Source organism: Electrophorus electricus, chromosome 8 (assembly GCF_013358815.1).
Source record: "Electrophorus electricus isolate fEleEle1 chromosome 8, fEleEle1.pri, whole genome shotgun sequence".
NCBI classification, from domain to species: Eukaryota; Metazoa; Chordata; class Actinopteri; order Gymnotiformes; family Gymnotidae; genus Electrophorus; species Electrophorus electricus.
In genome coordinates this window covers 24,596,327-24,698,208 of record NC_049542.1, presented here as the reverse complement: position 1 = coordinate 24,698,208, position 101,882 = coordinate 24,596,327, and the positions used below count along the sequence as shown (strand labels likewise).

Here is a 101,882-nt window from a genome sequence, read left to right as displayed (position 1 = left end):
GAGCAGCTCCTGTATCAATGTATGTAGACAGTGCCAAAATCTTTGATTAAACTCAACAGGTAACATTATTTTCCTGTTATGAAAACGTTTCCTATTTTCCTTAACCCTGTCTCTCTGGTTTCATTCTTGACCCCCCGCCTGGGTCTGGTTGTTCCTCCTCAGGGCCCTGGGGCACATTTCTCAGAAAGAGTGGCACTGAGTCAGAGATGCTGAGCAGCACACACACTTTATTCAGAGATACATGAGTGTATATAGATGACAAAGCAAAGCAGATGAGTAAGCAGAAATATGTACATGACATAGCAGGTGCAATATGTTCGGACATGATGTGATATGCGTTCTCTAGAATGACACATTAACCCCAGACTATTTGACACAGCCTTGCAGCTATCTAAAAGTAAACAGCATAGGACAGCAAGACATGAGAGAAAGAGAGAGAGAGAGAGAGAGAGAGAGAGAGAGAGAGAGAGAGAGAGAGAGAGAGAGAGAGGGAGAGAGAGAGAGGGGGAGAACTATTTACAGAAAAGGGAGTCACATTGTAGAGAATTTCTAACACTTCCAATTGCTTGTTTTTCTTTCTTTCTTTCTTTCTTTCTTTCTTTCTTTCTTTCATGTAATGTATGGTTTAAGTAAGCCCAATTGCAAAAATATTTCCACAGAGAAGCAAAAAGATGATTCAAATAAATCTTTATTGACTTCCATCCTCCGTCACTCAACAGGCATGCAGATACAGGCTTCGGGTTCAAAACATTTGTGTTTTTAGTTCTTTCCAATTTTTCTTACAAAACTACGTGCACCTTAGATAATCAATTTGTCAGCGTACAAACCACAAAAATACCAGTTTTACATTATCAAATACTGCACATAGAAAACATTTACAAAGCACAAGTATAAAATTATAGCTCCTACCTTTGTACCTTTCCCTAAATGTTGTAGTAGCTCTTCTACAGTATATCACTCCTGCACAATGAGCAAAATGTTTGTAGCCAGAACGTGCACTTTAACCACTTTTGACAACTTTATTTGCAGGGACACCAGACACTGTCCTTTCTGAGCTCAGGTTTTAGGCTAATAAAACAATTTTATCTTCAGTTATTTTAAAACATCAGCAATGGTTTTAACGGGGCACTGTCTTTAGGAGAGCTACATTTCTTGTTTTGGTCTTATCTTTTAAAACTCTTCTATAAACATGGCAGGGTGAAAAATGACTTGTAAGTTTCTTGTGCTGTTATGAACAGTGATACACGTTGTGAGGGTAAGAGAGCAGAGTGACTAATGTGTAAAGACAGCAAAAAGAAACATTAGTTGACCATGGCAGAATTACATATTCAAGCAGATAAAAATGTATTCTTTTAAATTTTTGACCAAAGTCAAGTTATTCTTGTGTGTTCAACCTGAAAGATTACACCACAGCAGCACATATACCTTTTTTTCTAGTGGTAGTTACAAAGTGTCTATAGCTAAAAAGTAACTCACTGGTCATCTAGAGTCAAAACCCAACCAAACAGGGTAAATGCCTGTGCCCCATGCTGGCCATGACAAGGTTTTTGCAAACTGAAGGATTTTGTCAGAGAATGGAAGGCAAACTAATGCTACAATATTTCTACCTATGCTGATTCCCCCCCTCCCCCCACCCCCCCAAAAAATAGAGATTTCTGTAAATGTTGAATCTGTCATATATGTAAACAGTAATGTAATCATGCACCAGAGTGCAATCCTTGTGAAGAATAAATGAGTTCATTTGACAGTTAATTACTTAATCCTCGGTAACATTATCAGAATTCAGAGTACATGTCTAATAAAATGTAATATCAAAAACAAAGCTTAATTTATACCTTTGTTAAAAAGAAATACAATCATAAAACTTTGTTAACATACTTCTAGTACATAACAGCAAATGCTCAAGCCTTTAGGGTATATCCAAACTGTTGTAACACTCCTGTCATGTACTTGTAACAAACCTCAAAAATATAGTAAGGCAAATGACATCACAAGCCCTCATGAAAAGAATTCACAGGCAGAATTCAGCCAAGCAGTTTCCATTAGCTAGCCTTCAAATAAACACTCTCAAATATTTTTTTTCCTTTAAAAAAAAATTTTAAAAAAATCTCATTATAGAGCAAACTTTTTCAGTATATTTTTTCTTTCAAAAGTGATCTTCAGAAAGCCCTGCCAGGGTTTTGATTTAAATCACTCTTTAACTTATATTATACTAATGAGTGAAAATGGAGATCACCTACCAAGTAGTTTTAGGTGTTTTTTTTTTTAATTTAAGCCACATAAAGCACCTTCAACATACAACATTTGTACACTTTATAGTATCTGACAGTCACTGAAGAAAAAAAAAGTCTCATTGCCCATCTCTGACAATGTAAAAGCATAACAGACATACCGCATGACAATCAGGTGAAGGTTTATTCCTATTAGCCATAATTATCACCAAGGTCTCCCAACACTAAGTGTGCACCTCATTATCACTTTACCCTTCCAGCCTTTCATGTGTGCCAAGATCACCTAGCTCCACATAAATCAAGGACAAACTATCTGCATGACATATAACTGATAGCAAGTCATTCAAAGTCTACTTTTTATTTTTATTTTTTTTAATTTTACTGGCCGATAACATACAGGTGGCGAGGCTCAACAAATCAATAGTATGGTGTCCAAGGAACTAACTGCACAGCACATACCACAGCCATAATGATCTGATGGTACAACGATGTCTTTTTTCTACTGTTGCAAAATCGTGCATCATTTATGTCATTATAAGCATGGCCTCAGTATACATTTGTATTTACAGTAACAAACCACAGTACCTAAAGCATTAAATAGGCTTTACTGCTCAATTACATTACCCTATAAAGGAAATAAGTAAATTGACCTTTTTCATCTCAGAGCAGAACAATAAAAATATTTAACCAAAGGAATTACTGAGGGAGGAAGAAATAGATCGAATTGTCGTTTTGCCTTTCATTTAGCTATGGGATGCATATAAGTCCCAAGTATACCTAAAAATCACATGGAAAAATATCAATATCTAATAATAATTCATAGAGTTTACCAAAGAGAAAACATTCAGCTATGGATACAATATTGTGGAGCTTTTTTTTTCTCAGTACAATCTAACCATCTCCAATAATCTTCAAGAGTTTCAACCAAGAGTTTTGTCCAAAGAGTTGCTTTGTGTTGACTAAATTTAATCCTGGCAAATACAGAGACAATGGGTTATTTTTTCTGACGATACAGAAAATATACCAACCTACTGATATCGACCTCCCCAACAACAGATGGTTTTTGGGAGGAGTCTCAGGCTGACAGACCAAGAAAAGTAATACGATGAACCTTTTGGTAAATTACACTGGGCAACAAAATTTCAACCTTTTGTGTTTCCCAAACCAAAATAGGTGGACCTTATACTACTTTGTATGCTGATTTCAAATCTGTTTTCAGATAATTAAGAGCAATTAAATTTTACATTATGTACTATTTATTCATACGTAGAGCTATGATGACATTTAAAATATGCACATATTTTAAAACATAGTTCTAAAATGTTTTTTCCTATATTTTGCCTCAGAAACATTCCTCTTCAATGTCTAGTATCAGTCTGCCAATACAGTGGGCATCCAGTGCCCTTGGTTCCACTTACGCATAATGACATATTTCACATTAAGTGAAATTTTCATGATGAGTATACTGGACCTAAAAAATAAAGGGTGAGAGACACGTGGAAAACGTATTTGGATTTAGCGTGCAACAATACATAGTAGATATTTTTGCAGGATGCAAATGATTGTTGACCAGACTTACCAGGCACATATGCATATTGAAGATAAAAGCTGTTCTTATTGTATGCATTACATCCACAGGGATGACACCAGAAACACAGGAACAGGATCACTAACACTGAACACTGAGGTGACACTGAAAACTGTAGTCTTTACTCCCATCATGGTCAGAGATAATCCATAAAATTAATAAGCCACAAACTTTGTGCCCCATGGTATATGGAGAAAAGATTAGAGCTAAGGGAATATGATATGTGAGATGATTCTTTACATTGTGAAAACATTCAAAACCAAGGAAACTTCACACAGTATATCTTGACAAAGCATAACTGCTCCTAGAAATCCTGCTCAGAAAAACGCAACTCAACAGACTCTGCAGAACTACATCCTGAACTCAGAAAACTATGATGGATAAGAGAGCACACCTAAAGAGAAGAAAAGCCTTCAAAACTCTGTTCTGCCTAGGATAGGCTGAACATGCAATCTAGAGTCATTCTGCTTCAGAGCTGGGGGTTAACGTGGGCCATTATTTTGGTTAGTGGCCATGATAACAATGTTTAAAGAGTTTGGATGCCAAAAAGGCAAGCTGTGCACAGAGAATGTCTGTTATTCTGGCCTTTGAAAGACTTTGAGCGTACAACCGAGGGTGGTCCACCATCAAACCCATATCATTGTCCAGTGATGTTTTTTCACTGCTGCCCTTGTTCTTGCTGGTGTTCTCATTCGATTAATGACCTACAGAATAGGACGGTATGTGGGGACGAATGCATTTTATAATTCAAGTTTATATGCTGGTAGAGAAAAACGGTTCGTCCCCACAAAAAGGACCACCTGCTTCCCTAGATCTGGACAGCTCGCTGGCGGTCACGCCCTCTCAGGAGCCTTGGTCCAACCACTCTAATCCTTTTGGGTTCTATTGTGCACCTTGTCGAGAGCTGCTGGTTTAGTCGTTTAGTCAAACAACTGATTCTTTTTTTATGGTGAGACGTTAGGTGGGCCATCATCCTATATCCACTCCTCAGTGCGTATCAACATTTTTCAAATAAAATGAAAATTTTACAACATCAGCAAAATAAATAAAGCAGTCTATATATTCTAAATATGTTTAAAGGCAGGCTTCAAACAGCACTTTATATTTTTCATTTTTTAAAGAAGGGCTGAGTAAACATGCAGAATGCAGTCAATAAATACATAAACACAAATATTATCTAGTTATCTATATATTTATGTCCTCTGCTCTGTTTAGTTATATATTTATGCTACCTTATGTGATTGGAGCTATGTGCATTTAAATAACCTGACCAGTCTATTTGAGCCCTGCCCTTTGAAGACTGTGTGTGCATTACTGCATGTGTGTGTGTGTGTGTGTGTGTGTATGTTTACAGTCACCTCCAGAATTACTTCTATCCTTGATAAAGTTGAAGAAAACAGCTGTTTAAAATGTACAGCACAGAGAGTGATCCATATGTTAGGTTTAAGCATAGAAGGAACACATTCTTTTATTTACCTATTTTATAATAAAATCACTGTGAAAAAAGGTGATGGAATCTTTTGGGGCCCATTCATCACCACTGTCTCTAAGGCGCTCATTAGCACTATAATCTCCCAAAATTCTGCAAAATGAAAATAAATATGGAATCTAAAAACAAAATCTGTATTTACAATTACCAGATCTGTCTCTAGACCTGGTTAAAGACCTGAAGAGATCCGACGAGAGATTTGGGCTATGAGGATACCCAAAAGACAGCAAAACAGACAAAAATTCTGCATGGTGCAATAATACATATAAAAATAAAAATAGTCTGAGCTGTGAAGACTAGGGCCAGTCTGTCCAGACTAGGGCCAGTCTGTCCAGACTAGGGCCAGTCTGGGCTGTTAAAGGGAATGTCTCAGCGTCAAGAAAAAAACACGAGCGTCAACAATGCTAACAGTAATGATTCGGAAGAAAAAAAGATTTTTTTGTTTTGTTTAAAAAATGTTTTGATTAGATTACATGAAGTTTTCAAGATTATGTGTAATATGTATGTACATACAGGTATTTGTCACATATAGTATGTCTGTGATCAGTTTTGTTTATTTTAAGCACCATTGCTCGTTCATCTTTATCAATGGTGAAAATAATTCTAGGTGTGAGCATGTATAGATATATATTAAACTGATTCTCTTAGTTTTTATAGTATTTCTTTTCTTTTTTGCATCTCACCCAAGTCGTTGACTGTGCTACATATCCATTATCTACAGATACCACAGATAATAAGAATTGCTTTGGTTTTAAAAAATAAACTTTTATCAGGTTTGGCATAGAGAGTTTAAGAAAGAAAGAAACTGGTATTTAGAATGAGGATGTACCCTAAGGGACAAGTTAGCTCCATTCTGCTGTGTATGGCTTGGGCAAACATAAATGCTACATTTACATCATTTGTCTGTAAAGTGTTTCTCAACTAACAGGTCAGTGTGTGACCACCCATATGCCCCCTCACCATGAATCTTCTGTGTGTTTGCTGGTTAAACTCAATAACTCTCACATATCCACCTGTGGGCTTATATGCATCTGTGGGTGCATGCATATCCATGCGTGTCTGTGCGTGTGTGTCTGTGCATGTGTGCCTATGGGGGTTTGTGTGCCACGTACCCTGGAGTAGCAGCTTTCCAGGTGTGGGATAAATATATATCAGAATGTTTGTACATGTTTGTGTGTGTGTGTGTGTGTGTGTGTGTGTGTGTGTGTGTGTGTGTGTGTGTGTTTGCATGCTCTATGGGGAAGGTAGGGGTGTGAGAGCACATATTTTAGAGTGAATTACACACAGAGAGAAAGAGAGCACAGACACACAGAGAGAAGTCATCGAGGACGTGCTCAGTGGAGAATCCGGCCAAGGACCCATCTAGGTGCACGAGGGGCTAGTGGCGCTCTCCAGCGAGGATTGGGAGAGACGTCGGGTAAGTGGGCCGATGCTGGGGTCTGCCAGAGATGAGGTGGGAAACAGCTTGTACCAGCCGCTCACCATGGATGACAGGTCCAGCTCCTCCAGCAGGATCTGGGCCATCCCCATGAAACATTTGCTATCCATGCGGCCATAGTCACCCCAGATGATCACCTTACAGACCAGCGGTTCAGAGTGTTAGTGGGCCCGCTATCGCGATGCCTGACTGGGCCTTTAGAGGCTAACTGAGTGCCTGAAGATCATCATCCCTACCTGCAGTACTTTACCCTGGGGGCCCTCATCAAAGAGCAGGGTCTGCTGGTACGTTGGATCCAGAGTTTTCTTCACTACTTTGGTCTTCTTTTTGGACAGACACGCCCCATTCTCCAGAACATACACCTTCACATATGTTGCTGCCAGTGTCAGGTGAGAAAGGTTAAGAAGTTTATCCTTGCTGAATAGTATTTCAACACTACATGTTGAATGCTTAAATGCAAGCAAAGTTCATCTAAAGTTGGGATATTTTACCTGGAATGTTTTTTGAGCCTGGTTTAGGAGTTAGGCCCCTGGCCTGGGTAATCTCCACTTCAATTTGACCACCTCTGTCCACTATTCCAATATGTACATCACCTGTGCAGGCAGAGACATCAGCTTATGGCATCTCCATGCAATGCTGTATTGGCTTGCAATTTCACTGATGATCAGCAGGTGGAGACATAAACCACAGTGGTTTCTAAGGTGTTGGATAAGCAACCACTGCTTCTTTATTTTAAAGACAAAATATCTGCTCTAATGGTATATATACAGAGTAAAACAAGTTAGTGTGGATCAGAGAATCAAAACACTTGAGCTGGAATCACTTGAGCTGTAGAAAACCCTGCCAGCATTTCCTGGATTTGAAAATTAGCAGTGAGAGCAGAGAAAGAGCCTCAGATATTTTATCAGATATTTTATCAGATATTTTATCCATCTTATCAGATGGAAACACAGGCCTCTGTTTTTGGTGTGGTGGTCCACACCTTAACGTAGTCGGCTTTAAAACAATTACAGTATCTGTCCACTAGGGGAAGCAATTGCGCAATGAGACCTACCCATTGAGGGCGTGGCTAATGTCTGACGTCCAACTATTTGAGCGGGACCAAGGCCATCCAAGAAGTCACTAAATTGGTTTTCAGGGCCCAGACGATTGGTTGGGAAGATAAACCTATTGGGCATCAAATGGGATTGAGCAACTATTTATTTTTCCCAAATAGTGCTCCATGCGACAGTATAATACATAATAATGATAGAGCTGCACATATTGTCTATAAAATAACACTCAGTCTTTATATAATACAAATATACATCACATTAGAGTCAATGAATATGGGCAAGTGTGTTTGCATGCAAACACTTTATAAAAAGTGCATAAACGGCCTGCATTTGCAGTATGAAAAAAGGGCTTTAAAAAAAAATTTTTTTTTTTACATACGTTCCATCTGAGCTGTTGCTGTTCGTGCTGCCGTCCGTTGACTCCTTACTACTCTGCCGTGTCACACGGTTCCTCATCTCTACGGCTATACCAGTCTCCGTGCTCCTCCGGATCGTGCTGCGCAGCTTCTTTGTGGCGCCATCTGGTGGTGCATTTGAAAACCACAACGCCGTCTGATAAAGCGCGCGAAGAAATACACCACAAGCGTCATACGATGGTTAGACAAATAAGACAGACGGGCAGAGAGACAGATTTAATGATTCGGTAAAGAAATGTTCGGCTCTGATGTTATCAAACCAAAAATGCAGCCCTAAAAAAAAGAGGGGGAGGTTATTTGAACATTAAGACGCGAACATGAGCAAATGCGTCCACGTATCCGATCCGGCCAGGTGCGATCTGCAGCTGCTGCGAGCGGTACTGTCTGGCCAAGTGCTCGAGGCCAGCTCCAGAGTGCTCACAAGCACATGTGTATAATAAAGGTCCCACAGCGCTGCAGGCATGCAAACCCCCTGAGACCAAAATGCCGAATCCCTGAGAAGCAGGGCATTTCAAAAACCACACAAAATGAACAACCAGGATTATTCAAAATCCACGATCGCATACAACGTAAGTGATTGTGCCATAAAAGCTGAAATGTTTATTTTATTTTATTTTTAAATATGTGTTGGCATTTAAAGTGAACCAGACATCCAGGAGGACGGGGGACATCCGGGCAGCGTGCCTGCTTACTGCTCCACATGGAGGGATTGACCTGATTGATGAAGAAAGGAGAGAAAAGGCAAGAGTCAGAGGGAGGGAGAGCGTTGTAAAAGAGGAGCGGTGCGGGGAGATGGTGGGTCGGCCGACACTGGCACAGGAGAGTGAGGGGAAGCTGGAGTCAATCGCGCCAGAGGCTTTGAGGATGCTGGAGGGTGTGCTGAAACTTGGAGAGCCCTGTAATTGCCTTCTGGATCAGACCAGGATAATGTGCCGATCTGGCAGCCTAACACGAGCTGTAAACATTCATACATGAGTATAGTCCGTGAACCAGTCAACTAAACACATGGCAGTACACACAACTATCCATTAAACAAACACAAAGAATTGTCATTTTAGGCTATATTCCAAAACAGGCTCGGATGCACGCTACTGCTCCTTAGCTGGGGGGGAGGGGGGGGGGGGTGTTATACAAACAGCCACAGAGGAATAGCCTGCTCATGGGCCTTGATGCTCACAATAGAGGAGAAAGTTCCTAGTGATCGAATCCAACAGCTAGGACCATAAATGCTTGTGGCAGTCTCTACGGAAGAATCAAAGTTTCATAGCTACCATTTAATGTAGTACAGTAAAGCCCAATAGAGCATGTTATTCAAACAAAAGACTGTAGTTAAAATAGTCCAGTGTTTTAAGCAGCAAAGCCAGAGTAAAGAATCAGCTCATACAGCTTTTCAGATCACTGTGAACCTCCACTGTATAAAGAAACACAACAAACAGCATAGCACTGATTCCCACAAATCAGCACTCCTCTGAGAAACAAAATCAATATTCTAATAAAATAATAAAACAAACAGACCCACTATAATGCTGTAGTGGCACAGAGCCACACTGCAATGATACTCTATCCCTTGCTAATGGAGATGGAGTGTCGGATCAAGGCTCTGACATCAGCAGTGTTGGCACATAAGAAAGCATTCTACTTGCCTATGGGGAGACGCTGCGAATGCCGTCTCTCCGTCAGCGCCATGCGGATGTGGGCCACGGAAGAGACACAACTCACTGGCTTCCAAACAGAACTCCGGCGACTGCAAATGCAGCTCAAATCGCAATGCATGAGCACAAGTTGCGGGAGAAATAGAAGACAAAAGAAGACTTTAGGAGCACTATGAGTCCCACAATAGGCTACAACTGCATTGTTTCACATACACTTACGCTTTCGCCTCAGATGCGCGCGCGGAAGCGCGCGCGTGTGTGTGTGTGTGTGTGTGTGTGTGTGTGTGTGTGTGTGTGTGTGTGTGTGTGTGTATGTGTGTGTGTATGTGTGTGTGTGTGTAACAGATCATATATTAAGGACAGGGCCATATCTGTCCGATTAACTTGCACACCACAAAGTCACTATTTGCAATTGGACAGTGGTAACTCTCATGCAGCATGATTTTAAGACTTGCATTACCCAGCCAGTGTAAACAAACAGTGTTGTGTGGCCTTACATCAACACTAGAGCTGATGTTTTAAACATCTAAACAATCGTTGGCTGCTGCTGTGAATGGGTGTACAGTTTCATCTGTACTGGTCAGATTAACACAGTCTGAGGTTGCATACACACCACCCCAATACTGCAAGAGAGTTTTGTGGGTTTGCAATCTGTTTTTCAATACTGTGTCACTGTACTGTTCCATTCACCTGTGTTTCAATCTTTCTATTTTCATTTCCTTCCAGTCCTGCATTGCAACCACACAGTAAATACCAGAACAGCGGGTGAGTACATCCACAGGGACTCTTTGATGAAGTATTAAAAGGAACAGTTCTGAGAGAAGGAGAGAGAGAGGGTGATAGATAGAAGAAGAGAAAAAGAAAGTAAAGAGGGAGGGAGGGAGGGAGGGAGGGAGAGAAGGAGAGAGAGAGAGGGATAGTGAGAGCGGGAGAAAGAGGAAGAGAGAGAATATGAGAAATGTCAAAACGGCAGGGCTGCCTGCATGGTATTCCCAGAGTGATGTCAGCGACCTCTCACACATCGCTCAATCGATGATCCACTTTTTTCTCCCATTGTGAAGCAACACACGCACACACATAAACACACACACACACACACACACACACACACACACATAAACACACACACACACACACACACACATAAACACACACACACACACACACACACACACACACACACACACACACACACACACACACACACACACACACACACACACACACACACACCTATATGTTTAAACACAAATACTTTAGCAGAAGCTAGTGCAAAAATGCAGTTAATTAAGCTCCTGTGCACTGGAGGGAGATGTGCCACTGGACACCTGCCATGGACAGATATTTAGTGTAAGGTTAGTTAAGGATTAGCATTCAACACCTGGGTCAGTGGGAGCATACAGAGTATCTTATCTCATACCACCTAGGCTTTGTTTGAAGAAATGCAACTGGAGGCCTTGCTGTCTGAAGGTAAATGTGTTAATGAGTGCAGTGCAGAGCTTATAACAATGCAGAGGTTATAGACTAAGATAAAAGCCCAGAGGAACAGGAGGCACCAAGCCAGCGAGGTCAGTGAGCAGGTAACTGGAAGGGGAGTGACGTGTGAACACGTCCTGAACAAGTTCAAGTTTGGTTTATTCGTCACATACATAGTCATACACAGTATAACTCGCAGTGAAATGGATGTGTAAACATAATAAACATATAAACATAATATACATATATTGTACTTACATTGCTAATATATTTTTGTACATATATAGAATATATATTCCTCTATGCACCCCTGTTTTCTTTTCCTCAGTTTGGACAGAGCACTCTCAACTATTTCACTGCGAGTTATACTGTGTATGACTATGTATGTGACAAATAAACCAAACTTGAAACTTGAAGGTGACCCTAACACTGTCTGCTTTAGCCTCTAGTGCTCTTGGGTAAGTCACTGAACCTGAGACTTGAGGTAAGCACATGCAGTGTCCAAAAGGTAAATATATCTGTTTTCCTCAGAATGTGTTGCTCTGGCTGTTTTATTATCTGGTGTGGGAGACATAAAGTAACTAATTAACTAATATTTTGGATGTAATGGAACTACTACTGGTGATATAGAAATGTAAATATTAGCATGGCAGAAACTAGTAAATATTGGCCCAGGTTAGTGTAGGTAACACTTTTAGGTATAGATAACATTTGCTAATCTGGACACTTCATGCTTCAGCATAAATATGTCCATATGTGCAAGCTTACACACACACACACACACACACACACACACACACAGACACACAGACACACAGAGACACAGACACAGACACAGACACAGACACAGACACAGACACAGACACAGACAGACACAGACACAGACACAGACACACACACACACACACACACACACACACACACACACACACACACACACACACACATCAAACCAAATACACATGTATACATATATAGCACACATACATACAAACAGACATACACACACTTGTTATGGTGCACCAAGCACCTAGCCAGACGAAGATACACACACACACACACACACACACACACACACACACACACACACACACACACCCATCACCAGTAATCACCTACATCTGTGTTTTGTTTCAGTTTCCTTTGATCTAGCCCTAAGGCACATACCTCCAGTGATGTGCATTGCTCTTGATTAAGAGCGTCCTGTTCATGTTCGAGTCTTCAGCTGCCGAGTTCTCGTTTCGAGTCATTCCTGCCAGTAATTTGTTTATGCATATTTGCTACATGTTTGTGTTTACTTTATGGAGAAAAAAAGAAACTCCTCTGCTCACGTCCTGCTCCCTTGCTGCCACTGTCACAACACCATACAGAGACCTTTTATAAGAACTAAGATTATGGTCTTCTTTTTTACATATTTTTTTTTATCATTGCATGTTGGCAAAAAATATATGTTATTCCAATAATATATGTTATTCCAATGTTTGTGAGCAAACATGCTTGGATCTGAAGTATAACATCCCATTCTTTTGTCTTGTAGACTTGCTTTAAACCACAGTGGCAATAATAATGATTTTGTCCCTTTGTTTCCCATGGACTTTTGGAGGGCGCTGTATGTCTTTTTCATTAGGAAAACACCTGTGGCTATGGGGAGCCAAGCTGCTATTCTCCTCCAGTATGTAGGCTTGCTGGAGGAGAACAACAGCTCAGCTGGGCGTCTCATAAGGGAAAAGCCCCGGACATTACTCCGTCTGGTATCTGTTGCAACAGCCTCATGTCCAAGACAGAGAGCATGGGGAACAGACATTTTAGATTACCCAGGGCTAAAAATACAGCTTCATCACTAAACACAACACAACCAATGGTAGATATTTTAAGAAGACGTCCATGCGGGTGGTCTGTACAAGAGCTCAGCACTGTGTGAATAAGAGGCTTTTATGGTTTCAAATTTTGAAATACTATCGAATATTGCATGGACACCATTACTGGAGCTCTGGGCCATTAAGAGAAGCCTGCTGTGTTACAGACTTGTAGGGGTGATTTTCTCCAAACCACATCTTGCAGTGTGCTCTCTGTGACTAGGCTAAATGAAAGAGAAGACAGCTCTGGGGCTTGTGTGTAAATGGCTCAGAATCTGACAGCAGCGTCCAGCCACTGCCTGAAGAAAAGGATTCTTAGATTCTTTATCTCAGCTGGAGGGACCCCGCAACACATCCCATCACATATTCCCAGCCCCCACCCCACCCCCCATTCTCCATGACAAGGGTAATTGGTGACAAGACTGAGCAAGAGAGTGAGAGTGAGAGAGAGAGAGAGAAAGAGAGAGAGAGACTAAGAAAAAGGGTAGAAAGCAAAGAAGGGAATAAAATAAGAAAGAAGGGGGCAGGAGAGAAGATGCAGAACTCTGAGGGCACCTCACAGGCAAAAGGGTGCACTGAGTTTATTCATAAGGCTGTAGTCAGGAATATCTAAACTGTTAGAGTGGGAGGGTGACATAAGGCTCTGCAGGCTACACACTTAAGCGAGCATTCTTTTCATTCCTCCTTAAAGATACTATCAGTGCCCTTTCATTACATACGGATGCACAAAATTATTAACGTCACCTCCATAACTCATAGTGATATAATCTCAGACCTCATCCAAGAATGTTTAAATAACTAAGACATCCTTCATAGAGGGTACATGAGCATTAAGAATGTTCAGTTAATACCTTACATGTGCTTTAGGTGTGTTTTGTATTTTAGACTACCTCTTACAGACAATGTTACAAAGGTGCATAACCTGAAAATTGATTTTGTATATAATTTATGATTAACATTGAATCTTTTTTATATTTATTAAAATATAATTTATTAAGATCTAAAAGGCAACACTACACATTAGCAAAATTTGTATATTACTCATGTATTTATAATGTATTAGAGCACTTTTAAATATATCTGATATACCTTCACAAATGAACATCCACACAAAACAAATATAAAGAACTAAACTGAAAAGGGTTATACCACTAGAAGCCTGTACATTTCCATCTCTTCTATTGTTTTCAAAGTGAAATATTTCTAGATCACTGGAAGTTATGTATCATTACACCAATTCACAAGAACTGTTCCAGCATAGATTCATCTAAATATTGCCTCATATCTTTGTTATAAACTGTTTCAGTTACCTAATTAAAAAAAAAAAAAAATCCTGATAATAAATCCTCAAATATTCTGGATTAAGATCTACAGCAAAGAAAACCTCTTACACGTCTTGGTCGAATAGTGGTAGAATAACCATAGTAAGGAAGCCTGCGTCATAGCTTTTGACTTCATATTTGAAACACTGACATCAGTGCCTCAAGTTTCACTTCCACTACTGTTCTCTGTTTTCTACTGTGAGGGCTGAAGTGGAAGCCAGCCATGGGATCTTCATAATTTTAATAATTCGACTAACAAATTATTAAAACAAATTAATAAAATAAAACAATTAAAACTACTTTCAGGCCATTAAGGTGCATGTTCTCTCCAGAAAGAGGACTCCCATACAATTGGTACTTTGATGGCTGTCAGCTAGTTACAGATACTGATCAAAACAGATTTTTTTACTTAATTCGATGAAGACACCACCTCAGCAATGGAACAATCTGCAAACAAAAGTTCTGATAATAACTGTTGCTGTTCAAAATAAGACATATACCTACCATTATCCAACAAATCTTCAGGCTATGCCTTCCCCACTACACCCCAAACTCTGTTCCAGCCCCATTTATGTACAACTGGTCCATTACATGCTTTCATCTTCCCACCCTCCAGAATACATTGTCTGTATTGCAGTTTTATACACACTGCCCTCTGAATATGGAAGAGCAATCCAGCGTGGGATATCAGAGATGGTCATCTACAGACTTTCAAGTATTTTATGTTTCTTCTTGATTGACCTGCTGAGATGTGATGAAACATTTGTCTGGCCAGTTTGATGTTCTTATCTCAATTTCAGTTGTTAAATATGCAAATTAAAATATAGATGCATAATTCAGTGAATAGCTGCATGAGCAATTGTATGTATAATCCAGTGGGTTTTAGATTAGGGTAAAGTTATTCAGCTGCTTTACAAATACACAAAATAAGCACAAGTTCCCCTAAGGGATTGTTTTTTATAAGTGTGCTGTGTTCTTTCATCTAACTGAAGATAAAAAAAAAAAAATTCTAACACTGAATTTTCAGTCAACATAGGTGTTCATATGTCAGGGATTGTTTGGGATGCACTACTGGGGATTTCATTTTTCTTGAAACCATGGGTTCTCCAAACACTAAACCTGCAGGAGGATTGTAGAAGTCATACTGATGAAAAGGAACCACAATTAAGATACAGAACACCTGTAAAGTTCATCAGTCTCCAGATCAGTAGATGCTAGCTCACTGTGGGCCTGAGGGTTAAAGCCACACAGTCTCCACCTCCTGTCTACCTCCATTTGAAACAGAGCAGCTCTGTACACTCCCTCTCACTCCCTCTCTCTCACCCCCCCCCCCCCCCCCCGTTTCCATGACAATGCTCTCTGCATTGCACCAAGATTCCCTACTGCAAGGACCCTTCTTCTCGAACTCCTGCATCGTCATCATCGTCATCATCATCATCTCTTTCTTCTACCTTTACTTTTTCATTCTTTCATTCGCACTTATCGTTTACTCTCTCTTCTCTACTCCTCACCTCCTCCTCCTCCTCCTCCTCCTTCTGTTTACCTGTCTGTTCAATTCTGATTCACATGGAAAGGAATCATCAGGCTTGTTTTTCTTTGTCTGCACACTCTTTTTTCCTTTATCTCCTGTTTTTCTTATACCCTCCTACATGACTATTACTGCTTCAGAAGTGTATGTGATTATAGAAATGGATGACAATCCCTAGAAACTGTGTAATCTGCATTTTTTAGGACAATGATTCAGCTAGGCACCTTGTATAAGCTTTTAATAAACTATTAAGGTTATTATACACAAATCTATATTATATATTAATGCAATGATACCTATATTGCAAGAATTAAGGAAACACAAAAACTCCATGGTAACTTACCTGACAACCATTTCCTTGAGTATCATTTACAATCTTTAATATATAGACTCCCTCTCATCCTCCAAACATCTCTTTATGTGTTACCTACTATGAAACAACTACAAAATGGAATAAAACTCAGGACAAACCTCATTACACATCCAGTGTAAAAACCAGTCACAGCATAGTATGAATGAGGCTAGAACAAGCAAAGCATTGCTCCACACTAATGGGAAAGTCAAGTATGGATCAGCAAAAAACAGCACAGACTCCACTTGCAGTTCATATATGATTCATGAAAATAAACCATCAACACCATCTGTGAAGAACCAGCATGTTGCGGGATACATATTGTGGGGGTTTTTTTTTTTGTTATATGTTGTTATAAAGAGTTGGTGTAACAATGAACAGGTAAAATTATCCAATCATTTTACCTGTGAAATGGTGAAGAGCAGGACAGGAGCCTAAGCATGTAGTAAGAGAGGACCTTCTCTCCTCTGACATTCGGAGAGTATTAATTAAAGCGCTCCCTCTCTGACTTTGGAATGGGTAATGTGGTCCCTGGAGAAATGCTGAAGGACTGAAAGAGGTGTGGATGGAGGCCAGTCCTCTGTCACACAAACCTGGCTCTCTATCACAGAGCTGCAGCAAACTGGGATGGGTGTGGGTGTGTGTGTGTGTGTGTGTGTGTGTCTGTGTGTGTGTCTGTGTGTGTGTCTGACAGCGTATATGAGGAAGAATAAGAAATGTAAATGTGTAATGTGTGCCAGTTCAGGTTTATCAGCTTCAACATGTGTGCCGGTGTAGTGTGCAGTTTATATTTGTGTGTGTTCAAAAGTGAGTGTGACTGTGTAATGTGTGCCAGTTCAGGTTTATCAGCTTCAACATGTGTGCCAGTGTAGTGTGCAGTTTATATTTGTGTGTGTTCAAAAGTGAGTGTGACTGTATGAGGATGTAAAGAATTCATACGTCATGGAGTGTTTGGGATGCAGTGTCTATGTCTTCTATGCTTTTTGTCTTTGGTTATATAAGGATCCAAGAGGTTTGATCTCTGTTGCTCAAAATAATATCTCAGAAACAGAAAGAAATTAAGACCCAGAAATTAGGAAGCAACGCTATGGAACATGGAACAAGAAGAGATTAAACTGAGCTGAGATAGAAACAGTGACTGAACGCACAATTACCCTATGCAATTGTGTCCATAAATGTGAATGTAATTCAGTTAATAAGATACATCACACCTTTTAGTATAAAATTATGTTGGAACAGCATCAAAACATCAAAATGTCCAAATGTTACCATTTTAGTGCTAAGTGTCTCCCTGCTTAGCTTACTGGCTCAAGTCACAACAGCAACATTGGGCTATGCATAGCAACAGTAACCAAGGAGTCATTTATGGAAGTAATAGGCCCACATTTCCGCAAACAAACCCACTACATTCTGAATTTGGATTTGGGGAATGGTGCATCATTTGTGATAAAAAAGCACTCCAGCCCCTAAAGTGCTCATTAATGACTGGTGGTCTGGCAGAGGTGTTCAGTTCCGGCTGGGAGTGTGTGTGTGTGTGTGTGTGTGTGTGTGTGTGTGTGTGTGTGTGTGTGTGTGTGTGTGTGTGTGTGTGTGTGTGTGTGTGTGTGTGTGTGTGTGTGTGTGTGTGTGTGTGTGTGCATGCTCATGTGTTCCATAGCCCTGCAGTGCTTTGATTTATGACGAGAAATCTTTCATCTTCAAACGATAACGATCCAGTGGAGGCTTGACATTACAGAGGAGCTGTGCTGGTCCTGCAAAAGTGTTCCCTTACTGTGCTCAGTCTGCCTTCCACCCTGCACACACACTGTATTTACCACAGACTGCACAGTGCAGAGGCAAAGCTGCTGCTATGCCAGCTATCACGGTTTCAAACTGGAGCCATTAGCATTCCAGTCTAGCAAACTGGAGACTGTTACTTTGAATACCAGATATGTAATATTACAAAAATGTATTCATCCCTCATGTGTAGAACACCGACCTAAACGCACAAAAGTGTTTAATATTTTTTGTGTCAAAGCCCTTAAAGCTGTTTTGACCCTTTTGCCCAGTTGCCTTGGGTATTGTGTTGTTTTGCAGGCTCTCAGACACTGCACCTGGGCACTGACCACACACTGACCACACCACACACTCAACCCATCCTGTCCATCTGTGGAGAGGTGGCACACATGCTGCTCCTCTCGGTGCTCTCTGTAGGAAGGAGTCTTAAAGAGGAGACATAGGGCAAACTCAGCCAAACTCTAAGCAAAGGGCAAATTATTAAATTGTTAGTTGCCATAGTGTCCTGTTCCCAAACAAGAGCGCCAGTGTGGGGAATGATAAACAACTTACCATTCAGCAAACAGAGTTACCTCTGAGACATCAGCTGGGCTAGCATTTGGAGGGTCATTCTGGTAAATCTTCCAACTGTGCAGACAGATTGCTCATTGTGAGTCAGTATATAAATGTCAGCTGGCATTAGGGAAACCTTCAGGGCAGGCACGCCAGGGTAATGGTGCATGGGGTGGTGAGGAGCATGCGGAGGAGTGTGGGGAGGAGTGTGAGGTGTTGGGAATTTCAGCTGATATGTTTGAGTTATGGGGATAATTACTTAGCACCTAATTAAAGGAGAGGTGAAGGCCGAAACCACAAATGAAAGCCTCTGTCATTCCATCTAGCCAAGGAGAAACTCTGTGGTGTCTATATAGGCATTCAGTCTACTTACATATTGCATATTACATATTAATATTACAAATTACATTTACATACACATATTACATTTACATATTTCTATTCACATGTGAGCATTCTGGCTTCAGTGCAAGTGGTGTGCTCATTCGGCTAATCTAATCACACTGAAGAAATCACATAGTTTGCTAGAGAATCCCTTCCGCATTCTGTTCAAATCACTCTACCACTTTAAATCTCAGCATTGCAATGATCTCAGAGTTAAATAAGGTCAAAGGAAATGAGAGTAAAATAATGGGGAAAAGCAGAGGGTGGATGAAATGAAGAGGACTGTGAACAGGAGTGAGAGAAAGGGAGTGAAATTTGGAGGTGAAATGGAGCGATGTCTTGGCTTCTCCCTGTCTCAGCACCCCTCGCATATGGTACCCTGTGGGAGCTTAGGGTGGTGGGAGCACTTGTGTGTGTACATGTGTGTGTGGTCATATGCCTTTTAGATTACATTAAGGGAGACTTGGTGTGCTTCCTTTTGCTAATGCTACACTTGTATGGTTCAAGTAGTGTGTGTGTGTGTGTGTGTGTGTGTGTGTGTGTTTCTGCACACACATGTGAAAACCTCTGCAGTGTGAATTGTCTGCGGATGCTTCTTGCCCCTATGCTCTCACTCCAGTTTCAAACAGCGCAGACAGCAGAGCTTCCAAAAGCAAAACAACCATTCACACAATGCCTCTCAACCTCTTACCTGCTCTCTCCACTACACAGATCATCACCAGGGCACCACTCAGCTGCTCTCAATCCCACAGAGCTCATCACCAGAGCACCACTCAAATGTTCTCCGCTCAATAGGGATGATAAACAGAGCAGCCATATTTAAGAGAGACAGGAACAGTGTTACAAACTCCTGATCTACATGGTGGACACCAGTTGGCCGATACACTGTTGGGCCCAGCCAGTCGTCCGAGTCTTTGTGCTTATCACCTCGTAACCTCTACATTCAGCTTCAAAGAGATTCGTCTAGGCCTGGCGCAGCAAAGATGAAGCATAGACATCAGCATAGAAGCTCACTACAGCTTCGCCATGCAACATTACAGAGAATAAACAAGCAGGAAGACCAGGCCTTGTAAATGGGAGCTTCGACGTCAATAAACCACTCTGCCATGGGTGCAGAATTTTTGGCCAAAAATTTAACTGAGAGAAAAAAACCCCCAAAACTTTCATTTAATCGCTCACTAACATGTAGCTGTATACATTTACTTTCCTCTCCACATGGATTCTACAAGAAAAAAACAAAACAAAAACAAAACCACATATCACAACCAGGTGTAGCATTTTTAATCTTAGGCTGGAAATGGGTTTGTGTCCATTAGGCAATTGACTGTAATAGCATTGCAAACGTGAAGATGTCAGTCTTAAACAGAGCAGGGGTTTTTTTTGTTTTTTTTGTTTTTTAAAGAAAATGACATTTATCCCCTTTGATCATTCTCAAGCACCCAACGATTAACAGGAACTCACTAACCACACAGAGAAGCCTTCCACTCTGCTACAGTTAGCCAACAGTGCTACAGTGTGACCTCACAGTACCTGAAAGATTCAAGCACAGTTGGTCCACATGTAGCTCACACCAGTAGCTCACACCACTCGCTATGGGACCTGACGCCAGCAAACCTGCTGTCAAAAAGAAAATTACAGCCAAATCTTCAAATTCTCCAAGTAAAATGGACTCCTCACACCCTCAAATAGCTCTGGAGTGACCTGCTGGAGCATGTTGGGGCAAACACCACTACATCTGCTCACATTTCACATGCGTGTTTTAGGTGTCTGTTTACCATGCGATACTTGATGAATCATTTATGGCCAAAAATCGCAAGCCATGAAATCAACATGCTCATGCCACACGACAAGTGCTTCAAGAGCTTTCAAAAGTGGTTTGAGGAAATAGGATGCATTCTCTGAACATGTCCATATATAGAGAAAATGAATGAGTTATGCGTGAGTTCTAAATCACTGGTTAAACAAGGTCCAGGAGGGGTCAGGAGAATTTGGATATTAGTGTTCTCTTCCCAAGGCTCAGGTCTGAATCACACTGAGAGAAGAGCTGGTGATTCAGAGTGGAAATCGATAGACTGTCACAACTTACTCATCTCACTCTCCCAGCCGTTGCTTATGACGACACCCTAAGAGCATGAAGTGTGGGTTATTATCCAACATCATATTTCCCTAGACTAATCGCTCAAACCGCTACATCAAGCCAGCATCAGTTATAGCAGTGAAACCCAGAAACTGTTAACTTATGGTTTTGCAGGACAAGTGTAGAGGTGGAATACGGGAGGTGGCCAAACCCCTGCAGGTGCTGAGGTCAGCTGTAAGATTCATGCAGGTGTCAGCAGGCTTAGGCGTATTTGTGATCTTTGCCCCCAGATTGCACAACACGCACAAAGTTTTACAGAGAGAGATGAATAATTACCATAATATCAGCGAGTATTAGAGAGGACCTGCTCTCGCTATAGGGGAATTCTACATCAGGAAGGCTGATGCTGTCTTGTGAAGACCTGCAAAGTATAGGTTTCTCTCCACACCATTTAGAAAATGAACTTTGAACTAATGATCTCCAACGTCAAAATGTTTTAAGGTGATTTTTTAAATTATCACAGTTATAAGTAATTAAGAACAGAGATGAAGCTTTCAGTTCATCCAACAAAACAACAGATGTATGAGGTGCCCACAGACACAGACACAGACACACACACACACACACACACACACACACACACACACACACACACACACACACACACACACACACACACACACACACACACACACACACACACACACACACTGAATCCCTTTCATTTTTCTTATCAACCACTGGTTTTATCATTTCCAGTTAACACAAAGGGCAGGACAAAAAGAGTAACAGAGAAAGAAACGTGCAGCTTTGCCACATTTGCGTGTATGTCAGCAGCCCTTACAGTGGAGAGGAGGAGTAATATAACCACTGTGGCAGTATAAGATGCCCTCACAAATACACTCACTAACACAACAGTGTAATTTTCCCCCATCACAGCCACTGTGAGAGCCCACTTCTCTCATACATTCACTAGATTAGTTAAAAGCATACCATGCAGTACAGTAGCTCTCAGCGTGCAGAGAGGTGAGTAATGATTTTTTAAGTCAATTCGAGAGAGAGTGCATGTGAGAGAGAAAGTGAGAAAAAGAAAGAAATAGACAGGGAGATAGAGGGAAAGGGAGAGAGACAGAGAGAGAAAGGATGGCCGGGGGGCGGTATAAGGCAGCCCATCCAGTGAGCCATGGAAAGCAGACCCACTCAACACAGCAATCTATGTGTGTACTGACCAAGGCTGGATTATTTCATTCAGCAGTGTACATCTGGGTTCCAGCGTTGTCACTGAAAGCCATAACAGTGTTTCTGTTTAATCTTTTGTGTTTTCTTAGTCTTAATTTGAACTGGTAAACAGCCTCGTGGTCTCCCCTGAGCCAAAAGGCCTGCCTAATGTAATTTCTGGCTCAGGGAATTCTCTTCGCCTGAGATGCAGACCACCTCCTTGGTGTGATTCATTCTGTTTGGCCTTTCTTAATGCGCACGTCTTTCACTCGTTGTCACTTGGCTGGGTTATATTTAGTTCTTGCTGGCACTGGGGTGTGCGCTTGTACCAACGTTCCTAAGTGAATACCCAGACCTGCTTTTCCAGTTTGAGCTGAAAGCTTCTTGAAAACTAGAGACTAGAATGATATAAATCTACCAATATACCACTGAGGTGTATTTACAGAGTATTACCTGCATATTTATCTCAGAGGAGAATAAACTAAAGCTCATGACTACTTCAGCATGACCTAGAACAGTTAATGCAAGTCTAAAAGTAAGATAAATGGATACCTCTACTCTCAAAATAGCATAGGTCATACAAAACAAAATAAAAGGGTCTTGCAAATAGAACTTTAGAAATAGAAGTCAACCCTAACCCTAACCTTAACCCAAAATTCATCAGAAACTCTGAGCAGAGCACCCACATACAGGTTTAGGTTTAGGGTTAGGGTAGGTTTAGGTTCAGCGTTAGGGTAGGTTTAGGGTTAGGTTTAGGGTCAGGGTAGGTTTAGGTTTAGGGTTAGGTTTATGTTCAGGGATAGTGTAAGGTTCATGGTTAGGGTTAGGTTTAGGTTCAGGGTTAGGTTTAGGGTTAGGGATAGGCCTAGGCTTAGGCCAGTAGTAGCTGAGTGGTTAAGGTACATGATTTGTAATTAGAAGTTTGTTGGTTCAAGCCCTACCACTGGTGGGCCCCTAAGCAAGGTCCTTAACCCTCAAGTTGTACTCAGTCATAATTGTAAATCATTTTGGATAAAAGTGTCAGGTAAATGTAAATTCTTAGGGTTAGCTGTGCCTGTGTGCATTTTGCTCTTCTGTTCTGACTTGGACAATAATGAGCCCTTCAGAACAACGTCTCCCTCGGGTCCTAAGACGACTGCAGCAAGGCCCTTTTGGGAGGCTAGCTATGGCCCACATCTGCCTGAAAATTCCCCGAAGCGGGGAAGAGGGGAGCAAAGCTGCGAAATGAAAGAACAAGTGCCAGAAAGAAGGGGAAGCGGCAGACGCAGGTGTGACACAGAAAGGAGCGAGCCCACCACACATCTGAGGGAAAATAAAAAGGAGACACTGTTTGAAATCATATATAGGCAGGCTGCACAACTGTGTCAACTCGCAAGGCCGGAGACAGAGGGAGAGGTAATAAACAGCTTGGAACAGTGCTGTATCATCACACAGACTTTACAGATAGCAGGCAGACAGCTATGTCAGATAAAAGCAGCTACGACCGGGCAAACAGACCTCAGAGCACTGCGGTGACGTCTGAGAGTGTACCGCAGCTGCCAGGTCAATAGCTGTCAGCAAGCTTCATTCAAAAACATAATTGGTCTGAATCTGGCTACTCTGCAACATAACATAAACTTTGCAGGTTGTGCTGATTTTAATGGCAGATCAATAAGGAATAGACTAGCCTGACTCATATCAATGAGAAATGAGAGCAACCAGTTTACACAATGCAAATGAAGAAATCAAAAGGAGTGCAGTTCTTTCCCTGAGGTAGAGACAGTGGTAGCTCAGTGGTTAAGGTACTTGACTCATAAGTGGAAAGTTGCTGGTTCAAGCCCCGCTGTTGGGCCCCTGAGCAAGGCCTTTAATGCTCAAGTTGTACTCAGTCATAATTTTAAATTGCTTTGGATAAAAGATGTTGATAAATGTTGTAAATGTATTTACATTTATAGCATTTAGCTGACACTTTTGTAAATGCAGCTGGAGGCAAGGAGAGTTATCAGAGAAAAGAGGTTCCATGGTAATTTATTATTATTAGTCACATTTATATAGCACCTTTCTTAAATCCAAGGACACTTTACAGACAGAAATCAGAAACTTGACGAGGACGTCAAATATTTTATTTCATAATGGGCCAGTTTCTCAAACCCATCTGAAGCCCAAGTCTAGACCAAGTAAGAAATTACTAATTGATTCACCACTGGCATTTCAATATAGGCCAAAAAGCGTAAAATTTCAGCAGTCGAAACTGTTTATGTTTCTATTACTCAACTGAAATTGATATCCCAATCCATCTGATTGCACATCCTTTGCTATCCCTGACTACCTGAAGTCTGTTAGACCTGTTCTGTACTTTACTCTATTTTCCCTCTTCCTGCTTGTTAGGGGCATTTGTTTTCAGACTTGTGATCAGTAATACTTCCTGGGGCTCAGCACAGGTGATCACAGACAACAGTTAACAACATCTGGGCCAAGTCATGTTTACACTTCTGTTCTCTTATACCTCTATTTTAAAATCTATTTTATTTTATATTATTGTGTTTAGGTCCCTATAACAGTTTTCCCTGTTGTTTATACTTGATATGTATCAGAATATTGTATGTATGTCAGTCTGTTTGGTATGTTATATGTACATTCACCAAGACATATGTTTTCTCATTTGTGCAACATACCCTAAAAAAAAAAAACAAGACCCTGGAAACAAATTCTATGATAAGGATCATTGTCCAGCTGCAAGGGCAAATCTGAGCAGGTAAGGTACTTGTAATTAACAATTAACACTTCAGACTCGATCCTGCCACTGACAGTCACATCATCGGTGAAGGCAAGCGATCCAGTTCCAGTAGCAGCCATGCATACCCATACCATGAGCTTTGGATGAGATGGATTGCTATGGACGAAGGCCCTCTTGTTTTATTGCCCTGATGCTTTCTGTTATCTGTTAATCTGGTAAAGGTTAATCTCATCTGTCCATATAACATTTCTCCACAACTCTTCATGCTCCTCATGCACTTTTTGCAAGCTGTAAGCTATTCTTTCTGTTAAGCTTACCAGAGTTTTGCATTTTGCTTCATGATGTGTTCTGAAGTTTTACTTTGTGATGAGAAGTATTCCCATGCACTAATGTGTTCTTCGGTGGTCATCCAGGTCTTTTGTTATTGCTAAATTTACTTAATTTCTTTTTCTTAATGCACCAGTGAGTGGATTCTGACACACATATTGTTTTAATGTACTCTATATTCAGCCTAATGTTGGCCAGCAACAGTTCTCCAGACCTAATGTTTAGAGTCACCACTAAGAGACCCCAGACACAAAAGCCACATCTAGAATCAACTCAGGCTTTGCTTGGCTCTTTCATGAATAAACAAATGCTGCTACAACAACACAGTTAGTCAATAAACTATTTGGCAGCTACATATCCAATTAGCTTTTGTACACAAAACTGAAAGAACTGCATAAAAAAAATATTCTTTTTGCTTCATGGTTTACCGATTATAGACGTATATGCCCTCAAATGAAGCCTGCACTGTAAACTCAGGGTCTTCACTCTTCATCAGTTTCCATGTTAAATCCAGTAATAAAAACTCTATCAATGCATCAAGTCCATATCTCAAATTCTTTGCTTTTCTTTCCATCTCACCATATTTGACTCAGATATGGTCATCGGATAAGTAGATAATTAGGAAGCTCTGAAGCACATTTTCTTCAGTACACATGTGTTTACAGATTCACTCTCAGAGCTAACACTTTCACCTCACATGCTCTTACACAAGTTCGAACAGCTGAAAGGCCAGAAGCTGCTCTCTGCCTTTGCCTGAAGGAGCGTCTTCTGCATTCAGCACTGAGTGTAAACTCACACCCAGTGAGAGGGAGGCTTGGCTACACAAACACACAGCTCTGTGCTTGGACCGTACACAAACACACAGCTCTGTGCATGGACCGTACACAAACACACAGCTCTGTGTATGGAGCATACACAAACACACAGCTCTACGCAAGGACCGTACACAAACACACAGCTCTACGCATGGACTGTACACAAACACACAGCTCTGCGCATGGACCACACAAAATCACAGAGTTCTATACATGACACATAGACAATATCACAGCTCTATACATAAACCATGCCAAAACATACAGCTCCATACATTAGCTTTACACAATAACACAACTCTATATATGAAACATGCACAATAACACAGCTCTAGATATGAAACACACAACTACAGCCTGCTGAGAATGAACAAGTTCCACTGGGTTTGGGTGTTTGCTATCTATAAAGATAGATGTTTGTTTTCTGTAAAGAAATCTGGTTATCTGGTTAACACTTTCAAACACAACTCAGTGTTATCATCAGTGTTATAATTGTGAATGTGGATTCTCTCCCACTAGCTTGGCTCTGAATTGAAACATCTGTCAGTGACTAGGAGTGTGATCTGAAATGCTGAGATAGAGTGACACCTGCTCTGACCTTTCTGATCAATATTCTGATTGGCATTTTCATCTGGTGTGCAATGACACACCTTGACCATAGTGAGTGAATCCAGGCAAAACAGAACAGCAGGCTCTTTTTAAAAACAGAATGAAGAGAGACTGCCTTCAAAATAGCCTCTGCACCAGTTATAGAGAAAAAGCAATAAAATGTATAATACTGGATTGTTCATGCTTTTTGTGCAATGCAATATGCAATGTGTCTCAGTACAGTCATCCATGTCTATGATGACTAAAGTCTCAGTATAGTGATCCATGTCTATGACTGTAGTCTCAGTATACTTATCCATGTCTGTGATGACTATAGTCTCAGTACAGTGATCCATGTCTATGACTGTAGTCTCAGTATACTTATCCATGTCTATGTCTGTAGTCTCAGTATAGTGATCCATGTCTATGACTGTAGTCTCAGTATAGTGATCCACCGTAGTCTCAGTATAGTGATCCATATCTATGACTATAGTCTCAGTATAGTGATCCATGTGCATGAAAGTGATCTAGGATCATCATGTGTTATTCCTGTCATCCCTGTTTAACCGTGCTGTGCAATACTTACAAAGTGATCAGCTATGGATATAAGATTCAGTAAAGTTATATGAGAGAGATAGAGAGAGCAAGACAGAGAGACAGAGAGAGAGACAGAGAGACAGCAGTAGAAAGGAGACACATGAAAAGTGTTGCTGTTGTTAAAGGTTGTGGAGAGCCAGATAAATATTAAGATACACAAAAACTACTTCATTTATTAAAACTAGACATTTGTGAGAAATTTTGGTCTGTATTATTTGATTGTGTTTTCATAAGCTTTCAGTTAATATTTCTCTGTAAATCTGCAGTTGGAGAGAATATTAGATTTACAGCTATACAGAGAAACACAGCCAATATCTTATGAATTTGTACAAAATACTTATTGTGGGGTTTTTACAGGACCATAGGGCACTCCTCACAGGTTCACTTTTAAATCCAAAAAACCCATCATCTCAACCACCCCAAACAGGACCAGACCCAAAGCCTTTAATACCTGAAGTCAGCAACAGGCCTGCAGAGAAGAAAGGGTACAAAGCAGATTCTAAATTTTGGTAGTGATCCCTCCTCAGTTACCTCGTTCTCTCTCTTTCTCCCTCTCTCTCTATCCCTCCCTCTCTTTCTGTCCCCCTCTCCCTCTCTCTCTCAATCTCTACTGCTCTTTGAACATCTATATTTAGAAGATCCTCTCCATTAGCCAGGGCACCCCGCAGTGAGAACATCGACGACCTCCTTCTGACAAGTGTGCGTGTCAGGGCCAAGGGGTTGGTGGAGCCACGTGCCCTGGCCCTGCCGTCGTCATGGAGATGGAGGTGGCTAGCACACATACGCTTGGATGCCAAAGGGGGCCGCCAGAGTGAGGAGGTGTCACGCTCCAGCATGGAAGTGTCACGCATCCATATGGGCCTGGTACTGACCCAGAAAGATGAGGTAAGCCTCTCTCTTTAACTCCAACTGTTGTTGCTATTTCTGTTTTTTTTCTTTCTCTAGCAACACCACATTTCACCTCGCTGCTCCACATTCAGTGTCTTTTCTTCTATTCCGGTGGTTTCTGGTCCCAGTCATACTATACCTCTTCACTGTACTGTTTATTGTTCACCCTACTCTGACTCTCCCATTTTAGTGTCATAAAGAGCTTGTTATTTAGTTGATGAGCTGAAGCAGGTACATTTGGAGAGAGAAAAAACGCTCAGCTGTGCAGTGCAGGACAACTCAAGGATCCACCAGGAAGGAAACACTGGTCTATGCCCATCTCTTAGTTCCTCCCTCCTTTTAATGCTCAGGTTCTATAGATTCTTCTCAATGCCGAACTGGCTGCAGTGTTGTATGCTCAGTTGTGGGATCTGCACTGATCTCCCTCTCCACAGGCCAGCCTGAAGTCGATGTGTAGCACATGTGGACTCATGCCACCACAAAGCAAAGGAGTAGGAAATGTGCAGAAAGGATCTGGACTGGTGCATCAATCTCACACGGCACTGCCACCTGCCCCGATCCAGTCAACCCTCAACCCACGCCAGCCCATGGGGATTTGGGATGGGGGGCTATGAAGATGAGAGCAGTCTGAAAAGGTCAGCCATCCCCAAGCAGACACAGGGTATAAACACTGGGACAGACTGACAGAAAGAGAGAGAGCGAGAGAGAGAGAGAGAGAAATATATATTTTCACAACAGTTGTTAATTATAATTGATGGCAAATAAAGCTATTTAAGTTTCAATTTGGAAGAAAGAAAGAGTTAGACAACAGACACAGTGTTACTGCTAGGTTCCTTAGCAGGGTCTGGTGTCAGGCAGAGGGTGACAGACAGCCATGAGACCTTTAAATAAAATGAACAGTTTGTGGAATATTGTGCACAAAAATGAATATTATTTCAGGCCTTTTGTTTATTATCCCTTAAGTAAAAACAAAAGACTCTGTGCTAACCTAATCTTCACATTAATTTCACCATCTCCCATATGGTCAAGCTCCGCACTGCTGAAGGTGGGGTGCAGAGTTGAGTAGCTGGCAAGACCTTTACAATACACTCACTGAACAATGTCCATCCTAATGAGGTTTGTTTGCACTCATTCCAAAACCTCTTAACAACTGGCATCTCAATACTGATTATTGCAGATCTGCACTGCGATTCATTCATGCATGAGTTCTCTCTTCATACTCCTTTATTTAAACCCTGTATTCGAGGGTTCCTGAAGACATGTAAGGACTTGTGAACTGAGATTTAAAAACAAATGTATTTGTTGAAGACTAAATTTAACACTCCTGGCACCTGAAAGACTATCACTCTCTCTCTCTTTCTCTCTCTCTCTCTCTCTCTCTTTCCTTAATTGTCTCAGCTGATTCTCTTTCTGTATCTCTCATTCATTCTAACTAATAATCCAGGGGGTAACACTCTACTCAGGTGTCACTGTTAGCATCTGAATGTGATGCTGTTGGTGATGTTGAAGAGTTTTACATGATGAAGAGTTTTATATTGCAGGAGTCCTGATGGTATCCTTGCTGGTATGACCACAGAGGAGAAGTAAAACCAGAACAACAATCCCACCTCCCTTCAACCAATAGTGTTCAATTCAGGTGAAACACACACGCAGTACATAATCTTCTCTTTTACACTGCCCAATACCAAAAAGTGGAATTCTGTGCCGAGGAGAAGCCTGGGTTAATGCTGATTTACTGCTGCACAACACTCACGCCTGATGTAGCTCAGTTGTGCTGGGCAGGTCCAGAGAGTAGCATAACATGCTACACATGAACACCCTCTGGTGCCATCAAATCATGGCTAACCTGATTAAAGATATGAGCAGATGCACTGAATTATGGTTTAAAAAAACCCTCACTTACCCTCACTTCTTGCGCTTGAGTTGCTACTAAAGAGCTGAATGGCTAGCCTATGATGAGTCTGCACTCACCACAAAGCATTGTGGGAGACCACTGCTGCAATGCTGAATGGTCAGCTCTGCACACTACAGCCTCATGGCACATCTGAAAATAAACCCAAAGAAAAAGTGCCCTCGAACATCTCTGAAAATAAACTTGAAAAGGACTATGGGAAGGAGGATAGAGCATAAGAAGAGAGAGAGAGAGAAAGCGATTCTGTGAGGGTGGGAGGAAATGCGAGAATGGGGGAGATAACGAGGTAGAAGCAGGAGAATGTCAGAGTCACACTGACCTGCAGACGCAACAGCGCTGATGGAAAAAAGACAACAGTGCGGAACAGCGCGCGGTCGAGCACCGCACGAATGATGACAACAGACACAGCTAGAAACTCAGCAAAAGGAGAGTAGCAGAGACAGAAAAGGACCAGAGAAAACTGCATGAATCGTTAAAATGCCAATCCAAGGATTAAATGAATGGTTTTGCAAGAAATCTTCTTGGTACAACTTTCCTTTTACCTTAAATGTTGTTGATCAGCCGAAGCATGTGTGGTGTCAAAATGTTGCTTCTTTTTTCCACTTGACCTACTATATAGCTCACATGTGAGGGAAATTAATTTACAACGATTAGCACCGGATAAACTGCATGCTAAAATCATTACATATCTTGCCCAAAATCTGATTCAGATGTTAAGTAATCTCAAGGGAGCTTGCTTACTTGCTTGCTTACGTTTTCCACACTGCATGACATACTGTTTTCTATAATTATTGATAAACATACATTGCAAGGCTAAAAACTGTAGTATCAGCTATATTAAAACTAGATTTTTGCCAGTATTCTTGTCCATTTTCTCCATGTAGTTTGAGGTTTGTGTGTGTGTGATGATTTCAGCATCCAGTTTGAAAAATGCTTATTTCTGGGCACACGCTTCCCTTTGTTGTTAGGCACATTAGCCTCATCAATTCAGTACAAAACCAAAGAAGAAAAATCTGGACACCAATCATAAATGTGTACATAAACATAAACATGACTTTGCTGATTTAGGGAAAAAGTGAGTATTTCACAACTCTGAATTAAAAATTTTTTTATTTTTTTTTTACTAAGATATTGCTTTAATACCAATCAAACCACAGTAACTACTATACCTGATTAGGAAACCAAGCTAGGACATCAAACTGAGATGGAATTAGTAATAGAAACACAGGTGAGTCCATTACCTGGCTGGTTGAGCTGCAAGGTGCTCTTACTCCACTGCGATAGACCCACAATGGCCACCATCTTGGCTCCGAGACTGGAGCGGCGCTTCTTGTTTCCGGTCAAGCCAGCCGTGGCAGCAGACATGTCAGGGACCGTGCCGCTGGGACCTTTCTCCAGGTTGTACATGGTGCCGCTGATGCTGGAACTGCGCACCACATTGCGGGCAGCCGCCACACTCATCCCCCCGCTGGGGCCGGACACCTCCACTGAGCCGCTGAGCATCATGGTCCCGCACGGCCCTCTCAGCAGGGGGGTTGGACAGGGGCTGCCAGGAGAGGAGCGGAGGGGGGTTACATGCTGACCCAACTACCATCTTCAGTATGGACCATGGAGAGATATCTCATTAAATGTTAAAAGAACTGGGATGTAGAGCATTACGTGAAATAGAACATTTCACTGGATGAACTATGAAAGGAAATTGTACCCCCCAAAACGACACACACACACACACACACACACACACACACACACACACACACACACATACACACAGTGACAGACAGACATTGCGCTTAACAAACTTCCCAAGTCTTCAAGAATAACCCTTAACGAAATGAAGTCCTTTTAAAATTCCTTATAAAAGAACCGTCCTTTTTGATTTATGAACACTAAATATGTTCATATTCTTCTACTCTAATTGCTGTATTCTAATGCCAAGATTAAAATCCACACCCAAGTTTGCATTAAATATTGAAACCCTGTGGTGAACACTCGTGCATTAACACTGAGTACTGTCGCTCTTTCTTACCCAGGCTCCTTTCTCTTTTATTCTGTTTCTGTCCATCTCTACAATAACATGTAAAGCCCTTTTATGCAGAGGTAAAACACTTGGGTTTCATGTGCTGGGTGTTGAGGGCTGTTACATGTGTGGAGACAAACTGGAAGCCCCTCAAATGTGATGCCATGAGGATGAGCAGAGGTCATGGCTATTAAGTAAAAGCTCCAGCATTCTCTCCTTTGGTGTTTTCCTGAGAAAATGACATCTTTAAAGGTAGTTCTAAAAATATAACCCTTAAATTACTCACATGTCTCAGGTTCAACTAATAATGATGAGTAAATGGCTTAAAGAGCAAAAGGTGCAGAAATAATCATGAGGTTCTCCATTTTAAAAGATGAATGAGATAAAATGATACATTGAGAGAGAGAGAGAGACAGCAAGGGAGCAAAAGAGCTGAGAGAAAGGAGAAAAAAAAGAGATAACGGTGAGTTTTATTTATTTTATTTCAGCTCTAAAATGACTTTGTGCGCTTCCTTCTGCGTTAGGGAAGCTCCTACTACCCTTGGAGAACACTCTCCACTGTCAACAAGAAATGAGGGGGAAGAGAGACAAAAGAAGAGTGGGGAAAAAAGGACTCTAAGGGAACAGGGAGAGGAAAGCAGAGCGAGAGGTGTAGGGAATAATTCTATGACTAACAGGAGAGACGGGGAGGGGGGGGACAGGGTAGGGAAGAACTGAGAGGAATGAAGGAGATGTCACACGCAGCAGGAGCTGAGTGTGTTCGCACTGGCTAATGAGCTGCCTCAAACGCACATCTTACTCCCTTGCTCTCTTTCACTCTTTTTCTTTCTTTTCTTTTTCCCTGATCCTTCTATATTTCTCTCATTTCTTGTTTATCTCTTCCCTCCCGCCTCGCCCACAGGCCCAGCTCTCCATATTGCCTTTATTTTGTTCGGCCTCTTCCGTATGGCTCTCTGTCATCCAGCCCCAGCTATTAACACAGGGCAAAGTATGTCTACAATTCCGCTGTCAGCATTCACAAAGCAAAACACTGATAGTGCTGGGGTAGCTCAGAGTGTGTGCCAATAATAAACGCAGTTGTCCTTGGTCTTGGGTGCAATTCATCAGTATAATTAAGACTGTGACAGAGAAGCAGCACATTTCTTCTTCATGTTCAAACAATGGAACCTGGTGTCACTTTGGTCTTATTTGTACTCAACACACCAAACAGTCAAATGGTCAACAACAGGTATGTTAATGGTGTGTGTGAGACATTTTTGCATTACTCTTGCAATGACACAGAACAGCTGAGACGTTGTGAGCTGAGTGTCCATACCTGGTGTTTGCAACCACTCAGCTCTCACTTTACATAATTGTGTGTGTGTGTGTGTGTGTGTGTGTGTGTGTGTGTGTGTTTATGGAATCAAAGGCAGTGTGCAAAACTGAACAGGAAATCTGATATAGTTCCCCTTCACATTGCCATGACAATTATGTTACCATAGAGTTTGCTTGGGAGGGTTTTGGTTCAGTACTGGTTTGTGTGTCAGTTTGTGAGAGTGCTGGTGAACGTCCTTCACAGGGAGCAGGGCTTGCACTCAGGCCAGCTGACACAGAGGCACAGAGAGGCAATTCTGAATGGAAACACTGCAGTGTCACCTGTTCAGTCATTTCACAGAACCTCATTCTAATAAAACTGATTGTTTTTTTTTTATAAACTACAGCATCAGATTTCAGGAGTGCCTTTCTGAATAATAACTGTGTAACTAAAACATTATCAAACCTTCAAACATCTTTATCTTTGCTGTAAAAAAAAACCTTTCAACAATAGCATTAAACCATTATTAACTTGAAACGAACATATGTATTACCATAAATTAACAATGGCACAAACACAGTAATTATGGTTTGATTAGATTATAATTTGTGAGTGTTGTTAGTAAGTCATGACACCATTTCATCTTTACAACAGAGGACAATTAAATGGACTGTGGTGTGGTCCAGTTATTGTTCTCTTGCCTCAGTGGTTAAAGTACCTGACTTATAATTGGAAAGTTGCTGGTTCAAGCCCCACAATTTCCAAGTTGCCACTGTTGGGCCCCTGAGCAAGGCCCTTAACCTGCAACTTGTACTCACTCATAATTGTAAGTTGCTTTGGATAAAAGCGTCAGCTAGATGTAAACTGGGAACATGGCTCATAACAATCAAAGGTGGCATTTCTGTGATATTCATTCTGAAGAAGCTATTTTATTCATTTTATCTCTGCAACCATTAAGTGAAGGCCGAGGGGAGCACACAGCCAGAGAAGACCCAAGTGATGCCTGTGAGGGGAAGTAGGTTAACAGGCCAGTGATGAAAGGCCCAGGCCTGTTTCATGCAGTGACTAACGATGACCCCTTCACCTTGACCCTATTTGGGTTCCTCTCAAGGGGAGCATGAGGTCTGGCAGATCTGGTCTAGAGAGGACTGCCATGGGTTTTGAAAGCTTCGTATTTGGTTTAGTTACCTATGATAGAAGATGCCTCTTGTGGTATGCTGATTTAAGAGCAGGCACACCCAGCCTCTGCTGCCTTGGTACTGTTATTGCAATATAGCAGCAGTGTAGCCCGAGATTAATGGGTTCACCTTCTGAGCCAGGCTCCTCTCATGGTTTCTTAATGCCACCAGGGAGTTTTTTACTCTCCATTGTCGCCCTTTGGCTTGCTTATTTATTGATCTAGGCCTGGATTTCTGTGACACAGCTTTATGATGGTCTGCTGCTAAAAGCACTTTATAAATTAGGCTGAATTGTATTTAATTGAATTGAACTTCATCAGAGGCCACTTGACCCAATGTCCAAAGTGGTCTTCCATGGCTGGGAGCAGAGCATGTCTGGCCAGGCTGCGACAGGGTCCTGAGCGCATGGCTCTCCATATTTAGCAGTTCGAAGAGCAAGGTAACAGGGGACACTGGACTGGGCCCTTTGATCTCCCTCTCACTTCCACTTACAGCTGTTCAGACTACACGCTCACGGAGCCAAGCCAAACTCATTACTATGATAAAACACCAACATGTGTTACTCATTTGATTTTCATTTCAAAGGTGCACAACAATGTTCCAGCACCACTCAGTGAAGAAGAGTGATTCATTTGGAGCAGGGAGGCCCAGTACACTGGGATTGAATGCACTTCAGTGGATTTTAAACTCTGGGGGATGAGGGAACAGTTGAAACTCCAATATACAGGTTGACACAGGGAGTCATTTTAACAAAGGCTTACTATCTTGTTAAGGTCTTACTGGTTTGTTTTTATTATTGACATAGTTATCATTATTATTTGTCATTATTTGTAATGGTTCTCTTATTGTCACCACTCCTAGTGGACATAGTTAAATAAAGTAACACGCACAATATTTGGCTCTGTGCTGATAGAAAATCTATAAGAGAAGTGAGAAAGCAAGAGCAGCAGAGTAGCATAAATAAAGAGGGTAATATACAAAAAGAGGAAAAGAATTTCACACAAACAGACAAAAGTCAGAATTCCTTGACAATAGAATAATCCAAATGGACATGAGCAGATGAGCCAGAGACAGAATCCACCTTAGAAATCTGTGATCAGAAAAGGAGGGTCCAGTATGTTACGGGAGGAGGAGTGAAGCTGCCTGTCGCCTCACCAGAGGGCCTCCGCAATGGCCCAATCAGACTTGTCCACTCATTATGCATCCCACCTCCCCTAACTCAACGAACTTAGCTGCATCTTAGACTAATTAAGGGGAGGGACCTGGACTAGTTTAAAGGAGTGTTGTGGGAGAGGGAGGAGAGACACAGGTAACATAAGCCCTATTTAAGTGGTTTGGTAATACGCCTGAATAAATGCTGGTTATACTGCGCTTGTAGCAGTGTCAGGTCATGGGTTGGAATGACATGACCATCTTGACTCACTTCACAAGTGGTTTTTAAATTAATTACATTTGCTAACAGTGATTGCCTGAAGGTACAAGCTGCCCCAGTGGCTGGGCAGAGAAGCAATCTAGATGAGATGGCTCTCTGATGTTGTCTCGGGTACCATGGTGATTGAAAACATCAAAACTTGCCTAAGCCTCTCAGTTCTTAGCAGACTTTCATACCTGTGATTTTCAGAACACATACATTATTTAGTACTTGGAGTACATGGACTTTAGATGCTTTCTGGGAAAATATATGATTAACAAATACTTCTGTAGCTTTCTGGGGTAATTGGGAACTGTGCTTAATTGAGCAGGATGTTCTACAGTAGGAATATTTGGAATATTTAGGAGTGTTGCAATGAAGGATAAAGGATGTTTTGATATTTACTCATGCACAAGCCTTTGCTTGAGGTAAGCATTCACTTCAGCATGTAAAAAGTGTAGACACTGACAACAATCTACAGTGCTGTTATGATCATTTTAGTATAATATAAAGGAAAGTCATACACAACACATAGTAACGAGCCACAGTTCAAGATTACTCACTATCACTGGCCATTACACTATAACTTCTACAGGACTGCAGCAAAAAACCCACTCCAAACTAAATAGTTTCTGCAGGAGTCCAACATTAGTCCTAACGGTACAAAAATAGACAATAAATTCAGAGAAATCAATAGTCTAAATTAGCCTCTCCCCTGAATAGTTAAACAGCAGAGAGAGAGAGAGAGAGAGAGAGAGAGAGAGAGAGAGAGAGAGAGAGAGAGAGAGAGAGAGAGATATTACGAGGCAGTTGTACAAATTAGATACTCAAACCTTTTATGAACGATGACAGTCGAGCCCTCGTGCTTTTCTTTGGTCATGAAAGAAAATACATCATTTGTTTTTCATTCTTTTACATACAAAAATGTACAAAACTTGTCCATTACAGTGCCAGCCAACCTATAATAAAGAACACTATATTTAAAGGGAAAAGATCTTAAGAAACTGATCGCGCAAATGTTTGAATCGTCAATGGCCAGGTCAAATATAACAGGTAAATTAGACCAGTGGTCGAGGACTAAGTTAGACTGCATAATATGCATATCCTAAATTACCGATCAGCACGAAACAATAAGCCTCTTGAAGCCTACAACAAGCAAACCTCAGGAGAACAGGGACAAATTAAATTAGACGCAGCAAGTATCTGTGGAAAAACACCGAATTTCCGAACACGGCCAGGTGTCCGACATGACACCGGTATAAGCAGGCCACTGTACATTGTAGCATCTCTCAGTATCCTATGAACCAACTGGGATCGAGCAAGAGGTTTTTTTTCCAGTATTTTAAATCCCTCAGTAAAACACAATGCATAACATTTTTATAGTTTACACCCTGCTTCATTTTACAGACAATGCACGATAAGTGCAGAGTGACAAAATTAAAATAAACAACCAAGTCTGTGAGACGAATAATGGGGCTTCTTTGGCAGCCCATACTCTGCCGTGAAGCCGCGACAATGATTCGCGTACAGAAATCTCATCAGTGCATGCAAAGAAGAGCATACTCACCGCTAAAAGCAGGGTGAATCTCAGAAACGAAATTTTCGAAAGTTGTCAAATTATTTTTGGCGTCTGTCGTGTCGTTATGAATGACATTATTTGGGCTTTGTTTTCGTTTGATAATTTCGTGTGACAGGGAATTGCTGAGCTGCATCCACGAACGGAGGGCAACGGAGCGACTGCAAGCGATGGAGCTAGTGAACTCAGAAGCGGCCGTAGCGCATTTTCAACGCGCCGCGGAGCGCAGAGCCAACCTCCGACAGCTAACCCATCTCCATGGTTACACACCTGACCCACTTAGTCCCCCGATGCAAAATGATGCGCGAAGGATAACAAGAAGAGGCGATTAGGATTCTTAAATTAATTCCAATCAACAGGCACTGAACCATATTTTCGGAGAACTGATACTTGGTGTAGTTCAGAAGAAAATCGGTCAGGGTATTCAGTGTGAAGCCTTTAGAAGAGAATTTTAGAACCACATTCTAAAAAATTAATTTTGTTAAGAAACTTTCTTACTTTATTGTTTACAGCCATGGTGCTGTTGATTTATCACAATGACACAATGATAATGTGAGCTTCAAAACATAATCGCAACCACACCACACCTCAGACTGTATTTAATAGAATTAACCTCTTATTCATTCCTCTTATTCAGTTAAATTTATAATAGTTGCCTAAATACCTAAACAAGTACCTCTGCAATCATAACACCTGAAAGACCGCCCTCCAAATAGCCTGGTTCAGACCTCCAGTGCCGATAAGAGGGAGTTGTGACTGTTAAGAATGCATGCACAGCTGTAGAGCTTTATGGATTTGGAGATCCAGGGCAACATGACCAGGCAGGGAAAGACACCTGGAAAATGACTTCTATTGGATTAGAGGGGCTTGAGGTCTAAAACCTTCCTCGGGGCTTTAAACCAAGGACAGTAGCTTGCTTGCGCTTCCTGCTGCTGCAGGACGTGAAGGGATGAGCCGGGAATGAGCCTGAGATTTTCCCCATGGAGAAGGGTTCTGGTTTGTGACGACTAACTCTCCTCCATCTATGGAAGAATAAGTGAATAAGCTCTTCTGTATTCATGTAACTGCAGCACCTGAACCAGAACAGTGTCCCCTGAAACCATTACTGAATAGAAACTGGTTTCTGCATCAGGTGATATTAAGTTGCATATATGGCACCATAAGCTTAATGTATTGCTCTTTTCTGATAGAATTGTATTAAGCAGGATGAAAAGAACAGAACTAAATGTACCAGTGTTTTTTTTTTTTATACTTAAAACACACACACACACACACACACACACACACACACACACACACACGCACAAACAGGTATAATTCATACTGCTGTTTCTCAGGACACAGACTGAGCCCAGACCTAGAATTTCCCATTGAGAGTGAAACTTCTTATAAGACTGGGCTTTATATGTAACTGGTTTACCATTGTAATGGTATAAAGTAGTTGCATCAGTACTGAAAGTTTAGCTGCCCATGTGTCATGTGCAGTGCATTAAGGGCAATCGTAAACAACTTTACACAGTCATCAACATCAGCACCAAAATAAAACCAAAACCCTGTGGAAAAATACACTCTTAACTTAAATAGATGAGAAAAGACCTGATGACAACCTAAAACATCTTGTACCCTGTCTTAATAGTCTGAATATGTTTGAAGTACATTAACACTGAATGGATTAACATTGAATGGACTATAAGCAGAATGTGATTCATTTGACATTGCTATGTGGCCTTTAGTGAGTCTTGACCAGCATACCTAGTGCCTGGATCCCAAAATCCCAAGAGAGGGGAAATTAGATTAGTCAGGAAACAGTGATCATTTTCCTCTGCTCTCCAGACAGTAATAAGGGCATCTGCTTTGCTGTCTGGATGTTTTGATCTTGCAGTGTATTAGTAGTGTGGAGTTTCAGGAGTTAGAGATTGGTCTAATGCATCTGCAGACCATCAGCTCGTGGTCTGCAGTGCTCCTGGCTCTTAGTGTCTGCAGGAAAAGGGAGCTTATGCAGGTCTTCTGGGCTCTGGTGGTAAAAAACCAAGCTATTTTTCCCACAAGATATCCTGACGTGGTATGTTGTTTCATAACACATCCATGTGAAAATTTGTTATTAAAACAGAGCACGAATCCACAAATTTATGGAGCAAAACTACAGGCTCAAGAAGCCAATTAATTGTAGTTCATACTAAATATCACTGAAAAGAATGATGACACCAGATTCTTTCTTCAATATTTAACTGATTGCTTTGACCGCAACCATACAGAACCAAACAGTTTTGCTTTTGTGGAACAGGCTAATTTGTGCAGCAAGTTTTTTCCAACCATTTTTTTCACTGATCAAAAACACCTTGCATTCAGCAAAAATTCTTAAAAAAAAAAAAAAATCGTCATTACGTCATGGGGGGCGAGAAGTAAGCTGAAATCTGCAGGCTGAAATGAGAGGTGAAGTCTTGCAACATTAGTTTGCACATTTCACAGGTGCCAATTTTGTTAGACTACTGCCAGTATTTTTGCAATTATTCTGCTAAAAAAAAAAAAAAAAAAAAAAAAAAAAAGATCTTATTCCCCATCCATCATCAGTTATGCAACAGTGGCACAAATGGAGCACACTGACCAAGGTTTAGCTTCATTAAATATCCCCTTAAGCAGAAAAAAAAACCCCACCTAAAACAGTGATACAGATTTTTCCTCCCGAAAAACACCATCAAGGACTAGAATACGACCAATAGTCAACAGTGGACTCCTCTTGACTGCTGCTGACGGTCTAACACGCAGCCCTTTAGATCATGTGACATGTACGTGCGTCTCATGCTCCCGTCTAGAATTGATATTTTACCGCCGCCTGCTGCATACATTACGCTACTACAGCTACACAGTAGCACTATAATGGTAGATAGATTTATCAAAGGATCCAGCACGGAAATCCAATTATGCCTAACTATCCTAAATAGTTTTTTTCTCTATTTTTTTTTTTTATAGGGAATATTCCTTTATCAATTTTCTAGTTTAGTGGGATACAATTTTAAATTCTTTGGTGATGTTTGAATCAAACACAGTATAAACTAAAATCATTATTGTACTTTACTTGAAACTCTCCCTCAGTGTCCAGAATTACCAAATTTACTCAAGTACTTCGGCCTAAAACTAAATAACCTTTTTATTATTGATATTAATAAAAGGTAAAACATTCAAAATACACCTGATATGTCATTGTAAATACATAAACCCCAGTATCAAAAACATTTTGCTGTATGCCAGAAACACTCTAAATAGAAATAACTAATACTAGGAAGAACCTGCTTTGAATAAGCATAAGGAGACAATATTTTGATTCTGCTAACTTTATTTAAATAAGACACAAGATCTTGAAAAATATGAAACAATTAGCCACATCAGGCTAAAGAAAATAAAGTTGTGGCTTATTTTGTCTGTTGAGAGTCACCAGACATGAACATCAGACACATGTACAAGTGCTATGTAAGCTGTTTAGCCCAAGGCAAAGGCAGCAGCACGGCGACGATAAAGTGAAAGCACAGAGGCAAAAAAACAAACAAACCCAAAAACCAAAAAAAACAATGACAACAAACTGTTGCTGACATTAATGATAGTCTAACTGCAGAGAGTGATCGCTACAGAATACAGAGACAAACAGAGGACAGGAGTGTGTTCAAACTTTAACTGTGGCTGGGGTTTTTTTTGTTTTGGCTTTCTTTCTCAAGGGGATTCTGCCTCTAAAAGCAAAGTTCATTACCCTTTGACACCAAATGCCATTCACATTTGGGCATATTCTTGACTGATTGGTTAGTGGTTACAACAACACAACTTTATTGCCATTGTGCGCGTCTGGACAAGAAGCTCAAGGGTGACCTTCACCTGATCTGCAAACTCATGTTCATGCAACTAAACAATGGATTGCTGGCAATGTGCTAGCAGTGTGCTCTGGTAACAGCAACAGTGCTGGTATTTGTATCGATAGATGGCTGCATGCTGTCTGGGCCACAGTCTCAAAACTACGCAACGCAATGGCGAGGACTCCATTGTTCAGCACGGAACGTTAAGACATTAAAGCGATAAAGCATTTCCTTGTGTTCGTTTTCAAACTTGATAAATTACCTTTATTACTATTGCACACATTTAGCTTACCAAATGACAGCAGTGACTCGACAGACTATTGATCTCTGATAAGGTGCGAAATAAAGAAATGGAAAAAAAGTGTTAGTCATTTTTAAAGCTGTTTTACCTAAAATGCAAGTTGGTGGCCAGTGACTTTGTCGATACGGGTAAGAAATCAAAACGTGTTGGGTTCTGCTTTAGTCGAGCAGTGTTAATATTCCAATGACGATGCTGTTTGATTTTGACCAAAAAAAAAAAAAAAAAAAAGTTCTTCTTAGAGAAGGTCAATGAAACTACCCTTTTACCCCCTTTATCTCCTTGGAAATTTGGCTGACGTGAATTGTAAAATAATGCCCACCCACAATCAATCAGTGCCAAGTGCAGGCAGCCTGCAGGCCAACAGATGAAGATAGTGAGAGGAGATGTGAAAGAGAAATCCGTGGAATCTGCACTGCACCTGCATGAGTGTCACGTCTGAACACTGGGATCCAACAGAAACCTTTACGCCCAATGCCAATTTAGAAACCTGGGCTTAAACTGGCAAGACAGTGAGATTATAGTCTGGTGGTAGACACGCACTCTTCTCAATTGGGAGGACAGCACCCCTTTAACCATACTGTGTAGCATAATAGAGACCGGGGCGGTGCAACTACCCTTTAAGCATGACTGCCATCTCCGGAGCATTGCACAGTAGCTCACGGCCACACCTGCTCTCCTAAGAGCCAGCAGCACAGATCTGACCTTGAAGGCAATGCAGAATAGAACCTTCACCGTCAGATTACTGCCAAGATGGCTGTGACAGCTGCAACTAATTTTGTCCCATATGAGATCTCATTTCCGTTCTTCTGAGGTGACGCTAAGCGTTTGTCACAGAATGCTGTCAATGGATTTGTAGTGCCCTTCAGATCCTTCCAAAACTGCTGGTGACACCTGGAGGCTCACGGATAAGCCAGAGTACTCTTCCTAACATGGAATGTCACAAGTACCTTTTTTGTAGGAAACCAAAAAACTGGTTAAATGTCAAATAGCTGGGGGATTGGGTAGGGGGTGATTTGTGGATGGGTGCACAGTACATTCCAAATTACCTGAGTTTAAACTCCGAGTAGCGCACCTGAAGCGAGGCTATAAATGGATACTGTGCAATAACTCTGGCCTTCTTGTAATTAATGTAATTTTTACCTTATTTTAAACTAGTTTTGCATTTAAACATTTTAAAAGTTTCAAAACCTGGACAGAATGTAAACAAACTTCTGAAGAATACAGTATATCTCTCTTTTATCTATAATATACATAAAGTAATATATGCTTTTCAAATCAAAAGTTTTTTTTCCTCTTATAATATATCTGGCTATATATATATATATGTATATATAAACACACACACAAACACACAAACATACATACACACAAACATACACACACACACTAACATACACACACACATACACACAATATATGAGATAGCGAGAGGAGAGAGAGAGAGCTTATTCATACTGTGATTGTTACTGAAACAATCAACATACTATCAGCTTCAGATACATGCTGCTGACTATATTAAACCCCTCGTGTAATTTCACTGTTTTCACCAGAATGACTGCTGTAGGTGAAAAAGTAGTACCGTGCTTTGTGCAGTCTGATTATCAATGCCAATATGTGCATCACTTTGCTTACGTTTGACAATAGTGAATCTGTCCACATTAGCATTATGGAAAAAGTGAATGACCCCAAAAGAGCAAATCTAAAATGCTTGGAATGTAACTGAACTTGATCAGAAACTATATAAATAAGACTTAAAAACAGCTCACTTACACCCCCCCCCCCCTTTTTTTTTTTAAGGTTAACAGTAAACCAATATTAATTTCATGTTTGCATATGTTGAGGTCCAGAAAACCAATATCTATTTCTCTATTTCCATACTGGTCATATATAACCATCACCAGCTGCCCCTCACCTCCACCCATTTCAACATCAGCCTCTCCGCTTGCCCAAAGCGTGACATTGCCCCCACACTTTAATCGTTCATTGCTGTTGGCAGACCATGCTTAGGAGAATGGTGTGGACACGAAGACGTGATTTGTGTGCTTGGGGCCTTGCTGCGATGCCATGCAGACACAATTTCAGCACAATAGGTAGGGCCCTCCCTTCCGGGAGGCGGGGCTTAGGCAGGTAGCGTCTCTCTAGTTGGCCGGTGGTGGCGGTGTAGGGTAGGGGGGTGGTGGACGAAATGCGGCATCACAGAGACCAGCTCCATGTAAATCTAGCCGACTGCATAGTTCTGAGGCTGGGCGGGGCATTCCGAGGGTGCCTCCTGCCGATGTGCGGGAGGGGCTATGGCAGATTCCGGGGGGTCATCTGTGCTCGTACTAGTAGAGACCTGAGTGGGGTAGAGGGGTGCAAAGATACTTGGTGCGGTAGCAGCGGCTCCGAGGAGGGGAGAGCTAGGTCCCGGCCCGTGGGAGGAAACCTCTTCTTCCGGCTGGGAGGCAGAATGTTGCTGCAGAGAGCCGGCGAGTTTCACTGGGCAGAAGGCGGAACCAGTGGGGTTGAAGTTTACCTTGTTTTTGTCAGGGCAAGAGAAGAGGGGAAGACTTGCCGACTGTCTGGACCTGAACAAAAGAGAAAACCGTCAGTGCAGTGTGTGTGTGTGTGTGTGTGTGTGTACACATACAAGTATAGAAAATTACCAGCAACCTCCAGAAATAAAACCACACTCACGTAATTTCCTCAAACACTTTAATCTTCTCACAGCCCTCTGGAGGCTCTCGCTTGAACATGTAGCTGTTGTTGGGTTTGGGAGACGAGGCGAACTTTGGGAGCGGGGAGCTGCTGCCGCTGTCTGCAGTGCAGATTCACAGGCCAAAATCTCACTTACACAGAGCCATCACCAAACCACACACTGCAGTCCAACACGTGCATTAACGGAGCTTAAAAATACGCATTATTACACAATATGTGCGTTAGAACTCTTTAGCTATTCATTCAATAACCTCTCCACAATAAATCACAATGTCCAACTATACACAAAAAGATAAACAAGCTAAAATGCTGAATCTGCAGAGAGGTATATATTTTCCAGCAAAGGCAACATCACCTCATTCAAGTACAAGTATGCAGTGATGTGAAACAGTGCAGAGTCAGTGTGCCGGCAGGTTTTCACTCCAACCGTTATCACCCCTTAGAGGCCAACTGGTTAAACAAGTGACATCACCTGCAGCTACACAAGACCCTCTGCAGATAAGACTGGACACAGTCCCAAAACAGTGACCGCATGAGCGCAGGAACCCGACCTTTGTCACGCTCGTCGAGGGGCTCGTCCGCGAAGTAGGGGCTGCCGTCGTGGGAGCCGTGCGGGCAGGCGGGCGAGGGGCAGGGGGAGAGGCTGGAGCAGCTGCTGGAGCGGCCGGGTGCCAACGGCGTCTGGGTGTCGGCGCCACGGCTGCTGCTGCTCCGCTGCTGCGGGGGAAATGGAGCGCGGCGGCCATCGGGGACCTCCAGCGCCTGGGAAAAGGGGGAACGGAACGGGAGCAAGAGGAGGAGGGAGAGAGAACGAATGAGGAAAGGGATGGGGAGAGAGACGAAGAGAGAATATATCAAGCATGCCCAGTCCCCAGTAGCCACTTGATTCCCTAAACAGTACAAGTTTATGAGTATGTGAACCTCCAAAAGGCACGCGTGTGGCATATTGCCTACAGCACCCCCAGAATAAGACGTCTCTAAGACTTCATTTGACAGGGAAAAAGCGAGCGCGTGCGTGTTCAGTGGTCGAGACATACGCAAGTCCTTCCCACAAGTAAAAGCAGAAATTCACTGATGTAAGCCAAGGCTCAGCATCTAAACGTGCGTTTGACTTTAAAGTGTTAAAATACTTCAACTGAAATGCCCTGGTCTTCCCGTGAATGGTAAAGAAAGCCTCATTCAGAAACCTTGAGCTCCTCTTTCTCCCCGTTGTCTTTGATGAACACTTTCTCCAGCTCGTGGTTGATGCCCTCCATGCTACTAGGCACTCTGGATATGGTGGCCTTTGGCACGGTGATGCTGGACAAGGGCATCTGCGCCGGCTTTGACATGAGTGACTGCAGGGAGACACAGCGTGTGCATGCACATACAGGCAGTTAGAAATGCGCATACAGGCCTGGTTAAAAACATCTAGCACCTCACAGTGCTGACGTAGAGGAGGCGTCATTCTATCAACATGATTGTGACCCAAAGATCCCCAAAAGCAAAAGCAATCATACGTGTAAGTAAAATTTTCTTAACAGCCCTCCCCCCCACAAAAAAATGGAACAGCACCAGAATGTCAAACACCTATACCTATGTGTGGTGGTGTGTTCTACCCACACACCAGGGCTTGGTTAGCTGTGTTGAGAATACTACAGATGACAGTATGTTTGTGTGTGTGTGTGTGCTCACTGATGCTTGGTTAACTGTGCAGATGGTATAGGGTGAAGGTGGGAGTGTACACTCACCAGTGCTTGGCTATGTTATTCGATATTACTGGCTGTGTGTGTGTGTGAGTGTGTGTGTGTGTGTGTGTGTGTGTGTGTGTGTGTGTGTGCGCGTGCACGCACATGCTCAGTGGTGCGGGATTGGCTGTGCAGATGGTACAGGATATACATGGGGGTGTGTGTGTGTGCACTCCCCGGTACTTGACTGTATATGTTGATGGTACCGGCAGTGTGTGTGTGTGTGTGTGGTGGGGGTGTGTTTTGGTGATCACCACCACTTGGCAGGCTATATTAGTAGTACTGGCATTGTGTTTGTGTGTAAACCAAAACTTGGCAGACACTGCTAATGGTACAAAGGAAGTGTGTGTGTGTGTGTGCTGCTTGGATGGCTATGTTATTGGTACAAGCTGTGTGTATGTCTCTGTGTGTCTGTGTACCGATGCTTGGCTGGCTATGCTGATGGTACTCGGAGTGTTGATGACAGAGCAGTGTAGGGGAGACAAGTGCTCCCTGCTGTCCCTGCTATGACGACCTGACCCCTGCTTACTCCGCTGCAGCTGTGACCGGAGGTCAGCTATCTGAGAGAGACAAAAAGAGACAAATGAGTGTATAGGTGTTTGAAGGTTTTCTCAAATGGGATCAGAGGATTTATGGTGAACCGTAGACCATAAAAGGGAGGTGGGCTACAAAATGAGTTATGAACAGACACCAGCAGTTTAAGTAACCTTCCTGTTTGCATCCTGTTGATCACTAGCCTCAAAACCTCTCAGTAATACCCACACAGGAGCACTTAAAGTGGTGTCTCACAGAACAGAATGGTCGACAGAACGGGCTGAAGCCAATGTCCTTGCAGGCCCTGCTTAAGAGTTCTTCATTTCTGTGTGTTGGCAGAATTGGTTTCTCTGTACTATCAACACCGATGCATATTGGGGTGGCACTACAAATTCAGTGCTCATGAGCCAGTCATTGAGCCATTTAATGAGCTAAACTGTAAACCGAGCGGCACAGTGGCTCTCTTAGAATGTAGTGCGAAAAGAGGACTGCCAAAAGTGCTTAAATGAAGCACCACAAGGTGGCGCTATAAAACATACAAAAAAGTACAGCAATGGGAAGTACACATAGGAAGAAAACCTTACTGGTAACAGCATGCTGTAAACCCCTTGGGCTACCAGGGCCATTTGTTTGAATGGGAGATCACTACTGAATGTTATAAGGGGCATTCAAATTATAATTATGTCTAAACATAGACAAGGATGTGCATAGGGGAGGTTCTGACCAATATGCTTGTATTTGAAGAGATGTAGAGATTTATTAAGCTCAGCAGACCCAGATTCCACAGGCTTAGATGGGCAGGCATGAGGGACCACAAATCTACCTCTCAGTCATGCATGAACAACACGATCGATTACTTTCAACTTCCACCCTGAGAGGACATGAAAGTGCGGTCATCTCGAACACCATGGTGTACACACCCTCCAAACTTACTATATGTTCTGTTTCATCTATGCTACTTGTAGTCTTGCACATCTCACAGATAAAAGACACACTAGCACTCGGCAGATGATGAAAGTAGGACTGAGACAGACTGTTTTATGCGATTACTACCTCGCATTTGCTCTGTGTATGTTGGTGTGCAATGCTGGGATTGCAGAACGTCTCAGAGAGCTGTACAGAATTTAGAACGTTAAATAACATTTTAAAATATACATAACGCAGAGCATTTTGGAAGCGGTGATCACATCTCAAAGCAAAGTCATAGAGAAACTACACATTACAAAAAAATTCAGTGATTTATTTAGCATTTAATGATATATATTTGCTGCCCAAAATATCTGAAATACTACATGATCCTCCAACCCTTAGGGATCACAGCCAAAGTGTCACTGTCACTACTGGGACAACCTTGGTGTTAACCTTCCATGTTTTCTCCATTTCATGCTTTATTTCTCCTTTCATTCCATGGTATTTTCCATAAATTTCTTCGATTGAATGTTTCCATCAGTCTGCTATCCTAGCGTTTGGTTGGTTTGCCACTATTTGCTTATCCACCTACATCCGGAAGTTATGATGTTCTCTGCTACCCTCTATGGGTCCTCCTATTCGGACTTCAGTGTCTAGCTCATTCGATTCACACACCCCCTACACACCCCCTGATAGCCTGCCAAAGTCCTGTAGTATCACAGCTTCTAATTCTATACTCGTCCACAAAAATGATGAGACAAATACACAGACACCCCTTATAACGGACCACTGTTGAAAATGACCTACGTGTACCCATGGACCTATGTGCATTAACACACACAGGCACTGACGACATCAGGGACTCTGTTGTTAAATGCCGAAGTTGAGTTCATGAAAATATCCCTTATAAACATTGAGAAATTACAGGGAGAGCCAAATGGAGAGAGGTGAAATACACAGGTAGTAAGGACACAAAATGGAGCAGCATAGAAACTGATCAACGCAGGACAAATCAGTGAGTGTTAATATACAGGGATTCAGACTCTACTGCAGCAGGCAGGTGCATGCTCTATTTCAACCTCTAGACATAGCAGGACAAGTCAGGACAAGTCCAGACAAGTTTTGCTCCCAAGTCTTCAGTGTCAATAGAACTGGTTAGTTAGTATTTCAACATTTGGTCATTTCACTATAGTAACAGGGAAAAAAAAAAAAAAAAAAAAAAAAAACTGTAAACAGAATATTTTTCTTCAAAAGTGGGATGTAAGCATGTAGAAGGTCCTTGCTTATCAGTACAGGACCTACGAGAAAAACAGGTCCAGGTGTGGTAAATTACTACTGCATTATTCTGTCACTGAAGTTTCATCCTCTGAGCAGACTATATTTGTTTGCTGCCTGCTGGGTGATGAAGGGGACCCTCCTCACACTGACAGTAGAGTGGCAGTCAGAAGTGCCTGGCCCACGTTAACTGAAACGCACACAACTGTCATAGCAGTAGAGGGGAAACCTGAAGGGCCCCTGTATAATGGCCGGGTATAGGTCCTGCCTTTCCCCATTTATGGCCTCCAAGGAGTTACAAGACATGACTGATGTCAACTAGTGTATACTGTAATGGATATTAATAGTTAATATGGAAGGTTGTTGGTTCAAGCTCCACCACTGCCAAATTACCACTGTTGGGCCCCTGAGCAAGACCCTTAACCCTAAATTGCTCAAGTTGTACTTAAGACACTTTGGATTAAAAATATGGATTAAAAAAATGCCATAAATGGATTGTGCAGGTCATTTATTAGAAGGACATGGTCAGGAGCTCACATGAGAAACACGTTTAGTTAAACAATGCCGGCCGATGTTGCTACAACTGCACTGCCACCGCAAAGCTGCTCTTCACAAACGGTGCAGCATTTTGTGAACTCCCCAAACGCTTCACTGAACAACCTACACAAAATTTTGCAGGTGCAACAACTGCAAAACAGCCAAATTTATATACAGCTGTATTTACATTGCACCACCTTACATGTTTACACCATCAGAGCGGGTTGCTTATACTTATCATATCACAGCTATGACAGCACTACCAAAAAAGTACGCAGAGCCAGAAGAGTGTCATGTGCACCTCAGCCATGTGAGCACACAAACACACACACACAGACACACACGGTGCGATATATCTAATTCATGTCACCCTAGAAGTGATCCCAATCAGACATCAGCAGGTACTAGTTACAAATGAGGTACTCCTAGCTCTTATGAATGAGTGATCAACTGCATACTTTATTCTGTGACCCCCACCCCTGGCCTAACAGATCATAAATCTACACTGGCTTTATTGTTCTGGAGTTTGGAGTATCAGGAGATGCCATAAACCATGTGTGCACGAGAGTGTTCATGTGTGTGCGTGCGTTGGGGGAACTGTAGTTGAATAAGGAAGCGTGCCGTTACAGGGGATACAGGCTCATCTCCGTCTCACTGCACAGGCTGGGTGGGGCTGAGAGACTGTGATAAATCTGCTGAAACTGCGGCTAGCACTACCGCTAGCACAGCACTAGCGGCACAGGAAGTCTGCAGCCACACAGGAAGTTATATATAGCAGCAAGTGCAGGCAGAGAAGGATGGTTGTCTAGGGCTGCCATCCTTTTACAGAACTGCATACAAGGGCTTTTATGTCAGACCTCCTCCCTCTGTTTCTCTCTATCACACACACACACACACACACACACACACACACACACACACACACACACACACACACACACACACACACACACACACACACACTACATATGAGCAGCTATATCCACCATTGTACAAAGATGATCATTCCATAATGAAAAGTGCCATCCTCTGCATTTTAGTGACAATAAAACTCCATGAATAGCAGCAGAAAGGATGACCACACAACTAAGACTGCAACTCCCAAAGCTGCATGCACTGGCAAACGTGGGTATGCAATTCAGATGAGGTGCACAAGCTGTGAAACTAGCAGAACCACTGTAAGCCTAAACAATCACATTCCACACACACAAATTATGAGCATGTTATGAGTGCCTTATGAGTGCCCATACCTCTTTGAGGTGGTCAGCACTGCCCCACGATGCTGAGCGTTGATGTGTGCTCCTGTGCTCGTCCTCGCCTGTTTCCTCAGTCCAGCACCCAGGAGTCTGAGTAGACAAAACTGCACTATTTACTTATGTTTGTTTTGTGCTGAGAATGCTGTGATTAAACTAAAAACACCCACAATGCACTCATTTGGAAAGACTAGGGTCAATAAGAATACTCACCGCATGCAATACATTTTTTGTGATTTGAGGGAAACTATTTGTATATTGCAATATTTTGAAATATCAGCTTTGCAAAGCCTCATACTGCGATAATGATTAAACACACAATATATTGCGACACACATTTATGAAGTGAATGAACTTGAGTGAGGTCTATAAATGCCACTGCCTAGCATGATTACAAAGTTATTGTACTCAAGCACAGTATTATAAAAGAAGTTGACATCCACTGATGACCAGGCATAGCAACAACAACAACAACAACAACAACAAAGGTTTCCCCCTGGGACAAGGGACAAGCCATGTACTGTAAGGAGACTTTAAAAGGGTTCCTAAGGTCTGACAAAGGAGACCACTGTGTGTTTGTGCACGCATGTGTATATAGATTGCATGGGTTCCATCATACAGAGAAACTACACTGAATATTGGAGGAAGGGAGCACAGATGTGTGGATGGACAGAATAAATAAATGCAAATAAAATAATATGACCAGGCAGGCCAGCCGAACCATGTAAGCACTGAAGAGGCATGTTTAGCAGTGCCCAAGGGGAGAACTGTGGTCACAGCTGTGGGCAGGAGCGCAAACACCGAAGTTCCTCCATTCATCTGGGGCACGGACGTCACATTTCAAAGGCTGGCCTTTTGGAAATAGATCAGCGCCAGGCCCAGACAGGAAATGGAGCAAGGGTTTTTTTCTCCCCTTAACCACTACTCTATTCATTAAAAGGCAAAGAATAAAAATGTAACCTGGGGTAATTTGTGAAGGTGGCTATTGCCGGTTCTGTTCAGAGGGGGAGGCATGAGTGAGAACACCTGCGATAATGCGACTCAATCTTACACCCTATACTTCCAACACACAAACACACACACACACACACACGTGCCCACGCCCACACACACACACACACACACACACACACACACATACACATACACACACACACACATACACACACTGCTCTGACACAGTGGCTGCAGCTTGCTCAGGACAGAATGAGAATACCAAGGATGAAAGGGTTATGGCTAAAGTAATTAATTAACTAATTAAATATATAATTTAAAAATGTTAAGCCAAGGAGCACTGCTGCAAATGTCCCCACATTTACCCCAGGTTATATTTGACCACACATAGTACATTCATGACAGTACTATTTATTACTGTTAATGATTACATAAACAGTTTAAATGGAAGAATTGAGTTGACTTGTGATGAATACATGGTTAGTCACACAAACTCCAATGTACGTACAGTATCATAGGAAAAGGGGCTTTAGATGCAATGTGTGGTGCACGTGTGCTAAACTTACAGAACACACTGTTATTATAGCAGCAAGTAAATGACCTAGAGTACATTGAGACCAGACAGATCATAGGTGCAATTAATGCATTATTTAAATTAAACTAGTTTCCAGTGAACTGCATGTTCATAGCTTTGAACAGGTCCAGTTTCATGCAGATTCTGGAATCATAAAAATCAGCAAATCCAAACAGATGTGCAAGATCTGCTTGCTAAATCACACCCACAGGGGGGCTAGGCAGAACAGTGACACATGGAAAGTGAAATAAAACCTTACATTATACTAGAAACATGCACTGGTTTTATTCTGTCATCCTGACAGCCTAAAGCTAATCCAATTATGAGCTTGGTTTCAGGTACTGACCATCTTTGACTGTCTCTCTTCACCTGGTACCAGTAATTTTTTGACCAATTAAATTTTGTGATCTTGATTCAGATCCACTTTGACCACGTGATCCTAATTAAGAAGCTGTACCATGGGACTGTGCTACTGTAAATACCTCCAGCTGTACAGGCCTGTCCAACAAAGTGACTGCACAGCTTTGGTTTCTGTGTGCACTAGGGAAAACAGGATGCATAAGGTCATGTGAGATGTCTTCAACTGACACTTCTCACTGGCTTCATAACCCTGGGCTTCAAGTAGTAACAGGCTTCTTAAACCAACATCACAAATAACCAGTACTGAATGCCAGAACCAGTACTGAATGCCAGAACCAGTACTGAATGCCTGGAAGAGAGCACAGTGAAACCCAATATGAACCTAATATGCTAACTAGATGGGCTACCGTTATGGCCCATTGCTCATTTTCAGGGCAGCCCATGTTTCTTAAAGCTTCCCACAAGACAAAGCACAGATGTTTAAGCACACGTTTTCAAATAAGAACAAACAAACAAACAAACTCTCCTGATATCTCAGCGGTAAAAGGTTCCTACACATATGTTCTTCTAAAAATCAGATGTGCTCAGACGTGTTTCAGCTTAGCAGGAACTCTCCAGTGTAGACAGAGGCATGGCAGGTCTACAAGGTCCAGTCAATGATGCATAAAGCAGAAAAAAGGAGAAAACATCGCAGCAGTAGTCTCTCTACCTACAACAGTCGAGGTCTCTGCACACCGGGGCACAGCAGGTCAGAAGTGCATGTACCGAATCCCACAATAGGCAAACTGTGTAGCTGGGAGGCATTGACCTGGCTAAACTGTGAAATCTCACCCTGAGAGCTGCAACAGGTGGCAGGTAGGATTGTGGGAGCATGCTGATCTGTGTCAGGGGACACACCTCCTGGCAGGTGAACCTAAACAGACTCCATGGTAAAGAAGACACCTGTGCACATCTGACTAGCATTAGCTGGGTTTACATGCACACTTTTTGGTCATCTGACTGAAGATTTCGGGTCAACTGTTTACATGGCCTGTGATCCAATACGGCCTGGTGTTTACATGCACTGACGCATTACATCGGAACATCTGTGTGGCACACACAGTTAGAGTGCACTGTAAACTGTAGGTGGTAGTAGTGTGTCAAATGGTTCCTAATCTGCCATAAAACCCAAAGAACAAGAGATGAGGATGTAATCCTCTCAATAAGGCAATGACATCATTGATAATGTTGAGTTAGATAAGGGTTGGAGTTAAAAAGGAAGCTCTTCGCAGAGGTCACATTGAGCCTATAAGCCACCATTTTGAGAAAAGTACATCACCACAGGTGTACATTCAAGACACAGAGCATGCGCAGGAGGTAATGAAACGGTTAAAACTACCGCTCTGCAATTTCAATCAGTTTGGGTCTTTTTATTCTGACTGAGGTGTTTATATGAATCAATTTTAAAACCAATAAAATTGGGTCTTAAAACCTAAAGATATTAGGCTCTCTGTAAATGCACCTATTGACATGCAGCATTTTGCTTCAGACTGGCATATATAAGCCATATTTTATTTGATATTGGATTGGCTACACAAGATTGGATTAGATGGATGGTTGATTCTTGCTGCAGGAACAAGATCAGATAGGGGGTGGAAGCTGAAGTTCCTCCCAGCCACTGACAATTTCACACATTTATCAAAGAACCCAAAGTAGAGGTGGATTTTACTATTCAAATCCAAAACCTCCTGTCCACTGACAGAAATTGAAATACATCAACGTAAACCGTAACCTTTTTAACCCCAGTAGCTCTGTTTCTCAGTCATGGCCTGCTGATTGTATCTCTACAAGTCGGAGTAGCATGGAAGAACAAGCACGTCTATCGCATGGAATGACTGTGTGTCCCAGTTCATGCGCACAGTTGTCGGGAGGACAGCAGTGTCTAAGGTTAGGATGCTAGCAGCACAGGACCAACAGTCCTAAGTATATCAAAACACTGCTGCATACCAACCTAGTCACCTACGCAGAAGGTTGGGCATTCATCTCTAAGACTCTCAGTGGGATTGCATATTGCATGTTATCTAAAGCACCCATCAGTCATCAGGCATAATCACGTTCCTCATTTTTAATCAACTCAAATAAAAGGTTGCACATACTTTCAATATGAAACATGAAGCTTGTTATTCATAGGTGGTTTGTTTTTATCCTCTCAAGAGGATCCCTTCCACTTTGAAAGCATTTGGCAACATCTACTTTGTATTTCATGAATGCCATTTACAGAAGGGCTTCTTAGGGACCTTCTCAAACACTATGACACAAAGCACAACAAATGGCAACAGGCAAACCTGACTGTCAGTGTGAAGAGCTTCAATCTGACTGGTGCACCCGTGTTCTAAATATTGATACACTCACTAGTTCACTGTGTTAAGAACACTTATCAGCTCTCAGTATAGTTAAAACCAGTGCAATTGGAATGCACTCGAGCCTTCTTGATAGTCCAAAGCTGAGAAACAAAGCTGAGAGACATGGGTTACTTTTCTTTTTTTTTAACAGCATAATATAATTCAGCACCGTTAAAAACAGGCAGATGTATTTAAAACGAAACTAATGTTTCTAAACAAGCCAGGATGGCCTAAGCAACAGCTAATAGACTCCTGGGACTGAAAAGTCCAGTGAAGTGTGCACTATTGCACACTATAATTTTGGCATACTACAAATTCTACATGCTAGTTAAACACCCTACTTAAAGCGTAAGTAAGCATATTAGACCACAGTCAGGCACTGGTTACACAACATTAACGAACACACATGAAAAAATAAGCCTTTGAGATAGGAGACGAAGACTAACAAATCTGAATAACCCCAAGGCATGGAAGCAGGTTGTGCAACTTGCCTACCTGTGTGGACTTGTCTCTTGTGCACGAGGGGTAGTGCACTTGGGGGTCACGGGGCCACTGGCCAGACAGGTAGAGCCCAGTGATTGCACCCAGAGAGGAGGTCCGCCTGATTGGTTCAGCACTCCGTACCTGCTGGGCCTTTGACCTTTCCACTGAGACAGCAAGAGAAAAAAGAGAAAAAGCAGAGAGAACACATGGGTGGCAGAAAGCGAAAGAGAGAGAGACAGACACACACACACACACACACACACACACACACACACACACACACACACACACACACACACACACACACACACACACACACACACACACACACACACACAACACACTTTTAAAGTTTAATAGGTTGTTCTGCATTTGATTGGTACCTTAGTTACAACTGTACAGTTAATCGTTAATCCAACAGGTGCAATACCCATGTTCCAATTACTGTGATGATGGACCACATCACATCACAACATGCCTAAATTAAGACAATCAGTAAACCAATTTCTTTTCATATGCTCAACATAGGCTTATGTACTAGCTGCACTGCATCTTTGTCCTGGGGTGTGTTGGGACTGTTGGAATAGTTCATAGCTCTGCTGCAATACTGAATGTAGACCTTGGCTGCAGGAGTTCACTGTTTGGGAACAAGGACGACATCTACTCCCAAAGCAGCCCAACACCTGATAAAAATACCTCGGACTCAGTCTCCCTGAGACGTGGGGAGAACAGAGGTCAAGGTTGTACATGCTGTCAGCTCCTGACAGCCCAATCCCGGTAGCATTCCACCAGAGCAATGATGTCGTTTACACCCACGTACTAGACGTCATCAGCAGTAGCATGGAGCTTTTAACCTCCATCCCCGGCCGACACGGCACTGTGACCCAGAGCGATATCCAACACTGTCCTGTGTTCCACCATCACGAGCCAACCCACCTTCCACTGGCATTAACTGCACATTCCCAATTCTCACCTACCTGATGGGCACTTGATTGCGTTTTTCCCGTGCTCATAAATGTTTTTCACTCCACTGCACACTTCTGTGGGGAGGCTGGAGATAAAATAACGCTTTTGTTCCTGGCCCTGCTCACGTCTCCCAGGATGATCACCTCCTGTGCGGGTCAATACAGATCCGTCTGTCTCTGGACCGGCATGTTGTTCTAAGCTCGTCGTCTTTATTTTTTATTCATTCCCAGAAAGCTGAAAAGGTTCACACGCCCACTGCAATTATCACGGCGGTGTTCGTGGCATGAACACTTAATCACTGGGTGCTCATCACAGCAAATAATAGGATGGGAGCACAGCTGGAATTCAGCTGGGAGTGTTTGCATTTGGAGCTGACAACTGCACAGAGTTCCAAGTTGTTCAACACAGCAAGTGGAAATAAAATGGCAGTTTTTCAAATTATGCTTTTGCACTGTGTGTGTAGGTTACCCCCACTGCATTTTCTAAAGTTTTTTGTCCAATCTTGGCTCAGTGCTGAAGGATAAACACTGCAGGCAGCATCAGTGTGCTTAAAAAAAGTGCTACCTCGTGAATGCACTCAAATCTGCCTACACAGCCACTACTGTACCAACATATGACCCACAACACTCAGTCAGCTTTCTGCTGTCACCAGTACCACAGCCATAACATTAACAAGACATCTAGACTTTACTTTCATTTTCCCATGGCTTGAGAGCAACAGCTCAGTCAACAGACATTTTTAACTACATGTATTTATACTAGTATACTAGTTTAGGAAGTTGAGAAAGTCCATTTGAAATTTCCCAATTAGCTACACGTTGTACAATTGGGATCAAGCACACTGTGAAGCTTGCATCTGCTGACTCAAAAAACTGTTTCAGAGACTGAAAAAACAATCAAGGTCTCAAAAGGTGGAACTGTGACCTTTTGACCTTTTGTGAACATGTGATCTTTTGGGACAGAATGCAAAATGGAGTGTTGCCATGGTCAAATGCAGGGTGATCTGGAACAACTGCACAGAATCATAGGTGTTTTTGGAGGACAAATTTAGCCATGGTCATTATTATGAATTAAATCTTTGTCTAAAACTACATTGTAGACACTTATTCATTAACAATTCTGTTTAGGGCCAGTTAACATGATCTATGTAACACTAATTTATCTCCAATTCAACCATTAGTAATTTATCCTTGAATCATTTTTACTGCCTACACATTCACCATGTTCTTTTCAAAAAGTTCAGCTTAATTAATTTTCAATTATGCAAGCATTATAGAGTGCTTGCTGACCATCTAAGTTGTGTGGTCCAAGCTCCGGCCAAAGCTCCAGCACCTCACTTTAGTGAAATTGTCATCTAAAACCTTAATTTTCTCTCATCCACTGATTTACAAGGCTTTTCATCTCAGAAACACAAATTGCTAAAGGGTGCTTCCTGAAAGCAGACTCGAGTCATGTGAAAGGGAGATGTCATAAAGCAAACCATTTGCAAACTATTTGCATTTAACTTTGGCTCTCCCTGAATAACACAATATTCACTAGCTCATTCAAGATGTTCTGTGTTAAACAGCAACTGATGGAGTTTTTAAAATCATTCCAGGTTCCATGGCACATGTGAAATTAACAAGTTTTCGTACATTGCCGGTTCCATAACATTACACACACAATTCCTGTCAACACCATCTCCTCTCTGACTTGGCCTGACATCCATGTCAGAATACAAGCCATCCAAGTATGAGGCATCTCTTGAAAGTGTGGCACACAAGGCTTTGAAAACATAGAGGCATCTCAAGCTTAACAAGCAGGACAACATGATGGATCATTTCAAAGCCAACAGCCTGAAACGGTGCCTTTTAGTGAAATGGGGCCCTTTAGTGAAACGTCCACTACGCGACGACCTGAAACAGTGCCCTTTAGTGAAACGTCCACTGCTCAACATTGTGCGTCCAGTTGCTTTGCTGATTTCTCACAGCTAACCAGCAGGCATGGGTAATCTCTGAGTGTACCTGCTCCACAGGCCTTGGAGAGTGACGCGAGTTAGCCTCACATGACATATCCTTACACAGAAGGCGGCAGAGGACGAACTGGCCTTCTCTTCCAGCTGGCCCAAAGGCCTCACAGTGGGTAGCTCTGAATGTGGAGAGCATTTGCTTCCAGGGCCTTGGCTCTGACCAGCTTTCCTCTCAGACCTTGTTTTTTTTCTTGGGTTTCCTGAGAGCAGATGAATAGAAGTGCGGATTCCTGCCAAGATCCCTTACAGGAGAGCATCCCGACACCCGCACAGTGGGGAGGGGAGTGTGCAAGAGGAAGCGAGAGAGAGACCCCAACTTTAGGACTCATGTCTTTATTTTGCATTTTTTGCACACAGTGCAAGCGCCACGTATGAGATAATTGACCTTTAACATAGATCACTCCACAGACAAAGAGAGAAGGTGTGGGTGGACAGAGTGCTAGATTTTGCAATTAACAGTGTGGTTATTCACACCTCGAACAAAAGCAATTCCATTTTTCTGATGAAGGGAAAAGTAACAAAGCACCTCATGGCTTTTTTACACCTAAGAAATAAGCACCAACATTAGACACCAGATAAGAAGGCATGTGTACATTTCTACAACTGCAAACAGTAAAGCAAGGGGTAATTAAAAACTGATCACTCTGTGGCAAATCCCTCCCACAGTTGTTGGTTATTTTTTCTTGGCATTCAGAATTATTTGTCTGGCATTTTTTATGGTGTTAATGTGAAAGCATGCGCAATTACAGACCGTCATAGGCATCTGTTTCTGATTCTCTGTGGACATCACAGCAGACAACAAGCAAGCCAGCTCACTGAAAACGTGCTCATAACCCTGCTAAAGTAGCACAGAGTCACAACACACAGGACCTCTGTGCAAAATACAGGAAAACACTCAGGGTCTGGTTGGCCTTCAGAGAGTTTTTCCACATGAAAGAACAACAAGAACTGACCAAGACACAGGCGATATGCAAATGTGAACTTTCTCCCTCAAAAACACAGCAAGGTCTTCTCAGGCCTTGAACTAGCTCAGCCGGTTCAGCGCTGCAGGACACAAACATAAACTTGGTTCCTCACCAATCAGCCTGCTTTTGCATAAGTTCATTTACAATTGAAAGAGGAAAAAAAAAAGCTATAAGCAGCCTTAACAGCGTTGTTAGCCCTTTTCATATCCGAGGTTAGCTGTCCTCATGAAGTGGGCACAATGACTGATAAAGTTGTAAACTTTTAATCAGATTCCAATATGTGTGATTATTTGGTGATATTATAATTGTATAATTATAATGTAATGAAAAAGGTATGTTTACTGGGCTACAGCCCTTATGCTTTCAGAAGAGCTGACAATGTTAAAAAAAAAAAGTGGCTTTACCAGTTCATGACTCAAATATCAAAACAACTAATAAACCTGTGAAAACCATAGAAAACTGTTGTATTCATACAAAGGCCATGAAGATGTCAACAACAAAATAGAATTTTAAGTAGCCTCGGTACACAGTAGCTCAAAATCAACTATATTTTACATAGAATATTCCTTCAATTCTCTATTTCTTTTTTTTTTTTCCCATAGACAGTTCCCAATATGTTGTTCCTGTTGCACAAAGGTCACAACAAATAAACGGCTGCTAGGAAGGCCACCAATGCAGTTCTCCAAGCTGAAGGCCATGCAGAAGGTACAAAGCATGTCAAAACACTTATTCAGACAACGACGCTAAGCATCAGAGTCCAACTCGCCACTCACCACAGAGAGCAGAGACGTAATGGGCTGCACAGACACTGGAACGATTGCCTACAGAACAGAACGTTCCAAAACCAAAATTATTTGGTAATATTTCACATCCCTCTTCATAAATGGCTTTGACATACCCTCCCATATCACTAGAAGCAACCACTAACCCTTCACCTCTGATATAATCTAAATTTCCTTCTGAAATTCTGGGTGTTACTATAATTTGTTACTAAAATGAGAATTAAAATAAAATGACATTTATGCAATATTTTGCAACTATTATCAAGTTGGAAAGTGTAAACTAATAATAAAAAAACTATAATAATTATTTTAAAACTACAAAGTAGTTTACTAGATAAATAATAGATGTACAGATTTTGTTAATGTTTAGCTCCATTTTTAATAAGAATCACAGTAAATTCCAGCTAATCACTGTATCACTCGCTCTGACTATTGCAGTTTTAACACCCTTAACCATATGCAATGAGTGGATTAAATGCTTCACATAACAGCCATGCAAGATAAGATGTGTCAGAAACTTTAGGTTACTGATCCAGGTGCAGCATTTGTAGCACATCATATCAGATTGTTGTTGTACAGTACCAGTATCAAAGCAATTTTCCACCAAGTTGTTAACATTGTCTAGCCTAGACATAAGCAGCTTAGCTTGACGGGAATGACAGAATAGCCCTACGGAGAGGTCTACACACGGTTGTGCAGCCATACAAACAGAAACACTAATACAGGTGGATTCTGATAGTGATACTATGTCGCCCAAATTGACGATTTGATTGGTGCATCCTTAACCAATGGCACCCTTTCTTTTTCTCTACAGCCCTATAAAAGCAAAGCGCCAACACATGCAGACTCACAAAACACAAAAGAGGAAGTAGACGCAATGAATTAATACCATGATTAATGTAGCGTTAAGATAAATTTGTCAGCATAACACTGCAACTGTTGTGACTGTCAACTTCGTGTCCGTGGAAAACCTCAGGAACCTTACTGGAGCAGACAACAGGAATTGCCATGACAACAATGAGGCCTCAGACTTCTCTGTAAAGCCATGTAAAGAGTTCCATGATCCAACTCTGAGCTCATTCATCTATACAGCTAACCCCACACCAAACCCTGCCACTAGTCTATACAGGCTCAACATGTTTACGCTGCTAAGATTCCTCGAGTGGATCAATAAGTTCTTCTTCACCAACAGGGTGTGTATCTGTGTGCCAAATTCAAGGGAACTTTAAAAACAGATATATTTAAATTAGCTCTGTGTAATATCAATATAGGTACAATACTGCAGAGATGAGAAGAACAGGGAAATGCATCACAAACACAGTCCCTTTAAGAGTGAGATACACTGCTGCTCAGTACATGAGGAAATTAATGAAATACCTTATTACATTAATTCCTGTACACTCTCTCTCTGAAGTTGCAGCGATACCAGTTCACTGTAGGGTCACACCAGCACTGCCTCACTCTCACAATGCAGTTAGCATATATGCCATCTCGGATCTCAGTGTATGCACTGTAAAGCCAAAATTAAACCAAAAAAAACAAAACAAAAAACCCCAAAAATAAAAGCGATGCAACACAGTAACTTAATAAACATTCTGCCACCCAATACTCTACAACTGGAAGAATGAAGAAATCAATTTATGAAATGAGCATTTAGTTACATTTATCATTAAAGCTATCTGAATAAGCAGGCACATCTAACTGGATCACAAGCTCATAAGCGTAACATCATGATCTTGTATTCATTGTGCGCACACAAATTATTTTGTATTCTTGCACACACACACACACACACACACACACACACACACACACACACACACACACACACACACACACACACACACACACACACGTTTTAGCACATATAGTATAAAACCTTGGTTATGCAATGGTGCACACTGCAAGACTTTATGTGTGCACCTTGTGGGTGTACACGATGATTGAACTGTCTACATCAATTGCACTCTGTTAAAGTCACTCTTGCTGTGGTACTCATCAATTCTGTCCTGAGTGTACATAAAACATGCTTGTTACACCACTGCAGTAGGCCTCACAACATATTCAGGTTACAACTCAACAAGAAGGGCAACTATTAGTGTTTGAAAACCAAAGCCTGTAGGAGTTTTAAGATAATTATCTGAGGTATGAGACCAATTTCTTATATGTTTCATAGGTAGTGAATGCCATTTCATTTTAGATTTTAAGAAATTAAAATGAAGGCAACATGTATGATGTTATTACTTTTATATTTCTGCCAAAAAGAGAGAGCAGTAAGCAAAACGATTCATCCTGGTTTACAAAGCTGTGTTACCTCTAACTACCTTTTATTGCAATACTATTTTTTTTATTGTTATTTATGGGGCAATGGTTCAAACATGCAAGTGTGAAAACATAACAAAAAAACCCTCTTTAGATGGAAATAGGCCAACCTACTGGATAGAAACTTGCTTAGAGTGATACTCAGGCTCACCAGAGCTCATCATAAGAGAATACAGAACTAAAGACCAAGCAGCACATTACTCACACATTGTCCCCTGTGTATCAGCAAGGTTTTACTGTAAGGGAAGTGTGAAACGGACCAGCACCAGTCAAGCGAGCGTAAAGACTAAAAATATTAGTAAGCTAGTCAAGAAGGGCCAAAGTTTCCCAGTGTGATACAGGGGTGTTCAGCAGGGAAGGTAGCCACCGCGTGAGACAGCCCCAGGGCTCCGTCCAGCACTACATATGGGTTCACCTCTTAAAGTTTCAGAAAAGGTCATGTGACAGTAGGCAACCCACATCCCTTTTCCTTAATGCCTGCAGCACTTGGCAGGCCTTTCCAGCATCATTCAACCGAGACCATGAACGCACAGCTGTGTTGACATGCTCACAAGTGACTAAAACAAACAAGATGGCAGACTTGAGACCTAGCCCTTCTCACCTCTATGTGCGTGCTGTACACCACTCGAAAATTCTAACTCCACAAACACAGCCATTCCCCCCCCCCCCCCCCCCCCCCCCCGTGACCCAGAGTAAACCCTCTCTAATGTGGAGGCCGACGCAGTTATCCAACATACATTTATGTCAAAATAAACAATCAATTTCACTTAAACTCTGCAGAAATAAAAACAAAAATCACTCCCCTAGCTAACATGACCATAACTACTCACACATGGGAGCTCTCATTGCAGGATTCAGACTATACTTCCAAACTGTGCCTACTAAGAAGGGGTGACCTAAGAACAACAGAACTGGTTTACTGGACATTTGTCATAGAGCCATTTGGCTGGGCGGCTAAATAAATAAATAAATAAATAAATAAATAGAAAAAAATCACTTCAGCTGGACCCTTACAAGATATACCCTACTCAGCTCACATTCAGAGCCTCTAAAAACCTTACACTGCAGGGTGGCTGGCGTTAGGTTAAAAACAAAGAACGGGGTCATTATACACATGAAATGCAATAGGCAGTAGGTACATTTTTTTGAAAAACAGATTTCATGATTGGTAGTAAAATCAACAACATAAAAATTTGCCATTATGTGAAGAAAATATTCCCAGGTGTTTTAAACAGGTGGCCCCTTAATAATGTGAACATTCTTGTTATTACTGATGTGTTCACCCACAAACAAATCTTGGAAAGCAAAGAGCATTAGTGTCAGTTACTCTGCATCTAGAAACACAGTAAAAATAAATAAAATGTCTTTGATGTTGAATCACCAGGCATCCAGTCGATGATGGTGAATATGACGCGACACCAATTCGTTCGGTCCACCTCATCACAAATGCATCATTAGGTTATTTTTGAAATGGCTGAGCACGGACATCAGTATATGTAGTTACAATATGACTGCCTTCTTAAATTCACAGAAAACATTACAACCCCACAAAATGTCTTCGTCTCGTAAAATCACACACATTAAACCTTCATTAAAATGTTCACAGCTCGTAGGAAAAACAGTACAGGCTACAGCACAGATCCACGACTAGGCCTTATGTGGCTATAGTCAACCTTCAAATTGCGTACGTAATTCCTTCCATCCATCTGCCTGTGAACAACGGCTCACTGGGTAGAGACATCCTGAGTAAATGAAGCCTTCATTCCGTTACACAATACGGCTGACGGTGATCCGTGGAGAGGTTTGCTCTATGCATTTCACTGCTCATTGTGCATTCACTGAAATTATTACTCAGCAACCCTGCAGGGAAGCTAATGTTTATATGGCTAAAGCTAGCTATCTTAGCCACGGCGCTGCGGGCAGAACTAGTACAGCCCTAAACGATGCAAAAACGCTCCCGGCATACCAGCGTCTTATCTGTGTCTAATCATGTCATGTCTGTGGTGGATGAACGAACATCTACGTGCCTAGGGTAGCTCCATCAAATCAGTAATTGCACAAGAAACAAAATGCAGACCAAACAGACAAATGAAAATATTCATCCAAATCCACAAGAAAGACAGAGAGGTCTACACAGCGTATCCTCGCTGGCTACCAGGCTACAGATTTTCTCCGATATGCGTCAGCTGTTACATACCTATAAATGAGGGATAAATGCATTCAATCGTTGAAAAAACAAGACCCCACCAACAGTTTGACCCAATTATCTGACTAGCCTAGAGCTAACAATTAGATCTACGGAAGGGTTGATTGAGTGCAAAAATAAAAAATAAAAATAAAATAGACATTATATGAAACGCATATAGCAAATAACAAACGCATAGTCATGTTATTTACCTCTGAAAGCAGGTGAACTCGTGCAGCGCTCAGGTGAGCCCTTGCTGTCAGGTGGGGACCGTCTCTGTCGCGTGACCGGCCAAGCGTCTACTGAGCCGTTTCCAACCGGGTTCGCGAGCGGCAGCTGCGCGGGGACAGTGGGACTGCAACCGGACGTTATCGGTAAAATGTTGCTCCCGACCGAGATGGAGGAGGGCGAGCGGGTTGGGCTGCGCTGATTTCCACGCAGCAGCTGGTAGGGCACCGTGGCACGAATGGGCTGCAACCGGCTCCCGTTGCCACCGCCGCCGCCGCCGCTGGTGGTGCTGCTGTTACCGGCGGAGGCGGGCGAGGTGGTGGGGGTCCCGTCATTGCTGCGTTTGGCCCGTTGTTGCGGCTGAGCTGAATTTAATAACGTTTTTGACATGATTGCAACTGCACAGCCTGCAACCGGTCCCGTTGGAAAAGTACAGCAACCGCAAAACTACCTAAAAGATTTTCTTTTGGAATATAGTTTATCTTATGTAGATAGTGCTGTCTAAAATACAGTCATCAGACATAATTTTAATAAGCGTGAAGCTTAGTCCATAAAACGAAAGCACCTTTTAAGTTAATATAGGTTTTATTGTACGCTTGCTTGTTAGTTAATTCACTGGGTTACATTTTAGCAATGTAGCTAGCATCCTTCTTCGAAAAAGCAGTGGCTCCGTTTAATATCTGCAACAAATTCGCTTACAAACTTATAAGTTATACTTCTCTTATGCACGAGAGAGGTACTGGTACGAGTTGGACGAAACTAAGTTTACGCTGAATAAGCGCTATCCTCATGTCGTCAGTCTCGACTCCCCCCGCAGCCTAAACGCTGCAGATTGGTGGGCAAAGATGGAAAAACTGGGCTGGTCTTCACGATTGACTGGAAATGCATCCAATGGGTGCTTTTGAAGAGTCCACACAATGCGCGCTGTGCGCGTCGTCTGAACGTGGAGAAGCAGACTCACAAATTAACCAGGCCAGTGCGTGGGTGATGAGCCCGAATGATGATAAAGCCTCAATTGTTTGAGTCGTGGGTAATATTAGGGATGATCACCGTAATTAAAAAAAAAAAAAATCATAGCAGTTAACAGATCTCCTTTGAAAGTGATACATAAAACCGTTATATTATCCGTCACAAACGCTGAGAAAAGACTTTATTGAGACATTTTGGATCCAACAAAATAAATTGGTTAACAGTCATGGGGTTGATGACATCTTATTTGGTTCAGTTACTAAGTTTAGCATGCACACATCAATTAATCATGGGAGATTGTACTCTATAGTGTCCAAAGGTTAGAAGCACAGGCATATTCTCATAACTCAGGATAAATAATATTGAACAGTTGAAAGCACATTCCGACTTTTATACACGTGTACATCATAAAAATGTAATGTGGAGAGCAAAAGGCTAATTCGTGTGATTTTATGGTGCATTACAGATATATAAACAAAATTTTAAAAAGTCCTATTATATGAGTAAAATATAATATCAAAGAAAATTGTAGAGGAAAACTCAAGATAATTCTGAAGCTGTTGACTAGGGGAAGAGCGAGATATACAAATTAAACAGTGGGATTCACTTCTAGAGGAGATGTTTTTCAAAATAATTTTCATAGTTGTAATATGGTCACACCACAAAGGAAATTCCCAGATATAAGGATAAGAAATGGTTGCCACAAACCAAGTATTGAAGTAGCTAAGGCAAGCGGAAGTCTTTCATTTTCAGAGTGCAACTTGTAATTAGCAGCATGCTCTATATTAAAATCCAGCCACTTATACTGAAATACTATTGCATATTCAACTAAATAAATGTTGCCACATTCATCTGGGTGTTTTCTCGTAAGACAAAAAAACCTGCTCCTTTGCTCTCTGGGAGACATTCTATTCTTGATGCCAAGCTCTTGAACAAATCCAATAACCACCTTGAAATTCAAAATACATTCACACATGAAGGAAGACATGATATAACACAGCAAGCGATGCCAATAACATAACAAGGCAAACTGTGCGAAAAAGAGGTGGTGTTTTTTTGCATGGGCACTAGTGCTTTCAAGTGTTTTAGTGCTGTTTATTGAGGCATGTTCATGGTCTCCAACCTCAAATAAAAGTTAAAAACATGCACCGCTGAACAAGGTAATTTATTGCCACAATATTTCTGCAAGAGGCCTTTTCTGTTTATGTGTGATCAAGAATTGCAGAGAAATAAATGAGTTATCAACAAGCTCAAGCGCATGGATGACATTTTACAGTAAGGTATGACAGTACATTTACAGCAGTTTGTATATAACATTAACTGCTCTTGAGACATTACACTGTCTCTTAAAAGGCTTACATTTGAAACTGCTCCCACTCCCCTTATTGCACATAGTTTTATCATATAACAAATTTAAATGTAAAAAATTCAGCTATCCATTAAAAAAAAAACCACAAAATCTTACTAAGATACTAACATCCTTCATCTCAAAGACATCTTTGCATACAGCTGAGAATACACACAGCAAAACTCCTCGATGTTAGCAGTTGAAACCTTAAACCACTGGGGAGCTAAGCATTATATTCTTCTGACTGAAAACTGCTTGCGTCTCACTCTTTAGGTGAGCGTTTAAGGCAACGATCATGGTTCACGGAGCACCGAGTTCTCCAGAGTGAAGTCATAACAGAAGCTGGCCAGGGTTTCATTGACGTCTCGGGGCAGGACGAACTCTGGGATGAGAGGCACGCCGGCTTGCATGGCCAGGACATGTGGCGCTAAGGTGAAAGGGATATCTCCGAGAAGCTCAGACAGAGCTGGGACTGCCTCCACTCCCTGTGGCTCTGCAGTGGTTCTGGAGGGCAGGGCCTCTGAGGTTGGCTGGATGGTCTCGGCAGGGCTGCTCTGACCTGCATGGGAAGACTACACAAAACAAGGGGGTTAAAAAGAAGAGACACTGGCCACTGTGACATGGTGCAGAGTTTGCAGCTGGTCTCTAGATTTTCTCTCAAGTGATGTGTTGTAGCAACACAGAACTTCTAAAAGGTCTTCAAGGGTGTAAAATGAAAAAAGGAAATGCATCTCCTGCTTTGGAAAACTGTAAATAATGGGTCCCCTTATATTTATAATGGTGGTTGAAATTGCAACCATGCTGATAGACATGCAATTATCAAGACTATTCTTATCTGTACCTGGAAAAACTGCTGAAACAAAAAAGGTGCACAAAATCTAACTAGTAGAGGCTCAGTTTTTCGCAGAAATCAGCGTAGTAATGGTGTCAAGTGGGGGGGAGAGTACTTTTACAATATACAATAGAATATTAACTGATGATAAATAATGAAGTGGGAAGCCATTCTGTGTGATTTTACTGGAAGTGGCCCTAAAAATTACAGAATGGTTCATGAGTCACGAGTGATCTTACACTATCCATTGTATGAAGATATCAGAAAGGCCTTTGTACACTTATCACCATCATCTATATCCCCTTGTTTGTTTCAGGTCTGTCTATATTCAGTGTTTTCTTTTTTTTTTCCCTCTTGTAACTGGTGTTCACAAATAGGTCGAGAAATGTTCTCTCAGGGCTTAGAGTGGAAAGCCAGTCTGAACTTGGTGAGGTTTCGTGGCACAGCAGATTCAAATAAGCCCATCACCAACCCACGGAAGGAAACGCTTGTATACCAAGCCTGCCTATAGACATGCCTGCAGCCCAGCTATAGCAGCTGAGCCTCTCAATTCTGCACTGTCGTATTTTTTTCTTTAGATACTTTCAACGCGTAGATTTTATGCATAAAGGAAGCACAGTTTATCTACGATCTGTAGAACGCAACAGCTGTCTAAATTCATATGTGCATCTTTATCTCCTTCAAAAAGTTTGAAAAATTTGGGGAAAAAAGACCATCATGTTAAATTTGCTATTCACACCCATTTAGACCAGTAAAAAAGTCACTAAATAAAAAGAGTGACTGTCCACAAACCAGGCTTATACTGTGTGGATGCAGGATGCCTTGGTCAATTATTGTGTCTTTGGTTTCAGAAGAATTTAACCTGTTTCCTGTTGTTATGCCTTAAACATGACAATACACAAACATATGCATTATATATTGCTGCATGACCGTTTTCCCTGTGGCTTGTTTTAATATATTTAGACCCCTCCAAACACATACAGGCAGTACTATTGCTGTGTATGCAGTTAAGGTCAAAATGTTATACTCAATGCAGAAAAGATGCAGGAAATGTCAGTTTCTCTGCAGTTAACAGAGACAGTACATCCCTCACTGGGGCACCTTTTACCACTTGCTATAGTACCATACCAATGTATTGGTGTGAATTACCTGCCATTCCCATGGTTGGCTAGTTTTGTTTACATGCATCTGCAATACATTCATCCAATCAGTATAGCCCAATCATGGAAATATTGGACCACTGCAAAAATCTGCATTCATTAATTTAGTCAATTAACCAACCAATCTATCGATAACCAACAGGTGGAGGCTTCGTAAATCAGACAAGGTAATGGTAAATTTGGAGCTTAAACAATGTTTAAACAGCCTGAATTTAAGCAGTTACTGATGAGGTTTTTATACAGCTGAATGCATGATACAGGTTAATGTAAATCTGGTGGGATGGTTTATACTTCTATTTCCTGTGGCACATGGTGCCTTGGACAATCTGTTACACTATTCAGTGCCACACTGCCATACACACACGTGCGCACACACACACATGCACATACACCAACACATACCCTTGTTTTGCAGCATCTTGCAAAAAACCTCATAATTTGAACAAAAGGCACAGAGTAAAGGCTTTGATAAAACCCCACCGCATAGATGGACAAATTGTGAACATTCATGCAAAGCGTCCACCTTTCTTTAGCCATATTGCTGTGGAAGCAGTGCAGGGGAATAATGTGAATAACAGTGCGACATGTGTTGGCCCCTGGGCCCAGCCCAGACCGAGTCCAGTACCTGCTGACCACACAATAGGCCAGCAGAACTGAAAGGCCTCACGAGCTTGTCCACTTGGTTCCAGGGGCCACTGAGCCCAGCAGCAATGCTGCACTTTCACATGAGGGCACTGCACACTGCATGTAAGCAGAGAAAATCAGTCCTTCCAACTAAGCCCTTCCTTATTACTGATATTTAAAGTCATTTGTAATTTGATCAAATTAAAGATATGGCACACTCAGTCACATAGGACATTTGCTCAACCGCAAGTTAATAAATACCTGCTTTTTTTTTTCAATTTTGGTAAAACCTAACCTGGGTTATTTGACATGAAAGCATGAATGAAACTCACCTTTGAAGGCTGCACGATGACATTAGTGGAGGGTTGCACAGTGTTAACAGCCTTAACTTTTTGTCTCTGTTCCTCAGTAGTCTCCCCTAAAATGCAGGAGAATCTCGATCAGTACAAACAGTGAAATGCAAAAAACATAAAACACCATAATTTACATTTACATTGTGCTACTAAAGTTGTCAAGTACTGACAGAAAGTGACAATGATATGGAAGGTGTATGGATTTGTTTAAGGACTAAATGCTGCTGACAGTTGACAGTCCTGGAGTATGCCAGTCCTGAATCTGGACTATCCTTGTCTACAACTCGAAGTTATGAACTAATTTTATTACTTTCTGTTTGAATTAGCCAATTTAACATTTCATCTTTTTAAATTGCTGTAAGACTTGCAAACAATGTTAAAACAAGGTGGGCAGATTTGTTGAAGATCTAATCTTTAGTCATTCAAAAGAGCTGTGTTAGTCTCTTTTCTTCAAAAGAGCTGAGTCAATAATGTGGATTATCTGCAATTAATAAAGTGTTATCTGATCACATTAATGGATTCCAAAGCATTAGCTCTCCTGGGTACTTACAAACACAATTCACAGTGGCAGTTTCAAGAAAACATCAATACATTCAAATAACATACAACAACCTTCCCATTCCATGAGCCCAGTGCTGGCAAGAAAACTGCAAATTATACCCCATCCATGCACACATTATCCTCTGAAATCTTAAAAACAAAATTACATCCAAAATATCCTTTTATCCAAAAGTCCTTTTTCCAAAGATATTCTTGAAGAGTGTTTTTCACAATGCAGCATAAACATTCACAAAATAACACTTGTACTTTCAGAATTGGTTTATTCTGGGATGGTGAGAGAGGAAAACAAGACCAAATTTTACCCCACCCCGCCACTACTGAGCATCATACATTTGGACTTCTTTGTTGAGTCTATGTTTTATTTCTCCTAGTGCTTTGCCAAGCACACAACTATCCTCTGGGGGCTTCTCACACTCTTACATAGCCCACTGCTTGGGGCCTAGCAATTATCTGTGGTGAGCTTTTGATCTCACCACAATACCTCGCAACGAGTAACACGCCAAACTCTGGTGTCCATGGTTGCAGAAAACATGCGTCTCCTATGAAGCGAGGCAAACGGCTTTATGATGTATCAGGCGACACCGCTCCAGGATTAAGTGCTCATTTTCTCAAAGTCATGGCCGAGTCAGGCCAGAGCAAACAATGTAGGGTGTGGCAAAATTATTCAAATTGTACAGCCCATACTTTCTGTGCACCAAGCTACAAAATATACATCTGCACAACTGTTAGTATGCTGACAGACAGCGGGCTCCTAAAGGCTAACGTAGTATAGCAGCAAGGACCTAAAGTGACCCCCTGGCTATGATGCTTTACAAACTTTGCAAGCACAGTTTCTTTAGTACTGCAACATTATTGGTAAGGAATGTCTTACCCCAAAGTGAAAGGTATCTACTGCCTGGATAAATAATGCAATGTAAAGTAAGCCTCGTCTATATTCTCCTCTTTACATACTGTCAGCACATTTAGCCTGGCCTCGTCTCCAGCCTTAACCACCAAAGACCCTCCGCAGCCCTACATCTAAACATTGCGTGCTAAAGTCTAGCCTCTCCTGTTTTGTAAACCCTTCAGGAGAGAGAGAGGGAAAACCCATTAAATACACGAAAACATAAACATAACCACTGGCTTAGGACCAATGCAGCTTGATAAAGAGCAAAGTTTAAAAAAAAAAAAAAAAAAAAAAAAAAAAAAAAGAGTTATTTTGGCGTAGAGTAACTAAATATTTAGCCTTTAATAAAAACAGTCAAGTTAACCTGAAAAAAGTTCAAATGTCCATCTTGGGTCTTTGGGCTAATCCAGAATTAGAATGACAAGAAAATCTTGGCTCTGTTTTTAGTACAAAGGAGTGTTATGATATTTAAATACAGGACGAATTGACTAAACATCATATTTAAAGTTCTTAAATCTCAGACTGTTTTTTTGGAAATATACACAGACCTCTCATAAAGCTGGACACAAGTGGGTATTGTCTCATTACTGGCTAACATTCAAAACCCCCAGTTAAGTTTTGAGTCTTTAAGACCACAACAAAACTAAGCAGAAACTTGCTGGTTTTACACTGAAGAGGCTCAGTAATATCGAGAGTACAGAGGAAGAAAGCAAGATACAAGTGAAACCTCAGAAGAGGTGCAGCTGCTCGTGAGTACAGCAGTTTTCTGTGGCTATAAGAGTCCTTCCTCTTGAAAGTGTCAGCTGCAGGCCCTTCACAAAGCCCCGTCTTTAAGGACTCAAAGCCTGATTGGCCATGATCGTTTCACTGATAGCTCAAGCAAAAAAGCCTAATCCTTACTCATCACATTTCCCTGAACAGTGAGCCAAATGTGAAGAAAGAAAACACATGAGCAGATGTAATTCTTTTGGCGTGACAAAGAGCAAAATGAACATTCTCCTAAAGGTCTCTTGGGAACACTGGAACTTTTTTCTATCAAGCCCATTTCCTAATTGGGAATAACAGTACAGGGATGAATGTAATCTATGTCAGACTGAATTACACAGGTTATTCCTTGACCTCTAACAAACATTAACTACCTACCATTTACCATTTCTTTAGCTTTCTTTTTTGTTGTCACCCTGGGTGAATTTCATTGCATCACCAGCCTAAATGTCAAAATCTAGGTTTGGGATGAAAAACCACAAATAAACCTTGTTCCAGACATTCACCCCTCCCTCTATTCTGCTAATAATCCATTAATTTGATGCTGTCTACCTTAATACCATTTAATCTTTCCATAGGAATCCCAGGCTGTCACCAATTTGAACCATCATCACAGACTCACTTAAATATATAGATCTGGGTTTGACCTACATACTATGTGTCTGATAATTGACAGTTAATGACAGTCACATTTAAATCTGAATAAAACTTTTACACAGCTTGAGTGTTTCATGTACAATATAAAATCCAAAATCTTACCGAATATCCAGAAGGAAGCAAACACTATGAAATACAGCAGCATAAATTAGGCAGTTTCTGTATATTTTATGGAAGAGGGAAGAGACTGTCATAGCTAAGTCATAATATTTTTAAGGGCATAGCTGGGGTTAGACTGTTGTATCAGCAGTATTTTCCCAGTGATTGTGCTAGTCATACCCAACAGGCAAACTGATTAATGAATCACACAGATTGCTGGTCAGCTGTGACGGATCATGTCTATATCCTACACCAGAGAAGATTTTCAGCAGAGTCCCACCAGACAGCGCAAATTAGTCCAAGAGTGGATTTAATTGGTGTCTGGAAAATCATGCCCGCAAATGTCTGTGGACGAAGTCAGTATGTTGCATTCATGTGGAAGAAACTTTTGGCTTTTAAAATCACAGCTTTAGCCAAGATACACAAATGACCCCCGACCATCTGTGTCTGCTCCTCACTGAGCTGCCAAAACTGAAGCCACAGGATGAAAAGAAAATTGTCACTTTTTAGAAGACAGGAGGGATAGAAAATAGGAGACAATTCCTATATCAGTCTTTTCATTATTTGGAGTTTCAACTTTCAGGGATATACAGAGTTTCACGTCGACTCTAAGAGAACTTGGTAGTCAGCTATGGCTTGGTAAAAGCTAATCAGCTTTTTGCTGTATCATATGGAGCTTATATATATATATATATATATATATATATATATATATATATATATATATATATATATATATATATATACACACACACACACACACACACAATAACAGAACCAGGAGAATGGAGTCTTTAAAAATACGAAATTGACACATCCTATTTTATTTGAGGTATAAATTACCTCAATAGATTACGTCTTCGTTGCAGATTCACTAAGCATTACTGTGTTGCCCTCTTTTGGCCAGTTACGTATTGCTGGGGTAAAACTATAATATTAATACAATCCAGCAAAGGAAGGAACCATATTAAAAGCTTATTATATCAAAAATCGCAAAACAAAAACATACACATATAATCTGTTCACAGGATAAAGAAAGAGGAGGAGCGCTGCATTATTAATAGCTAGTCAGCCAGCCAGCTAACTATATATCTTAGAAAGCTTAATTTGCTAGAAAGCCAAACATGACTCCGTGTCAACGGTCTTATTTTCTAAGTGTCAGACGGCTCTCGGTCTGTCATACAACTCACCAATAAAGACAAATCCGTCGCTTTCTCTCTCTGACGGTGATTTCTTTGAGTCCTTCCGAAGTCCCAAGAAACTTAACATTTTGCTCTAGCAGAAGAATATAATTGCAAGTTAACCCTAGCTTGTAGCAAATAAAGTGTTAGCCACCCGCATAGACATGTGACTTCTATAATGTACAACTTTCCAAAGTATAACCTATATGAGTAAGTCTATAGCAGAAAACAGAAAAGCAGCGACATCAGGTTGTTAGTTAACATATTTTAGCAATTTTACCAATTAGCTAGCTAGCTAGCTACTTACTGTGGTTTGCGTTAAACCAGCTAACTAGCTAGCGTAGCTATCCAAAACAACAAATAAATGGACATGAACTAGATGTAATTAGATAAGTTGCTAGTTAAACACAGCCAGTGACATACGACTGGCGTATGCGTTATTGACTACACTTCCACGGATAACTAGCTGTTTTCAGGTTTAATACTAAGGAGACCGTGAAGGAAGATCACTAGCAAAAAACTTCCTTGAGTTTTGTTTACAAGTCAGCCTGGTGCAGCCTTGTTGGCTCGAGTGGGAACTGGGTTAGGGAGCAAGATAAGTAAGGAAACCAAAACAGCGTGTTTCTTATTGTGTCTATTTAATTTTATGTTGTGCAAAGTATATAAGAAAAAAATACATTTTCATGTTAAATAATTTGAAATGCAACAAACAAACCTAAACCTTGTGTAAAATAAATGAAAGCACTCAGTTCATTCAACATATAAGATGAGAAGTTGCCGATGTATCGAGGTATGCTACACAATTCAAAGAAATATATCGATCGATAAATAAATAAAAATAATTAATTAATCAAACTAATTAAATGGAGGCTGAAAACTTGAAGGAACGATAACTGAGAATTTGTTTCTTGCGAAACGTTTACATCGACGACCTCTACGGAAATACGTCTGCGGAAGTACGTCTATGTCATAAGTGACCGAGATATTTCGCGCGCGCGATTATTGTCCCTCATTTCAGCAGCTTGAGATTTCCGACTTAATTTTGTGTCCATCACAAGTTCTTTCTGTAAATCCTCAAAATGACAGGCGTATTTGAGTCGCCAAAAACGAGAGTTAATGCATCTATGCTTGTTCAGTACGCCAACCGGCCAGTCTGTTTCATTGGACGGGTGGAAAAGGTAAGATATAGCCAGCTGGAGCTTTGTCTACAATAAGATATATTATCTTGCTAACAAGGTTGTTATTTTAAGTTCAGAATAGACTAAACATTTTGGCTTAAACTGGTTCTCTAAAGAAAGTCATTTTTATCAGATCAAGCATTTAATCTAGGTAATGTAGCTAATGTAACTGGAGTGAAAAAGCAATTAGCTAAACTAGCTTCATTTTATTCCATATGTCTGGATTATATAGCTGTCTAGCTAACATTAGGGGCCCATCCCTGGAAATAGACTTGGTTAACTAACGAGGTACATGGGCTGGCGATTCTGTTTTTGTTTGTTTGTTTGTTCGTTTTAACAGGTTCACCCAACTGGAAAGGCGTTCACGTTGTCAGATGGAGAAGGAAAGACGGCATCAGTTGAACTTAAAGAGCCTGTAAGTGTCCCTGTTGCGCAGATACTGGAACAGTTTGTGTTTTAACACAAGCATCCACCCAATCTGCACGTTATGATAAAACTTTCAGATAAAATACAAATAAACAGAGTGACAAAACCGTTTATCTATGTTTATTTACCGTTTTCCTCTTCTAGTTGGAAGAAGAACTGAGTGGAGTTGTGGAAGTTATTGGCATCGTGTCAAACAAAGGAACGATTATGGCTGCAGCATACAACCTGTTCAGGGATGAAAGAGCAATCACCTTTGGTAAACTAATCTCACTGTGAATATCCACTAATATGCCAACAACACTGTGTTTCTCAGATCATTCATTCTGTTGTCATTTGCTCTCTTCAGATTTGGAGCTGTACAATGAAGCCCTGAAAGTCATTCACGATTTTCCTCAGTATTACCCTTTTGAAATGTCCTCTAGTGGTTAAAAAAGAAATATATAATGCGATTCTTTATTTTCCCACTTTGTGTATTTAGGCGTTTCTTCCTCTTTCCAATGTAAATATCTACTGCAAAATGCTTTGAGTTGAATGTTTGTCTTGTTACATAAATTAAAAAAATCATTAGTAATTGTAATTTGCCATTTAATTTCATGTACCTGTTTGGGGACTTTGCTTTTTCTGGTGACTCTAGAAATGTCAGTGTTCACTGCCCTCTACTGTTGAATATCATATTGCCATACTCATTGTCGTTGTTTCTGACCAGTAGGTGGCAAAAATACATCACTGTGGCCCTGGGAATTTAAAACATGCTAAAGGAATAGATTTCCCCCTTTTGACAAGATAGACTTCATATTTCACAGATGGTCATTTGCATAACTATTGTAAAGAAAATTGGTTTGGGCTAGAAATTAATAGATGCCACTTGCTGTGTGTATATGGTCTTTTTTTCTTAAAGAAGCTGACTCATTTGAGCAAGATGTTTTAAATACATATCTACATGTATTTCAATAATTTGGTTTTTGCACTTCTCAGCTTCTTTTCTTTAAGAATGAGATGCTAATATCCTGCCAGTCATGTTTTTACTGTCTCATGTGACTGCACTGAATTTCTTGTCAAAGCACAGTTGGATACTTTGCTATTTTGCCACCATACTCGTAACAAAAGACTATGGTGTATCAGTCTCAATATGTGAACTGTGTTATCAAATTACAGAATTAGCAGCCATTGCATTGTGTCCATAGTGGGGATTTACCTGGCTCTTTAACCTAATATGTAAACCTAATATGCTCTAGGAAAGAAAAAAATGGATGACATTTTTTTTTGAGTGCATCCATCACCTCATATGACAAAGCACCTGGTGGGCGTGAAGATTCCTTATACCTTCATCTGAAGTCTATATGGAGTTATCACGTGGCTCTCCGGATTTGACAACAGGCGCTGCTTTCGGTTGGATAAAATCACTACCACACAATAGAGCAGTAAAGGGCCCTTTGTGAGTGTGTTATCACAGAATAGGGCTGTCTGTGATGGGCAGTAAGTGTTTCTCTCACCTGTTCTGAGGTTGAGTGAGGTGTGCCCTGAGGCCAGCCAGCTGCCATGCTGTTGCAAGTCCAGACCCAGTGCCTACTGCCTTTGGAAAAGATGGTGAAATAGTTCTGAAATTAGTTTAATAGCATCTCTCCCATCTTTATAAGATCCCGTTCCTCGAGGAAACCACTAAATAATTGTACATAAAAATGGCTGTTCTTTATCTGATATATGTGTGATCTGAATGTGTGTACTGATGGCATCGCATCTTAATTTCATCTTCCTAACTCTAAACATCTTCCACTAGTCTATAAATATTTTTCTTTGCCTTATAAATACACACAGTACTGGAATGCATTTTATAGTATTAATGATTGTCAAAGCCACCAACCAGTGCTTTCTGGCCAAGCAGAAAGCCTTTGCAGGTCTGTCTGTGAGTGGGTGGGGGGTGGGGGTGGAGGGTGGGTATAATTCCTGCAACATGTGAGCTGTACTCTGATATATAGCAGGCTTTCTCCATTTCTCTCCCTGACGCCTCTAACAAATGACTCCAGAGCACTGGGTTCAACAAGCTTCCATCCCTGCGGGTCATGAACATCGGTACGCAGGGAAGTGAAGCTAACTCTGTTTTGCACTGCATCAGATATACTGACATTGAACACTGAGTCAACACTGAAGTTGAGTCGCATATGTATTTGCTTTGTATCAATGTGGGGTTTTAAAAAAAAACAAAAAACATCTGCACTAGGTAGACCATCCACAGCACATAAGGAAAGTTTATATATCTTAGAAGCCATGTTGGAGCTTCTACAACTGCTCAACAGCTTGTGTCACACCACCCATGGTAGAACATTTATTTATTGCATTTAGCTGACGACTTTATCCAAAGTGACTTACAGATATGATTGAATACAACTTGAGCAATTGAAGGATAAGGACCTTGCTCAGGGGCACAACAGTAGAAAATTGGTAGTGGTTGGGCTTGAACTGGCAACCTTCCAATTACAAGTAAAGAACCTTAATCACTGAGCCAACAAATATTTCTTAAGGAACACCTATACAGATCTGGTTTGTGTATTGAACCATATGAGAAAGAGTCCACCTTCTGTAACCACTGTAGAAGATTCACTCTTCTTCTGTAGCACACAATAGCTGTTTTTGTAATGCTTTGTTCTCAATAACCAGAGGACAAATGTAACATATATCCTATCCTTAGTACGCCAACATATTGGGTCATTCCATGTCTTTCAAGCCAGAACAGAGAGAGATGGTTTGATTTTGGAAATTCCTCTGAAAATTTATGGTGTTAACATAACAAGGCTTTTATGTAGGTTTCATTAGATTTAGAGGGACCAACAACAAGAATTTGTGATTTTTGTTCATTTAATTGGAGAAAGTTATTGGCAACATTGGCCATCCACATTCCCTAAGATACATTATTGAGATCAGCTTGTTCAGTTTTAAAGAAGATAGAGCTCAGTATCATCAGTGTAACAGTGAAATGAAATATTATATTTCCAAATGATGCTTCCAAGTGGGAGCCTATATTAATGAAAAAAGTTCTGGCCCTTGTGGGACCTGACTGCCAGTGATATAAACTGAGGACAAATTATTTCCAACATTAATTGTGGTCATCCTATCACTTTATTGTGATGTTTGTGATGTTTTAGTAAGGCAGACTCTGTACTATAAGAGCTTTAAACCAGGCTGAAATGTTCCAAAATTGTCATTGCATGTTAAGTGTGACAGCAGCAAGGAAAGAGTAGTTTTTTCAAGTATTTTAGAAGTAAATTAAATAGGCCAGAAGTTACTAAGGATCTTTGTTTTTAAGAAGAGGCAGAAAGTTGCTTACTTAAAACAATTGGAATGCTGCCTGTGGACAAGCTCACATATTTTGATGAGAGAAAGTACTGTGCCCTGTTACATAGTAAATGTCTGTTTTGGGATACATAAAGGGACAATATCATGGGGTGAGGTTGTGGACTTCATCTGAGATCAAATATTATTCAGAGAAGACAGGGAAACAGGTCCAAACTGCCTAAAACAGCAACTATATCAAGTAAGGGTTCGTGAGCAGAGAATGAAATGTTCTCAATCCTGTCTATAAAAAAGTGCAAAAAATGCACATTTTGACGCAAAAAGGTGACGCAACAAGACGGGGAATAGTGGTGCATTTAGGACTCGGTTGTATTTATTATAAATCTGGGGTCTGTGATGATTTCCGTATAAAACTCTTATAGAAATTGTTTAAATACTCGTGTTAAACTTCCTCTGCGGCGTATTGTCTAAATATAGACAAAACCAGTCCTCTTTTCTGGTTACGTTCAATGATGAAAGGCTTCAGACATATACGAAAAAAATTGCTCAGCCCATCAAAACGTAAAAAGGAGGGTTTAAGGAGGGTTTGACCACTGTCATCCCGATCATGGGAAAGCTCTGTTCACTTTGTCGATAACCCTTTCGATTCCTCTCCGCTCTATTGACGGTTGTTCTCATAATAGTTTTTAAATATTGACAACGACAAAAAACTCGCACGATTAAAGAACTGAATTCAAATGAGATATTCATCCATGACACAGCGTATTTCGGTGAGAATTTGGGTAAGATCAATTAACAATTTTAATTAAAGCTGTTAGGGCAGGTTTCAAACTTTTACGCTTTACGATGATCAGAAGACATTACGGCAGACGTATTAATGATATTTCATAGCCGTATAAGCTTGTTACTATAGTTCCGTCATGCTTAAAGTTTATTATTATTATTCAAAAGTATCATGTCAAACATTTTTTAACCATTCTGTCATCATTTTTGCTTATGAAAATTATTAGCAGACGTATACCTTTCTGTGGATATTGAATTGCCTTGTTCCGAAGTTCAAAAATGTAATCCCATAAAATATTTTATTGTGAGAGGAAATTATGCATGACTTTGGGATCCAGTATAGCCTGTTCATAATCAATTTATTAGGTGACGTTGACCTAGAGCCCTCTAGTGTTGGCATCTATCACCTGACACCTGTTCTTGTAAATCACCATGAGAGAACATATTTTATTAAAAAATAACTTTATAGGAATATATATATGTGGGGCTTACAGGTGCATGTATGAGGGCAGGATGCAGTGTGGTATACTGGTGTGTATCTTGCTGATCTGCACTGAGGGAGCCAAGGGCCAGAAGAAGCAAAGGAGCAGACAGAAGACAGATAGCCCTGGCATTCTAAACGAAGGAAAAAGTAAGTAGACTCTAAATGATTGTTCCAAGATTTGTATTCAAAAAAGTGATTTTATTAAAGTGTGGTTTTATTTGAGCTAGGAGAAATCAATGTTTTTAGAGAGCATTCCATATGATTTTTTTAACCGTCCAAGGTGCAGGGGTGACCTTTTTCACTGTGTAAAAGGTCACCCCTGGATGTTTTCCTAAAGCTATGTTTTCTTAATTTTTGAAAATCAGTGCATGAAACTCCAAATATGTTCCTAGGCCTGCCTTTCTCTACTCCAGGTCTTTTCTTTCTCAATCTAAGTCCACGTTGCTGTCCTCTGCAGCTCTTACTTGCCCAGTGGAGCTGTTCTTCCTCATGGACAGTTCTGAGAGGACCAAGGCTCTGCTGTTTGAGAAGCAGTGCACTTTAGTGCAGCGTTTCAGTGCACAGCTGATGCGTCTGCAGGCGCCCGGCTGGGATCTGCGTCTGCGACTCGCTTTGCTGCAGTACAGCAGCACCGTCTCCCTGGAGCATACTTTCCGCCAGTGGCAGGGTGTGGACATCTTCCAGAGCCTCGTGGCCTCTCTGGCCCACATTGGGCATGGCACCTACTCGGCCTATGCTCTCTCCAATGCCACGCGTGTCTTTGCCCAGGAGACGTCGGGCAACAGCCTGAGGGTGGCGCTGCTGTTCACTGAAGGGATGGACCACCCACGTAGCCCAAGCGCACTGGTTGCTGCCGCCGAAGCCAAAAACCATGACATCCGAGTGTTTGCCATCAGCCTGCTGCCTGCGACACGGGAGAGTCACACCAGACTGAGGTCCATCGCCAGTGCCCCACCCGAGCAGCACATGTTTAGTTTCACGGACCCCCTGCTGGAGGAAAAGCTCTTTAATGAGCTGGTGAGTATTGACGGTGAATGACCATCAGAGCAGTTTCTTCATCAGGCTGCTATGAGCTCCTAAAAGAAGAGAGACTTCAAAGAATGGTTTCCTGATTTTTTCAAAATACTGGCATCATTGCTTGTTCTAATTTCTGAATTTGGTTCCAGACTGTCAAAATTCTAACGGATGTCTGTCTGTTACAATAGTTATTATTTTTATGGTATTAATATTGAAAGCAACATTTGATTGAGCGTAGTCAGTCAGATGCTAAATTCCCCTGTGGTAAATTCCTGTGTAGTGCTTTTTTTGCTTACTAACCCTGTAACCTTCTTTAATAACACATAAAGCTGTGCTTATTGCATTAGTCTTTACTGCCTTTTTCTCTGTTTAATAGGGTGCGGTTGTTGATTCAAGGGTAAGTACTTTTTACCTCAGTCAAATCAAAGCCTACAGAACATGCTCCCATAAGAGGCATTTACTCAGATTGAGTAATCAATCATGGATGGATTCCATTGCTGGTTGAAAGGTTTCTGTCTCTCTTGCAGTGTCCACCACCAAAATTATGTGTCTGTAATAAAGGAGAGCAAGGTCTTCCAGGAAACCCAGTGAGTGCTTTAAGACTCTAATCTCACTCTTATTTCATTCTTATTTCATCTGGTCACAAAATTATAAAATGTTATTATAAATCTGTAATCATTCAAATTTGTAATGACAAAATCCTCGTTCTCCTATGCATAATCAGATCACATTTAACTCAGGTGTAACAATTTTGTACCAAAATATTTGATTTGTGGTTATTTGTTAATTTGTCAATCCTTTAGGTTCACACAGAACTTAATTATCATAGCTGACTTTAAGAAAAGCAGTTTTCACCATAGCGATCAGCATATTTATATGATTTAACAAAATGTGGCTTCGTTGTTGAGGTTGTTGCTGGGCCGAGACAAAACATCACAACGATACAAATGGCATGACACAGCGTTGCTTACCTGATGCGCTGCTCTGCCAGTGGAAAATCAAACAGTATTCCTCCCACAGACCTGTGTTTGATCTGCCAGATGAGTGAGATGTGAGTTGGTCTGCTGTTTCGGATGGTGCAGAGCAGTTGGATTGTCACTAAGGTGTCGGGATGCAGGGACAGTGTTTTCCACCCTGATAGTGAAAGGGGCCGTAAAAGTTTATTTTTTTGGGGGACTGTGCTTTCAAAGAATGAAGGGCCTGGGGTGTGTGAGAAAGAAAGATCAAATGTCACTGGCAACAGATTAAGTGTATACAAATAAATCCCTCATCTTCAAAAAGTGTCACCATGCAGTTACTGTCTAAGCAAGTATTATTAACCTCATTTAAAATTTTTAAATTTAATTCAGTTAAGTTTAGGTTTATTTGCAGAATACCTTTCACAGTATTCATTGTCATAGAGCATCTTTTCAGCGATCTGGCTCAGAGGTCATCACAACATCAGATGATCTGCTGTGAGGTGTTGCTGTATGGTGACCAGACCTTATGCAATCTTAAATTCAGTAATGTGTCTTGGACAAATATCTCAGTGGCATTGGCAACCCTTATGCCAGGTCTTATTGAAACTAAATTGTTCATTCCATAATGTCTTCTCTAACCTAGGGTAGAGCAGGCAACCCTGGGGCAGTGGGTCCTCCTGGATTAAAAGGAGCCAGAGTAAGACGATCTTACCCCCATTGTCACATACACTCATTGCATCTGTTAGTTAAGCGGTTTTTAATTACAGAAGTGTATGTTTTCCTTCTCTCCTCTCTGTTGCTCTCATAGGGGGAGCACGGTTTGAATGGCCATCCTGGAAGAAAGGGTCTTGAGGTAGTGTATCAGGATATCATTATAAGAGAACCTGGGCATAATCATTGGGTTGCTTTTAAGTAGTTTTTGAATAATTACCATTCTGCTTGTGTCTTTATACAGGGAAGCCCAGGAGTAAGAGGAGAAAAGGTTAGTCATTTTATTCACTGCCTATAGGTTTGGAATTCAATTTAATTAGATTTATTAACACGTATCCCAATTTACAGTTATGTGCAAAATAATAGCAGTGTGTTTAAAACAACTGAGAAATAACTCAATCCTCATAATAGCATTTATTTCCATATACACAAAGGCACTGGCAGCACTGCACATTCAATTCCAAATGAAAACATGAACGAAATATCAATTTTAAAACTGAAAATTGTAACAGTGCGCGGTAAGGAGGCAGACGCATGTGCGGAGAAGAGCGAGATTTATTCAGGGCAAATCCAGAATCAGAGTCGTTATAACGGTCATATTACGGGTCATATTACCAACACGGAGAGTATGGGGATATATGATTAACAAACAAAAACACATGAAGGCAGATGGGAGAAGCAGGCTATAACAAAGACTAGGGAAAACTCGAGGCTATGAAACACGAAGGCTAGAATACACGGTGTATAAACCAACACAACCATACAAACACATTCAATGAACAGCCAAAACTAAGGGAACAAGGCAGGGCTTAAATACAATCAACTAAACGAGGGACAGGTGTTGAATACGAAATGAAGGGAGGAGAAAACGAAACTATGGAACGGAGCTAAAAAACACAAGACAGGGAAAACATGGAACACGGAAGATGGGAGGGACTGATCATGACAAAGGTTAAGAAATAAGTTCCAAAAAATAGCAGTGTCTTAATTTTCATTTACAAACTCAAATATTTACAGTAGAAACTGAAAGTTATTTACAGATTTAGCTTTTCTGTTGATCACTGAACTAATATTTAGTTGTAGAACCCTTTTTTTCTGATTTACATCTGTGTGGCATGGAGTCAACTAACATCTGACACCTACAAACAGATATTCCAGCCTAAGTTGACTGGACAACATTCAACAGTTCTTCTGCATTCTTGGGTTTTGCATCAGAAACAGCATTTTTGATGTCACTCCACAAATTCTCAATCAGATTGGGGTCTGGGGATTGGGCTGCCCACTTCACAACATCAATCTTGTTGGTCTAGAACCAGGATGTTGCCCACTTGCTGGTATATTTGGGGTCAATGTCCTGCTGAAACACTCATTTCAAGAGCAATTCTTCTTCAGCATAAGGCAACAAGACCTCTTCCAGTATTTTGATATATTCCAACTGGTCCATGGTACCTGGTATGCGATAAACAGGTCCCACTCCAAAGTATGAGAAACAACTCCAAACCATTATATGTGCACCTCCATATTTTACAGTGTTCATTGTGCACTGTGGTTTGAATTTAGTGCTTATAGGTCATTTCACAAACTGTCTGTGGCCTTTAGACCCAATAAAAACAATCTTGCTCTCATCTGTCCATAGAATGTTGTGCCAGTCAATGTGTTCTTTGGCAAACTGTAACCTTTTCAACACGTCTTTTTTTCCAGCAGTGGTACTTTACGAGGGTTTCTTGCAAATTTGGCTTCTCATAGGCATCTTCTGATTGTTGCAGTACTCACAGGTTACTGAAGCTCTTCTTTGATTTCCCTGGAGCTGATCATTAGATGCTTCTTTGCCATTCTTGTTATTCTATGATCTACGTAGATGGTAATATTTATTTTCCTACCACGTGTTTTGGGTTTTGTTTGCCATTTTAAAGCATTTGAGATCATTTTAGCTGAGCAGCCAATTATTTTCTGCACTTCTCTCTATGTTTTCCCCTCTTCAATCAACTTCTTGATCAAAGTTCTTTCTCCTTTGGTACAATGTCTGGAATGACCCATTTTACTCACTGAACTAGGGCTAAAACCAGCAGGTACAACACCTGTTTCTTCATAGAATGAATGACCTCACTAATTAAACTCCACACTGCTATTAATTTGAACACGTCTCTTTCATTAAATGAGTCAATTACACTCAATTAGCAGCATGCATGTCATGACTGTTGATTCTGTTGGTTAAAACAACTAGTTGGTTAAAACACCTAGTCATGCATTTTTTCTGTTGGTTAAAACACCTAGTCATGCATTTTTTCCCTATGCTGTATTATCTTTTCTGCCAAAAACAGTAATTAAATACATTAGTGATGTTAGACTGCTATTAGTTTGCACATAACTCTATATATTACTGTGTGTGTATTATATATTATTTATGTACTACTGCAGAGGTATTCAGTCTATGGGGCACGGAGGACTGGCACTGGAAACTGCAATTATGATTCACAGTATAGGAATACGGGTTTATTCGATTTCAAATTTATTTTGTAAGCTAATGTCACATTTCACATTTTTAAACAATGATAGCATTTTCCAGAGCATCTTATATAAATTTGACAGTATGTGTGCTTTCCGAGAGCTGAACCTAAGATCTTGGCTTTGCTAGCCTTGGTCTCACCTGGTGAGGTACAGAAGCATGAGTATAGACCTCAATGTGTACAGTCCTCAAAAACTGGCACTGGAGCCTTGCAGGGGACAAAAATGAAAATACATCTGTAATACAGAAATGCATTGCAGTGACCTGGTTGATGTCCAGGTCTGAACAGACAGGTGCATTTACAATGGTATGTTTTATTTCAGTGGGAAAATCATAGCCTAGATTTTCATGGGTTTTCATGGTTTTTCTTGTCAAAATTCCTACTAAAGTGGTGGTTTAGTCATGTGATTATGAGGTTAATACAAATGCCATTATAATGAATGTTTCAATGCAGCTAATCCATTGATGGATGCAGTCTGTATGTACCATCAAATAGCTATGAAAATAACATCTGTCTGTATTATGATGATATAACATGCAGCTGTTTCTCTCTCTCTCTCTCTCTCTCTCTCTCTCTCTCTCTCTCTCTCGCTCTCTTTCTCTCTCTCTGTATTTCTGTCCCACGCTCCAGGGGGGGACAGGAGAGTGTGGTGCCCCTGGGATGAAGGGAAATCAGGTAGAGTTAATGACTTATGTTCTCAGGATGTGGGATTTGGGCTGGTTGCTCTGGCTCACTGTGTGAGACCATAACTCTATTCTCCTCTCATCCCACAGGGAACCCATGGACCACCAGGACCTCATGGACCACCTGGAGAGCAGGTGACTATCTGCATTTCAAACAGAAAATCATTATTGTCCATTCACTATATCAGATGAGGGTGTGGAGAGCCTGTAAGTTTGTTGCCACGGAACCTTTTTTGGGAGTAATTTATTTGAACTATTCTCTGCTGGTGTTTAAGTCACTAATAGAAAGCTCCTGAGGTACTACCATTGCTCAAGCTATAATGCTCTCACCACTGTGCTATGCAGATATGACATAAAGTTAAATTCTAATAAAATATGACATAAGTTATGTAGCCCTATATATTGTTTCCCACATCTGTTCAGAGTTGTTTTCATATTAAATCTTCATACTAAATAATTATGGTCTAACCAACTGGCATAACGCAACAAGTAAGTTTCAAAGAACTGAATTACAAAGTTGGCAGAGAGGAACTGGATTAATTTTAAATACTCAGGAAGAGGACATCATCATCTTATAAAATTTACAAGTGGAGCGTCATAGTGTGGCTCTAATTTTCTCAAGATTAACATAATTTAAGGGCTCTCAGCCAGATGGTGGTGAAAACTATTTCCACCTGAGTAAAATAAAGTCTAAGTAAATATGTCTGAGTAAAATAAGATAACAGAGTAGCCTCTGTGTGTTTTTGATATTTTTTCAAGTCAGTGACGACAGTGTAGATAAGCTCAGTAAAATGTATTTTTATGAATGTCAAAGATGGGGCTATATCAGCCCTGATTACCACAGACTAGTACAGAGCAACAGGGCACAGTTATAGAAACAGTCCTGGAGTATGAACTATGTTTTAGTTACAAGTCTTTACGGAAAACTCAAATAATCAGAAACAAGACAAGGCAGATTTTGAGGTGGCTACTTAAAGAAATCTTCCTTTGGGTATGGTAGACACAGCAATTTCACAGTAAAATGCAGAACTGATGACTGCTGTGGTTTTTCAAGACAAGGGGCACAGCTTTTGTCGGGGGCACACCTGTTGGAAAATTAAATTCTGCTGACTTGTCTTGGATACCTCACTGTAAACATATAACCTTTTTAGTGTTACTTGTTAGATCGTGCAGGTGTTTGGAATTGCAAAAAAACTAAGTGACCTGCTTCCTAATCAGCATTCTAGGCAGTAGCTGATTATGAAAGCGCGTGGAAATCATGTCCTTCAACAATGAGCAGGCGATCATGCACAAATGGGGTTGGCCCAAGGCACAAATGCCCTCTCCTCTCTCTGCGCTTGTGGAATGTAGAACCAGGATTAGGTGGGGCGACTGCGAATAACAAAATCTGTGAATTCAGGCCTAAAATGCATTCTTCTTCTTTGGGATTGGACATTGTCCGTTTTATAGGACAGAGGCTATTTGTTCACTCCTAGCACCGGATCGATGAGAGCACATGTTGGTTTTGATGTGACCTGAATTTAGGCGAGGCTCCTGCTTCCACATGCATGCTGTAGCATTCAGTAAATTAAATGAATAATTTATATTATCTGGCTGCAAAAAAATGATTTGACTTAATTATAAATTTCCATTTTCCAACAGCAGCAAGAATAACAGCAATAATTATATGAAATCAATATCTGATGATGCATATGTTAATTTGTAACTGTTATATATACATTATAGGGTCACATTGGAGCCCATGGAGACCTTGGATCAGAGGGCCCTTCTGGATCTAAGGTAAGGACTTACTGTACTGCTTTGTAAGTGTTATTATGTGAACATCACACAAAAGAAAGGCTGTGGAATGGGGTTGTTTTTCTCCCAGGGGGAGCGTGGACCAGCTGGAGCGACTGGACCTCCAGGAGATGCAGGACTTGGATTGTTTGGCCCAAAGGTAAGACAAACACTTGTAAACTTGCAACTTTCATTAAATAAGCAATGCTGTGAATATAGTAGTGATTAAAAAGTGACCGACTGTATAATAGTTACAGTAATTAAATAACATCTGAGCGTTCAGTATGCCTCATCAGTCATCAGGCTACTTATTCTTTATGTGTTTCCCAGGGAGACAGAGGATACCAAGGCAGATCTGGACCAAATGGCCCTGTAGGTATAGGAAAGCCAGGACTACCTGTAAGTTTCAGAGCCACTTCTGTATGGTTTTTCCTTCTCAAAGCATGAGTGCTAAATCCCTCCAATAGATGGCGACATATTTTCATTGATTCCTAACCCATTCATACTACACCAAAAGGTATCTTAAAGATTTGATTCATATCTTGATCACTCCCTGCTCTTAATACTAATGAGTTATGTGTACTTACAAGGGCTCACCAGGTCACCCAGGTGTGCAAGGCAACCAAGGTTTTCCAGGTGAGGGTTTACCTGGACCCAAGGTAAGTACTCTTCAAGTTCGGTTTATTTGTCACATACATAGTCATACACAGTATAACTCGCAGTGAAATGGTCTCTTCTCCCAGCTGTCATCAGTAAAAGGCCTAAATTTGAATGTTACAGCAGATACATTGTTCTAAATGTGTGGCTTGCACTTTTACTGACTCTTTTTACTGTTTCAAGGGGGACAGAGGTTATGAGGGCCCTAAGGGTGTATGTGGTCCTCCAGGGCTGGGTGTTCAGGGGGAGAAGGTATTAGATTTTCCCTAGTCTAATACCATGAAGATGGGCAGTATTTCATGAAAGGTCTCTTCCCATCCACTTTAAAATGGTCAAAGTTAACTCTTCCTTCAAGTTTAAACATCACATCAGCATCGCAACATGCTTGTCCAAAAGTTGCAAAATTCAGTGCTTGCAAAGTTAAATATTAATTAGTTTAGTTCCAATACAACCAGTGTATTATGTGTACTAGTTTTACCACTTAATACAGTGATCCACTGAATTTGCCCCTTCTATTGTTGGAATGTTTTTTTGGACCAGTGCCATCATTATCCCTGGGAATAATTGTGAGAAAGCTTGCATGTGTGAAGGAGCACTCTAAGATCTCTGTCTTCTGTCCTGCAGGGAAACACAGGGGCTCCAGGCCTGCCAGGGTCGATAGGATATCCTGGGGCTGGGACACAGGGGGAAAAGGCAGTATTCTCTACGTCTCCCTCTACTTACGCTGCTGTACATTATGTCCTTACGCCGCTGTTATTAGACTGATGTACACAATCACTGCTGTTAGATGCTCAGATCCTGGTGTTCCTAGCATTTTTAAAAGGCTTAATATGATTTTCTGTTTGATGGTTTGTGCATACAGGGTGACCACGGAGCACCTGGACCACAAGGGAATAGTGGAACTCTAGGGTTGGGCATCGAAGGATCAAAGGTGTGTGCTGCCCACCGAACAGTGGCTGGTATGAAATGTGGCAGAAATGTTATTTTGCATAAAGAGTTATGTTAATGGAAATGGTAAAAGTAACATGAAAATGAAGTAGAATGTAATGTATTGATTAAATGTTAATAATTGCTTTACAGGGGGATCAGGGCTTTCCTGGTGAACAGGGACCACAAGGAGAGAGAGGGATTGGACAGCCTGGCACAAAAGTATAGCTTTTCAGAATATGAATATTACACACTGAACAGTGTAGTTTAGAGTTGTTTATAAAGCAAAAGCAATGTCATCAAATGGCTGATCAATAAGCAACCTTACCATAATTAGACACAATTCCTCCAAGAGTTTTTGGGTTATAACTACGAAACAGCATAAATCTCTGTGCTGTGGTTCCATGTTTTACATTTATACAATATATTTTATAATACATTTTACACTATACTTATTTCTCCATAGTCTGTTTACCATCCTCTTAGTCTTCTGTCCTTTGTATGTTCTCTTTTGCCATTATTTACTGGTCATTGTTTAAATGTTTATTCCTTTTCTGTGAAGTCACCTTCACAGTGCAACAAAGTAATTCTTGTATGATGAATATGGTGGAGGTAGAAACATGGCGGGTTTTATTGCAAATACTGGTAAATATCATGTGTCTACAAGGGTGAGCCAGGACCAGATGGCGCTCCAGGTATTCCTGGCATCCCAGGAGAGGATGGAGCTGTTGGGCCAAAGGTAAGCACCTCAATGCCCAAGGTGCACTGTAACAAACGCTGAAGACACTCACCCTACCCAGGACTCAAACCCAGGTCTGACAGGAGGTAAACATGAGCTCTGAGCACCAGACCAAAGAGCAGCCCCCTGTCTTAGCAGTCTCTGACACATGTGTTGAGTCTATATTAACTTTAAGTCCAAAAAGACTAGCACATTCTCATTTTCTTGTATATTTAACATGTCAGTGAATCTGAGACTAATCCCAAGACTCAGCAAAGAATGCTGTTCACTTCAGTATTGATATGTCAAATACATAAGTGTCATTTGTATAATAGTTATAGTACTATACCATAATACTAGTACTAGTTTTAGTACTGTATAGTAATATAAAACGTGTAAAACAATTATAGTACTGCACAAAAATACTAGTATTAGTCTTTGTACTATATAGTACTAGAAAACATTTGTATGATCATTAACATGTCATTTTTGGCTCAAGGCTGTATTTACTGATATAAACATGAATGTTACTAAGCAATTCCATTCTGCTTCTGAATATTTTTAATTGCTCATGTTTTTCATTTTCTTCATGTGTTATTATCTTGTTCACAACATTAGGGTGAGATGGGGTCACCTGGATTACAAGGTCCTGATGGTGTACCAGGAAAAGGAACTCCAGGAGAAAAGGTACATTACCATTCCTGGTCCCTTGCATTACTGACTTTCCATGTGGTTCCGCATTTACTCATGTGAAAGTTGAATGTTTAGGCATTAAAGAATTACATTAATGTGTGTTTGGTGTAGCATTATTCCATTTTCTGAAGCCATGAATAACCTTTTTAGTATATGATATTTACAAAGATAATCATTAATAATTACTATTCCACACATCTGCTATTTTATAGTGTGTGGGAATTATTTACATATTTTCCAGAAAGAAGTAGCACACCACACATGATACAAATGCTGGTGCATTATACTATGAACACAGACTCTGCCTGGAACGCATGGTTATGGAACTATAGGAAAAGTGGGAATCAACTCAGGGAAACTTGGGTTGGATTTCTGGATGGTTCTGCTTTCCTGAAGTGGCAGAGGGTCAGAAAAGACATGGAGAAAGTGGTGGGGTGCAACCACTTTGACTTGCAGAACAGAAGGGACTTGACCAGGAGGGGGCAGTTTTGGACGTAGTCTACCAAATTTCAGTTCATTAATATCCCATTCAGAAAGAAACTTCAGATGAAAAACGACTAGTTGTGACTTTTTAATTATGCTTGAATTGGAAATGGCAGGCAGTCTGACCACAAGCAAAACAGACACTTGAATTAATGCATGCACACTGAATATCTTGCAACAAGTGACTAGCTTGGTAGGTAAGATTATTATTCATATTCACCATTATCACTGTTTTTTTGACAGACATGCTTAAAATATTAGTTTTGTTTCTGCTAGTCTAGTCTAGTTTGACTGTCTACACTATAAAACTCTTCATACTACAATAGTACTACTCTTAATAAATCGAGAATACATGACCTCACACCTGCCTCTATCAGAAAAACTCAGTGGTCATTGGATATCTGTTTTAGGTAAACATAGGTAACTTTAAAGTGGAAGGGCCATTATATTAAGTAATACAGACTTTACAGTGTTTTCTCCTGTTGTTCCTTGCACACAGCATAACACCAAATAGCTCTGGAAGAATCTTTTACATTAAATACCATTAACTTTACATTTTTTAAAATTTAACTCATCTTCATATGTAAGGTGTGACAGTGGGGGTTCAGAGGAAGCGAGAGGCAAGGTTTCGCCAAAGTGCTCTTTATTATCCATTGTCAATATGCGACAAAACCACAACTAATAATAGATGATACTTGGTCCTAACACCCCATGTAGCGATGTGAGCAAGTGAGCAGTCTGGCATTCCACTAATGTGCAGCGCTTTCTCTCGGGACCTGTGAGTTTAAATAGAGAGACAGAACATGGGACAGGTGAAGGTGATTAGTAGGCAGGGGACTGGGAATGAGGCAGGGATGTAGTGCGCTCCCTAGCAGGAGTGGGCGTGTCCTTCTGGATGCCTGGCCAACTGTGACATAAGCATGTTGGTAGCATTATACTTTCTTACTTTCCCCTACTTCATTTTAAAATCTTGAAATAAGATACTAAAAAAGATCATTTTAAATAACATCCAAGTGTAAAATTGTCATGTACAGAAGGTGAATGTACAACACCTGTTCTTAGTAAATGCATATAGATTTGGAACTTGTAAAAGTGAATAGTTTAATCTCTAATGTCTCTGTAGGGTGATCGAGGTGACCGTGGGACTCGGGGACTACCAGGAGCCCCTGGAGAAGTAGGGCCACCAGGGGCAAAGGTGGGTCACACAGTGTGGCCACTTTATCTGAGAATGTAGAACATAATGTCAAGCTCATCATTTTAATGACCCCCAATTAGCAGAGTTGTGCTTTAAACTTTAATGTACCTAAAGACTCCATTTTATGCTGCATTGCCATAAGTCTGTCAGTGCAGAGATTTGTGTTTTCCATGACAACTGATTTAACTTATACCACTGATGACTGAACTGAACCTGTTACACAGGGTAGACACTAATCTCTGTGGTACTGGGGCCTTTCAGGATCTAAATGTGATGCACTTGAGCTAAAGCGTGGTTTATCACCTCCACTCCTGGAGACGTGCTGCACTGCAGAATTTCAGGTTTCCCTGGTCACTATATCCACATCCTTAGCCATCTGTCATCCCTCTATGAGTTGGATCAGGCGTGCTGAGGCAGGGGAATGGGTGACAAAGCTGTGCAGGAAGGCGAGGCCCTTGGAATAAAGGAATGATGATGTGCTAGAAATGTTAGAATGTATGACAGAAAAAAAGAGAAGAAACTCAAGATTATACTGGAGTTATTTGACACAAAATGGAAAATTTATTTTTAATGCCTAAAACCTGCTGGCTACAAAGGCATTATAAGTAGTTTCACATAAAAAAAAAAAATTAAGATGAGACAGGATGCAGCAAACAGAAATATGTAGAATCAATGTTAATGTTTGCTTTGGTTCATTTGTAGGGAGAACCTGGTATTCTCGGGAGGCTGGGGATTCCCGGTCTTCCAGGTCAGGGATTGCCTGGTTCAAAGGTAAAGAGGCTAAAGTATCACTATGCAACTTGACAGTGACACTAGTGAAACTCATCTTGTATCTTGCACTTCCTTGAGAGTTCTCATGTGATAAATGGCATGAGTATGGCATGCTAACTTATCTTAAGTAAACACAACTGAAATAAATGTAGGCAGTAAATTTTCTGTCAGTGATTTTGCTTAATATCTGTTTACAAGTTGAGATTCAATGTGGTTTTAGTAATGTTCTGTTTTTGCTATATTGTGATAAATTACATCAGCATTCATGTGTGTTGTTCACTGTCAGGGTGACCCAGGACCCAGGGGTCCCCAAGGTCCTGTTGGAGATCCTGGAGCAGGGATCACAGGGCCAATGGTAATACCTGTACAGTTTTTCTATGGTTAATGTCTTATCGGGCTTATCTTCATAGATATGTTTGTGTTTCTGTGTTTATTGTTTCAGGGTGACAGAGGACCCCCTGGGCCGTTTGGACCACAAGGGATAAAGGGAGATGGCTATCCTGGGCCTCAGGTGTGTGCGTGTGTGCATTCATATGTGCATGTGTGTTTCTGTATGGTGTGTTATGCCTTTACATTTTCCTGGTATTAGGGACTTCCAGGGTTGCCAGGAGCAGAAGGGGATATGGGGTCAGAAGGAATAGGCATACCTGGGCCTAAGGTACAAACACATCCTTACAACCAAGATCAAGGGCACTTCTTGACAACCCACAACTCTCTTCTGCAAAAATCACCAACGCTCTTATTTTAAGTTGAAATGAATGTTGCATTGGTAGGGTGACCAAGGTTTACCAGGGGCTTCTGGGCCATCTGGACCATCCGGAACAGGACTTATGGGACCAAAGGTCAGTCAGCACAGGAACAGGTCATTGTTAACTTTGAACTAGGACATGACATAGGCCCATAGCACTATCTAGTCAATACATTTGTTGGATTTATCCTCAAGGGAGCTACTGGTCAGTCAGGTGCTCCTGGGCTACCAGGCTTACCTGGGGAGGGAATTGATGGGCCTAAGGTAAGAACATTTACAGCATTTTATCCAAAGTGACTTACAATTATGAGTAAGTACAACTTGAGCAATTGAGGGTTAAGGGCATTGCCCAGTGGCCCAACAGTGGCAACTTGGCAGTGGGGCTTGAACCAGTAACCTTCTGATTACAAGTCAAGTACCTTAACCATCTGACCTTAATTTCTGTTGCTGCTGTTGGTGTAGTAAGCTCATTTAAACTATCAGCTACCACTGAACACTCACTATTGGGTTTCTGAGTTTACAGGAACCTTGGGCTTTTGTGGTTTAGGGGTGTACTTGAAGTTCAAAGCGTGAGCAACAGTGATCTCATCTCTGGAATTATAGGGGGAGCCTGGATCTCAAGGGTCACCAGGATTCAGAGGTGCACCAGGTGAAGGGATGCCCGGAGAAAAGGTGCTGGAAGGAATAATAGCTGTAAATTAAGTTATATGGTTATTAAAATATCAAACAAAATGACTGAATGTGTTGACTGAATGTTTTGAATGTGTCAGGGTGTCAGAGGTCTGACAGGTGAACATGGGAGAAAAGGAGACCAAGGGGACTCTGGAGCCACTGGGGAAACAGGACCAGCGGTAATATTGCATTTTGCACTTCTAGGCATCAGCATGATCCCTGTATTTCAATAATGTTCTCCAGTGTTCAATGGTATCTTGGACTCTAATCTGCTGTACTGGCTGTACTGCATTGTATGAGTAAATGACAAAGCACGTTTGTAAGTCGCTCTGGATAAGAGCATCTGCCAAATGTCATAAATGTAAATGTATTATCACTGTTATAGTTCTGAGCACAATCCTCCTGCAAACAACAAAACTACATCCTTGAGACTGAGAGTGAATGCATGAAAAGTATTTTATAAAGTTGGGATTTTTTGCAGGGAACACCTGGAGAGAAAGGAGATCCTGGCCTTTCTGTAGGTTCAAATCAGCACTTTGGAGTCATTTTTCTGTATGTAATATAACCATGTACTATGACACAGAACTAATGTCTTTAATTTCCCTGCCAGAGAGAAGACGTGATCAAAATAATCAGGGAAATCTGCGGTACTATAAGATACTAACAATTCTAGAATATAAACTATGAGATTATGATACGTGTTCATGCTGAAGACTATAAAATAATTTTTTATTTTATTTTTAAATGTTATTTTGCTGGTGTAATTATTCTGTCTATAGATAGTGTTTGATGTGGCACCAGAAACAAGGAACATATTTTTGTACATAATACATAATAATCAGCTTTCTTGTTCTCCTCTAGGTTTCTTTTCAGGCTGTGGTCTAAAGTGCAGAGACAGTCCTCTTGAGCTGATCTTTGTGATTGACAGCTCAAAGGACATGGGCCCTGAGAACTTTGAGGTTGTAAAGGACTTTGTAAACGCACTGGTGGACCGCGTGTCTGTGAGCCAAAAGGCCACTCGCATAGGGGTGGTTCTGTATAGCCATATATCTGTGGTGGTCGCCAGCCTTCACCAGGTCTCCGACAGCACTGCTGTCAAAGCTGCCGTGCGGAAGACGGCGTACCTGGGGGAAGGCACCTTCACAGGCAGCGCCATCCACAGTGCCATGCAGATGTTTCAGGTCGCGCGGCCAGGTGGGAGAAAGGTGGCGGTGGTTGTGACCAATGGATTGGCAAACCGGCGGGACGCGGTGCATCTGGAAGAGGCTGCAACAGAGGCGCATGCAGCAGGGATAGAGATGTTCATTATTGGGGCAGGGAGCCGCAGTGACCCTCTGCATGCAGAGTTTCGACGTGAGATGAATTTGATAGCCTCTGACCCCGATGAGGAGCATGTCTACCTGATCGATGACTTCATGTATCTGCCAGGTGTGTATTCAGAAATTAACTAAGTAACATAAAATGAAATACTGAAAGGAAAAATACTGGAGTCCATTTATATTATATCGATTTTGTTTAAGTAAAGTAAGATCAATCCCAACATTGCTCTGGAGGCTTCAGCAAACAGAACCTGGATCACTTAAGGCTGAAACACCTGCTGTACGTTTACATAATTTTGTTTTCACAGCTTTGGAAAGTCAGTTCCTGAGTCGGATCTGTGAGCTTAAGGATAGTGTGATACTAACCCCAGACAAGAATAAACACTTCGCACTTATGCCTGGGCCCAACATACAGACACCAGACACATCCCCCGATGACAGTACCATTCGTACAACAGTTAGAAAGGTGAGGAAATTGTAGTTGTATTTGTTAATTCTTGGTGGATGACCACTCAACCCAGCAGTGATACAGATGTGCAAAAAAATCTCCACTAGCACTGCTGTGTCTGATAAATTTATATCATATAACTATGTCACTACCATTTCAGTGTCACTGGTGTATTGAGAATAGTCCACCATTCAAAACAGCTGGTGCTGTGGTTAGAAATGATGTGATGACCAGCGCAGAAGGTAACAAATAACAAAATGTGGTCGAGTCCCGAGTACAGTCTGTAACTGTACAAAGCCCCAAAGAAATTTGACTCCTGGCAATTATTATATTAAATGCAATGTCACTATCATCTAAACATCAAGGATTTTTTTTATATATTCATACTGTGTTATGTGAATTATTTCATTCTCTCTATATAATACTCTATTTTATTTATAGTATAGATCGTTTTAAAAGTCACAGTCCGAGACAACCTTGGTGTCAGCCTTCCACATTCTCTCTATTTCCTCTTTCAGTGTCTGGTCATTTTTAGTTTTTTCACTGGGGTGCTGTTATCAATTATCACTGCTGTGCCCTGCTGTCATGTCTGGTTGGTTTGCCACTGCTTGTGTATCTGTCTGGATCTGGAGGTCCCACAGGATCATAGCCTAGTTGTTCCCCACTACTCTCTGTGGCTCCTCCCACTTGGACTTGGGTGTGTCCACCTCATATGTCTTTGCATATCACTACAACTCAGATGTGGCTCTCTGTGTGTGCTTTCCTTGCCAGAATTTTGAATCCTGCTACTAGAGACTGGATCATTCCAGAGGCTCCTTTGCACAGTATGCATCTCGGGTCTGGGGTGTAATACATCTCTGTTTTGATTGGCTTTGTGCTGCCATCATTAGTTCCTCTGTGCTGTCCTCTAGTCCTGCCTTTTCCACCCATTGGTAGGACTGTCTTATGTCTGACAGCTGAAATATCTGTAGGAGATACATTCTATGGAAGGGCTTATTCTGCCATGGTATCGCCTCTGCTTCCATGGTGACCACATCCACCACTTTATGGGTTCCTCCTTCCTTCCTGATGTACAGCCTTTGGAAGCTGGATCTTTGGTGGAGTGCTCCATGCCAACATGAAACTGTATATCTGAATTAAAACATGCTATCTATACATTCTTCAATTTTAAATTTTCATCCTAGGAAATAGTGAAGATATAATCTTAAGTGTATGGTTAAATATTTGAAATGCCCATGTAAGTTAATATGGCAGATCAGATTTTTTGTTTTTTTATTTTTCTGATGCCAGTCTTGAGGACCCACAATCTTGGCAGTATTTATCTCTGATTTCACCCACCAGATTTAACTAATAAGCTAATTATCAGGGTTGAAAGTGCAGCAAGTTCTAAAACAATTCTCCTCCCCCTGCAGCCTGAAGCTCCAGTGGAGACTGAGTTTCTCTCTGCTTTTCAGCTCCCAAGGCCTGATGGCAGTGCTGACAATGCAGTTGATGGGGATGGGAAGATGTCACATCTTGAGGAGTCAATTAATGGGTTCCACGGTCTCACAGTAGCCTCATCTGGGAGCAGGGAACATGTCGGGTCCCCTGGCACACCTGTGATGGCACCTCATACTCCCCCAGACCGGCCAATTGATTTGGCAAGTGGGTCTTCCTCACAGATTCTACCTCCGCCCTCCCAGCCTGATCAATCTGAAGTGGGTAAGCACTTTCTTCAGCACATACAGAATAAGGGGCTCCCCATCATTCTGCATCTACTGTATTCTCCTGTGACAACTAGAAGATCAAGTCTGTGAATGAACTTTAATGTTGGCTTGTTGAAGACTAGCCAAAAACTGCTTAAACTGATAGACATGATCTATCTTTAAAAAGAGTAGCTAGAAGAGGACTTTATATGAGGCTTGATAATGACTGGAATACAGGCATAAAAAGTAGTATAATCCAAGGTAGCATAGCCTACACCATTGCCCTCCCCAGGGAGGCCATTATCTCTGCACTTCTGCTGAGTTTTATAATTAGCTGATGGAATCAGATGTGTTTTCAGTTAGGACTGCAATTAAAAATCATTAACAAAGGCCTGAAAAAAAGAAGTAACAGTGGCTGTTTCAGAAAACATGCTTACAAAGTTACAAAAATCTTGATTCCACTTTTAACAACTGGATTTGTTAGATGTGAGCTATCTGAGATGGTAAGGTGTATGTTCTGGTTCCCAGCTGTGGGCTGCAGGCAGCAGCTGGACCCCGGGCCATGCAGACACTACCAGATGAAGTGGTACTATGACCCAGGGGCCAACGCCTGTGCCCGGTTCTGGTATGGTGGCTGCCAAGGAAACAACAACCGCTTTGAAACATACCACAGCTGCAAGAAGACTTGTGTGACTTCATCATTTTAATGCAGTAGATTGGCAATTATGTTATATTAACTTGAATGCACTATACAGAAAAACGAGCTATTTAGTTCACTTTTAACAACAGAATTCCATGGTAAGGTATATAGCCTGGAGATTTTGTTTCATGGACTAAAAGCAAAATCTCATAACTGAAGGTTTATCTTAAGAATCAGTTGAATTTATTTACAGATACAGGGCCTACTGCTATGCCCTAGATAGTGCAAGTTTTGTTTTGATTTTTTTTCTAGAAAATAACTGAATCTATATACACACTGCCAGTCGAAAACTGAATCCATATACACAAGATGTAAAGTTTAAAGAGTACAGTGCTATAGCCAGTCCATGTATAATTTCCCCAAAAAACTAAAGATGCAGAGGTCTTTCTCAGTGGCAGTTTTGCAGTCAGACATTAGTCTATCATGTTTGACTAAGAAAGGATTTCTTTGAAATGAAGAATTCTCTCTACAATACACTGAAATTCTTGGCTTAATCAGTGTTCTAAACATCACGTCTGTGTTCAAAGCTGTATTATTTTCCAGTGTGACAGTAGCTTTTATGTTTTCATACAATAACTTTTTCAACTTCATCATTTAAAGAGTACAGGAATTATATGAATGAATGCTAAATAATATGTTATATTTAGATTTTAGATTTTAGATTTTAGATATTTAGATCTTATCTGCTTCAGTTCCAAACTTGGATTTAGTCCATTTCTGTTTTGGCAATATTAAAGTATTAACTCTACATAAAGAAACTTGCTACTCCATGCATTAACTATGTCATTAATCTTAAAACTTAAAATATTTGTAAAATATGTTTGAATCTTTATTACAAAGAAGTAGAGCTAACAGATAATTTAATATTTTTAATAGTCTTAAAAAGTATTTAGACATTGTTACAATACGACTTTAAAACAAATCTAAATATGTCCTAAATTAAGCTATGGAAGAAATGACAAAACTCTTCTTGCAAGCCAGTATTGAAGAGCTTCCCAGAAAATATGTGCTTTCATGCAGCCTATTTATGTGATGCTTCCTCTAACAACTTATATCCAAATGAATGAATGACTGAAACTATATTTATATAACGCATTTCAAGAAAACCAAGGTCACTTTATGCCAGTGAGAAGCAGCAGCCAGTTGCACACACCATACTCTCAAGCAGAGAATCTGCCCCCTGCAGGAGGGGAGAGAGGACAACAACCAAGACAAAGCACCATCCACCACTAGGCACGCAGACACACACTCACACCAGGACAACGTTGATTGTTTGTTTCTGCATGTCTAATAATCATTCACACACACTCCCACACAAACACACAGACACACAAGGACAATTGATTTTAGATAGCCAGTTGACCAAATCTCTATGTTTTTGGACTATGGGAAGAAATCAGAGACTCCAGAGAAAACCCATGCAGACATGGAGAAAACATGGAAACTCCACCCAGATAGGGACCAGAGACCTTAGCAGTGAGAGGCAAACATGCTAACCACCAAACCACCATGCTGCCCAAATGGATGTGGATGATGGGTGTGGTAGTCCAGTATGCACATTTCCAGTGGTTGAACAAAATGAAATTATGCTGCTAATTATGAACACCACCCAGTTTCCTGGAAAGACACCAAAGTGACATGTCATCGTATTAAAGAAAACTCATTGGTTACGACAGTAGACCAATAACTTGGCTTCCCACTCATCTAACTAGAAATCATTATTTTGCTTGAAAGAAAGTGCCATAAGTGCATGTGTACCACAGCCTTGAATTACAGGCACTAGTACTCTTAGGTCATGCAGATGTTCACGTATTCAGGCCTTGGCCAAAGGTTCTACTGATACAAGTATTTGGAGCATAAGGTTGAAAGGTCTGAATCCCTTTCACATCTATGGAACCACCAGATTTAGGATTCACAGTCTTCATACGCTTGTCCAAAGCCATGTCCTCAATGTCTGAGGAATGAGTGCAGTTTCCACCTGCATGTCCCTTCATAAAAGAGCCCCTTTGCTCAAGACATAACCTGCTCCATGACTCATATACCCATAAACTCATATGACACAAACAGCTTGAGCCTGTACCTTTTATTCATGTCAGACATCATGTACCACAAGCTGTCAGGGACAACAACATTTCATTGTTTGCTTTGAGGAACCAGTTTGTATTATTCAGGTAGCGTTTGTTAAGGTACTGGAAATACCAGGTTGCATGGACATTCTTGGTTCTGGAGTTGGGGTGCCTGGGCATGTTTATACCTGGTATAATTTTAATACCCAGACTCACTCTCCTACCCAGATCTGTTTTGCTTGCTTCTGGTTTTGTAGGTAAAATGAATAACCATCTTTCTGCTAGTACATGAATTTGCTTTGACATGCTGGAAATTGCTCTAGTATTGCACTGATGAAAATACAAATGCACCAACATGGCTGACAGTTAAACTAAATAAGTAAACACAACAGCAAAAAAAACCTGCATATTTTGTGTGTGTGCGTGTGTGTGTGTGTGTGTGTGTGTGTGTGTGTGTGTGTGTGTGTGTGTGCGCGTCACTGGATACTTTTTACCTCACCACTGCAAGTCCAGCAGGGCACTCAACCTTATATGCAGG

At 41.1% G+C, this 101,882-nt stretch overlaps 5 protein-coding genes across 5 annotated transcripts; 2 read left to right on the top strand and 3 right to left on the bottom strand.

The window, feature by feature from the left end:
* Positions 1-670: 670 nt before the first annotated feature.
* Positions 671-38,001, bottom strand: rims3 (regulating synaptic membrane exocytosis 3). The gene is made up of 7 exons (XM_027023356.2): positions 37,724-38,001; positions 31,495-31,799; positions 8,181-8,322; positions 7,801-7,913; positions 7,238-7,339; positions 6,983-7,122; positions 671-6,883 (listed from the first exon to the last, which is right to left on the bottom strand). Exons 2-7 carry the CDS (start codon positions 31,757-31,759, stop codon positions 6,671-6,673), a joined length of 975 nt encoding a protein of 324 aa, XP_026879157.1. The 5' UTR covers positions 31,760-31,799; positions 37,724-38,001; the 3' UTR covers positions 671-6,670.
* A 5,246-nt stretch (positions 38,002-43,247) lies between these two features.
* glcci1a (glucocorticoid induced 1a) lies at positions 43,248-65,966 on the bottom strand. Its single transcript, XM_027023362.2, has 8 exons — positions 65,000-65,966; positions 55,572-55,723; positions 50,805-50,900; positions 46,719-46,859; positions 45,760-45,909; positions 45,124-45,334; positions 44,552-44,672; positions 43,248-44,442 (listed from the first exon to the last, which is right to left on the bottom strand). Exons 1-8 carry the CDS (start codon positions 65,403-65,405, stop codon positions 44,094-44,096), a joined length of 1,626 nt encoding a protein of 541 aa, XP_026879163.2. The 5' UTR covers positions 65,406-65,966; the 3' UTR covers positions 43,248-44,093.
* A 182-nt stretch (positions 65,967-66,148) lies between these two features.
* umad1 (UBAP1-MVB12-associated (UMA) domain containing 1) lies at positions 66,149-75,001 on the bottom strand. Its single transcript, XM_027023367.2, has 4 exons — positions 74,758-75,001; positions 74,460-74,544; positions 70,281-70,366; positions 66,149-67,904 (listed from the first exon to the last, which is right to left on the bottom strand). The coding sequence occupies exons 2-4, from the start codon at positions 74,536-74,538 to the stop codon at positions 67,626-67,628; spliced, it is 444 nt and encodes a 147-aa protein (XP_026879168.2). The 5' UTR covers positions 74,539-74,544; positions 74,758-75,001; the 3' UTR covers positions 66,149-67,625.
* Positions 75,002-75,405: 404 nt separating this feature from the next.
* rpa3 (replication protein A3) lies at positions 75,406-76,631 on the top strand. Its single transcript, XM_027023358.2, has 4 exons — positions 75,406-75,628; positions 75,969-76,043; positions 76,199-76,310; positions 76,401-76,631. Exons 1-4 carry the CDS (start codon positions 75,530-75,532, stop codon positions 76,481-76,483), a joined length of 369 nt encoding a protein of 122 aa, XP_026879159.1. The 5' UTR covers positions 75,406-75,529; the 3' UTR covers positions 76,484-76,631.
* A 4,007-nt stretch (positions 76,632-80,638) lies between these two features.
* Positions 80,639-99,430, top strand: col28a1a (collagen, type XXVIII, alpha 1a). The gene is made up of 34 exons (XM_035529472.1): positions 80,639-80,756; positions 81,067-81,626; positions 82,003-82,023; positions 82,154-82,213; positions 83,229-83,282; positions 83,394-83,438; positions 83,541-83,567; positions 86,434-86,478; positions 86,577-86,621; positions 88,212-88,265; positions 88,354-88,422; positions 88,593-88,661; positions 88,853-88,921; positions 89,103-89,171; positions 89,544-89,612; positions 89,782-89,850; positions 90,000-90,068; positions 90,514-90,585; positions 91,183-91,251; positions 92,864-92,935; positions 93,638-93,706; positions 93,993-94,061; positions 94,149-94,217; positions 94,296-94,364; positions 94,480-94,548; positions 94,650-94,718; positions 95,058-95,126; positions 95,225-95,305; positions 95,608-95,643; positions 95,737-95,773; positions 96,000-96,554; positions 96,754-96,911; positions 98,348-98,594; positions 99,107-99,430. The coding sequence occupies exons 1-34, from the start codon at positions 80,639-80,641 to the stop codon at positions 99,283-99,285; spliced, it is 3,501 nt and encodes a 1,166-aa protein (XP_035385365.1). The 3' UTR covers positions 99,286-99,430.
* The last annotated feature ends 2,452 nt before the right edge of the window (positions 99,431-101,882 follow it).

Excerpts from the sequence above, each read along its gene's own strand:
- rims3 (XM_027023356.2), bottom strand. The coding sequence starts at position 31,759 with ATGATGCTCAGCGGCTCAGTGGAGGTGTCCGGCCCCAGCGGGGGGATG. Across the intron at positions 7,340-7,800 it reads ATTAGCCACGCCCTCAATGG|GTGATGTACATATTGGAATA; the intron begins GTAGGTCTCATT and ends CTGCCTGCACAG. Across the intron at positions 6,884-6,982 it reads CCCAGGGTAAAGTACTGCAG|GTGATCATCTGGGGTGACTA; the intron begins GTAGGGATGATG and ends CTGGTCTGTAAG.
- glcci1a (XM_027023362.2), bottom strand. The coding sequence starts at position 65,405 with ATGTCAAAAACGTTATTAAATTCAGCTCAGCCGCAACAACGGGCCAAA. Across the intron at positions 45,910-46,718 it reads GCATAGCCAGCCAAGCATCG|TCACTCATGTCAAAGCCGGC; the intron begins GTACACAGACAC and ends GTCTCCCTGCAG. Across the intron at positions 44,443-44,551 it reads AAAGTGTTTGAGGAAATTAC|GTCCAGACAGTCGGCAAGTC; the intron begins GTGAGTGTGGTT and ends TCTTTTGTTCAG.
- umad1 (XM_027023367.2), bottom strand. The coding sequence starts at position 74,538 with ATGTTAAGTTTCTTGGGACTTCGGAAGGACTCAAAGAAATCACCGTCA. Across the intron at positions 70,367-74,459 it reads CGACGGATTTGTCTTTATTG|GGGAGACTACTGAGGAACAG; the intron begins GTGAGTTGTATG and ends CCTGCATTTTAG. Across the intron at positions 67,905-70,280 it reads TCATCGTGCAGCCTTCAAAG|TCTTCCCATGCAGGTCAGAG; the intron begins GTGAGTTTCATT and ends TGTTTTGTGTAG.
- rpa3 (XM_027023358.2), top strand. The coding sequence starts at position 75,530 with ATGACAGGCGTATTTGAGTCGCCAAAAACGAGAGTTAATGCATCTATG. Across the intron at positions 75,629-75,968 it reads TCATTGGACGGGTGGAAAAG|GTTCACCCAACTGGAAAGGC; the intron begins GTAAGATATAGC and ends TCGTTTTAACAG. Across the intron at positions 76,311-76,400 it reads TGAAAGAGCAATCACCTTTG|ATTTGGAGCTGTACAATGAA; the intron begins GTAAACTAATCT and ends TGCTCTCTTCAG.
- col28a1a (XM_035529472.1), top strand. The coding sequence starts at position 80,639 with ATGCAGTGTGGTATACTGGTGTGTATCTTGCTGATCTGCACTGAGGGA. Across the intron at positions 82,024-82,153 it reads GTGCGGTTGTTGATTCAAGG|TGTCCACCACCAAAATTATG; the intron begins GTAAGTACTTTT and ends TCTCTCTTGCAG. Across the intron at positions 88,662-88,852 it reads TAGGAAAGCCAGGACTACCT|GGCTCACCAGGTCACCCAGG; the intron begins GTAAGTTTCAGA and ends TGTACTTACAAG.